Raw genomic sequence first — 144,179 nt, forward strand, 5'->3', positions numbered from 1 at the left:
TGTCTGCGCTGCCTGTCAGGRCTAGGTTAGGCTTGAGGTCCAGGCGACGGTATCACCTGGAAAACTTTCCATAAAAAGTGGACTAAATGTTCAGTCGAGCTTTTGCAGCTTTCCAATATTTGTTTATTTATTGTCTTTTTATATTTGATTTATTGTCATTTTATATCTTATTATGCAAAGATCGAAATTTGTGTTTCCTATTTAATGTTTGTTATCAAACTTTCTGTGATGTTTTTGTGTTATTGTGTGATAATATTAGTGTATTATCATTATTTTCTTAAACATTACAAAATGTTTCTAAATAAAATGTTTTTGTTTTGTCTAATTTTGTCTAATTTTGCTTTCTGTAGCACACACTACTGGTCAACATGAGCTACCAAAATGATTCAGAAGTGTGCCAGGCGTTGCAGTCCCAAGATAGAATGGGGGTAGGGGAATTTCGGCAGGCAAGAAAATAGCCTTACCGAATAATTTCCCCTTCTAATTTACTTAATTTTGTGGCTAGAGTCCAATAATTTCTGTGACACACACTACTGGTCAACATGAGCTACCAAAATTATTCAGAAGTGTGCCAGGCCTTGCTGTCCTAAGATAGAAGGGGGGGGGGGGGGGGGGGTATTTCGGCAGGCAAGCAAATAGCCTTGCCGAAATCTTTCAGCACGAACCACTACGTCTACAAAGAATAGAGCCATGTATGGACTAGCTAACGATATATCATTCAAAACTTTGTTTTCCGGAGCATATGACTCAACATGGAGAGTTTTAAAAATAGCGGTTGAAGTTCTACATGAAACATGCTGTCATATACGACATTTATGGTAGGTGTAGTTGACAAAGTTGGGTAAAACGTATTTATATACATTATTGCCGATKTATTTGTACATTTTATGAAAGTATGGAAGTTATAGTTGCAAAATATCCCMAAATCTGAAAATTGACAGATGGATGCAAAATCAAAATGTTAGCCTGTGGTGCCTGGCCTTCATTTGTTTTGTAAACTACTTATTAAAATTGTATCAAATATATCTGGCCTACTTACACAGATGCATCTGGCTTTTAGCAGATATTTTAGCAAAGCCTCAATTTCCCTTTAAACTTGGAAAATAACAGTAGCCAGATAGGTAATTTTATGATACACATTAATAGTAGCCAGATAGGTAATTTTACAATACACACATTTGGGATTGTGAATGTTCACATTTTGAGTAGAATGTGAGAATATTATATTGCCCTTTTATTTTTATTTTACCAGGTAAGTTGACTGAGAACACGAGCTGGGGAATAGTTACAAGGGAGAGGAGGCTGATGAATGAGCCAATTGGAAGCCCTACATTTGGATTTCCCAACAAGAGTGCCACCATGGGGCCTCCCGGGTGGCGCAGTGGTCTAGGGCACTGCATCGCAGCGCTAGCTGTGCCACCAGAGTCTCTGGGTTCGCGCCCAGGCTCTGTCGCAGCCGGCCGCGACCGGGGGGTCCGTGGGGCGACGCACAAGGCCTAGCGTCGTCCGGGTTAGGGAGGGTTTGGCCGGTAGGGATATCCTTGTCTCATCGCGCTCCAGCGACTCCTGTGGCGGGCCGGGCGCAGTGCGCGCTAACCGAGGGGGGCCAGGTGCACGGTGTTTCCTCCGACACATTGGTGCGGCTGGCTTCCGGGTTGGAGGGGCGCTGTGTTAAGAAGCAGTGCGGCTTGGTTGGGTTGTGCTTCGGAGGACGCATGGCTTTCGACCTTCGTCTCTCCCGAGCCCGTACGGGAGTTGTAGCGATGAGATAAGATAGTAATTACTAGCGATTGGATACCACGAAAATTGGGGAGAAAAGGGGGTAAAAAAATAATAAAAAAAAAATAATTAAAATAAAATAAAATAAAAAAAGAGTGCCACCATGTGTTATTGTGGGGATTGAGGCACTTACTGGAAATTAAAGTGTTTAATGAGCATAGTAATTCCATATAAAAACTATAATTGCACTCAGGATAACATTAGATCAGCATGAAATTACTTCTTGGTGCTGTAGATATAGGGACTAGGGCAAGAGTTTTTCCTGCTCAGGTCACATGATCAGGAAACAACTCCTGGCCCTATGGTGYAGGTACTCCATGTCATTGGCTGTGCTGTTAGAACAGATGACTCCTCATTGCTATTTCCATAGTTAGGCCTTCCATACCCTGAACCAAATCAGTGAAGCCAACAGAGACAGATTCAAATCAGAGAAGCTGGATGGACTGCAGTGATATAACAGATTATGATTGACTGTGGCTGATTGTGAGGGTGGCAACGGCCCTGAGAAGCAAAGGAAGGAATTTCCTGTTTCAAAATTAAAATATATAAATAAATAGTGGATGTAACTTCTCATGAATGTTTACAAGAGCTCATTCTACCTTCTCTCTCTCACACGCACACCCTCTCTCTCTCTCTAGAAGAACATAGTGTCAACGCTAATGGTGTGTGTATGTGACTTGAGGAGTGTCTGCAGCTGTTTCTAATGTCATGCTATTATTACCTCATTATATGTAACAATTCATATGTGAATGTACTGTGTAGTATACCGTATGTCCAATGAAACACACACAATATGTCAGAAACTCACTGAGTAGTGTAGTAAGTTAGGGTGAGTTGGAGTTGTTATGACCTTAACATCAAAGACCATAATTTATTATTTATAATTGGAGGGAGGGGAGGGCATAAATGAAGTGCTCTTTTGGCATTTACATGGAAGCCAGAGCAAATTCTGCCTGCCACAGTATACACTTATCCATTTATGGGCTGTTCTCACAATCTCAAGGAGGCAGCAACGGTTACAGGAATTCAACCATAATCGCTCCAGTGAAGTTGTAGTTAAAAAGTCTTCACAAGAAACGTTAGGCTGCTGATCTGAAGTCTGTCATTTAAAAAATAACTTCATGAGAGCAAATAGCAGGTTACAGACTCAAATTGGCTGATACTGCCATGTTCTAGCTTCAAACACGGTATTAGGGCAAATTCTGTTATTGGTCTCCACCGTCTCCTTACTSATTTCTTAGTCACAAAATGAAACACAGGGATGAATGAAGCTCAGATATGCATCTAGACTGCATGGAATCATTTCCAAAGCTCTGGTATTTTGAACATTTTATATGGAGACAATTTTGAGCCAAGTCACTAACCTCTGTTCTTCAGAGAGTAGTTTTTTTCGTATAAATGAACAGACGGTTTTGAACAGACTTTTTTCTTTTTTTTTTTGAAAAATAAATTATTTACATTTGAACAACCTACTGTAAGTGTGTTAACATTCTGTCAATACAGTTGCAGGATATATTACATAAAACATATTCTGATAGGGTGCACAGTAACAATGGTCAACGTTTTAAGCAATGGGGACTCAATCAGCCTGTCAGCTCCTCATAAATATTATGAGTACAAAGAGTTAATTTATTGAGTTGAGCATTTTATTTTCATCTTTATCACCCCCAATACAGGTTGATTTCCATGCCCATGCAAACAATACCTTGGCATAGGGATGCTTGAGGATGTGGTGTAATATGTACAAAACACAATTTCCTCTCCAATCATCAGTCAATAAAGCACATCCAACTGGCCAAGTTTAATGTGACTGGAGACTTTGTGAGGAAAGAGGTGGCTTACTTCATTAACTTTCTCACCCTTAGCATGTTGACTAACAAGTATTGAAATACTATTGTTACTTTTTGTATTGCCAGAAATGGCACAATCACTCAGGCTTACAGGCTCAAGGTCTTTGGCACTGCGAGGGCAGCGAGTGACAGGGTGGAACACTGGCAAAAACTATTAAAAAGGTTACTTTTCTAACGTTTCAATGGGTTTACTTGTCATTGCCAAAGACAACACCCAAAGGACATTAATTGGAAATGACAATGTGATTGTCAGGCCAAAATGGCCATTTCCCTCCACACACACACAATATAACGGAAATCTCAAGCCAGAGCTAAAATAACGAGAGCATTGGGGGAAATCATTGTTTAAAGTTTTAATGGGGTTTCAATCAAGTCATCAAGACATAAACAATGCTCTTCTGTAATAAACTTTGAGTGTAATAATCTATTAAGTCTAAGGCACACCAAACATATATACTGTACCTAATCACATTTTCCTCCTAGTGCCCAAAGCAATAGTGAATCACTGACCAACCCAATGTACATTCTCGTAAACAGAAAAGATGACAGGTAATGCAGACGAAAATTATGTAATTATTCAGTCATGTTTTTGGACCAAATGTGAGACGGTGTATATCCCTAAGTGTAAATGACTGGATTAATGTTGAAATGTCAATCCCTTGTAACCAAGGATTGGTCTGTGAGAGGAGTCGTTTGGCCACATTTGGACTACAAACTTCTTGTTATTACTATCTTAATCTTACTATGAGTCTTGTGTGACATAAATTGACAAGATCGCCAGCGGAGTGGAAAATAACATTATGGCAAAGGGCACTGTGTGTTACGTTCGTTGATGGAAGGATTAGACCAAGGTGCAGCGTGGTAAGCGTACATCTTTCTTTATTGATGAACACCAAAAAACAACAAAATATAAACAAACGTAACGTTCTGCAGGCTACATAGTAACTATGCAAAAACAAGATCCCACAAACTAAGGTGGAAAACAGCCTGCCTAAGTATGATCCCCAATCAGAGACAACGATAGACAGCTGCCTCTGATTTGGAACCATACCCGGCCAACAAAGAAATAGAACATATAGATTGCCAACCCAAATCATACCCCGACCTAACCAAATAGAGAAATAAAAAGGCTCTCTAAGGTCAGGGCGTGACACTGGGGACATATGCTGTAGTGAGAAAGTAGGAGAATAAGCATGGCTGTACTTGCCAAATTGTGATGATGATGATCATTTCGTGAATGATTTATCCACATTGTGACATCTCAAAGATGCCATAATACCATCTGTATAGGCTAGTAACACATACAATCTGTGGGTTTTCCTCCTCTGTGACATCATCAGATACATACTCACTATTTACTCACTGCTCCTGATCAGATCCGATCAGCCGAAATGTGTCCACTGGCACACAGCAAGATGATGCACGGCAGAAAGAAACAATCCCTGATGACAACAATGCTTACAGATAACCACAACATTCCCAGTAACAAGCCTATGGACCATTTCCAGAATGTCTTAATTTATGGAATATTGCCATCAAACATAGACATTTTTAAGACTTCAGTTTATTGTCTAAAGGTAATTGTAACGTTGCCTTCACAATAGTCTACTCTATAGTAGAATGATGCCGGAAAGGATGGCTGATGTTTTACGTGCTTAAAAAATAAGTTACGAACAACGCAAAAAAAACGAACAAAATAAAACAGTTGGTTAAACTGTTTAATTTTGTTTTGTTTTTTTGCGTTGTTTGGCACGTACAGGTCATGCTCCAACAGTCGTCCAAGTACCCTGCGCACCAAGGACACATGCTCGGCGCGTGTAGCGGAGTATATCAGAATGTCATCGATATACACCACTACACCCTGCCCGTGCAGGTCCCTGAAAATCTTGTCTACAAAGGATTGGAAGACTAATGGAGCATTCATCAACCCGTACGGCATGACGAGGTACTCATAATGGCCTGATGTGGTACTAAACGCCGTCTTCCACTCTTCTCCCTCCCGGATACGCACCAGGTTGTACGTGCTCCTGAGATCCAGTTTAGTGAAGAAGCACRCCCCGTGCATTGACTCAATCGCCGTGGCAATAAGAGGTAGCGGGTAACTGTACCTCACCGTGATTTGATTGAGACCTCGATAGTCATTGCACGGGCGCAGACCTCCATCCTTCTTCTTCACAAAAAATAAACTCGAGGAGGCAGGTGAAGTGGAGGGCCGAATGTACCCCTGCCCCAGAGATTCGGGGACATATGTTTCCATAGACGCCGTYTCCTCTTGCGACAGGGGATCCACGTGACTCCTGGGAAGTGCTGCGTCTACCAGGAGATTTATCGCACAATCCCCCCGTTGATGGGGTGGTAATTGAGTCGCCTTCTTTTTACAGAAGGCGAGAGCCAAATCGGCAAATTCTGAGGGGATGCGCACGGTGGAGACCTGGTCTGGACTTTCCACCATAGTAGCACCGACGGAAACCCCTAAACACCTCCCAAAGCACTTTCCTGACCACCCCTTGAGAGCCCTCTGTTGCCACGAAATAGTGGGATCATGACAGGCCAACCAGGGTAAGCCCAGCACCACGGGAAACGCAGGAGAATCAATAAGGAAGAGACTGATTCTCTCCTTGTGACCCTCCTGCGTAACCATGCCCAGTGGATCGGTGGCCTCCCTAATTAGCCCTGACCCTAATGGTCGACTATCTAGGGCGTGTACAGGGAAGGGCATGTCCACAGGAACAATGGGGATCCCTAAACTATGRGCAAATCATCTGTCAATAAAATTCCCAGCTACGCCTGAATCTACAAGCGCCTTATGCTGGGAATGCGGGGGAAAATCAGGAAAATTAATAAACAAAAACATGTGAGCATCAGGGGGCTCTGGGTAAGCCTGGTGMCSACTCACCTGGGGTGACACGAGAGTGCCCTGCCTGCTGCCTCGACTCCTAGAGGAACCTCCCCAGCACCGACCGGCAGTGTGCCCTCTGCGGCCACAGATGGTGCATGGAACGGCCCCTCCTCCGGTCGCCCTAAGTGCAGCACCTCCCATCTCCATGGGCGTTGCAGCGGTGGTGCTGGGGGATGGAACCAACAGACCCCGATCTGGACGTCCGCCGGTAGCCAGCAGGTTATCCAACCGGATGGACATGACCACCAGCTGGTCAAAGGTGAGTGGGGTGTCCCTGCAGGCCAACTCCCTACGGACGTCCTCACGCAAACTACAATGGTAGTGATCAATCAGGGCCCTGTCATTCCATACCGCGCTGGCGGCCAGGGTCCGAAAGTCCAACGCAAACTCCTGTGCGCTCCTCGTCTCCTGCCTAAGTTGAAAAAGCCGCTCACCCGACGCTCTACCCTCAGGTGGGTGGTCGAACTCCTCGAATTGGTCCAACACCACTTCTCCTTCCCCCCATWCGGCGTTGGCCCACTCCAGGGCTTTCCCTGAGAGGCAGGAGACAAGGGCGGACATGCTCTCACGGCCCGAGGGAGCCGGGTGAATGGTAGCCAAGTAAAGCTMCAGCTGGAGTAAGAACCCCTGGAATCCCGAAGCCRTCCCATCATACTCCCTCGGAAGAGCGAGCCGAATCCCACTGGGACCAGGTGAAGGAGGGGTGGGTAGTGGTGCCATTGGTGGTGTAGGCGGAGGCGCTGGAGGCACTCCTCTTCTCTCCCAGTGATCCATCGTCTGCAGGACTCGWTCCATGACGGTGCCGAGATGTTGCAGCATGGCCGCATGCTGCTGGACGCGCTCCTCGACCCCTAATACGGGGTTGTCTGCTCCTGCTGACTCCATATCCTCATGGGTGCGGGATTCTGTCATAATGCTGGGTGTAGCTGGTGTATGCAGTCAGGTGCAGGAGAGCAGAGAATTGGGAGCAACGTAACTTTACTCAGAATAATGAATGGTGCAAGGTACAACACTACACTTGCCCAAACACAAATATCAATTTTTACGCAACGGGCAAAAACAGCACCTGTCGAAATAACCAGTCACCAACATTACCGAACATGACAATAACAATCACGCACAACACCATGGGTGTCACGCCCTGACCATAGAGAGCCCTTGGGGTTCTCTATGGTGCAGTAGGTCAGAGCGTGACTAGGGGGTGTTCTAGTACTATATTTCTATGTTGGTGTGAGTATGGTTCCCAATAGGAGGCAGCTGATTATCGTTGCCTCTAATTGGGGATCATACTTAATGTAGTCCTTTTCCCACCTGCGTTTGTGGGATATTGTTTTGTTTTCAGTTAGTGTCTTAGTGCGCGCTGTACTGGACGTTCGTTGATTCTTTGTTGTTTTTGTTAAGTTTCACTTTGTAATAAAGTATGTGGAACTCTACGCACGCTGCGCCTTGGTCCRCTCCTTTTGACGGACGTGACAATGGGGGAATCAGAGGGTTAAATACATCAACAATAATTAGGGGAATGAAAAACAGGTGTGTAGAAACAAAGACAAAACAAATGGAAAATGAAAAGTGGATCGGCGATGGCTAGTACACCGGCGACGCCGACCACCGAGCGCCGCCCGAACAAGGAGAGGAACCGACTTCGGCTGAAGTCGTGACACCGTCATTTGTGTGAAGAGAAGACTTCTTTCTGAGAATTCGTAGGTGAGCGAGTAAACCCCCACTGCCATCCATTCTATTGGGCAACGTGCAATCATTGGAAAATAAAATCGATGACCTACGAGCAAGATTAAACTACCAACGGGACATTAAAAACTCTATGTATATTTGTAGACAACAGCTGGTGCACAATATCTAAGGAAATCTTGAGGTTTTCTTCGCCTGAGGTAGAGTATCTCATGATAAGCTGTAGACCAGCTTATCTACCAAGAGAGTTTTCATCTCTATTTTTCGTAGCCGTCTACATACCACCACAGACCGATGCTGGCACTAAGACCGCACTCAATGAGCTGTATACCGCCATAAGCAAATAGGAAAATGCTCATCCAGAGGCGGCGTGCCTAGATAACGGGGACTTTAATGCAGGGAAACTTAAATCCGTTTTACCAAATATCTACCAGCATGTTAAATGTGAAACCAGAAGGGGGAAAAAACTCTAGACCACCTTTACTCCATACACAGAGATGCGTACAAAACTCCCTCGCCCTCCATTTGGCAAATCTGACCATAATTCTATCCTCCTGATTCCCGCTTACAAGCAAAAATTAAAGCAGGAAGCACAAGTGACTAGATCAATAAAAAAGTGGTCAGATGAAGCAGATGCTAAGCTACAGGACTGTTTTGCTAGCACAGACTGGAATATGATCCCGGGATTCTTCTGATGAGGAGTGCACCACATCAGTCACTGGCTTCATCAACAAGTGCTTCGATGACGCCATCTCCGCAGTGACTGTGCATACATACCTCAACCAGAAGCCATGGATTACAGGCAACATCCACACTGAGCTAAAGGGTAGAGCTGCCGCTTTCAAGGAGCGCGACTCTAACYTGGAAGCTTATACCAAATTMCGCTATGCCCTCCGACAAACCATCAAACAGGCAATGCGTCAATATAGAACTAAGATTGAATCGTACTACCGACCCTTGTTGATGTAGATTGGCTTGCAAACTAGTACAGACTATAAAAAGGCAAGCACAGCCRAGAGCTGCCCAGTGACACGAGCCTACCAGACGAGCTAAATTACTTCTATGCTTGCTTCAAGGCACTGAAACATGCATGAGCACATCAGCTGTTCTGGACAACTGTGTGATCATGCTGTCCGCAGCCGATGTGAGTAAGAACTTTAAACAGGTCAACATTCAGAAGGCCCCAGGGCCAGACGGATTACCAGAACGTGTACTCCGAGCATGCGCTGACCAACCTGTCCCTGACTGAGTCTGTAATACCTGAAAATAAAGGAGAGCMGCACACTCTTGGATATTAAATATTTGCATCTGAGCTCCCAGAGTGTGCGGCTCTCCTTTATTTTCAAGTTTTCTACTCCGCTAGCCAGCACCTCGCCTAAATAGGTGTGCGTTTATTTTTCTTCTAGAGTGAATCTGTAATACCAACATGTTTCAAGCAGACCACCATAGTCCCTGTGCCCAAGAACACTAAGGTAACCTGCCTAAATGACTACTGACCCGTAGCACTCACGTCTGTAGCCATGAAGTGCTTTGAAAGGCTGGTTATTGCTCACATTAACTCCATTATCCCAGAAACCCTAGACCCACTCCAATTCACATACCGACCCAACAGATCCACAGAGGATGTAATCTCTATTGCACTCCACACTGCCCTTTCCCACCTGGACAAACTGGATCCTGGACTTCCTGACGGGCCGCCCCAGGTGGTAAGGGTAGGTAACACACCCACTACGCTGATCCCCAACACTGGGACCCCTCAGGGGTGTGTGTTGAGTCCCCTCCTGTACTCCCTGTTCACTCATGACTGCACGGCCAGGCACGACTCCAACACCATCATTCTGTAGTGGAGCAGGTTGAGAGCTTCAAGTTCCTTGGTGTCGACATAACTAACATGGTCCAAGCACACTAAAACAGTTGTGAAGAGGGCATGACAAAACCTATTCCTCCTCAGGAGACTGAAAAGATTTGGCATGGGTCCTCAGATCCTGAAAACGTTCAACAGCTGCACCATCGAGAGCATCCTGACTGGTTGCATCAGCAGCTACTTTCTGTTATTATCTATGCATAGTCACTTTAATAACTCTGCCTACATGTACATATTACCTCGACTAACCCGTGCCCCCGCACATTGACTCCGCACCGTTACCCCCTGTATATAGCCTCACTATTGTTATTTTACTGCTGCTCTTTAATTATTTGTAACTTTAAAAAATATATATATGTTTTTATTATATTTATTTATTATATAAAAAAATGTTTAGGTATTTTTTATTTTCTTTAATTTAGTATATTTTTTTGTCTTTTTGATTATTAAAAAAAAATTGCATTGTGGGCTTGTAAATAAGCATTTCACTGTAAGGTCCACACCTGTTATATTCGGCGCTTGTGACAAGATACAACAGGAAAAAGTTGTCTGTTGAAACAGAACCTAGTTGGCATCATAAAAAGCAGTCTGGAACTTGAGCGAAACAGCACCATATGACTTGAATCATCAAACCTAAAACTATTCACGCAGAGTCATGGAAAGGCAGGGGACTCTTAAGTGAAAGTCCCCCTTTTGCATTGGCTTGTAACAGCAGAGTGTATTTCTCAGCAGGACAGTGTCTGGGCTGGGGTGTCGACAGGGTTGCAGGTTCCTCCTGATTTGAGATAAGYAGGAGAACATAAACACAGGGGAAAGGAACCACTGTGTTGTGTAGAAAACAAGACCATATCAAACTCAGGGCCAAGCGTTGGGGGTTTGGTTTATGTAACAACTAATTTATCTGTCACCCTATAAAAGCAGCATGCTTTGCTTTATAACAAAGTGCCTGCTTCATTAACACACATAGCAAACATGTGAACATACTTGCATGCACACCTCCATATACACTGAGTGTACAAAACATTAGGAACACCTTCCTAATWTTGAGTTGCACCCCCTTTAGCCCTCAGAACAGCCTCAATTCGTCGGGGCATGGACTACAAGACTCTTCCTAGAGCTGGTCGCCTGGCCAAACTGAGAAATCGGGGGAGAAGGGCCAAGAACCTGATGGTCACCCTGACAGAACTCCAAAGTTCCTCTGTGGAGATGGGAGAACCTTCAAGAAGGACAACCATCTCTGCAGCATGCCACCAAACAGGCCTTTATAGTAGAGTGGCCAGACGGAAGCCACTCCTCAGTAAAAGGCATATCACAGCCTGCTTGGAGTTTGCAAAAAATCCACCCAAGGACTCTGACCATGAGAAACAAGATTCTCTGGTCTGATGAAACCAAGATTGAACTCCTTGGCCTGAATTCCAAGGGTCACGTCTGGAGGAAACCTGGCACCATCCCTACGGTGAAGCATGGTGTTGGCAGCATCATGATGTGGGGATGTTTTTCAGTGGCAGGGACTGGGAGACAAGTCAGGGTTGAAGGAAAGATGAACTGAGGAAAGTACAGAGAGATCCTTGATGAAGACCTGCTCCAGAGTGCTCAGGACCTCAGACGGTGGCAAAGGTTAAACTTCCAACAGGACAACGACCCTAAGCACACAGCCAAGACAATGCAGGAGTGGCTTCGGAACAAGTCTCAATGTCCTTGAGTGTCCCAGCCAGAGACCGGACTTGAACCCGATCGAACATCTCTGCTGAAACCTGAAAATTGCTGTTCAGCGACGTGCCCCCTCCAACCTGACAGAGCTTGAGAAGATCTGCAGAGAAGAATGGGGGAAACAGCCCAAATACAGGTGTGCCAAACTTGAAGCAWCATACCCAAGAAGACTTGAGGCTGTAATCGCTGTCAAAGGTGCTTCAACAAAGTACTGAGTAAAGGGTCTGAATACTTATATAAATATGATTTCAGTTGTTTATTTTGAATAAATTTGCTAAAAATTAGAATGTGGGTTACGTAGCGGTTAACTAGGCCTCCCTGTTCAGGGCAAAATCTTCCCAGGCGTACACGGAGAGGGGTCAAGCGTTACGGAATGACAGGTCATATTTATGCAAACATGTCCAAAAAATTGGAATAGAACATTTCACTTCTTCAATCCACTAGTCTTGTGACAAACATACAGGATCTGGTACAAAAAATGCAAATCATCAGTGCTGTGTATGCAGCCTTTTGACCCTTCCCTGCCATATCATAAGAATGTTATTCTTAGTTGTCGAAAACCATTGAGTGCTGGTGTTTGTGAATGGTGACTTTCTAGCATCTGAAATAATGTGTTGTTTGGACTATGAGTGCCCCTCATCTACTACTTGAGAGTTGAAGTGTTGTGCAGGGTCCAGATGAGGTCCAGTCATACACTACATGGCCAAACGTATGTGGACACCCGCTCGTCGAACATCTCATTCCAAAATCAAGGGCATTAATACGGAGTTGGTCCCCCATGCGATGCTATAACAGCCTCCACTCTTCTGGGAAGGCTTTCCACTAGATGTTGTAACATTGCTGCAGGGACTTTCTTCCATTCAGCCACAAGAGCAGTAATGAGGTCAGGCACTGATGTTGGGCGATTAGGCCTGGCTTGCAGTTGGCATTCCAATTCATCCCAAAGGTGTTCGATGGGGTTGAGGTCAGGGCTCTGTGCAGGCCAGTCAACTTATTCCACACCGAATCATCTAGAATTCCATTGTATGCTGTAGCATTAAGATTTCCCTTCACTGCAACTAAGGGGCCAGCCCCAGTCCATTATTCCTCCTCCACCAAACTTTAGTTGGCACTGGCATCCGCCAAACACAGATACATCCATCGGACTGTGAGATGGTTAAGCGTGATTCATCACTCCAGAGAACGCATTTCCACTACTCCAGAGTCCAATGGCAGAAAGCTTACCATCACTCCMGCCGACGCTTGGCATGCGCATGGTGATCTTAGGCTTGTGTGTGGTGGCTCTCCCATGGAAACACATTTCATGAAACTCCCAACGAACAGTTGTTATGCAGATGTTGCTTCCAAGGGCAGTTTGGAACTCAGTAATGAGTGTTGCAACTGAGGACAGATTATTTTTATGTGCTACGCACTTCAGCACTCAGCAGTCCCATTCTGTGAGCTTGTGTGGCCTACCACTTYGCGGCTGAGCAGTGATTGCTCCTAGATGTTTCCACTTCACAATAACAGCACTTACAGCACTTACAGACTGGGGCAGCTCTAGCAGGGCAGAACTTTGACGAACTGACTTTTTGGAAAGGTGGCATCCTATGGCGGTGCCACTTTGAAAGTCATTGATCTCTTCACTAAGGCCATTCTACTGATAATGTATGTCTATGGAGATTGCATGGCTGTGTGCTCAAATTTTATACACCTGTCAGCAATGGGTGTGGCTGAAATAGCCAAATCCACCAATTTGAAGAGGTGTCAACATACTTTTGTATACACAGTGTGTTTGTTATTGTAACAGGGGTTGCCTCAAGTTCATAATATTCCTGTCACCATGCCAGACTGGCCAGCCCTGAGGAAGGCATATTTTTTACAGTAGGTGTATTTCTGTCCCTCGTGCGCAGGGCTCAGGGCGGATGGGAACAGTGTGCAGCAAGGAAGGCTGAGGAGAAATATTCTCATTAATGATGACTAAGTAATGTCCAGGAAAATGAATGTCTATGGGGAAAGAATTGCCTGCCCAGGAAAAACATTGTTAGGGCCCTAGTTATAGGCTATTCCTGTTCAGTTTATGTGGTCAGGAAAATCTCAGGGTTTTAGTCATATCTAATGCAAGAGAAACCTGAACATGGTGTGACACTGCTTGGATCTAGTAAGCATTGATTTAAGGTTGCAAGTTAAAGTCCTTTGAAGAGGCTAGTAAACATACCAGGTGAAAACTGGGATTGGTACATCGTTTTTTTACTTTTAAATAAATGATTTATACCCCTTGATTCTTGAAGTATCTAATTTATAAATGCCTCATGCGCCTGTTCAACTGTCATACCCCATCAGAACCCAAAATATATGCTTGTTTTACTCCAATGTTTGTAAACAATGTAAATGCAAACCAAATGAAATCACATTTTATTTGTCACATGCGCCGAAAACAACTGGTGTAGACTTTACCAAGAAATTCTTGCTTACCAGCTCTTCCCAACAATGCAGATTTAAAAAAATAAAAAAAAAAATAAAAAAATAGTAACACGAGGAAGAAAATACACAAGAATGGAGCTACATACAGGGAGTACCAGTACCAGGTCAATGTGCAGAGGTATTTGAGGTAGATATGTACATGAAGGCAGAGTAAAGTGACGGAATCAGGATGGATAATAATACGGTAAAATAAAGAATAGAGCAGCAGCAGGAAATGATGAGTGTAAAAGTGTGTCTGTGTGAGTGTGAATGTGTGGTGTGTAATGTGTGTTTGTGTTGTGTCAGTCTCCCTGCCTACCTGCCTGTGTTTTATGTGTGTGTGCATGTAAACAAACAAACACTGTACAGCCTCAAAACATGGTTAAAACTATAATTGTCATACCATGGATGGCCAGTCCCTGCATCCATAGCTCTGTCTATGAATTGGAGAGTGGTTACATCGTTTGAACTGCAGATTGGCACTTTAACTACGAGACCACAAACTAAATTATTCGGAACTCAGTTTAACAGATGTAAGATCTTAATTTGAGCCAGTTTGCTACAACAGGAAAATAATGTGAATTATTATGTGGATTATAAATAATGGACATTTTTGTAGGAATTGATACATTTTTCATTAGGGCAAATCAAGTGAAAATTACAAACTTTAGAAGCTTTATAAAAACTCAAATACACAACAAGTTTGCATTTTCTGTTGTGCAGGAAGATTCTGAGCAACAAAAGAGTGATCAAATTAAGATCTTACACCTCTATCTACTTGTCTACCGACTCCACCCTCAAAGTTACTACATGGGTTTGCCTGCAACTACCAGTAGTCTGTTTAGGTAGGATGCAAGCAAATGCTACGACATGTCAGGGTTTGTTTTCCTGTCCCTGGAGTTCTATCAGCCTGATTTAAATATCCCTTCTCTTTGCATGTACCGAGTGACACAAAACAATTGCTGGAAACACATTCCAATGTGTTTATACATAGGTCAATAAACCATCCTGTTGTACACCAAACCTCTCAGTTATTTTCTCAGTAGTAAACAAAATCTGGCAAAAACTAGAGGCTCTGTGCGATTTCCAATTGGAGAAGCCCTATTTTACAATCTCAGGGCTGTCTGTCTCTGAAAACACATTCCACCACAGGCTATGTTCTAACTGAACATCCACTCTGTCCCCGTCCATCTCCTTCAATTCAACAGTCTCACTGAGATCTAGGAAAAGATTAACAATGACCGGATTCTGAGACTCAAACCCCCAGGGATAAAATCTGAACTCAGCCTACCCAAGAGATGGAATTTGTTGTCCATTAACCACCATTTTTCCAAACTCACTTTTGTTTGAGTCTAGGTTGTGTATTTTGAACTAATAAACATTAGTTTATTATTTATTATTTATTAAACCCATGAAAGCCTCCATGGGTTTAAGTTAGGTGAAGTTCACTCACTTGATGATTAACATTGCCTGAGACCTGAAGACTAATCTCTAAGCCCTTCCAACTCAACTCTYGACCTCAAAGCCAGTTCCACTGCATTCTTTAATTGTTCCCCTCTAATCAGGGACTGATTTAGACCTGGGACACGAGTGTGCAATTAATTATCAGGTAGAACAGAAAACCAGAAGGCTCCGGACCATAGGGTAAAATTATAATAACCCTGCTCCAGGCTTAAGCTCACGTTTGACACCCATGCAGTCAGTTCTGATTTCTTTTGAAATCCCTTCATCATCTCTGATGAACTTATCTTCATGCTGAGCAAGCTCTGTTGCTAACAAGGTTTTCACACTTACTGGACTTTTTGCTAAACTTCGGCTACTCATACAGTATTACTACAATATAAACTTGCAAACTTGTCATGACCGTAAATATTGCTTTCAAAACACCATTGTCAAGATTAACTATTACACTATATAATAGATTAAATATTTGCTAATATTTTCACGTTACACCTACCTCAGTGTATTTTTCTATTGACCAGTGGGACAGTTTTGGGACAGTTGCTAGGTGGGGGGGGGGGGGGGGGGGTTCGATGAAGACGCGTGGTATTTTTCTTGTTTAAACTTGAGTGAGCTGTGAAGGAGTGATGTGATCTAAGAGTCCTGTGAGGCCATTTCCTGCCATTGAGGCGGTGGATCTACCTTTCCTCCCGTTCTAACACAGGACACGATTTACACTACAATTATTATCTGTGCCTCTCAGGCAGCGAAACACAATATCCTCGCAGTGAGTTCCTTGAGGCAGAGGGTCAAAGAGGGTCAGAGAGGGTCAACAAAGCAAAGCAAGGTAAGCTTAGGCTGTGGCAGACAGAATACCAAAATATGACTGGCTGGGTTGAGTCCAATAGCAATAGCATGAGGCATGCCAAATAATTTTGAGAAGAATTTCGCTAGAATCATATTACGTGGTTTCTGGGTTGGACAATCCCAACATAAACGTGAGTGAGTAAGACTTTTCATGTATTCATTACACATGGTACATTTCTGTGTCAAATTTGTGTCAAATTACATAACTGCAAGTTATGAGCAGATTGCAAATTGCTGCTCCTAAAATGCAATGTTTTTGTTAAGACAAAATTGTGAAGTTTCAAGTTTTCAATATGGCATGTCTTCATATTCTTTAATAAATATATAAATGTCTTCTTTCATCCTCCACAGTCTATATTTTTCCATTGACAACAACATGAGGGAATCTTTTTCAAGGTMATTTCGACCATTTCCATAAAGGTTATCATCAATGTAGAGTTGGTTTGGAGTAGCCATCTCATCTCACCCATGATATGGCCTCTTCTGACAATGCTTACTCAGAGAGAAATCACTCCCGGGAGGGTGTGTGGCACAGAGAAGGTTATCGGTACAGACCTCCTCCCTTTCTCCTCATGCTCAGCTACACCCTGCAGGGGAAGACCTCCCATTTCCTCCATCACAGATAAAAGACTGTTGTACCCTGTGGCCACAAAGAACTGGTCCCTTTTGAGGTACTGTTTACTCAATGATATGCTTCAGATATGTTATTGGTGGCACCAGCAACGACGGAACTGGCTGTGTCAGAATGTGGCTATGCAAACACAAGCCAAGTAAGTGTTGGAAAGAACAGGCACTGTTTCTTCCGTTCTGGATATCTTTGATTTTCCCAAAATAAACATTCTGCTGCAGACACATTTGGAAGTTTTCACTAGTAAGTTTTATCAAATAGATATGCAAAATAGAGAAGAAAAGAAATCCCTGGTATATCAAGAAGCCATCAATAATTCACAAGCGCCACTACTTATCATACAATGTCCGTAATGGACTTCATCGTGACGACCTCTTCGTCATGAAGACACATTAGGCCTAATCAAATGAGAGGGTTAGACAGATTTTGTTTCCATTGCATGAACAAAAGATTGCTTCCCCGAATGCCAAAGCCACCTCACTTCCACCCCATTCTCCATTTCTCTCACTTCATCCATTTTTATCAAAGGAAATACAGAGACACTGAAATAGCATGCCGTTTCTATCAACTGCTACCGTGAATTGTGGGGTGGCCTTAGAGGAAGTGAGCCCACCTTCCACGTCCTGTAGCACAATGTGTCACTCATGACTCACACTCTCCCCCTGGGAAGGGTCCCTCCAGCGAGATGTTCTTACTCCTCCCAGACAAACAGAGAGCCCCAGAATCACTACATGACCAAATGTATGTAGACACCTGCTCATCGAACGTTTTATTCCAAAATCATGAGTTGGTCCCCCMTTTGCTGCTATAACAGCCTCCAYTYTTCTGGGAAGGCTTTCCACTAGATATTGGAACATTGCTGCGGGGACTTGCTTCCATTCAGCCACAAGAGCATAACATGCTGACTAGACCAGGCACGTGCGTCCATGTGCACAATCGCATGTTGATTTGGTCCTGACGCGATCAGGACACACAGGTTGAAATATCAAAACGAACTTTGAACCAACTATATTCATTTGGGGTCAGGTCAAAACACATGAAACATTCATGGCCATTTAGCTAGCTAGCTTGCTGTTGCTAGCTAATTTGTCCTGGGATGTAAACATTGGGTTGTTATTTTACTTGAAATGCACCAAGGTCCTTTTTATCCTGGATCTTTGTAGAATTTTGGCCCATTTTGAGTCACACAAAATCGTGTGTTCTCTACTCCGACAATTAATCCACAGATAAAAGGGGAAACYTAGTTAGATTCTAGTAATATCTCCTCCTTCAGTCGTTGTCCTCTTCTTCTTCTGACTTTATATGGTGGTTGGCAAGGTGCATTACCACCACCAACTGGACTGGACTGTGGACCTCAGTTCATCTTGCAATCACCCATGTGGGTATATGGTCCTAAAAACCAATGAAGAGATGGGAGAGGCGGGACTTGCAACTCATTAATCGTCAAAAATAGAACCACGTTCTATTTTAGCGCCTGGCAACGCAAACGCTCGTTGACGCGCGCGAGCAGTTTGGATGAAATTATTGAATAACATGAATGTGTACATTTACTTTRCAATGCTCACGCACGTAACGCAGCCGGTGTGGTCAGCATGTTAGTGAGTTCGGGCATTGATGTTGGGCGATTAGTCCTGGTTCGCAGTTGGTGTTCCAATTCATCACAAAGGTGTTCGGAGGAGATGAGGTCAGGGCTCTGCGCAGACCAGTCAAGTTCTTCCACACCGATCTCAACAAATCATTTCTGTATGGACCTCGCTATGTGCACGTGGGCATTGTCATGCTGAAACAGGAAAGGGCCTTCCCCCAAACTGTTGTCACAAAGTTGGAAGCACAGAATCGCCTAGAATGTCATTGTATGCATTGTAGGCCTACCATGAACAACGAAAAACAGCCCCAGACCATTATTCCTCCTCCACCAAACTTTACATTTGGCACTATGCATTGGGGCAGGTAGCGTTCTCCCGGTATCCGCCAAACCCAGATTCGTCCGTCGGACTGCCAGATGGTGAAGCGTGATTCTGGTCCCGTGTGGCTCAGTTGGTAGAGCATGGCGCTTGCAACGCCAGGGTTGTGGGTTCATTCCCCACGGGGGGACCAGGATGAATATGTATGAACTTTCCAATTTGTAAGTCGCTCTGGATAAGAGCGTCTGCTAAATGACTTAAATGTAAATGTAAATGTAAATCACTCCAGAGAACGCATTTTCACTGCTCCAGAGTCCAATGGCAGCGAGCTATACACCTTTCCAGTCGACGCTTGGCATTGCGCATGGTGATCTTTGGCTTGTGTGCAGATGCTCGGCAATGGAAACCCATTACATGAAACTCACGACGAAGAGTTCTTGTGCTGACGTTGCTTTGGAAAATCGGTTGTGAGTGTTACAACCGAGGACAGACAATTTTWATGCACTACGTGTTTCAGCACTCAGTGGTCACATTCTGTGAGCTTGTGAGGCCTACCACTTTGAGGCTGAACCATTGATGYTCCTAGAAGTTTCCACTTCAAAAACAGCACTTACAGTTGACCAGGGCAGCTCTAGCAGGGCAGAAATTTGACAAACTGACTTGTTGGAAAGTTGGCATCCTATGACAGTGCCACGTTGAAAGTCACAGAGCTCTTCGGTATGGGCCATTCTACTGCCAGTGTTTGTCAATGGAGATTGCATGGCTGTGTGCTCGATTTTATACACCTGTCAGCAACGGGTGTGGCTTTATTTTTATTTATTTTTACTCTTATTGTTCCAGGTGAACACATTCTCATTTACAGCAACAGGATGAATGAGACAATTTGTAAACTGGGGATTATTAGGTGGCAATGATGGTATGAGGGCCAGATTGGGAATTTAGCTGATATAGCCGAATCCACTAATTTGAAGGGGTGTCCACATACTTTTGGCCATGAAGTGTATGTTGTCAATATAATCACAGTTGTTCCTGAATATCAAGCATAATAAGATATTATTCCGAATTAATGTATTCCAATATATCCTAAAACGTGTTTAAATCACCTCATGAAGAATGTGTTTGTCCTCTTGTCCTCATGTCTATTTGTAATAGCTCAGAATGTGCCATTTGGCTGCCCAATAGGCATTCTCATGAGAGAACCATGTAAACACAAGGAGAGAACTGAGCAAATTAGACTGCATATCACTGAAAGATGTTATCTACGTTTTTGATTTCATTGATGTGTTTTCAATGTGTTTCTTATTTAAATGCYAGTTTTGCCGTATGGGCATAATTTGACTATAGCTTACTACAAATATACATTTCTTGTGTGTGTTGCGTGTGCACGTGTCAGTTCAATGTCTASGTTTGATTTACATTTGGTTGAGTTGTCAACTAACGTGAATTCAACGTGAAAAAAAATCGCCATGTTAGATTTAGTTCATGGTTGGGTGAAAATATTACTTTTTGCAAATCTAATTCGTTTTCCACATTGATTCAACCTCAACACATTTGATATTTTGGGTTGAAATGAGATGGAAACAATGTTGATTCACCCAGCTGTTACCTACCCAGTGGCGGGTTGCTGAGCATGATAGGCAGGTTCAGAGAGAACTTGTTTGTTCTTGGTCAGCAACTACGCCATCYAGAAAGGAATTTCCTTCCTTGATCAATCGAAAACATGGAGGGAGGCTTATATAAATGGGAGTTATCGGCAGTCTTAACGTTCATTCTCCTACTCAAACCATGCCTAATAGACGAGTAACCTACATCTAAATTATATGCGATATTTAGTTTGAGGCGTAGGAGATTGTTTAAAGAAAATGGGGGATACAGTAGCAATACTCGTTGCCCTAACGTTCCTGTTGAGAGTGAACGGGGAACCCCCCCGTRTCGGATACTGCATGGGGGAGCAGTGCTTTGCCGTTTTCCAGGACCAAGCTAACTTTGGAACCGCTCAAAAACGTTGCGAGGAAAATTATAATGGATATTTAATGACAGTTCGATCTTTGATATCACATAGCATCCTTTTAATATTACTTGGTATTCATACAGGAGATTATTGGATTGGTTTACATTTACCAAGCGGGCAATGCCCCGACGAAGCATCGTTTTTACGAGGGTACAGGTGGATAACTGGAGATAATGAAACCAAATTCCAGAACTGGGGGCGCTTTGATGATGTCTGTTCTTCAAAATGTATTTCGGTATCAAAATACGACTTTGTGTGGAAGGAACAACCATGCGAAAGTAAAGTAGATGGATATATTTGTGAATATAAACTTGACAGTCCCTGCCAACATGTAATTGTAAAAGGGGACGATTCAGTTCTGTATGAGACCCCGTTGGGATTCAAGGGAGAGAACCTACTGACATTACCCCTCGGAACCACTGCAACGCTCAAATCCATCGGGTCGAAGTATATCTGTCTATCTGAACAGTGGCTACAAGCACCGTGGGGTTGCGAGGTATTCAACGGTGGCTGTGCGCATGACTGTTCCTCAGTTAATACTATACCTGTATGCACCTGCCCACCTGGAAAAACTCTCCAGGACAATAACGTCACATGTGAAGATGCGCAAAATGACCCCTGCCTTGACACAGGATGCGCACATCTCTGCCAAAAAAAAAATGACAGCTACACTTGCATGTGTCACCATGGTTATGCACTGGCAGAAGATGGGAAGGAGTGCAAAGACATTGATGATTGTATCGATAATAGACAGTGCCCGGGACATAACATTAAGTGTGTCAATACTGTTGGTGGATTTAAATGCGAATGCCATCAGGGATATGTGTTCGAAAATGACAAATGCGTCGATGAAGATGAGTGCTCCATGGGTCCATGTGAACACGAATGCACAAACACAATAGGCAGTTACAATTGCTCCTGTTTGGATGGATTCATAAGAATGACAGAAGACACCAACCGGTGCCAATTCGTTTGTTTAGCAGAGTGTTCCCCAGAATGTGACCCAAGTACACCACATCATTGCAACTGTCCAAATGGTTACTTACTCGATGACAAAAATGGGAAGTCAGTTTGTGTTGACATAGATGAATGTGAGATGGGTGAGTGCCATCATAATTGTACAAATACGTATGGAGGTTACCTGTGTTCTTGTGATGASGGATTCGACTCGGTTGGTTTAAATGATTGTGTTGAGAGAGAACCGTCAAATGTTTCAGGTTTTACCATACCATTTACACCATTTGTCAAGCATCCAACTGAGCGCCCTTCCACTGTAAAGGCTGGGGGTCTTCTTGGAATTATAGTATGCATTGTCATTGTTATTTTGGTGATGGTTGTACTTATTCACCTGATACTAAAACGTCGAGGTAATTTAGACATTGCTTTCGAAAGCCAAGATTTTGGTAATCACGATTTGCAACAAGTCACAATGGATAAGTACAAAACATTATCATTTGACAGACAGTAGATATATGACAATCAATATTTTGTTGGATAACTTTGTCATTTTCATTGTCATTACTTTTTTACACGTCTGCAAAGGAGAATCAGATGTTTGAATGTTTMATATTTTTATTTCATACAGTTGTAGTAAACCTATCATAAATGTAATGGCTCCATAAGCATCTCATTACTGAAAATTCAGACCTGTCTAAGTGACCAAAGCCAATAACAAAGTAGGCCTATAACTTGCAAATTATAATTTCTTCTTTTATATATACACTACCATTCAAAAGTTTGCGGTCACTTAGAAATGTCCTTGTTTTTGAAAGAAAAGCACATGTTTTGTCCATTAAAATAACATAAAATTGATCAGAAAAACAGTGTAGACATTGTTAATGTTGTAAATGACAATTGTAGCTGGAAACGGCAGATTTTTGATGGAATATCTACATAGGCGTACAGAGGCCCATTATCAGCAACCATCACTCCTGTGTTCTAATGGCATGTTGTGTTAGTTAATCCAAGTTTATAATTTTAAAAGGCTAATTGATCATTAGAAAACCCTTTTTGCAATTATGTTAGCACAGCTGAAAACTGTTGTACTGATTAAAGAAGCAATAAAACTGTCCTTCTTTAGACTAGTTGAGTATCTGGAGGTTCAGCATTTGTGGGTTCGATTACAGGCTAAAAATGGCCAGAAACAAATAACTTTCTTCTGAAACTCATCAGTCTATTCTTGTTCTGAGAAATGAAGGCTAKTCCATGTGAGAAATTGCCAAGAAACTGAAGATCTCGTACAACGCTGTGTACTACTCCCTTCACAGAACAGCGCAAACGGTCTCTAAACAGAATAGAAAGAGGAGTGTGAGGCCCYGGTGCACAMCTGAGCAAGAGGACAAGTACATTAGAGTGTCTAGTTTGAGAAACATACGCCTCACAGGTCCTCAACTGGCAGCTTCATTAAATAGTACCAAAGCTGTAAATAGTCATTTACAACATTAACAATGTCTACACTGTATTTCTGATCAATTTGATGTTATTTTAAAGGAAAACATTTGCTTTTCTTTCAAAAACAAGGACATTTCTAAGTGACCCCAAACTTTTGAAGAGTAGTGTATATTAAATTGTCATTATTTGTGTGTCTTTTACGTTCTCACCACAATACCCAATCCTTTGTGAAGTGTGACCCCTTGTGGACTATGAAAGAGGCTGCTTTCTGATGACGCTTATTTATCCTTATCGCCTAATAGWCAGCCCTTTTTCATTGACTATAGCAAGGTTTCCAATCAATTGGCAACAGATTTTCGTGTGAATATTCTAGAATCTGCATAAGGAAAATATCTGCATTTTCCCACCAGTGGTATTTTTCCGCCTGCATTGCTTGCCATTTAGGGTTTTAGGCTGGGTTTCTGTACAGCACTTTGAGATATCAGCTGATGTAAGAAGGGCTATATAAATTCATTTGATTTGATTTGATCTCAGTGCTAGAGGCATCACTACAGACCCTGGTTCGATTCCAGGCTGTATCACAACCGGCCGTRATTGGGAGTCCCATAGGGCGGCATACAATTGGCCCAGCATCGCCCGGGTTAGGGTTTGGCCGGGGTAGGCCGTCATTGTAAATAAGAATTTGTTCTTAACTGACTTGCCTAGTTAAATAAAGGTTAAATAAATAAAATWAAAGTCAACAAAGAGCTATTTGARAAAAACATTTTTTCCCTTTGTGTTTCAAGAGGACGGTTTGAACTTGTAAGACCACTGGACTATAAAAACTTAAATTAAAGTCAGTCAGATTATTGTGTAATTAACTCTCAAACATGATTGCATAAGAACATTTCAGTCAGTTTCAGGGGAGGAGTTAATGAAAAACAGTGCTTCGAGTTACAGTATCTGCGAAGGGAGTAGCCTATCCGGTAAACAGGCTCAACGCGTATTTAGGTAAGCCACAACTATTACCTTTAGCTTAATGTTTACTCTAAGTGCATCGTGTATAGTTGTTGATAGATATCAGAGAACATTGTTTTGGGTGTCGTAGTTCACTTCAACAAATTAGATGATAGGCCTATGCCTACTTGAATGGTTACATTTCCCAAAGACAACTTTACTCATTGATGCACCAGTCTGCAACAATTGCTGTCATATTAAGACCTCACAGTTCTTTTAGATGACAACTTTATTAAATGTCAAATAATTGTAGCCTCCTTAAGTACATTTAAAGGGGGAAACTGGGATTGGTAGGCCTACATCCATTTTCTGATTCTTGAAGACCATACTGTATTTTATAAATTACTCACAAGTTTAGGTGTCTTACCCCATCAGAACCCAAAATAAATAGCTTCAAAACATGGTTAAAACTGTAATTACAATGTCATGGATGGTCAGTCCTTGCATTCATAGTACTCTCTATTTGAAAGTGGTTACATTTCTCCAGCCCCATCCCTCAGTTGTTTGCCAAAAGTGTCACAGTTTTTGAATCTCAGATTGCCCCTTTAAAACAATTTTACTGGCCACATAATAGGTCTCATGATAATCGTTCAGCCACATCAAACGAGGCCATAATTATATTGCCCGAGGCACTCTCATTGGTTTACACACTTGGGGGTAGAAGTGATTCATTCGTATAATACAAACATCCTTATGTAAGCCTTGTGACACCTGACTAGAGTAAGGCTGTGTACCCAGCACACAAATAAAGTATTTTCATTATCAGGTTGGGACAGAACCAATGGACTATGGACCTTTCAGTGTAAACAGACAGATACATGTGAATTCTCTATAGCCAAGGATGTCTCATCTGAAGCGGATACTCTAAGACTGATACAGCCAACAAATGAATATATGGACTGTAGCCCTGTAATGTCATAACAATCACTTTAATTATTTTGTAATAATTTGCATTATTTTCTACTTTCTGTCAGGGGGATGATGAGGAACCTTATACTGCTGGTATCTTTGGAGTCTATCTGAAGGTGGTTAAATACAACCCAAGATGCCCACTATATGGCTCTATAGCAGCTTGCACCAGCCAGTATCTACATCAGGTCCCTCTGCTGCCTCCATACATTACCATTGTGTATATGAGTGGAAACTACAGTGAGATCACTGAGACATCATTCTGTTGGCTTGAAGCGTTAAAGGAACTGGACCTCAGTTGGCAACGAGTCAATGGGCTTATTATAAGAACTAACACCTTTCAAAGGCTGGCAAACTTGGCAAAGCTCTATTTAGGACATAACTCAGGTTTACAGATCGAACCAAATGGGTTTGTGGGACTGTCTAACCTGAACTCTCTCTCTATATAATTGTGACCTGACTGAATCTGTGTTACAAGGTGACTATCTCAGACCCCTGGTCTCCTTGGTATCGCTAGATCTGTATGGTAACCAGATGAAAGGAATTCAACCTGCACTGTTCTTTGTGAACATGACAGATTTCCAAGAGCTAAATGTTACCCTAAACAGGATGAAAAGCTTATGTGAGGATGATTTGCTTGGCTTTCAAGGCAAACACTTTCAGCTCCTTGACTTGAGCAGTATCCAACTGAATAGTATGACTCAACGTGGCTTTGACTGGAAAATATGCAGAAATCCCTTACGGAACATGTCCATGGAGATACTTGACTTACCGTCCAATGGATTCAATGTGGACAAGGCAAAACTGTTTTTCAATGCAATCCGAGGGACCAAAATTCCCCATCTTATTCTGGAACACAGCACCATGGGAAAATMATTTTCTTTCAGCAACGTCAAAGACCCAGACAGGCAAACATTGAGGGCTTCAAGAATAGTGGTGTCAAGATTCTAGATTTGTCCAAATGCTTTATATTTACTTTGCAATATGCAGTATTCAGTCCACTGAGAGAGGTACAGGACRTAACAATAGCCCAAAACWAAATTAACAAGATTGACAGGGGTGAGTTTTTTGGCCTTGAAAATCTACAATGGCTGAACCTGTCACACAATCTTATAGGGGAAATCTATTCTTACACATTTGAAAATATTCCCAATATTTTAGAACTAGATCTATTTTACAACCATATTGGTGCATTGGGATATCAGGCATTTACAGGACTTCCACACCTGCAAGTCCTTGATCTTACAGAAAACTCTATTCGTGATCTAGGTACAAATGGTTACCTTGCACCACTCCCAAACATCTAACTTCTTCGTTTGACTGATAATAAGATCACAYCCTTAGAGGGCCTCGCTGTCACGTTCGTCATAAGAATGAGCAGACCAAAGCACAGCGTGAGTAGAGTTCCACATATTTATTGAGGTGAAACTTCAAACAACAAATAAATAAACGAACGTGCAGTTTGTAGCGCACATAGCACTAAACACAAACAATATCCCACAACGCAGGTGGGAAAAGGACCACACTAAGTATGATCCCCAATTAGAGGCAACTATCGGACCACCATTTTATTACGTTTGTAATCGCAACAAATAATCTGCTCAGACCCCAACCAAGGAKCATCAAAAGTCGTGCTAKAAATTCTCAGACAACMCAAAGATTCCTTGATGCTCTTCCAGACTCCCTCTGCCTACCCAAGGACGTCAGAGGACAAAAATCAGTTAACCGCCTAACTGAGGAACTCAATTTAACCTTGCGCAATCCCCTAGATGCAGTTGCACCCCTAAAAACGAAAAACATTTGTCATAAGAAACTAGCTCCCTGGTATACAGAAAATACCCAAGCTCTGAAGCAAGCTTCCAGAAAATTGGAACGGAAATGGCGGCACACCAAACTGGAAGTCTTCCGACTAGCTTGGAATAACAGTACCGTGCAGTATCGAAGAGCCCTCACTGCTGCTCGATCATCCTATTTTTCCAAATTAATTGAGGAAAATAAGAACRATCCTAAATTTATTTTTGATACTGTCGCAAAGCTAACAAAAAAGCAGCATTCCCCAAGAGAGGATGGCTTTCACTTCAGCAGTAATAAATTCATGAACTTCTTTGAGGAAAAGATCATGATCATTAGAAAGCAAATTATGGACTCCTTTAAATCTGTGTATTCCTCCAAAGCTCAGTTGTCCTGAGTCTGCACAACTCTGCCAGGACCTAGGATCAAGAGAGACATTTAAGTGTTTTAGTACTATATCTCTTGACACAATGATGAAAATAATCATGGCCTCTAAACCTTCAAGCTGCATACTGGACCCTATTCCAACTAAACTACTGAAAGAGCTGCTTCCTGTGCTTGGCCCTCCTATGTTGAACATAATAAACGGCTCTCTATCCACCGGATGTGTACCAAACTTACTAAAAGTGGCAGTAATAAAGCCTCTCTTGAAAAAGCCAAACCTTGACCCAGAAAATATAAAAAACTATCGGCCTATATCGAATCTTCCATTCCTCTAAAAAATTTTAGAAAAAGCTGTTGCACAGCAACTCACTGCCTTCCTGAAGACAAACAATGTATACGAAATGCTTCAGTCTGGTTTTAGACCCCATSATAGCACTGAGACTGCACTTGTGAAGGTGGTAAATTACCTTTTAATGGCGTCAGACTGAGGCTCTGCATCTGTCCTCATGCTCCTAGACCTTAGTGCTGCTTTTGATACCATCGATCACCACATTCTTTTGGAGAGATTGGAAACCGAAATTGGTCTACACGGACAAGTTCTGGCCTGGTTTAGATCTTATCTGTCAGAAAGATATCAGTTTGTCTCTGTGAATGGTTTGTCCTCTGACAAATCAACTGTAAATTTYGGTGTTCCTCAAGTTTCCGTTTTAGAACCACTATTGTTTTCACTATATATTTTACCTCTTGGGGATGTCATTCGAAAACATAATGTTAACTTTCACTGCTATGCGGATGACACACAGCTGTACATTTCAATGAAACATGGTGAAGCCCCAAAATTGCCCTCGCTAGAAGCCTGTGTTTCAGACATAAGGAAGTGGATGGCTGCAAACGTTCTACTTTTAAACTCGGACAAAACAGAGATGCTTGTTCTAGGTTCCAAGAAACAAAGAGATCTTCTGTTGACTCTGAAAATTAATCTTGATGGTTGTAAAGTCGTCTCAAATAAAACTGTGAAGGACCTCGGCGTTACTCTGGACCCTGATCTCTCTTTTGACGAACATATCAAGACTGTTTCAAGGACAGCTTTTTTACATGTACGTAACATTGCAAAAATCAGAAACTTTCTGTCAAAAAATGATGCAGAAAAATTTATCCATGCTTTTGTTACTTCTAGGTTAGACTACTGCAATGCTCTACTTTCCGGCTACCCGGAKAAAGCACTAAATAAACTTCAGTTAGTGCTAAATACGGCTGCTAGAATCCTGACTAGAACCAAAAAAATATATCATATTACTCCAGTGCTAGCCTCCCTACACTGGCTTCCTGTTAAGGCAAKGGCTGATTTCAAGGTTTTACTGCTAACCTACAAAGCATTACATGGGCTTGCTCCTACCTATCTTTCCGATTTGGTCCTGCCGTACATACCTACACGTATGCTACGGTCACAAGACGCATGCCTCCTAATTGTCCCTAGAATTTCTAAGCAAACAGCTGGAGGCAAGGCTTTCTCCTATAGAGCTCAATTTTTATGAAATGGTCTGCCTACCCATGTGAGAGACACAGACTCGGTCTCAACCTTTAAGTCTTTACTGAAGACTCATCTCTTCAGTAGGTCATATATTGAGTGTAGTCTGGCCCAGGAGTGTGAAGGTGAACGGAAAGGCTCTGGAGCAACGAACCGCCCTTGCTGCCTCTGCCTGGCCGGTTCCCCTCTCTCCACTGGGATTCTCTGCCTCTAACCCTATTACAGGGGCTTAGTCACTGGCTTACTGGTGCTCTTCCATGCCGTCCCTAGGAGGGGTGCGTCACTTGAGTGGGTTGAGTCACTGACGTGATCTTCCTGTCTGGGTTGGCGCACCCCCTTGGGTTGTGCCGTGGCGGAGATCTTTGTGGGCTATACTCGGCCTTGTCTCAGGATGGTAAGTTGGTGGTTAAATATATCCCTCTAGTGGTGTGGGGGCTGTGCTTTTGAAAAGTGGGTGGGGTTATATCCTGCCTGTTTGGCCCTGTCTGGGGTATCATCGGATGGGGCCACAGTTGCTCCTGACCCCTCCTGTCTCAGCCTCCAGTATTTATGCTGCAGTAGTTTATGTGTCGGGGGGCTAGGGTCAGTCTGTTATATCTGGAATACTTCTCTGTCTTATCCGGTGTCCTGGTGAATTCAGTATCTCTCTCTCTTTCTCTCTTTCTCTCTTTACATTTACATTTACATTTAAGTCATTTAGCAGACGCTCTTATCCAGAGCGACTTACAAGTTGGTGCATTCACCTTATGATATCCAGTGGAACAACCACTTTACAATAGTGCATCTAACTCTTTTAAAGGGGGGGGGGTTAGAAGGATTACTTTATACTTTATCCTATCCTAGGTATTCTTTCTCTCTCTCGGAGGACCTGAGCCCTAGAACCATGCCTCAGGACTACCTGGCATGATGACTTCTTGCTGTCCCCAGTCCACCTGGCCGTGCTGCTGTTCCAGTTTCAACTGTTCTGCCTGCGGCTATGGAACCCTGACCTGTTCACCGGACGTGCTACCTGTCCCAGACCTGCTGTTTTCAACTCTCTAGAGACAGCAGGAGCGTAGAGATACCCTTAATGATCGGCTATGAAAAGCCAACTGACATTTACTCCTGAGGTGCTGACCTGTTGCACCCTCGACAACCACAGTGATTATTATTATTTGACCATGCTGGTCATTATGAACATTTGAACATCTTGGCCATGTTCTGTTATAATCTCCACCCGGCACAGCCAGAAGAGGACTGGCCACCCCTCATAGCCTGGTTACTCTCTAGGTTTCTTCCTAGGTTTTGGYCTTTCTAGGGAGTTTTTCCTAGCCACCGTGCTTCTACAACTGCATTGCTTGCTGTTTGGGGTTTTAGGCTGGGTTTCTGTACAGCACTTTGAGATATCAGCTGATGTAAGAAGGGCTATATAAATACATTTGATTTGATCATCAGCTGCCTCCAATTGGTAACCATACTCACAACAACATAGAARTTAAAGACTAGAACACCCCTAGTCAYGCCCTGACCTAAAACACCATAGAGAACCCCGAGGGCTCTCCATGGTCAGGGCGTGACACTCGCTGGCTTTGCTGATAATACGATCATACTTAATATTCAAAACAACAGGTTAACTAATTTAGAGGATGTATACATTGTTTTAGCTAAATTAATGCACATTAAGCTTCTCTGGTATGGTAACAACTTCATAAAGTGGTGCACCGTTAACAATAATATTTCAGTGCCAGCTGTGAACTATTTAAAGCTGCTTGAGCTAAGGAACATCCCCTTGCAGGTGATATGGGCACGGGGAGAGTGTTTGCATGTTTTTGAAAATCTTGGCAACCTTTTTAGTCTGAATTCAAGCTTGAACTCCCTGCAGGCTCTCCCAGATGGTATATTTAAAGGCCTCATCTCTCTGGAAGAGATGAGATCTCCACTTCAACTTCCTCACATACCTCCAACCAGACATTTTCCCAGAGACTCTCAAAACACTTCACCTCTCTTACAATTCCTGGCCTCTCCTGACCCAGCGACTTTCCATTCTCTCAGCTGGATCGATCTGTATATTAATCGATTCCACTGTGATAGCGGCCTGGAGGACTATCTGACGTGGCTGAACGGGACTAACGTGTCTTTTCCAGACCCCGGTGTGGATGAATTCAGCTGTGATTTTCCCTAAAATCTCCATGGCATCAGCCTGTTGAATTACATCAGTCATATCGTGTGAGTAGAATGACGAGGGGCTGGTTCAGGAGCTCTCGCTCTTTGTCTGCTCAGCCCTGATCACCGTCGGAACGATCGTTTTAGCCCGTCTCCGTGGATACCTCTTCAAAGTTTACAAAAAGGTGATCGCCAGGATCCTGGAGGGTCCTAGGAAGGATCCTCCTGCTGATGGGCCCCGGTATGACGCTTACTTATGCTTCAGCAACAACGACTACAAGTGGGTAGAAACTGCCCTGTTGAAGAAGCTTGACTTTCAGTTGGCAGAGCGCAACATCCTCCACTGCTGCTTCGAGGCCAGAGACTTAATGCCAGGTGAAGATCACCTGTCCAACATCAGGGACGCCATATGGAGGAGCAGGAAGACTGTGTGTATCGTGTCTAAAGAGTTCCTTAAGGACGGCTGGTGCCTGGAGGCMTTTGCCCTGGCTCCGAGCAGGATGCTGGAGGAGCTCAGAGATTTTCTCATCATGGTGATCGTGGGGAAAGTCCCCCATTAAGGACTGATGAAATGCGAAGCCATTAGGACYTTTGTCCAGAAGAGGGTGTATCTACAGTGGCCGGAGGACACACAGGACATAGAACCATTCTATGAGAAGCTTATGTCCAAGATTCTTAACGACAGGAAGATCAAAAAGGACACAGCCAAAGATAACAATGGTGATATCACACTTGTAAATATGCAAGCAGTAGGAACTTAAAGATGCACTCTCCAACTTTTGTATAATTTCAGGCAGTARTTTTGAAAGTGGTGCTCACATTTTTTGTTGTTGCAATTCCTATAATATGTTACAAATCCAATTCTTACTATATGTTACAAACACAGGAGGCTGCTGAGGGGAGAACGGCTCATAATAATGTCCGGAACGAAGYGAATGGAATGGCATCAAACACCTGGAAACCAACGCTGGGCCAATTGTGCRCCGACCWATGGRACTCCCAAGCACAGCCAGTTGTGATACAGCCTGGATTCGAACCAGGGTGTCTGTAGTGACACCTCAAGCATTGAAATGCAGTGCCTTAGACCGCTGCGCCACTCGGGAGCCCCTTCACTGTATTGTGAAATATGACATCATTTTTTGTCTGTACAACATAAATCATTGTTACCATATTGATTACAGTCAAAACACAAGCATTTTCGCYAMACCCGCAATAACATCTGCTAAACACGTGTTTGTGACCAATTTAAATTGCATTTGAATGGAGAGGGTCCTCTGTATTTTGGCATAGCTCATTTTTTACCACTAGATGGCAGTCTCAACCTGTATTCACCAATCTTGGTCCTGTGAAATATGACCTGTTTAGTGTGTTTTGCAGTGTGTACTTTGCAATTCTCTCCTATTATACATTTACACATTGTAATATAATTATTGTAAGAATTTTGTTACTTTTAATTAAAACAATTAACACTTCAACAGCACTACTCTTATAAACTTGAATAATTCTGTGAACTTTTAAACTGTATGCATTCTTTCACTTGTTCAGTCACTGTTTTTTTTAAATCCCCTATCTCCTCCYTATTTCCTCAATATAGAGTGTATGTCTGAAAACAGGATGCCACTGGACAGAGAAACTTCCTTCTGTAAGTACTTTTTTTTTTTTTTTTAAATGTCGGATCCCCATTAGCTGTTGCTGAAGCACCAGCAACTCTATCTGGGATCCAAGTAAGGAGGAGCTGAGAATCAACTCCTCCTCTCAGCAGTCACAGTGTTTGGGACTTACTTMCGGAAACCTCTCCTGACCTGAGGCAATTAACACCACACATGTTTAGACCTCTATTTTCAAGGACCCTAGAACTTAATTTAAAAAGATTAGCAAATATTTACCAAGTAAATAAACTGCAGGTCTCCCCTTTCAAGTTATTTCAGGGATACGTAGTATTTGTGGAACACAGGCGCACGCCGGTCAGATTCCCCTCACAAGAAAATGTAATAAACACTGCCCCCTAACCATAGCCAATATTTGACCTCTGTTAAAACAATAATATGCCTTCCGTGCAAGCTGAGGTGAAATCCATTGACCGGAGTGGCCAATCTACAGTGAGTTGACCTGGTCTATAAAGGCACCCATGGTGGAAACCTAAGACCAGGGAACACAGTACATCCAGTCTGGATCATATAAAGCMCATCAGTTCAGTATAACAGGAGCTCTCATGCGAATCCCTCTAACGCCTCACTTTCCCCCTTGGTGGTTAAACTTACGCAATGTGGTTTTAAGGGTTTGTTTGTAGGTTTGTATGGTGTTTGTGTGTATGGGATTTGGGAGGGCGGGGGGGCAGATACATAGGGGCAATTCCACGAGAACGGAATTACGCTGAGACTCYRATTTTTGACTTTAAAATGTATGCCAAACAAAAACAATGGACTACAAACCATAAAACCCTATGCACAATGACTACTTGGACAATTTACACAGATTCAAAGTTTGGTAACAGAATTACTGAAAAAGCTCCCTCAGATTTATTCTGTTGCCAAACTTTGTATCTGCACAGTTCTTCCTGTAAATGTGTTTTTGTAAAAGTTTCAGTGGAAACTGTTAAAAGTAGTCCTTGTGCATAGAGTTATATGGTTTGTTAAACTTTGAAATCAATGTTTTTTTGTTTATTTTAAAGTGAAAAATCTGAGTCAGTGTAATTCTGTTTCCATGGAATTGCCCATATCAAAACAGAGGTCAGTAGTGACGCACAGTGGTACCTTTGATTTTTATCTCTATTTCGGGAGGGGATAAGGGAAAATAATATTGAAACATTTCCATTTAAGGCCACAGAGGCCTGTTTCTTCCAGTTTTCTGTACTTGCTGACTGCAGAAACATTTAGGTACTGGTAGCCTACCCAACCCAGGCTAGAGGCCCTGTGGTAGTAAAGGAGTTGATGGARCATCTACAGTCAACTTCTCTGAGTGCTGTCTGTCCTCGGAGAGAAAGACGGGCTYGAGTGGCCATCAAGAGCATGGAGCTTTAATAGAGCATAACTGCTTTCCCATCTACCCTTGGGGCTCCGTCTGTAAGTGTTTGGTACAGGGACGAATCTTATGTTTCCGCCAGAGGATCAGCCTTCACATTCCAGAAAGGAAAGGCAGGGAAGGGGAGAGAGGACCTATTTCCCAATTGACCCTTCGGAAACAGGTGTTTTCTGCACTTGGAACACTGGTGTAGCCTTGCCAGCGTGAGGAGAGAGAGAGAGCAGAGGGATAAAGGATTAGGATATTATTCCCGCCTCCGTCACCTGTTTTTCTAGCTATATCTCACCTACAGTTTAAAGTTCTACATTATTAAAGTTATCTCCTCTCCCCTCATATGAGATTGCAAGAGCAGCCAACTTTATGAAAATAAGTTAATTTTTGATACCAGGAAGTTTATATACAGTGCCTTGCAAAAGTATTCATCCCCCTTGGCGTTTTTTCCTATTTTGTTGCATTACAACCTGTAATTTAAATAAATTTTTACATGGATTTCATGTAATGGACATACAYAAAAGAGTCCAAAATGGTGAAGTGAAATGAAAAAAAATGTAAAACAGAAAGTGGTGTGTGTTCACCCCCTTTGCTATGAAGCCCCTAAATAAGATCTGTTGCAACMAATTACCTTCAGAAGTTAAATAATTAGATAAATAAAGTCTACCTGTGTGCAATGTAAGTGTCACACGATCTCAGTATATATACACCTGTTCTGAAAGGCTCCAGAGTCTGCAACACCACTAAGCAAGGGGCACCACCAAGCAAGYGGCAYCATGAAGACCAAGGAGCTCTCCAAACAGGTCAGGRACAAAGTTGTGGAGAAGTAGAGATCAGATATTCCAGAGATTTGAGACTGGGACGGAGGTTCACCTTCCAGCAGGACAATGACCCCAAGCATACTGTTAAAGCAAYACTCAAGTGATTTAAGGGGAAACATTTAATGTCTTGGAATGRCCTAGTCAAAGCCCAGACCTCAATCCAATTGAAAATCTGTGGTATGACTTAAAGATTGCTGTACACCAGCAGAACTTGAAGGAGCTGGAGTAGTTTTGCCTTGAAGAATTTGCAAAAATCCCAGTGGCTAGATGTGCCACGCTTATAGAGACATACCCCAAGAGACTTGCAGCTGTAACTGCTGCAAAAGGTGTCTCTACAAAGTATTAACTTTGGGGGGGTGWATAGTTATGCACGCTCAAGTTTTCAGTTTTTTTGTCTTATTTCTTGTTTGTTTCACAATAAAACATATTTTGCATCTTCAAAGTGGTAGGCATGATGTGTAAATCAAATGATACAACCCTTAATATTTTAATTCCAGGTTGTAAGGCAACAAAATAAGAAAAATGCCAAGGGGGGTGAAGACTTTAGCAAGCCACTGTAAGCTATGTAAGGTGAACTTCAGGGTACAGCTGTGCATCATATACTCATTTTAATGTGCTGTGCACAATGAAATACCAGGTTAAATCAACCCAAGTCATGGCAATATACAGGTAACTGCCAAAATAAAGGAAACACCAACATAGTGTTTTAGTAGGGCGTGGGGCCATCACGAGACAGAACAGCTTCAATRCACCTTGGCATAGATTCTACAAGTGTCTGGAACTATATTGGAGAGATGCGATAGCATTCTTCCACAAGATGTTCCGTAATTTGGTGTTTTGTTGAAGATGGTGGAAAACACTGTCACTGTACTTGCTTGTTTTGTCAAAAACTGAAATTAGGCAAACTATTASAATTTTAGTAACCAGCAAATTCTGCATAATGCATCTTTAATTAACTCAGGAACCACACCTGTGTGGAAGAACCTGCTTTCAATATACTGTGTATCCCTCATTTACTCAAGTGGTACTTATCTGTAGGTTTATCACACATCATTCTCTGCCTAATATTCAGAGTATACAGACTAACAGCTAGTCCTTCATGATATAGACTGAGTAGTCTGAAGGTCTTCTTCCTGAGATATGAGGTGTCAACCCCCGGTTACAATGTAACCATTTATCAGGCAAAGATCATCAGAGTTCTTTCCATTCAGCCCCAAGAGGATTAGTGAGGTTGGGCACTGATGTTGGGTGATTAGGCTTGGCTCACGGTCGGCGTTCCAATTCATCCCGAAGGTGTTCGATGGGGTTGAGGTCAGGGTTCTGTGCATGCCAGTCAAGTTCTTCCACACCGATCTCTACAAACCATTTCTGTATGGACCTTGCTTTGTGCACAAGGACATTGTCATGCTTAAACAGGAAGGGCCTTCCCCAAACTGTTGCCACAAAGTTGGAGGCACAGAATTGTCTAGAATGTAATTGTATGCTGTAGCGTTAAGATTTCCCTGGATCTAAGGGGCCTAGCCCAAACCATGAAAACCAGCCCTAGACCATTATTCCTCCTCCACCAAACTTCCTAGTTGGCACTCTGCATTGGGTAAGGTAGCGTTCTCCTGGCATCTGCCAAACACAGATTAGTCCGTTGGACTGCCAGATGGTGAAGCATGATTCATCAATCCAGAGAACGGGTTTCTACTGCTCCAGAGTTTAATGGCAGCGAGCTTTACATCACTCCAGCCGACGCTTGGTATTGCACATGGTGATCTTAGGCTTGTGTGCGGCTGCTCGGTCATGGAAACCCATTTCATGTACTTGATTTTATACACCCGTCAGCAACAGGTGTGGCTRAAATAGCAGAATCTACTAATTTGAAGGGGGATCCACATACTTTTGTATAAATAGTGTATCTTTCTTGTAGTCGTCTCCTTGCAGTGAAGTGGCTAGCCCCTCCTCCCCAGTCAAAAGCACATATTGATGTATCTGTACCATTCCTCAGGGCAGGGGTYAGGGCTGCAGAAACATTGGGGCTAGTTAAACAAGGACAAGCTTACACAGGAGACATGTCATTTTGAAAAGCTTCCAGGTAGCGCGAGGTGAGAACAGTCACACCTGAGTGACCTAAAATCCAATCTGCATCCCTCAGTAATTGGCAGGGCTGAACAGGGATAGGGATATGTATTAGCTGGAACTAGAGCTAAGAAACCTCCGTGCCTAGTTCCTGTATGACCCTTGCCTGAGAGTGTGCAAGAGAGAGGGAGTGAAGGGAGTAATTAGAGAGGACATAGCAGTCGCTAGAGGAATTTCTCCCCACTCACAATATGTCATAGTTTTATTGTACCCCTGATCAAAGTTAAGAGTTGCTGCTGATCTTTGTTTTTGAGAGGGTGATGGTGTCAGAGACTAAGGGGAGATGAGCTACAGTGCCAGCTTGGTGTGTCTCTCACAGATAATTACAGGCGTCTGGTAGCCTACAATACAAGTTCAGAGCTGCGCATCTGACACTAATTCAAGACTGAAAGTGTAATTATAAATCTGTATGCTGTGCTGTAGTGAGTCATACTGCCTGCAGAGCCCGGTCTAATGTATATGTTTGCTCTGTAGCAGAAGGTTTGGCCAGGATCTTGGACCACCAGGGAAACCTGTTAGAAGGGGGGCTGGAGCCAGAAGAGCAAATAAAACACAGGATTCGTGAATGAATGGAATTTGTAAATGAATAGGATACATTTTATTGGACGGAGTTAACAAAGGGCAGCCAAAGATTCTGAGAAAGGTAATAAAATAGCATGTAATTGATATGTTACAAAATCAAATGATAGGACCCATGTGTTATACTATTGTTGGGTTTTAGAGTTTATCTTTGAAATTCATGCCCTTTTCACATACGTCCTTGGTCACTGTTAGAAAATGACTCTGTGGATGAGGGGTGTGGATGGTCTATAACAGGGTTCCCCAACTGGGAATTTGGCATGCGGATGGAAAATCAACTCCAAGTGATTTTATTTTTGGAAATCTGTTCCCAAGTATTCCCACGCATAATAGAGAGATGTGATTATATCCAAATATAAGCAAGGTTTCAAATGATTGTGTTTTAGTCAAATATATATCTGTTTGGGCTTCTTGCGGTCAATTTGCAGTCTACAAATAATTTGTACTTATGTTCCGGTCCCCTTACCATCCGCTCAATATTTTATTTTTTATCTAGTTGAGGATCCCTGCTGTAGGACGTCAGCATTTCTCATAGACTTACAGTTTATGACCAGCTTGGAATGTGATGCAGGCTCTTGGGGAGTGGAGATTAGARATCAAACGTCTGTGTGATGTATGAGAGCCCAGCACAGCACTGTGGCCTCAGGCCAGACAGAGCACATCTTCTCAAGGCGCCAGCGGGAGTGAGACAATGAAACAGGTGTACCATTTGTTATTCCAAACCATGCCCTTTGAACGACACCTTGAGATACGTTCATTTCATACTATAGGAGCTGTGGGAAAAAACAGACAATTGGKTTAAAATGACTTTATAATCATACAGTACATCTTTCATATTGGACCGAGAGGCATGTGGCAACGTGAAACAGACGTCTAACTAAAAAGGCCTGTAGAGAATAATGTAAATGGTTCACCTTTCCTTAGACATGTTAGAGCTCCATAAACACACCACATATTTACTGTGTACTCAAAAACAGTACATCTGACTGATCAAACCAATTTTATCTGCACAGTAGATACAGTAATCACAGAACATATAGGACCATACTTTTAGATGAAAGACATGAGGCACTTGGTCTATGAAATATACCAAGCACTTTAATTGCACAGGGACACTGCACATTATAGCTTGATATGACAAACGTTTATTCTTTAGATATAGTCTTTCAGAATTATCTTTTACGTTTATTTGCTGTCAACATAAACTTTCAGACAAGGGTTTTGAATTTATTGCAAGAGCAGGCACATTGGCTTCAGCTTTTGGCACATTAAACTCGACAGAATTGCACTTTACTTTCAAASTTCTGTTAAAACAGTAGAGTTTCTTAGGAGAGGCTGAGGATGCCCTCTCCTTTTTGGGGTTCTGTTTGCACTTTTCAACACTTTCTTCCTGTGTGATGGGAGTAGTACTAGTTTCAAGCTTCTCCTGGTTGCTGGGCATCTTATGACAAGCGCCCTTTTGCGTTGCGGTGGACACATGATTATCCACGCTTGGAGCGTTTACCGTTCCATGGTTGGCCCTGCAGCAGCCTTGGTGTGTGTGGGCTAACGTGCAGCCCAGAGGGGAGGCAGGAGGACCTTGAGTCTGAGCTGGGGTGTTAGGACTGTCACCAGGGCCAGAGGGCCCTCCAGTCCGGTGTGAATCCTCCAGCCCAGATGGGTCTGGGGCAGAGCTCTGGTCCCTGGGGAGGCCACCCAGGACGGGGACAGTGTGAACACAGTAGCTTCTGAGGTGGCAGCTGTGAGGGCCCTGTCTGGGCATCCTGCCCGGGGTGCAGTGGTGGAAATGGGATGGGGGACAGTGTACATAGTTCATACGGCAATCTATGGGTTTGTAGACGGCGTCCAGAGTGGACAGGAAGTTCTGGCYTTTGTTGGCATGGCTGCCTGTGAGGGGGAACTGAGGAGTGGGGCATGGGGAGTCCTGGGTTGTTTGAGTGCATGGGTGGGGGGTCCACTGCATACCCATAGACTGCTGAGGAGGAGGGGGGTCCCCACATGTACAGGTTGTGTTATGAGAGTACTGGCATTTGGATCTGGGTTTGGTAGCCAGTGTGCCCAGTCCCTTTTCAGAGCAGGGCCCTCTGCCGGGCTCTGCCTTGCTCTTAAAGGGGATGTGTGTGCAGAGGGCAGAGTGGGGGGCTATTCCATTATAGAGCTGGGTGCACGCCCCCTGTTCCTCTGCAGGTTTCTCCTCATTCCTAGGGTTTGAAGCTAATGGTTCCAGCTCGTAATGCTCATGCTCCACTTCCCCTCCTCGACTGTCCAGTTGGTACTTGGTGCCATGCTTGCCCTGGGGCGAGGGGACGTTGGTGGTGCCCTCTTTGAAAGCCTGGCACTGAAACCTCTTGGGCAGGGGGATCTGTCCACAGGTGCCCTGGGGGCCTAGGCAACGGCACATGCACTGGAAGAAGAAGGTGGCGAAGGCCCAACTGATGCACATGATGAGCATCATGAAGGTGCCCAGCTGGGTGTAGGCCAGCACCGTGGACGGCATCATCATCGCCCCGGCAACAAACGTGGTGAGCGCCGCCATGGCAATAGCAGAACCCATCCGGCCGAGGGAGAAGACGACTTTCCCCTCACGGTCGGGGTCAGGGGCGAGGCGATAAGCAACTCCGTAGTGCACGGCGAAGTCCACCGACAGACCCACCGCYACTGAGATGGTGACCGACTCCAGCACGTTGAGCTCCCAGCCCAATAGAACCAGCGAGCCCACCGTGACGAAGATGGTGCCCGCGATGGAGAGGATGGCGTAGAGGCTGATGATGATGTTCCAGGTGGTGAGGAGCATGACCACGAAGGCCACCACCACGGACAATGCCATGGCGATAAGAGTGCCATCCGATAGGCTGTCCTGCAGGTCGTAGAACTCCAGGTTGCTGACGAACCAGCCGTAATTCAGCCCGGCCGGGGCRTTCTTCAGCTCCTCCTGGATCCAGGTGTCCACCTCATGGTAGAACTGGTGCATCTTCTCATAGGCCAGTGTGAACAGGTAGGTGCTCTGGAACTCCAGGACGATGGCCCGGATGGTGTCGTTGATGTCGAAGCGAGGCCCGGGGGTCTTACTGTCCAGGTGGAAGCTGGTGCTGCGGTCCAGCTCCATGATGGCCCTCTTGATGCACAGCTCAAAGATTTCCTGCTTGTAGGGGAATGTTGACTGGCTGCAGCAAGGGAAGACCGAGGCCTCTTCACAGTCTCGGTTCTCCATCCACTGCTTAAAGGTCTCAATGAAGCAGCTGGTGAAGTCCTGCTCCTCCGACTGGAACACAAAGCTCTGGTTCCTTAGCCTCTGGCAGAAGTTGAGGATCCACAGCTGGGAGGCTGGGCTGGCAATGTTGAAGGTGTTGTCCAGCATAAGCTTKCCTTTGTTCTTAGGGTTAAGGGGGTCCCCATTGTCCACGGGGGTGACCCCCCAGATGATGGTGATGGGCATGTGCAGGTCCTCCCCATGGTGGACTCTCTCAAACATGAACAGTTTCTTGTACTCTGCGTCGTAGCGCTCAAAGGGGTGGGAGGAGCGGAACACCTTGAACTCTGAGAGCTCCAGGGAGGGCAGCTTCATCTTGGGGTTGACACACACCACGTACGCCCCTCCCACTGTGAAGGCCAGGAACCAGAAGAGCCAGAGGTAGCGCAACTTGATCACGATGCAGGGCAGCACCTTCTCAAAGAAGATTCGGGAGGCCTCGGAGACGATGAACAGGCACTTGCTGGCCTTCTGGCACAGGTTGGCCCAGAGAGTGCAGAACCCACTCTGCTGTGGGGGAGGTTGAGAGCAGGTGAAGATGTTGGGCAGGTAACGCTCATGGAGCACCACCACGGCCGGCAGCCAGGTCACCATCAGTATGTAGTTAACCAAGATGGCCGTGCCGGCGTAAACGCCAAAACAACGGATTGCGGTGATGTTGCTAACGTAGTTGGCGTAGAAGGCGGCAGCCGTGGTAAAGCTGGTGACGAACATGGAGAGGGCGGCGTGCTGCAGAGTGATGCTCACCGTCTCCGACAGCTCAGCGTTGGGCTTGTCGAACTTGGTGTAGTTCCACACGTCACAGAGGACAAAGGCGTCGTCTGCCCCGATGCCCACCAGGATGATGAGGGCCGTRAGGTTCATGAAGGGGAAGAAYTCAAAGTCRAACACCATGCGGTACAGGAAGTAGGACACGATCAGGGAGCTGATRATGGCGATCATGGTCATCAGGGTGATGAACACAGAGCGKGTGTAMACACACATGACAAMCAGCACAATYACTATGGCTATGGCYGGATACACGGTATCCGTCAGTAGGTAGTCCTGGAACAGRTTRTGYTTGATACCGAACTCWATCCCCGTGATGGTGGTGACGCCGTCCGAGSAGTTCCAGTTCTCAAAGTTGTCCAGGTAAATGTTCATCATGGTCTCCCCTTTCTCTGTGGGGGAGAACAGCATGCCGTGTTTCAGGACAGGGATAAGGTAGTCGGTGTTCTTTGGGCTCATGAAGTCTTTGTCCACCAGGAAGTGGAAGATCTGGTAAACGGCGTTGTACTTGGTGCACTTGCGGGGGACGTTGGTGCACTTGGACTGGTCCTTCCTGCGCGTGGTCATGTCCCAGCAGTCGGGGCCCAGCGTTCCGTTGTGGTAGTATTTGGCGCAGGAGCGCAGGATCTTGAGGGTGTGTGACACGTCGCGCTCTGTGATCTTCTGGCAGGAGGACTTGTTGGTGAGGATGGCCACGTAGTTACCCAGGGTCCAGCTGGGGCAGCAGGAGGCRTCGGTGGTGCGCTGGCACAGGCTCCAGTACTGGGGGTGGGAGCGCACCTGGGGACAACACAATTCAACAAGATATAAGAACAGAGTATGACTAGAACATAACTATTTACCCAAGGAGACCATAACAGGAGACAAGGCCAATATATCAGTTTGGTTAGTTCCAGCCTGAGGCAGCATAGACTCCCAACATACAATTTCTAATATGATGGGGCTTAGTTCACGCATTTAAAAATTATTAACATGGCACAATTTGACATGAGCAAATGCTGAGGCACATCATCAACAGTGCTGTTCCACTTACCCGTGTATTGTCCAAATTGCACATGGATTTAATTGCTTGTATATTCCAAAGGTTCTTCCCCTCTGCAGATGTGAATACTAATCTGGAGTATCTGTCACCTGCACATACATTAAGAGCATCCGGTTAGCATTTCATMGCAGTTAAACATTGTCAGTCAAACACTTACTAGACAAACACTTGAAACAGGAGAAGCGTGATGAGTTTGTACCTGGGACATCACAGAAGAAACTGTCTTTACTGAAGTCCCAGTCAGCTTGTCTTTTATCTCTGTCAAAGTGATCTTCAGCCCACCTGTCCTCTTGGTGACTGGAATACAAAAGTAATGGTGTTATTGCACTGTTAACACTTCATACATTACAATTAAGTTTCCTATCAATTCTGAAGATCCATATGACAGAATGAGACTGAATCCGCTTAAAGCAAACACACAGCAGAGATTTGCACATGGTAACCAAAGAGTACTGAAAGGTCATTCTTAAAACAAATTAAGGAAACGGGTTTAGACCGACCCGTTTAAGCGATTACAAAGCCAGTGATTATATCATAATCGGTTTAGTGATCACTATCACATTGCAATCTTTATTTTTATAATCATTATAATAGCCAGATCATTGTGATGAGCAGGGGTTTCGGGGACACATCATCTGACAGAGACATTCTTCCTTTAATCAGGAGTCTGTCAGAGGAGACTGAGTGGCCGAGGCAGAATGATGCAGAGTCCTGTTGACAGGCCTGACCCTGGAGCCCCCTCTCCCCAGTGATCAAGATGAGTAATGGAGATGGGCCGRGGCTTGAACAATCTCCCCCACCAATCCTCTTGCAGGATGGGATTGAGATTTAGTGTGTGTGCTTGTCTGTTTCTGTCTGTCAGCAGGATCCATCACCACATTTCATGGCCTGAGGCCTGATCCTGATCAGCCCCCTTCATCAGGGATGTTGAATCAATACATGTGTCACTAAAGGGTTAGAAGGATGACATTAAATGGACAGGATCTGTGAGTTCGGCTTTGTTACCTTTTCGCCTGCTCATCGGCATACTTGAATGGGTAGTTAGCTAGGGTTGCTTTGTACCCTGTGTTTTTCACCATGTTATTCCATGTGACTAATCGCTGGCCTATGGCCGTGCCTCGTGGCTCAAATCCCTGAAGAAACAGACAAACAGAGGACATCTATTTAGTTCACCAGGAAATTGACCTTCGACATCTTGGACTCTTCACATGCACTCAATATAATGATTTTGGTGTGCCAGAAACACTAGGTTTTCAATATTGATCAAAATAAAGTCCAGTATTTTCTATGCAGAAAGTTTTGTGCCTTCCTTCGATTKGCATGGCTTACTCACCAGTAAGGGGTCTGAGAAGTCTGGCAGGTCTGGCACCAGAATACCCACCAGGGCACACACGACGATGAGAACTGTACACACCCCCAGCACCACCACTGGCCAATCAGCAATCAGCTCTGCATAGCTGGAGATGAAGGTCAGGTATTGATTAAGCACAAAGCTGATGGCTTTATAACTATACGAATATTATATGTACTGATAACCAAACAGAAAAGAGAAGGGTACATTGATACACTAGTAGAATATCCAAAAGAGTATAAGGTGCTCATTAAAACGCCATTATTGAATTTGTCAAAACGTCATGTAGATATTTAAGTATATTCAGTGTTCTGACTTGAGGGAAACTCAGGGGAAGGCATGTCTTGTAGAGGAGCATGGGAGGTGGTTAGCAGGTTCCAGGCACAGAGCCCTTTCCACATCGATAACTCTGATGATTCACGACACAGGAATGACAGCTCGGCAGGGTTTTGATGGRCKMRAGGAGAGCGAGAGGAGAGCTTTCGTAATAAAAAATACAAAATACAATTATTTTTGGTAGATCTTACCTTTTTGGGAACCGAAAAGGCCTAGCAGGGCTGAAAAACAAAAGAGAGATAAATCAGATTTACATTTAGAAGTCAAAGCAAAATCCAATCAAAACCAGATTTGCCCCGGCATCCGTGCAGGGGGAATATGTTTTTTCATGAAAGGTTTTTTAGCAGCAATGCAGCACACACCTTGTGTGGAACAACTAGCTCTATTCAAACTTACATACCCTCTGGGGACAGTGACCTCTTTTTGGTGAACTTTTGGTTTCATTAAAAAAAAATACAATCAATCTTTCTTTAGATAATGTATTCAAAAACCACACACACATGTAGTGCCTGAAGAATCTCTGACACTAACCGGTTTAGACAAGAGTAACATCAATATCAATCTCTTTTAGGTCTGCTTTGTGTTTCTAACCTACAAAGCCCCACACAGTGCTGCAGTGCATGAAGAACCAGTACAGGTATTAGTTTTAGAGGACTAGAGTCCCATTAGTGTGATCTCTCTTGTGCCATAAACACAGACAGAGAGGATCAGCACTGGGCTTCCCCGTTGCCAAAAGAAGCTTTCAGCAGCTCCGGATGTGTCTGGACTTCCCATCAGCACCTTCCCAGATCAGTGGGAAGCCTACGGATCGCAGAGTGCAAGCACGAGTCAGAGGGAATCAGATTCGGCCACCGGATCACACAGGGCCCAGGACAGATAAAAGCAAGGCCCGAAGGGTGAGGACATGGGGAGAGGGAGGGTAGAGGTGGGGCGGAGATAGGGCTGGGCGATATAGCCAAAATATCATATCACGGTATTTTAAAAGAATTGGATGGTATGGCGGTATTTTACTATATTTTATGTTTTTGAATAATAAAAGTTCTACATTTGCTTTATGAGTAGTGAGTGATCCTGGGGTATCAACACATACATTCTAAGTGATTTCAATGGGTCTTTCTCCATTCTGATTGTTTTATACTGTTCAATTCAACKTTATCCAWAATGAATTTCCAGCATTTTCATACATTTCTGTATTTCCTGTACTCATTTGAGATCATTTCCACACTGCCATATGGGCAAACAATCTAGGCCAAATTTTTAACCAAATGTTGCAAATGCTATTTGACACTTTTGGAATCATGGAAGTAAATCAAATCAAAGTTTATTTGTCACGTGCCGAATACAACAGGTGTAGACCTTACAGTGAAATGCTTACTTACAGGCTCTAACCAATAGTGTAAAAAAGGTGTTAGGTGAACAATAGGTAAGTAAAGAAATAAAACAACAGTAAAAAGACAGGCTATAAAAGTAGCGAGGCTACATACTGACACCGGTTAGCCAGGCTGATTGAGGCAGTATGTACATGTAGATATGGTTAAAGTGACTATGCATATATGACGAACAGAGAATAGCAGTAGCGTAAAAGAGGGGGTGGTGGGTGGCGTGACACAATGCAGATAGCCCGGTTAGCCAATGTGCAGGAGCACTGGTTGGTCGGCCCAATTGAGGTAGTCTGTACATGAATGTATAGTTAAAGTGACTGTGCATATATGATAAACGGAGAGTAGCAGCAGTGTAAAAAGAGGGGTTGGGGGGGAGACACAATGCAAATAGTCTGGGTAGCCATTTCATTACCTGTTCAGGAGTCTTATGGCTTGGGGGTAAAAACTGTTGAGAAGCCTTTTTGTCCTAGACTTGGCACTCCGGTACCGCTTGCCATGCGGTAGTAGAGAGAACAGTCTATGACTGGGGTGGCTGGAGTCTTTGATAATTTTTAGGGCCTTCCTCTGACACCGCCTGGTGTAGAGGTCCTGGATGGCAGGCAGCTTAGCCACAGTGATGTACTGGGCCGTACGGACTACCCTCTGTAGTGCCTTGCGGTCAGAGGCCGAGCAATTGCCGTACCAGGCAGTGACGCAACCAGTCAGGATGCTCTCGATGTTGCAGCTGTAGAACCTTTTGAGGATCTCAGGACCCATGCCAAATCTTTTTAGTTTCCTGAGGGGGAATAGGCTTTGTCGAGCCCTCTTCACAACTGTCTTGGTGTGTTTGGACCATTCTAGTTTGTTGTTGATGTGGACACCGAAGAACTTGAAGCTCTCAACCTGCTCCACTACAGCCCCGTCGATGAGAATGGGGGCGTGCTCGGTCCTCCTTTTCCTGTAGTCCACAATCATCTCCTTAGTTTTGGTTACATTGAGGGATAGGTTGTTATTCTGGCAACACATGGCCAGGTCTTTGACCTCCTCCCTATAGGCTGTCACGTCGTGTGTCGTCTGCAAACTAAATGATGGTGTTGGAGTCGTGCCTGGCCATGCAGTCGTGGGTGAACAGGGAGTACAGGAGGGGACTGAGCACGCACCCCTGTGGAGCTCCAGTGTTGAGGATCAGCGTGGCAGATGTTGTGCTACCTACCCTCACCACCTGGGGGCGGCCCGTCAGGAAGTCCAGGATCCAGTTGCAGAGGGAGGTGTTTAGTCCCAGGATCCTTAGCTTAGTGATGAGCTTTGAGGGTACTATGGTGYTGAACGCTGGACTGTAGTCAATGAATAGCATTCTCACATAAGTGTACCTTTTGTCCAGGTGGGAAAGGGCAGTGTGGAGTGCAATGGAGATTGCATCATCTGTGGATCTGTTTGGGCGGTATGCAAATTAGAGTGGGTCTAGGGTTTCTGGGATAATGGTGTTGATGTGAGCCATTACCAACCTTTCAAAGCACTTCATGGCTACGGACGTGAGTGCTACGGGTCTGTAGTCATTTAGGCAGGTTGCCTTTGTGATCTTTGGCACAGGGACTATGGTGGTCTGCTTGAAACATGTTGGTATTACAGACTCAATGAGGGACATGTTGAAAATGTCAGTGAAGACACCTGCCAGTTGGTCAGCACATGCCCGGAGCACACGTTCTGGTAATCCGTCTGGCCCAGCAGCCTTGTGTATGTTGACCTGTTTAAAAGTCTTACTCACGTCGGCTACGGAGAKTGTGATCACACAGTCGTCCGGAACAGCTGATGCTCTCATGCATGCCTCAGTGTTGCTTGCCTCGAAGCGAGCATAGAAATGATTTAGCTCGTCTGGTAGGCTCGTGTCACAGGGCAGCTCGCAGCTGTGTTTCCCTTTGTAGTCTGTAATAGTTTGCAAGCCCTGCCACATAAGACGAGCGTCGGAGCCGGTGTAGTATGATTCAATCTTAGCCCTATATTGACCCTTTGCCTGTTTGATGGTTCATCGCAGGGCATAGCAGGATTTCTTTTAAGGTTCCGGGTTAGAGTCCCGCACCTTGAAAGCGGCAGCTCTACCCTTTAGCTCAGTGCGAATGTTGCCTGTAATCCATGGTTTCTGGTTGGGGTATGTACGTACAGTCACTGTGGGGACAACGTCCTCGATGCACTTATTGATAAAGCCAGTGACTGATGTGGTGTACTCCTCAATGCCATCGAAAGAATCCCGGAACATGTTCCATTCTGTGATAGCAAAACAGTCTTGTAGTTTAGCATCTGCTTCATCTGTCCACTTTTTCATCTGTCCACAGTCACTGGTGCTTCCTGCTTTAATTTTTGCTTGTAAGCAGGAATCAGGAGGACAGAGTTGTGGTCGGATTTACCAAATGGAGGGCGAGGGAGAGCTTTGTACGCGTCTCTGTGTGTGGAGTACAGGTGATCTAGAATTTTTTTCCCTCTGGTTGCACATTTAACATGTTGATAGAAATTTGGTAGAACTAATTTAAGTTTCCCTGCATTAAAGTCTCCGGCCACTAGGAGCGCCGCCTCTGGGTGAGTGGTTTCCTGTTTGCTTATTTCCTTACACAGCTGATTGAGTGCGGTCTTAGTGCCAGCATCTGTCTGTGGTGGTAAATAAACAGCCACGAAAAGTATAGCTGAAAACTCTCTAGGCAAGTAGTGTGGCCTGAAATTTATCACAATATACTCTACTTCAGGCGAGCAAAATCTAGAGACCTCGTTAGATTTCGTGCACCAGCATTTGTTTACAAATATGCACAAACCGCCCCCCCTCGTCTTACCGGAGTGTGCTGTTCTATMTTGCTGGTGCAGCGTATATCCCGCTAGCTGAATATCCATGTCGTCATTCAGCCACGATTCCGTGAAACATAGGATATTACAGTTTTGATGTCCCATTGGTAGGATATTCATGATCGTACCTCGTCTAATTTATTGTCCAATGATTGCACGTTGGCGAGTAGTATTGACGGTAACGGCAGCTTTCCCAGTCGCCTTCTCCGGGTCCTGACCAGGCATCCGGCTCTTTGTCCTCTGTACCTGCGTCGCTTCCTCTTGCAAATAACGGGGATGTCGGTCCTGTGGGGTGTTTGAAGAATGTCTTGTTGTAGAAAAACTCTTTGTCTAATCCGAGGTGAGTGATCGCTGTCCTGATATCCAGAAGCTCTTTTTGCCATAAGATACGGTCGCAGAAATATTATGTACAAAATAAGTTACAAATAACGCGAAAAAAAAACACATAATAGCATAATTGGGATAYTGATTTCTTCCCGGCGCCATTTTATCATAATAAATAAAACCATAAATAACAATAACAAATAACAATAAATGAATAATAAATAACAATAAATAATAAATAAATAAAACAATTATTCTTATTCTATAGTTAGAATACAGTGCCTTCGGAAAGTATTCCTTGACTTTTCCCATTTTTTWAACGTTATTCTAAAAWGGATTAAATAAATAAAAAATCCTCAGCAATCTACACACAATACCAGATAATGACAAAGCGAAAACTGGTTTTTAGAAATGTTACCAAATGTATTAAAAATAGAAAACAGAAATACCTTATTTATATAAGTATTCAGACCCTTTGCTATGAGACTCGAAATGTAGCTTAGGTGCATCCTTTTTCCATTGAAAATCCTTGAGATGTTTCTACAACTTGATTGGAGTCCACCTGTGGTAAATGTAATTGATTGGACATGATTTGGAAAGGCACACAACTGTCTATAAAAAGGTCCCAGAGTTGACCGTGCATGTCACAGCAAAAAGTCATGAGGTCGAAGGAATTGTCCGTAGAGGATTATGGATTGTGTCGAGGCACAGATCTGGGGAAGGGTACCAAAAAAATTATGCAGGATTGAAGGTCCCCAAGAACACAGTTCCCTCCATCATTCTTAAATGGAATAMGTTTGGAACCTAACGTTGGCTGCCCGGCTAAACTGAACAATCGGGGGAGAAGGGCCTTGGTCAGAGAGGTGACCAAGAGCCCGATGGACACTCTGATAGAGCTCCAGAGTTCCTCTGTGGAGATGGGAGAACCTTCCAGAAGGACAACCATCTCTGCAGCACTCCACCAATCAGGCCTTTATGGTAGAGTGGCCAGACTGAAGCCACTCCTCAGTAAAAAAGGCACATGGCAGTCTGCTCGGAGTTTGCCAAAAGGCAAATAAGATTCTCTGGTCTGATGAAACCAWGATTGAACTCTTCGGCCTGAATGCCAAGCGTCATGTCTGGAGGAAACCTGGCACCATYCCTACGGTGAAGCATGGTGGTGTCAGCATCATGCTGTGGGGCTGTTTTTCAGAGGCAGGAACTGGGAGACTAGTCAGGATCAAGGGAAAGATGAACAGAGCAAAGTACAGAGAGATCCTTGATGAAAACGTGCTCCAGAGYGCTCAGGACCTCAGACTGGGTGCGAAGATTCACCTTCCAACAGAACAACGACCCTAAACTCACAGCCAAGACAACACAGGAGTGGCTTCGGGACAAGTCTCAGAATTTCYTGGAGTGGCCCAGCCAGACCCTGGACTTGAACMCGATCGAACATCTYTGGAGAGACCTGAAAATAGCTGTGCAGCAACGCTCCCCATCTAACCTGACAGAGCTTGAGAGGTACTGCAGAGAAGACCTAAGAAGACTCAAGGCTGAAGCCTGTAGTCGCTGCTAAAGGTGCTTCAACAAAGTACTGAGTAAAGGGTCTGAATACTTATGTAAATGTAATATTTCAGGGTTTGTTTTATTATAAATTTGCAAAAATGTCTAAAAACCTGTTTTTCCTTTGTCATTATGGGGTATTGTGTGTATATTGAGGAATAAAAAACAATTTAATCAATTTTAGAATAAGGCTTTAACGTTACAAAATGTGGAAAAAGTTAAGGGATGTGAATATTTTCTGAAGGCACTGTATAACAGTGGGCACTTTGAATACAGTGTTAGAAATGACAACGAATGAAAATGCCAGGGAGGAGTTATTGTGACAGGGTAGGAACCAAAGTGTTGACAAGTGTTTCCTAGGGATCCTATAATCTGTGGCTACATTGACTGTTTTKTCTTAGCTACTTCATGTAGCTAACTTATGTTGCGTCACGTATTCCTCTTTGATTTAAAAGATACTGTTGCACAAACAACATGCTGATTTAGGTCTACACCATCACTGGTATCAGGCTGTATAGCTAATTCCGTTTGCTCTGACTCTGTACATTTATTAGCTAGCGATTAGCATTAGTGGCTACAATTACTGGCTAACAAGATTTAGGCCCAACTTGCTAAGAAAATACAAACTAGCTGTTTGCAGATGTAAGAAACACAAACTAATAGTGTAATTATAGAACGCTAGTGAATTTATATTAAGAAGCAAAGTGAAAACAGCATCGTTGTCATCAACATTGTTGCAATCGCTGCATTGACCATGCAGACTTAATGCAAGTGTCTTGTGGTCAAGGAACAGCAAATCCACACATGCTAGGACTGTGTGGAAAGCGGCATGGATAGATTTGACTCAAGTAGCGAAGTAAACTATAAAAATTGACATTATACACAGCGTATCACATTTAACAAACCAAACATTCAAATACCGTTATAGAAAGTAAAGTAAAAACCCAAACCGGTCCGTGCATCAATACCGGTATATCGTAAAATACAGTATACCGCCCAGCCCTAGGTGGAGATGTCTTCATATGCCATAAAAAACAAGTGTMCAAAACATTAGAAACATGACCAGGTGAATCTAGGTGAAAGCTATGATCCCTTATTGATGTCACTTGTTAAATCCACTTCAATCAGTGTAGCTGAAGGGGAGGAGACAGGTTAAAGAAGGATTTTTAAGCCTTGAGGAAATTGAGACATGGTTTGKGTGTGTGTGCCATTCAGAGGGTGAATGGGCAAGAAAAAATATTTAATTGCCTTTGAACGGGGTATGGTAGTAGGTGCCAGTCGCACCAGTTTGAGTGTGGGCTTTTCACACTAAACAGTTTCCCAGCCAACTTGACACAACTGTGGGAAGCATTGGAGTCAACATGGGCCAGCCTCCCTGTGGAACACTTTCGACACCTTGTAGAATCCATGCCCCGACGGATTGAGGCTGTTGGAAGGCAAAAGGGGGTGACTCGCAATATTAKGGAGGTGYTCCTAATGTTATGTAAACTCAGTATATACTCTGACTGGTCAAACTGACAGCGAATGGCAGTGACAGACTCACATGATCACATACACACAGGCTGGTGGCTATGAAATCTCTAGAACTGTGTACAGACTGTCCTAACATTATGTCCTAGGGACGATAGACATTATTACTTTACACTGCAACCTTGACATGTTCATCCTCATTCTCATCTTCTATTCACTGCAACCTGCATGAGTATTGCACTACCACGGTCACAATTTGGCACAGGCCTCACAGCCCACATCATGGACAAGGTAAGATTACACAAGAAACGTAAACAAGGAAATCAGTATCCCAAACAGGGAAGTGAGCTCAGACGATTCTCTGCATTAGCCAATCACAGTGCACGCACACAGGTGCCAGGAGGTGGCTGTATTTTTCCTCCTTCTCCCCTTTAAAAAGGGAATCCATGGAATGCTATAATTAGTGGTTGCCATGGCACTGTGAAGCACAGATGAACAAAAGCTATTGGCAGGAATTTTTCACCACAGGGTAACTTCTGGGGAGGCAGTAAATCCACTTTAAAGTTAGCTGGACATGTTAATACGACAACCAGATGTTGTACGGCAAAGGCTTTGAACAATCATCATATTGTAGACACAAGTTGAGTCCCATTAACACTACCAACTTGGAGTGAAGCTCTTTGCTATTTTTTTTGCATTCAAGTAGACAGGGATTTAACCTTTTAAAATACGAGAGCCTGATACTAACAATGCCAAATGAAAWACACATTCCCCCTACCTTAAGTTAGCATTGTTTGCCAAGGAAAAATCTGTAACTTCATTTATTCTATGCTGTCTGTTAGTTTCCATGTACGGGCCTCGAACGGCGGAATTCGGGACGGAGATATGGCCCAGAACGAAGGAGAGTTATTGTAAATTGTTGAACTGGATTCATAAAGCATCTTTACTCGTGGAGCCATTTATTTGCGCGATCTGTTTTGGCTCTATTTGCAACTTTCCGAACCCTGACCACATTTCAGACGAATAAGAAGATATCTAAAACAGAGGTAGCCCTATACTTTGGATTTACGACAGACATCAGAATCCTCAGATTCTATTTCAGCATGTTTTTTGCATGAAGCAAACTTTTAAATCTTTTTTCTCTTAAAAAAAAAAAGTATAAGCCTAGAATATGAATTGAAGTTGGCATTAAAAATATCAGCTTTGTGTCTCAATTCTCTTTTTTCCAATCTGTCAATGATAGTAACGTGAAAAAACGCAGACTAATGTCCTTGGGAAAAAACCCGCTAAAGGAGAAGAGAGGAGGTGCTGGGGTGGGGAGGAGAAATCCGTTGACTGATGATCACAGGCTCTAAATCCAGCAGGATGACAACCCACAGAGTCAGGTTTCCTCCCCTCCTCTGATCCCAGTCCCCTTCAAACAAACTCCCACAATTCTTCCACAAACTTACAACAGCTACCCTTCCTAAATGTTATTCTATTTACCCGAAAGGGGAATGTTTATGGACCACAGGGTTAATTAATAAAGTTACTTGGGAGCAGCAGCCAGGTCAGGCTGTGGTGGCCATGTTGACGTGTGGTGGAGTGAAGGGAGGAGAGAGAGGGGTCAGGGGTTACAGAGCTGAGGAGGGAAAACTGCTAACAGACACAGCATATATTCTGTAATAAGGGGCTGCATGAAGTGCTCAAGTCAGCCCAATTACTGTCAAGTCTCAATTATTTGCTCCTGTGATTAAAACTCACTGGAACACTGCACACAATTAGAGTCTTGTTCAAGTTATGGAATTGTAAGAGTGGCTTGAGGGTGAAATACAAATATCAGCACGATATCATAGGCATAACATACAGCAGTGAAATGTTGAGTTTTAAAAAGTATTGATCATCAGGGAGTAGCCACCAAAGTCAGGGCTCATCAACTTCCATTGTACACCTTAAATAGATTTATGAGGTACAGTATTAATTCTTATAAGCTCGTAAAACTGTATTTACAAGCTATCTACACAGCACAGGTCTCTGATAGTTATTTTGGGGAGAGWACAAGGCCTCTGGATGCAAGCGTGTATGAGAAAACGTGAGTCTGAATAAGAGGTTATTGCTGGATAATAAGTCAATGCACAGTTTGTTTGTGTGTTTGTAGAAGGGAAATGGACAGCTACATCAGCCAGTGCATCGGGTCTGGAGGTCACAGCTGCCATCTCCACATTCTTGGGATTGAAATATGGGCGTGTGCRAATTCCAGACATACAGGCCAGATTTCAACACTGTAGCCAATAGTTACAAGCTGTCCAAGAGATGTCTTTATTATCCTGTGGCCTCGCTCCCTTTATAGCAACCAGCTTAACCCAACTGAGTCCAGGGGCTTCAGAACCAACCCCAAAGAATGTATGGGTATTGCACATGCTTTCACCAACCCTGCACTGAGCTAACCAACAGACATTGTCAACTAGGCCGAGMAGGGCGAATTACCATTACCAAGTCATTATGTCAATAAGTATGTCCATGTCATGAATTATTAATGTAGTTGCTTATGGTGTTCATAAGTTATTTGCTCAATAGACTAGATCCATGATGAGCAGTTTAACCGGTTTAAGCAATAATTCCTACAATATACCACCAATACCTTTAATTTCATAGTCATGATGATGGACTTCATGTCAGTCTTGACACAGATCCAACAGGAGGCAGTACTAGATGAATTTTGTTGTATGTTGGCCTATTCCTGTAGCAGAACAACAGGTCAAAGTCTCTATTGCTGAACACATTCGGTACAAGAGGCTGCACAAGACCTCCAGCAGTGGAACCAATGGCTTTCAGCTGCCAGCCCAACCAGCCCCAACCCATCACATCCAACATCCGCATTCAGACCTTGAGGACCGGGCTTCTGCAAGACGGGAGGCTGTGTTACCATTTGCTTCTTGCATGACCGGGGATTCCTCTACTGCACAAAGTCAAGGAGCGGAACCAACGGCAAGCAGCTGTGCTGACCCATCAAGTCCTCTCCCAGTGCCTTTATGAAGACAACTTATTAAGTCCTGGAAGCTGCTTGGTAAGGAGATCTGGGAGTTTCGCATGATTGACATGAGCTGCCCACCCCTAGTTGACATACTGTTGCTGCTTTAGCCAACTCTGTTGCAGTTGTCATGCTRGCTAGAGCAGTTAAACAGAATGGTAACCAGGCTAGAGTTCCCTGCCTGTAGTGGCAGCCATTTTGAGAGTAAACCTCCCCCTCATTTTTTATTTAAAAAAATTATTTAACCTTTATTTAACTAGGCAAATTCTTATTTACTCATCATTTGGCCCAATTTCAAGGTACGCCCTCCATTAAGACTTGATACGTGATAAGGTGCATACATGTCTAGACAGAAAGGTAAACTCATGTAAAAAGCCCAAGCACCACATATTCCTCTTTGTTTACCTACAATATCCAGTTTCAAGCACAGCGGTGCCTCTAGCTCCTGCCTGGGTCTCTTTGATCCAGCACACCCGTTTGTTGTCCTGGGACTGATCTCACAGAGATATCAGGGTATCTTTTGTGTAAAGAGATACATGTTCATCCCTCCCACCTCCTCTTTATACTATTCTATCCATGTTCTCTGCTCTCTCCTGGCCATCTAAGGCCACAGTGTCTGAAGGCTCTCCAGCTCTAACCGCAGCTCTTGACAAAGAGGGTTTGGCGAGACGGCGCTGTGACATCTTGGAAGTGTCTGGTGACACAGCCGTCTGGTGAGTTGCAGACCAGGGCCAGCGGCTGTTGGGGCTGAGCGTCAGTTAGAGGCCAGTAATGAAGTCTGACCTGTCCTCCCTGAGCTGAGAGTGAGTGTGAGGATGGGGGTGGTGGCCGAGCTGGAAAATTCCAACCATTAGCTATGTTCACCAAGTGSGCAGAGGCTGAAGAAATTAAGAGAAAAAAACTAAGTGATTCATAAGAACCTTCACATCTACAGTATATCAGAATGACGTAAGTACACCAAGCTGCATGCAGTTATATTAAATGTTTGAATATTAATTGAATCCAGGAAGAATAATACAGTGTATTCTCAAGACTGGTTTTGAACAACTATGAGAACAAATATAGGGGAGTCACTATTGGAACCATAGATGAAGGTCCATTATAAACGAAATATACAATGCAATTCTGCACATACATGAGTGAGGGATTGTGCCTTCAACTTAAATACCATTTGGACAGGGTGTTAAAAGGGCATTATACGGGATCATATTACATGCTAGTAACTATTAATAAAGCATTACAAAATTTATCAAATCTTCCATTAGGCCTATTCCCCCAGGGAGCTGAGTCAGCCGTGGGAGGACCAGTAATGAAGCCTCACTAACTGCTCTCTCTAACTGCTCTCTCTAACTGCTCTCTCTAACTGCTCTCTCTAACTGCTCTCTCTAACTGCTCTCTCTCTACCAGAAGAAGAAAGAAAAAAGAGCAACCAAATTTGAAGTTATGACAGAGTGCTGTTCAGATCCAGCTTTGATCCTGGTTTATAGGATAGTATGGCTTGGGTGGGTACCTTTATGAGCTTTGCTTTGCCCCATGCTCAAGGGCCATACAGTATAGAGCATGGACTGGAGCACAGTCTGGAGCAGGGGCACTGGGAGCTCACCCCTCCTGTTATTTTCCATACGTGCAGGTACGGGAGTCAGCTGCCCCCCCCCCCCCGAATCCCTCTCACCCCCTAACCCGTGGGTGAGAGCATTAAGTTGGGTTTCTTTAGGTGAAAACGTTTAACATCAACAAAAGCGGCTTACAAGCTTCTAAGAGACCCAGATTGTCTCCTTCACCAGCAAATTAACTGCCGAAGAGGCCAGGAGGGTCCCATTTCTCAAGTTTTACAACAGGCAGAAGTGTCTCAGTGTTAAAGCAGGTGATAAATTGTACCGGGGGGGGAAGAAAAAAGCATTTTGGCCCAATTCGGTTGATCCTGGGTAAAGGTATGCATGGGGTAAAAGCACTATGTACAACATAGCAACCCTGAGGGCAGAAACAGGGTAGTGTTGACCTGTCTGTCAGTGGAGCTCCTCCCTGTACTCATGTAGCAGGCTAAATCCTTGACACACACACACACACGCGCACACACACACACACACACACACGTTGATCAGGAACAGGCTGGAGGGTGTGCTGTGGTGTATTAGACTACTGCCTGTGCTTAACTCACTCCACATAGATGCAGACCTGTTCTAAGAAGCCAATGGAAGGCTCTGGAAGCAAACTGGGTGGTTCCCTCCCTTCTTCCCTCATATTTTGTGTCTTTCTGTGGCAGGCAGTGCTCATCTCTCCTTTCCCCTGATTTCCCCAGAGACACCAGGGTGCTTCTTCATCAGTCAAGGCTGAGGCTGGGCGTGATGGATGTCTCTGTACAGTGGTTAATGGGCCAAATGGATAAAACGGTAGCGTGAAGAGCCCTGCCGCTACTTCACAGGGGTTCACATCGAGGTCCAGGACTCCAGGCCCCCTCAGACCGCAGCAGGCATAGCAAACAGTTGTTATTCTTTATAATGTGCAAAGCCTTGTCAAACTGACACCCTGAAATCCATAGCACAAAGATCAATTTCAGGCCGCCTGGCCGGTCGGGGCTTGCAGCTGTCAGACAGCTTGGCATATTAGTTAATGTCTCCAAAAATGATCTCTCACTGGGTGAAAGATATCTGAGGCGTGATTAAAAAAAAGAGGGTCTATGCATTCATATCAAGGCTTTTCTGCATGTTTCCATATATGCCCCCTAGTCATAATCGCGTATTCAACTGATAGAAATGTTTAAATTCATCCAATATGATGAAACATTCCAGCTGGATGAGGTGTCATGTTTTTATATGTTTTCCTGCACACCATGGAAACAAAAAAATGGTACTTGGTACAAAATCAAACACGCGTGAGATAATAAAAATATGCCTGCTATCTGAGAAAGCATGAAACCAATCCAAACTTGTGGCCGCTACAATAACATGAATGTACTGTAGCAGGAAGCAACGCACGGGCAAAACCCCTCCACGGGTGAGTGGAGTGTGAAGGAAGAGGTTAAAAACATGACATGACCCTGAATAGTTCAGTGTCAGCGGGCTCTTTGGGGGTTGTTCAGCCTTGGAAGGTCAGGCCAGTCTCGGCAGCACAGGTAGATGCAGCTCTCTCGCTCTCTCTCTGGGAGAGCAGCAGGAGCTGAAAGGTGCCTTGAGAGTGTTCTATCAAGACAATTACAGGCTTGGAAGAAATCAATGCCTGAAAACCTATTGAGATGAGGCTAACTGCAGTCAAACGCCTGACTGACTGACTGACTGACTTCAAGTTCACAGACTCAGACTCAGACTCATCCTCTGCTCTGACTGTTTCCCCCTGATCCTCAAATCATAAAAAAACAAAGTCACCATGAAGGATAATCTTACCATTCAGACACTGCCAATCTTAATGCATTTCGCAGACCCAGACAGAGATCCTTCATCTCCTCAACAGATCTGCTGAGCTGGCCTTTTCCTTAATAGTGGATTTTGGTCATGACATTCAAGGATAAGTCCATTTACTTCTCAGAGTAAAACACATACACACAGAAAGAAAGACTATAATCTTACAATGGGTGGATTAATACTTTCCATGTATCTCAACAGGAGTTAAATACTGTAGTTCCTAAATGTATAGTTCTTGGACAAACACACAAAGGCCTGAAATGCCTGAGGAAGAAACTCCAGTGCAACCTTATCGGGAGGGGGAGGAGGAGGGGGCCTCTATAAAGCAGGGCGTAACGGCCAAGTGCTGTAATCATACACGTAATCCCCTGCCTAATCTCACGGATCACAGCCTTTGAGATCAAACTGATATTTGACACGATCTTGTCTGACTGCGTACCCTCAAATTACCGAGGCATTAAAAAGCCTCTCCCTCCATGTGAGGAGGGATTCTGTGGCGCACCGTGCTCCAACACGAGGGTAAAAGGAGAGGCCCAAAGCCCTGAATACGAGGGTAAAAGGAGAGGCCCAAAGCCCTGAACACAAGGGGAAAAGGAGAGGCCCAAAGCCCTGAACACGAGGGGAAAAGGAGAGGCCCAAAGCCCTGAACATCTGGGGCCAGCCAGGGACTCGGAGACTGTGTACCAGACAGCCAGGCTTATCCTTCCCTCTTATCTTTCTATCTCCAATCTCTCTGGAGACACAATACTACTGTACAGGGGATTGGAACTGAGAGCAACTCAACGTCGGCCTGTAATTCAAACCTGTCATCACAGAACAAGAGGGACCTATTTACTAAATACAGTGGCTGAGGAACATCAGCTCTTTATTCAGACACGGAATATATATTTTTTTTACGAAAGCCACAGATACCAGCGAATGCATCCAAATGGCTGCAATGATATCCTTTGCCACACCTCGCCCACCCAACTGCCTAATGTGCCACACCTCGCCCACCCAACTGCCTAATGTGCCACACCTCGCCCACCCAACTGCCTAATGTGCCACACCTCGCCCACCCAACTGCCTAATGTGCCACACCTCGCCCACCCAACTGCTTAATGTGCCACACCTCGCCCACCCAACTGCCTAATGTGCCACACCTCGCCCACCCAACTACCTAATGTGCCACACCTCGCCCACCCAACTGCTTAATGTGCCACACCTCGCCAACCCAACTGCCTAATGTGCGTGGAGGGAGTTTGCTGTGTGCACACCGGCACCTGATACGAGTATAAACCTAATCTCTCACAGCCACAGAAGACATTTCTCTAATGTCATTTCTCTACAAGGATCTAACTCAATTCGGTAGGAAATTTCCATGCGAAAAGATGTAAGCAAAAATATAGTTGTACACAAATGAACCTCTCCGTAACTACTTGCTACCATAAAGAGGAGCTGACATGAGTAACTGCAATATTTATATTTTATTTTGTATGCTGTGGAGTTGGAGATAAATAACGAAATACACAAAGTAAGTAAATGATTAAGGAAAGCATTAAATGGCTCCAGTGTAAAATATATTTCAGTCTGTGGTTTGCAGGAAGGCCGGGGGAAAACGACTTGCTAAATGCGCCTCGCTTAAAAAAAAAATGGCAACCAACGTGGCAGAGTTCTCCCCCAAAGAATGTAAGAGCGGCACTGCACCACCTTGTGGACTGGCCACTACGGAAAATTAAAGCTGCAATATGTCACTTTTTGGGGGACCAAACCAAATTCTCATTTGCTACGAGACTCAAAATTGAGCTCAGGTGCATCCTGTTTCCATTGAACATCCTTGAGATGTTTCTACAACTTGATTGGAGTCCACCTGTGGAAAATTGAATTGATTGGACATGATTTGGAAAGGCACACACCTGTCTATAGAAGGTCCCATACCACAGTTGACAGTTCATGTCAGAGCAAAAACCAAGCCATGAGGTCGAAGGAATTGTCCGTAGAGCTCCGAGACAAAATTGTGTCAAGGCTCAGATCTGGGGAAGGGTACCAAAACATTTCTGSAGCATTGWAGGTCCCCAAGAACACAGTGGTCTTCATCATTCTTAAATGGAAGAAGTGTGGAACCATCAAGACTCTTCCTAGAGCTAGCTGCACGGCCAAACTGAGCAATCAGGGGAGAAGAGCCTGGTCAGGGAGGTAACCAAGAACCCGATGGACACTCTGACAGAKCTCCAGAGTTCCTCTGTAGAGATGGGAGAATCTTCCAGAAGGACAACCATCTCTGCAGCAATCCACCAATCAGGCACATGACAGCCCACTTGGAGTTTGCCAAAAGGCACCTAAAGGACTCTCAGACCATGAGACACAAGATTCTCTGGTCTGATGAAACCAAGAATGAACTCTTTGCCCTGAATGCCAAGCGTCACGTCTGGAGGAAACCTGGCACCATCGCTACGGTGAAGCATGGTGGTGGAAGCATCATGCTATGGGGATGTTTTTCAGCRGCAGGGACTGGGAAACTAGTCAGGCTCCAAAGTGCTCAGGGCAGACTGGGGCGAAGCCAAGACAATGCAGGAGTGGCTTCGGGTCRAATCTCTGAATGTCCTTGAGTGGACCAGCCAGAGCCTGGACTTGAACCCGATCGAACATCTCTGGAGAGACCTGAAAATAGCTGTGCAGCGACGCTCCCCATCCAACCTGACAGAGCTTGAGAGGATCTGCAGAGAATGGGAGAAACTCCCCTATTATAGGTCTAGCAAGCTTGTAGTTTTATACCCAAGAAGACTCGAGGCTGTAATCACTGCCAGAGGTGCTTCAACAAAGTACTGATGAAAGGGTCTGAAACTTATGTAAATGTKATATTTCAGTTTTGTATTTTTTATATATTTGCTAAAAATTCTAAAAACCTGTTTTTGCTTTGTCATTATGATGTATTGTGTGTAGATTGATGAGGGGGGGAAACAATTTAATCCATTTTAGATTTAGGCTGTTATGTAACAAAATCTGATAAAAGTCAAGGGGTCTGAATACTTTTCGAATGCACTGTGTATGTACGCCAAACACCAGTCTCAACGTCAAAAGTGAAGAGGCGACTCCGGGATGCTGGCCTTCTAGGCAGAGTTGCAAAGAAAAATCCATATCTCAGACTGGCCAATACAAAGAAAAGATTAAGATGGGCAAAAGAACACAGACATTGGACAGAGGAACTCAGCATCCCGGAGTCGCCTCTTCACTGTTGATGTTGGGACTGGTGTTTTGCGGATACTATTTAATGAAGCTGCCAGTTGAGGACTTGTGAGGCGTCTGTTTCTCAGACTAGACACTCTAATGTACTTGTCCTCTTACTCAGTTGTGCACCGGGGCCTCCCACTCCTCTTTCTATTCTGGTTAGAGCAAGTTTGCGCTGTTCTGTGAAGGGAGTAGTACACAGCGTTGTACGAGATCTTCGATTTTTTGGGCATTTTCTCGCATGGAATAGACTTCATTTCTCAGAATAAGAATAGACTGACAAGTTCCAGAAGAAAGTTCTTTGTTTCTGACCATTTTGAGCCTGTAATCGAACCCACAAATGCTGATGCTCCAGATACTCAACTAGTCTAAAGGCCAGTTTTATTACTTCTTTAATCAGAACAACAGTTTTCAGCTGTGCTAACATAATTGCAAAAGGATTTTCTAATGATCAACTAGCCTTTTAARATTATACATTTGGATTAGCTAACACAACGTGCCATTGGAACACAGGAGTGATGGTTGCTGATAATGGGCCTCAGTACACCTATGTAGATATTCMATTTTAAAAAATCATCGGTTTCTAGCTACAATAGTCATTTACAACATTAACAATGTCTACACTGCATTTCTGATTAATTTGATGTTATTTTAATGGACATAAAATGTGCTTTTCTTTCAAAAACAAGGACATTTCTAAGTGACGCCAAACTTTTGAACAGTAGTGTATGTGTAGATATATATCTTTTTTACTTTATTTGTTATAATTTAAGGCCAGACACCACACCCTAATGGCTATTTTTGTGTTCTAGATTGCAGGAAATGGCAGTTACAGGGGTTAAAATACGCAAAATGATTTAAGTTATGACATCAGGGAGAAGCCGCACGGAGGAAACCTCTGTCCCCGGCCAGACATACTTGTAGAGATTATCTCGTCTGGCTGAGCTGTGTGTTGGTACTGTCTGCATTGTGTTTGCCTGGGAAAGAGGACAGCCAGACCATGAAACCATCAGCACCTGTCCTAGAAGAGCGTCAATGCTGATGAGCGAGGGGAGGCTTGGGAGAGGCCAGGGGGACAGTCCCTGTGGATTGACGGGACAGGCTGGGGCCTGAGGAGGGACAGCGGCCCTGCAGCCCCTGGGGCTCTCAAAGCTCTCTTTCATTGGGGTTGGGGGTGCAGAGGGGGTGGCTCTGGGGCTGGTATTGTGCTCCCTGACTGCCTGGCTGGCYGACCCYTCCTCCTCCCTGCATCTGCTGGGTTGGCACCCCTGGGACCACAGGTTATCTCCCTAGGAAATCACCTTGACCTCCACACAGCAGAACAATCAGGAATGGGTCAACAGGCAGGCAGAGAGATTATAGAGCTGAATTTAGATATGTGTTAGGAGAAAAGGGCAGTTCTAACTTTGTATTGATTTCTCAATACAGGGTCCAATTCTGTAGCATGCAAGCAGTTACATGACTGACATGGTGTAATGCAAAATTAGTATTTAACCATGTCAAATGTTGAAAATGTTTCAGATATCACACTATCAGAACTTAAAACCTACCCTACATAAACAGTTGACTCAAAACACATTCCTCTGAGGCATAACTGGGGTAGTACCTCTGAGGCATAATACAGTTACATGCATGTACATATTCTTAAACAGCCATGTACATAATGGTACTACATAGCACCSCTAACATTATCCCTAAATACTGTGATATGTTAGTAAGCATTCAGTCAGCACCCATTCGGCAAGGAAACGCAATGAAAGGGCTTCTGTTGGAGAGGCAGGGTAATAGAGATATGCCTAAGGCCACCCTGTTGCAGAGAGAAGCACGAACTGGCGTACACACAGAAACACACAGTCATCACACACGTACCTGAGGCCAGCCACATTGGGCTGGTTCTGGAGGTGCTGGTTCTGGAGGTGCTCCTGCCAGCGGTGGTGTAAACAAAGGGATGGAGGAGAGGCCTGCAGGCAGCAGGAGCCCGGGTGAAGGGGCAGGGCAGGGGCATGGGTCTGGAAGATGTGGCACTCCTGCTGGTTGCCGTGGCAGCACAGGGGGGGATGGAATGGACAGCGGTGGCAGCACGGGGGAGGTGGAGACAGCGGAGGAGTAGAGGGGAAGGAGGTTGTGGAGGGCAGGAGCTTGGACAACCTTTGAGAGTCTGTGAGGTGTGAGGAGGTGGAGGAAGAGGAAGGGCCCCTTAGGGAACCGTTGATGATGCCTCCATTCTGACTCACTCTGGATCTCTGCTGCGGCTCCTTGTGTGGTGGTGTTGGCCTTGGTTGGTGCCTCTGCCTCTGCTGTGTTCTGGGTGTGGAAACAACGCTGATGTCCCCTCTTTCCGTGCTGCTGAGGCTCGCACTGRCCTCTGGGCCGCTGGCCGTCGTGGTGACGCTGGGTGACAGGCTGCCATTGCTGAGGAGCAGGAGGTCACCATTGGCGTCACTCAGGGCCATCGTCCTCCTCCTGCCGGCCTGGCGCAGGGTTTGCCACTCCTCTGCAGAACATAAACGGAAAAGGGGAGGTAAAGCAGACAGGCCAATAGTTAGCTCTTAACTGTAGCTAGTCATGTTGACATTCAGATGAACATTGACTCTATTCACACAGAGCTGGTGAGCTGAACTGAGTGGGGCAACGAGAGGAAAGGAGGCCTGGAGCCAGGGAGTAGCGTGGGCGAAGGGGAGAGAATGAGACAGTAAACAGTACAAGGGTTCACACTCAAAACTCAGATCAAAACAGAATGCAATGATCAGTCAGGAAAACAGATTATTAACTTGTTCTTTCTAGGCCAGGAGGAGACTGGGAACAGATACATGCAACACAAAGTTAATTAGTGATCAATCCTCATTGATTTTCTGAATTAAAGCTAAATGTGAAATATTAGTCAGTCACTTTACCATATTTCTCTACCTTCCTCACTTACATTTTTGTCTGAATAGTGTGATTTATAAGATATGAATATGATACAATAGGGTATGAATTGGCAGCCTCTGTTCAGGGAGCATGAGATAGGCTATTTCTACATTATGAAAAGTATAAAACATTTCCAACAGAAAAAGATTAAACAGAGGTCTTCAAGTGTTCATGTTGCTRGCATTTCAGCCCCTATGACTCTTATTACAGATTACTTTCAGGCTATGTGTAATATAAAATGACTTCAGTTGGGACATTTTGGAGTAAGATTATTTTTTTTTTACATTTTCTTTTTTCCATGATATGGCTTGACACACTTAAAAAAAAGTAGTGAATTGCCTTTCACAGGTTGTGGTTGGTTGTTAAGTTGGAAGGTAGCCAAACACCAACCCCCGCTGAAACAGATTTGACGTGAACCCAGATAAATAAATCTCTCTCAGTCTAATGTGACGGGGAGTCCTGAGAGAACCTCATCTCCCTACAATAACTAATGGCTGAGGTGGGGAGAAAAAAACTACTTCTCACTAGTTCCCACGCAGTACGGTCTACTCCATCCACATCACGCCTAGGACCGAGAGATAGATATGAAACTGCACTAGATGGAAATGTACTGCAGTGCAGAAAATCCCCCTGTACATCACAACACATTATTACTACCATATCATAACGCATAAATATTGCCTTAAAAAACAAATCTACTGAATGTGGCTTCTATTCTTCTTTATTTTCCTATTTGATAAACTATGCAACATTTTTAAAGGCTACWTTCTTTCTTTGTAGACATTTTGCATTTAAAAATGTTCACATCTGTCAAGACAAACTTTACACATGACACAGCTTCTTGCAAATTACGTTCCCTCAAACTCACTACGGACCCATTTCTCCAAGTTCGGCTTGGCTCCATGTGATCGCATAGGAACCCAGTACACACATACAATCGTAGACGACATCAAATTTATTGATGCCAAACTAAACTGGATGTGTTTGTGTTCAACYGACACCCATTAGGATATATAATATAGCCTTCTCATAAAACCTTTTCTCCATGCAGGGAAACAGCCATGATGCAGTGAATGTGAATGAATGTGTTCTGTGATGCCTCAACATGAATAAGGTAGGGGGTAACATGAGACTGACAGCCCAGTCGGGTCAGAGCTGTGGGAATGGGGGGGAAAGGAGAACTTTCTCTCTCTGTCTGAAGGGCTCCGAATAGCAGGCAGTGCAGGGGAAATGAAGGTTATGTTTTTAGTTTACCAAAAATCACAAGTTACCAACAATGATAGAAAAGCTGGCAATGAAATGATTAAGTATGAAAAAGAGACTTAAGAGAGTAGCCTGGATCTTTGTGATATGAACTGTGAAAAACATGACTATGCTTGGCTAAAAACATCAGTTGCATCCCTCTACCTGTACACATCTTCCTTCAACATTGCTCCACGGCCACTGGAATTTAGATGGCTGTGTGGGCTCCAATACTGAGCGCTGAAATCCAGGTGAGACATCTAGGCCAGTCTGTAGTCTGACACAAASAGGGCTCTGTGGCCCTCAGGAAACAACGGATAGATTACAGTGTGGAACGACTGCTCTAAAAAAGAACACTGACGACATGTCCTTAACAATTAATTAATTAATCAACTGTTTATACATCTATTTTTTTGTGTGTATCTGCAAACACTGGGATGTTACACATTTTGSTTTTAAGAACTGACGGTCACACTATGCTTACGACCGACACAATGAGATTTGTGGAAACTGCAAAGATTTAGAATAACGGATGCATTTTTCTGCATTCATGTTGAGTTTGTGATTAATTTGGGGTGAACCTGTGCAACTACGAGGTATGCAGCAGGARGCAAAGTMCCTCATCCCTTTATTTTAAAGCTAATAGGACAATCATTAATAAGAGGACTCAGTCAAGRCAGTTAATAACTTCCGCCAAATAACAGAATATATCCTGGAAACTACAAGTACATGCCTGAGAGGACTTTGACATTCATATTCTAATAGTGTCTGAGAAGCTTATGACAAGCTTGAAACTTTGGCCCATTTCCACAGCTGGGTTTTACATACCTATATGGCGTTCTTGCTCAAGGCTACTGCATTGTATCAAGTTAAATAGGTAAATAAGCTGGTTTGGTGTCATACCRTCATCATGCCTTGACCAATCAATGTGAAGCTGAAATGAAGACAAGCAGCATATTTMTTTTTTCTATTTTATACATTAGCCATAATGTATTACAATGCATTGCTCCAGAGAGAGCATTAGGATTAATTAAGAAAATAAACTATAATGTTGCATCACTATGAGATATGAAACCATATGAAATAATTTGAGTAAAATGTAGTTTTGTTTCAACTTTAAAAGTAGGCTGCGTGACCACTAACGTTCTAACTAAGCTGCTGTCACACTGAAGAAGCTTCTCTGTTTTGTCGATGTATGGCCATATTAACMTACCAAATATAATGTTGATCAACTAAAGTTATGTAGATTACATGATGAGGCTAAACGCCTCTAAATAAACATTCCGATAAGAATCTACACCAGCGTTCAGCAAAAAACCGGTGCATCCCATTCAGCGAAACATCACTTTTCATTATTTCGTTCCAATACCTTGTAACAGCGGAGAAGGAATCAGCTATCTATATCGTATCCTAAACTTCTACTTTAGTATCCAAAACAGTTGGAACAACAGACACAAATATACATGTATAAACCATTAAGATTATGGGTTTTAAAACAGTATTTTTCAGAGGATCAATGCACAACAGACATTTAACGGATTTTTGATACGGTACCTTATCGAAGTGTTCAAGCTCTGGATGCTTGCGTTTCGTTCGTGCTGTCTAAATTGAATGTATTGACCAAAAACGGATTACGTTTACAGTATCCACCACTAGTTTAACAAAACACACCGAAAGAGAGCAACACGTCGCGGCGAAAGAACGTCGTTTCTCACTGAGAAGCGGACTGCCGGAATGACACATACATGCACCCTGTCTCCGTAAACCCAGGCGGTGGTCTGGGTGTGGGACTGCGCACTATCCCACTGATAGGATGTTCATGATGATGCTTGTCGACTTTTAACCCAATCAAGGCCTCTGCAGCACACAGCAGCTGGAGGAACGGAGGTCCATCATCATCATCATCATCAGTAGTAGTATTACCATCACTAGCTAGTTATGCCGCGTTCAAAACAACTGGGGACTCGGAAAAATACGAGGTCAAATCATGACGTCAGTGATCTTCAGGTCGGTAAGTCTGAGCTCTAGAAAGAGGCCTGAGTTCCCGAGTTAGAACTCCGAGTTTGATTACCGTTATAATCGATTTTTCTCAGTCTCAGCTCCTTTTTTCCCGAGTTCCCAGTTATTTCAAATGCACTGAAGTAGGAAGTCGGAGATTTCCCAGTTCTCAGTTACGAGTTCTCAGTTTAGAACGCGGCATGTGTCTCGTGTTGCCATACCTTCAAAATCACGTCGTTTTCCGACGAGACTACTAGCTAGTAAACAGCAAAACAAACTAGACTAGAAACAATGTGTTATGRGTCTGACTTATTTCATAATCACGACAGGAAAATGAAAATCTTCTGAGCAGCTTATTTTAGGATGTTATTCAGACAATCACTGACTATTATTAAGAGGTTTCTAAGGCCAGGATTCAATCCGATGGCGCTTTGTCGCCTATCTGCATTCAAGATAAACGCTGCATACTGTATGTCGGCTCAATTGGAAATTATTATTTTAAATGTAAAGCGCATTATAACGCGGATTTCCAGCCAGAGGGATGTGTAAGAGAGAATAATGACCTAACACCAAGTTTACAAATGAAACTGACCAAAGAAATCAGMTGTCAACGGCTACTTATTAAGTTGTGAAATAATCACGGTTTTGGTATCAATACACCTTTTTGTTTTACCTCAAACCACTTCATTATGACCCCACCCACGTCATGGCCTACACCAAATTAAAGGTTACAGTCCAGCTGTGTTCTGTCCTTTGGCTGGGTTCTATAATGTAATAACTCCCTAAAATATACTCCCCTTTAGCTCAGACCTCCCTTTAGGTCAGACCTCTCTGCCCTGCCCATTCCCTTGAAATAACTGTGGTTTGATTCAAAACACACTGTGGACTTTCTGATAAAACCATACCCAACCAACAGTTGGGCCGCCGCCACACAATAAAATGTTTACCATATCCTTTGGACTATTTCAAGAACATYTTGTGCCCATGTTGCATGTCTCCATTACACCACCATGCAATATCACAATCTTTCCCACATTGAAAAGATGAAAACCGGAAAGAGCTCGTCTTCCGGACTGTTGGAAAATCTTTGGACACTTTCTGTGCTCAGAGCATTCTGCTCAGCAGGGGTGGTTCTTCCTCACATGGAATCATGGAAAGGGAGAGGCTATACCTGGCTTTAATTTCAGCTGTCCGCCAGCATCAGGACACAGTTCATATAGCACACCATAATATGCACTGCAGTAGGGTGCTGGCTCCAAGGAAAGTACCTAGGTTTTCTTTGTTTAGAACAGTTGTGTTTACCAGCAGCAAACTTTCAGGTCAACTTTCAATGAGTCCTAACTGCTGTATAGGCCTACATTGTGGTTTGTTATGTACATCTGTAGTTTCAATGASCTATACTAATGCTAAACTAGTAGCACATCCAACACAAATCTTTCGATAAACACTCACCCTGTTTAAGTGATTACTAGCCAACAAAAAMAGTATAGCCTAATGTAGGCCTACTTGCAAAGCAAAAATACAGTAGACCTACACTACATTCTGTAGGCTACTGTACACACAAAGAAAATAATAACAAGCCATTTGAATAAATTACATAACACAGAACCAAGAAAGTTCCACTCAACAACAAAGCCTGTGCGTGTGACCAAACATGATTATTACCTATTCATATACAGTTGAGTGTACATTACAGCAGTGGTTCCCAAACTGTGGGGCGCAGGGGGACCTCAGWCCGGCTTTAAACTTACTCTTGAAAGTTGTAATAGTAGAATACACAAGGTGTAATTTTGAAATTGGGTAGTGCATCATCAGTTCCTCTTGTCATGTTAGTCATTSGATATCTTAGAGAGCTATTTATAATTGGTCAGAAATGTCCAGATCAACTAGCCCATGTCAGGTAATGTTTTTTTTRTTWTRWTTTTTTTGCCCATAGATATTGTTGTAATTTTTTAGTCACTCAAATATAACATGAATATACATTAGACATTGCAAAATGTATAGAATTGCAAGAAAATGTGCTTTAAAACTGCTAAATGTTCTTTGAACYCCATGACAAAATGTGTAGATTTGCTGAAAATAAGCTTTAAACCTGCTAAATTYTCTCCATCAACGAGGGGTGTGAGCAGTTTGTGTCATGAACAGTGCTGTGCGCAGGGGGGGGCGTGGGATGTTCGCCAATGCTGGAAGGGGGGGCCGAGTGAAAAAGTTTGGGAACCACTGCATTACGGGCTAGTTAGCTCAGTGTGAATAAACGGCTTTATGGTTGAAGTGCAGAGCCTATAGCCCCATTAAACCTCATGAGTGGCTAGGATTATCACACTAAAGCCTGGTGTATCAGTATCCAGCCATGCCTGTGGTGGTCATCTGCCTGGTCAGCCCAGGCCATCCGCGTCGAGCGAGGATGCCCCCTTTGAAATAACAAGAGGCTGGCTGGCGGCCACTGATGTGGTTTCCCTGGACTGCAGGGAAACCACATCAAAGGGCACAGTAACGGGATGAAGCTGTAATCAAAGGGGCGGCAGGGTAGCCTAGTGGTTAGAGCGTTGGACTAGTAACCAAAAGGTTGCAAGTTCAAATCCCAGAGCTGACAAGGTACAAATCTGTCGTTCTGCCCCTGAACAGGCAGTTAACCCACTGTTCCTAGGCCGTCATTGAAAATAAGAATTTGTTCTTTAACTGACTTGCCTAGTTAAATAAAGGTAAAATAATAAATATTTTTTTTTTTAAAGCATACTGGTCCCAGCACTGATCACCCACAGTTCAAACTGACGGGGTCAGCCAACAATGAAAGAAAAAAAAGGAGAGAGACATTTCTAAACACTTTCAGGAATGGACCTGGAGTAAGACCGTTGTAAGAACGGGTTTTCTGTTTCATGTTCCCTGTTATAATTTGGAGCACCAATGGAAATGTGATAAAGTTTTGCAATAGCCTGCTCTATTGGAGCGTGTCCTTCCTAAATGCAAGGGTCAAAGCAATATTGAAAGTACTAGGGTGACAGAAAATACTGTAGGACAACTGAAGGATCCCTTACAAAAGATACACGTTCAGGTTTGCACAGATGCAGAATACATTTAGGCCTACGCTTAAACAAAATGCAGCACAAATGCCCAAGGTAAAGAGCCAAAGCCGCTCCCTCTTGCACATTCCAAGGACATAAAACTTCAAACAGCTGAGAGAAAAAAAACATGCACTGCACAAAAGTTTCCTGCTATAAATTAAACATGATCCAACTCGTTTTGATTTGGAAGCACATTTACAGTGACCTAATAGGCAATCGTGAAAGCTGAAATCAGGCAGGAACCATCCGTCAGATAATGTTACAACCCCATTGTGCATTGCAGTTACCCCTGCATGTGGTAATGGGGGGGGGGGGGTAGTATCAATCTCATCTTGCAGCATTGCTAACATTGCTTTGTGGCTTCTGTGAGTCTAAGTTTCGGAAACCTAGGGAAACCAAATACCTCTGACATCTCCAGAGTGAGGACGGACATCTCCCACCCGATTAACACTCCCCAAGTCCGCAGGGATGGCCAGGACTTACTGCCAGAGTCAGACAAGGCCTAAAGAGAACACTCTAGGTTGGGCCTAAATCTGTACATTTATTAAAGTACACTAAACTTTATACACACTAACTGAGGCTTCATCTCTCCCTATGACCACAGACAGTTAGAAGAATAGCCTTTGTGCTGAATTATCCTCGTTGTCTAGCTGGAGATTCAAGGGACCAAAGAACAAGTGCAAGGAGTTGCTGGAGTAGCAGGAGAAAGTGCAACCACAACCAGCTACATGCTGTAGCCATATGACCTGCTTCATGTCCCAGAAGAGAAGATAAACATGAAAATAGGCTAGAAAAACCTTGAAATTAAAGAGATACCGGGGTGGTGTAGCTGGATGGCCGTAATGCTAATCTACATTCCTCTTATAGGTGTTGATGGGCAGCTTGGAGGTGGAAATGAGATCACAAGCACCTGTTCTATACTCACTTTGACAGACTGATTTGTCATTTGCTGATAAATGGTTTGTCCTTTCCTTTCAAGTCCTCTAAGGATGGAATAGGCTTATTATCGTGATGATCAAGAACAAACTTATTTTTGGTCACAATGAATTGCTAGGCCATATCTTCGACAATCCCAGAACACACACCAACAAAAAAAAAAATAGATGTGTATGTTTCAGAAGACAAGGGGAAAGGATTCTTAGAACCCAATTAACAGAGGGTTGTTCTTCAGCCTTGCTCCAGCCTTGGACTGGGAAGTAACCTCCCACCCCACCAGTACCACCCTCACAAAGCCCTTTGGCACAAAAGCAGGCTCTGCCCTCTAATTACAGTTGTTTTTACAAAGGATTTCACATGGTGTCAGGGCTTTGGACTGGACCTTTGTCCTCCTTTCACATACAGCGGCAGTGCACCCTCGGCTTTCTCTCTCTCKCCACCTCTATCCCTTTTCTTCCTCTTCTCCTCAAGTGCAGGGATTTTTTTGCCATTGTAATTCTTGGGCAGGCCACCTAAGCGTTGTGTAAAAAAATTATTATAATAATATTCAGCTAGACAGTCAGGGAGAATTGAAAATTCCCAAAACAATCAATTTAGCAGTATCCATTTTGATATTATGTTTGAGCAAAACAGCATTATCCTTGGCAAAAATGCATAGAATTCCAGGAAACTAGCTTTAAATAAAAAAAATACAAAATCTCAGCTCTATGGCAGAATATGGACATTAGAGTATTAGAAATCCAAGGCTTAAAAACAAAGGTGTCCATGTATGCCGATGACTCAAGTTTTATATTAAGTCCGCAAGCTAGATCCCTGCAATGTCTCATTGAAGATCTTGATAACTTTTTCGTACTCTCTGGACTAAAACCTAATTATGATAAGTGTACAATATTACGTATTGGATCTTTAAAAAACGTTTACATTACCCTGCAGTTTACCTATAAAATGGGCTGATGGTGAAGTAGACATACTTGGTATTCATATCACAAAATATATAAATAAGCTCTCCACAATGAATTTCAATAGAAAAGTTRTAAAAATAGACAAGATCCTGCAACCATGTAGAGGTAAATACCAGTCTAAAATTGCCCTGATTAACTCCTTAGTCATATCTCAGTTTACTCACTCACTTATGGGGCTGCCTACTCCTGATAATTAATTTTTCAAATCATATGAGCAAACAATATTTTGATTTATCTGGAACGCTAAAGCAGACAAAATAAAGCGTGCCTATCTGTATAATGAATATGAATTGGGTGGGATGAGATTATTAAATATAAAAGCACTAAACCTCTCTCTAAAAGCTTCACTTATTCAAAAGTTTTACTTAAACCCTAAATGGTTCTCAAGTAGATTACTAAGAAAAGCTCATCCATTGTTTAAAAATTGCCTCTTTGCCTTTGTGCAGATTGCCATGTCTCATTTTTGATTCATTGAAAATGAAACTTTTTTCAAAGTGTCTCTCTTTTTCAAACAAGCATTGCAGAGCTGGCTACAATTTTCCCCTGAAAAGATAGAACAAATATTACAACAAATATTATGGCTGAACTCAAATGTGCTGGTTGAAAAAATACCTGTATTTATGGGAAAGATGTTTGAAAAGGGTATTTTGTTCTTAAATTATATTGTAAATTGGAATGGTAGAGTTATGTYCTTTATGGAGTTATCAGAATTGTATGGGAAGGTCTGCTGAATCCAAGAGTACAACCAATTGATTACAGAATTACCCCAAAAATGGAGGAGGCAGGTGGCAGCGGGAGGAGGTAGGGAACTGGTCTGTCTGTCCAATATAAGGATTAAAACTGGCGGAGGAATAAAAATAGCATAAATAGGAAAGTATACCAGTTTAATTTGAGGACCAGGATGTTGACAACTGTGCCATTCAGATTGCAAAATAGTTGGGAAGAGATTTTTGATATAGCGATTCCATGGTACAAGGTGTATGAGTTGATATATAAAACAACGCAAGACTTCGTGCTTTTCAGCTAAAATTATTATATAGAATTCTTGCCACCAACAAAACGTTGAATATTTGGGGCATAAAATCATCAAAGCTCTGCAGATTTTGTTGTGAGGATACAGAATCAATAGACTATTTTGGTATTGCCCTCAGGTAGCCTGTTTCTGGACTCAGGAATGGCTGAAAATGCATAGCATTGATCTAAAATTGACCCTATAAATAGTACTGTTAGGAGATCTAGAGAGACTGTCAATTACTAATTTACTAATACTCTTAGTAAAAGTATTTATCTTCAACTCGCAATCTGTGGATTCTACTCGATTAGAAAGATTGAAATTGTACGTTAACCATCACAGCATAGTTGAAAGATATATGTTGCGTAGAAATCCGAAGAGGGTGGCCAGCAGAGATAGGTGGAATGGGCTGAGGATTGGGATGTGGAATTGGAGACAAGTGGGAGTGRAGTTGCTGTGCGGGAGATAGAATGATGGTCAAAGATAAAAGTCAAAAATAAAGTCAAAATAAAACATAATAAAAAGTACATTTGAATGACACTAAGTGGCAGTGTTTTTACAACTAATGCTGGTTTGCCTGAGGCTGATGCCGTGCAGGTGTTTGTACACATGCATATACACACACTCTCATTCAAATAAACACATACAACAACACACACACATACATGTAATAGTGCCAGACATGCACACAAACATATACWGTTGGCATTGCTGTTATGATTTTAGTTGTCCTTGATGTCCTTTGTTTTAAATGTATTACTTTTCTTATTGTTTTTGCATTGTTGTTTGCTGTTTTCTTCTTTCTTTTTCTTTTTTCTCTTTAGTTCATTCTCTTGGTTGTTGGTGCATTGGGAGGGTTTTTGGGGGTGGGGAATGGAATTAATTGTATTTTTAATTAAAAATGTTCTTCTTGTGGGGGGTGAACGGTGGGAGGGGTCTCGAATGGTTGAGGGACAGCTATTGGGGAACTGTGGGGGGATCTTGGGGGGTTCGGGTTCGCGTTTTTTGGCCTGGTGGGAGATCTGTCAACGTGCCCTTGAGCTGGGAATTGACCCTGGATGATTCTGTGTGTTGCTCTGAATGGGAGTCTGTTGGATGACTGGTATGGTGTAGTTGTTGAGCAGCTTCACTACAAGTATATTGTATGTTTCGGATATTCAATAAAATACATTTAAAAAATATAAAACCCAAAAAGAATATGTAGAATCGCAGGAAAATAGCTTTAAAACTGTAACATTTTCTCTCAGCTGCATGCCAAAATGGGTAGAATTGCAGGAAATGAGCTTTAAAACTGAAAACAATACATCTCAGCTCCATGGAGAAATTTGTAGTATTGCAGAAAATTGACTTAAAATGCAAACGCTCATTGCCACGCCCCTGCCACGGCCCATGCCACGCCCACCACCTAAGCACCTTTTTGATCCATAAAAACACGTTCAGTGCCAGAAGAGACACCGTGGTATAGTTCGTCCTCTGGTCAATGACAGTTTTAATCCCTGTCTAGCCTCTCAGAGAAGGGGGCTCTCAGAGCACTAACAAACTGAGGCTGGCACTACAGACACTAGAGAGTGACAGTGGAAGGAAGGAGTAGTTGTTTGATCTTGGGCTTGCTGAGATGCTAACGAAGGGCTGAGACAGACAGGGCAGTCCACCCGAGCCGACGGGGAAGGAAAAGGAGGAGGCTGGTGTTGGCCTGTGGGGGTAATGGAAAGAGACTCTTTGAGGAGCACAAATTTAGCGTTTGTTCATCAGGTCGGCTGAGCCTTTGATGAATTGCCCAAACACAGCCAAAGCTTTCCAAAGTCAAACTTCCCCCTAGCCCCTGCCCTACAAACACAGGACAGGGCAGCTCCTCTCCGGCCTCTGATGGGAAGGAAAGGGGGTGGGGGATGTCTGTCAAAATCCAGCCTCCGATGGCTACCTTTTGGTACGGGGATGTCAAATTTCCCTGGGACCCTCTGATTCCACGGTTGGTATGTCACACAGTGCCGGACAGAGAGAGGAAAAATCATGACGCTACATTTTCTGTGGCAAAACAGTCTAGGTGTGAGATCACACACCACTGACATAATACTGTCATTCAGAAATACTGGGAGAGTGCAAAATGAATGGAATTATGGATATTAAGGTACACACATTATCCAAAAATAATAATGTAAAAAAAAKTTGCTTTAGGAGAGGAGACATGAACAGGAACCTCTCCCAACTTTCATCGTCATGCATTCTTCAACGTCACCACCTGTCTTATTTCAGTGGGGTTTTCAACACAGGCTTTACAAAGGCAATGCTGGACGTTGGTCCAACGTACTGCGGCACAAACCTTTTGGTTCCTGTCCCTCTCACCATCGTGAGACGTGTCCAAGAACTCTTGGCAGGCATGGCATCAGCCCGGTCTCTGTGCCAACATAAATGGAATGACTTCATCCTGTGTCATCTCACTCAGCGGCCCAAGGACAAGCAGACTTTCTGACGGGGTTGGGGTGAATTCGCCTCACTAATGAGACTCTGGTTTGGGAGGGCTAGAGTGTGTGTGTGTGTGTGTGTATTTGCCTTACTAATGGGTCTCTCTGTTTTTAGGAGGGTTGGGGCAGAGCTGGCATTTGGACTCTGTCATGCTCCCTACGGAGGGAGTAAACCACTGAGACGGGGCTTAGGTCTCCGCAGCTGCTCCTCCAGAACAGAAAAAAAACGGAAAAGTGTTGACATTTTAACACAATAAGATTTTCACATCTCTCTTCCTTTCCCACCTTGTTCTCTTTTTGGTTTTTACACGGTAAGTGCAGGCCCAGTTATTAGATCTGTTCACAGCTAAGTAATACTACTCTATACACCTCAAGACCAGTACAGAACAGTGCATTAACCTTTCCCAGAATGACTGAGTAATGGCATTCAGCTAGCTATTGGCAGCTAACCAGCTATACGTTGTTACGAGGGTTTAGTAAAGAATGGCAACCAATGTAAAAAGCTGGTCTTGGACTGGTGTAATTACACTTTTACGGGCACTCTAAGACAGTTCTGTGCACTTTMTGATTGGTTAAAAGGCCCAAGAGGTTATTTACCATTCTTGCCAAAATAAGCAATTTCAGGGCTCCCGAGTGGCACAGCGGTCTAAGGCACAGCATCTCAGTGCAACAGTCCCTGGTTCGAATCCAGGCTGTATCACATCCAGCCGTGATTGGGCCAATTGGCCCAGCATCGTCCGGGTTTGGCCGGGGTAGGCCGTCATTGTAAATAAGAATTTATTCTTAAGTGACTAGTTAAATAAAGGTTAAATAAAAAATACACAGGTCTTAAGTGGTTCCAATTAAAAATCACTTCAGCCCTGAAGGCACAACACTTCTCTCTCTTTAAGGCTTATCCCTGCCATATGTAGAGAATGGCTAGGGTCGAAAGTTTGACGGAGCAAACCTTTCAAATTCTTCCCCTTACAATCTTAAGACCAAACAACAAAATTACTGTAAAAGTTAGGCCCATCGAGTTCTCCTGGACCAGACTGGATAGATTGCGAGTTCTCAGAGTGATTTCTGTGGTGAGGGGTGCATTTATCAATGTAAGGCAAAACGTGTGTGTGTGTATGTGTGTGTATCAGGTGTGCAGGTGCTGGGTGTCGCGCTGAGTACCAGCAGAGGGAGAGAGACATGGGAACGCAGCACTGACACCAGCGGGCCACATGATAAATGTGCGCTTTGACAAATGTAGACTATAAATACTCACATGTGTGTACTCCTGTCTGTCACATTCACATGTGGCCCTGATACTGCGGGTGTGGAGGATGGGGTGTGTGTGTCTTTTCACTGTGATAGAAGAGGTGCAGGGGGAAGGGGGGCAGTGTGGGGAAAGGGGGGGCTAATCTCAAAGTCCCTATCCGTAAAGTAAAAACAAATAATACTAAAAGAATCACTCACAAAGAATGGCTTTCTGACAGCCGATCCACTTAACACATTTGAGATGTTGCTGCCCCGGGCCCCAAAACCAATAACAAATCGTACATCAAAAGGACACTGATACTGTACCAGGAGCCGAGGAGAAAGAGGCTTGAGAGCTACAGGTGTCTCCTCACAACTCCCTGTGTTTGTATAGAATGCCCCGGCCCTTCCATCCACCCACTTCACAGCATCAGGGTACGGAGCAGACATGGACATATGAGGGTATGTTTGTGTATGTAAGAGAGTATGTATATGCATACTTATAGGGGTGAAGGTCTGTTTGTCATTTTCATTTTACATGAGAAAACAAGCTGTTATTATTATTATTAAAAGGGTGGATACAGCTTTTTGGCGTCTCCACCAACAATATATAATATCTTCAAAATTAAAACTGGAAAGCYGTCCAGTTCCTAGTCMGACCTGACTTTATTAGCTGTTATGTGCATAAATATTTATAAACAGTGAAAAAAACTCCTCGCCCAGAGAAAATTATGGGGCCCTGCTACAGAACCTGGATTAAACTCCTGCCCATTAAAAGAAGTGGGAAAATTATAGTGACAGGATTATTGAATTACATCATGCTTTGGGTCAACATGCCTCCCCATATAAGGTATTGGAGATGTTTTTTTCTTCTTTCATAAACACATATGCAATACCTCCCCCCCGGGTTTGTGTCACATGTACGTACACACACCAAGGCTACACATCCATAATCAAGCAGGGAGAGTGTTAAGGAACAAGTGAATGAGAATGGCTCATAAACCACTGGCTGGCTGGCTGGCACAGCTGTGGACATGCACCCACTTAGCTCCATACTCAGCCCATTAGTCTGCTAGAGCAGCATGACCAACAACACAGCTTTAACTGGACTAAGTACAACACACCAATTAAAAACCCTACACAGAGACAGATTGCCAGCCTGTTATTTTCCATATCCATCCTGTCTGTTTGTTTGTTTCATTCGTTTCCCTTTGAAGTGTTGATTCCTACTCATGCTTATGCATTCTAACAAAGACATTGTTTGTTTGGAGAGGAGTGTTGGAGGATTCTAGCCAGCGATGACTGGTCTTTGTCCTCTGTTCCATGATGCAATCCATCATTAACAACCGAACATTATTGTTCAGTGATGCAATTATATACACTGAGTGTACAAACATTAAGAACACCTGCTCTTTCCACGACATAGACTGACCAGGTGAATCCAGGTGAAAGCTATGATCCCTTATTGATGTCACTTGTTAAATCCACTTCAATCAGTGTAATCGGAATGGAGGAGACAGGTTAAAGAAGGCTTTTTAAGACTTGAGAAATGGATTATGTATGAGTGCCATTCAGCAGGTGAATGGTCAAGACAAAAGATTGAACGGGGTTATGGTAGTAGGTGCCAGGCGCACTGGTTTGTGTCAAGAACWACAACGCTGCTGGGTTTTTCATGCTCAACAGATTCTCCGTGTGTATCAAGAATGGTCCACCACCCAAAGGACATCCAGCCAACTTAACACAACTGTGGGAAGCTTGGCAGTCAACATGGGCCAGCATCCCTGTGGGGGTGGGGTGGGGGGTGTTCTTAATTGTTGCTAGAGTTTCTTTTTACTGCCATCTACACCATGGCAAAATATCCCTTCTTCTTTCCCCCCACTCTGTGTCAGTGGTAGTAAGTAAGCTGTCCCAAGTAAGCTGTCCCAGTGTTGAGAGGCTCAGTGACCCTGGACTGGGCTTTCTATACCTCTCTCTGCTGTGGCAGCCAGCGAGCGCTAAGCCGTAACCGTGCCAGCCAGAATGATTCTCGGAGTGGAAACRGTTGGAATGAGGGGTCAGGCCCATTCACCCCGGCACAATGCGTTTTGTTGAAGAACTTCACACCTTTGGAGGAGTAATTATGRCAGTAAATTATGAGGATTTAGAAGTTACAGTAAATCACTGTGTTGATCTGAATTATAGGGCCCCATGCTTGCTCCCTCTCCTCCTGGCCAGGGAACAACCTTCGCACACTAAGCCCTATGCCGCCTGCAGTCTTCTGGCCTGTTCATGTCAGTCACACTGATGGCGCACGGGAGACAAAGACCTGCTTTAAGGCCTTTCCAATGGAACCCGGCTGAAGCCTATAGACAGCGGAACCCCGTTTTCATTGTTGGCATTAATTGTGATGTAGGCCTAGTGTACAAAGGATTACAACTTAACAACTAATCTAACATAGGAGAGAAGAGGGGGAGGGGGGGGGAGAAAGGACATCCAGAGTGTGTCTAAAGGAAGGCTGGTAACTTTACTTTTAAAAAGACAAATACAAACACACACGGAGACACACACACAATTGTGTCAGTGTTAGAATGTCAAAAAGGGGGGTAAAAGAACGGAAGAAAGAAAGATGTGCCATAATGGAGTTTTCCAAACAGAGGAGAGAGAGCGCTGACAGAAAGGATGTCTGATCGCTCAAACAGTGTGAAAGATYTTAAATATATATTTAGACAGAAAGTCCCCTTAGTGGCTGCTGTGGGTTCTGGTGAAAACCCCGCCCTATAAATGAGACTTCAGCTTGAGAGATTCCTTTCCCCCAAAAAACCCTCCTCCAGAAATAGCCAACTAGTCCCCCCCTCTGCCAAATGTCCCTTTAGCCATGAGTTCTGGTGAAAGTCTCATTCTCTCTCTGGGCCAGCCATTGTTGTGCAGCCTGCTAAATATTTACTCTTCCCAGCTTTCTGAGAGGAGGATGAGAAGGTCCCTTTGTACTGCAGGGGTCAGAGACACAGAGCTGGTCCTTCCTGGCACCCAACACCAGAACCAGGCATCCTCTAACTTCAATTACCCCCATTAAAACCAGAGGCACAGGCTCTCTGAGAGAGAGAGCGAGAGAGAGAGAGAGAGAGAGAGAGAGAGCGAGAGAGAGAGAGAGCGAGCGAGAGAGAGAGAGACAGGAGGAGAGGGGAACCCCTTTCAGAGTTGTTTATATGGGACCACCAGCAGAACTGCCAACACAATGGACCAAAGATGAGACAAAACAACAGCCAAAATGAATTATAGGGAAGAGTGCTGCCCTAGCTATGAATAGCCTACATCTGCCCTTTGATGAAACCTCTCGGACAGCAAGGAACCCAATAAGGGAAAAGAAAACTCCAATCAGAGTGACCGACCGGGAGTTTCAGAGTTCGGCATCCGTTACTGAACAAATATACTCACTACACCGCCTATGCTGGAGTCAGCGTTGAGGTGTCCAACACAGATGGGATCACTGCCAGAAATAAGCAGTGACTGAGCATTAGGTGAAAAATCTCCTGCTAGGGTTGAATCATTCATGAAGCGGGTAGAGAGGTTGTATGCTTTGTGGGTTTGAACATGTCAAAGCAGAGAGGAGCAGCTCTGGCAACATGTAGTGGGCCATCTGGTATCTAGACTATCAGTTTACCTCAGGGCTCCATTTGTCTGAAACATCCAAGGCCCTTCATGAAGGTCACACATGACTCAATTTACTCAAAGTCATCTTGCCGACTAACAATTGGCAACTATCTCATACTTTCTCAATACATTCATCAACAAGCGCATTGAGGAATGTGTATCAAAATCGACAGATAATAAAAACTTTAAGTAGCCTAGTATATCTTCCTTCCAAGCTGCCACMAATGGGCACAAACAAACTGCTCAAAAGTTCCAGTGTTTCCCCTTGGAGTTCACTGTTYAAAAGCAAATTTCCTGCAATTCTACACATTTTGCAACGGATTATGCCATATTCTTATGCTATCTGAGTGAATCAAACACTATAACAAAATCATGACATTTTGGGAATTTACAGATTCTCCTTGACTCTCTAGTTTCTGTTTTGGTGATTGTTAGTTCTCAAAGATTATCTTATTTAAAATATATATAGGCTCCCTTAACTTTTTACATAGTTTACATCTGGTTTTAGTCATTTAAGTTTACACTGAAAAGTTTTACCATCCCAGAAATTATTATAAAAAATACATAGAAAAAAACTTATTTTTTGGAGAGGCGGCAGCGATTTAGCAGTGGCGGCCCGCCGGTGCTAATTGAATATAAGGAAAACACTGAGCTCGTTATCAAAAAGATTCTTCAGCGCTGGCATCAAAGTGCTTGAGGGCCTAGTACTGTAGATAAAGATTTCAACCCCTTCATAAGCTAATAAACCAGGGTATTACCTGAGGCCTTAGATGATGGAGCAGTTTACAATGCTAAATGATCAAAGCTGCTCCTCGCTGAGACTGCGGCCTTGCCAGAATGTTGCACTTTATAATCGGTGCCTTTCTTCGCAGTCAGACRAGACGGTCAACACAGCTGCTAGGTTCCCTCGCAGGCAGCAGCCATCCCTCGCACTGCAACCCCCACCTACGTACACCCCCACCTCCAACCCCTTAACCCCCATCCCGTCCCCTCCAGCTTTGTCTTGGGTACATAAGTGGGCCTTATTAAGAGCAGAATCATTGCAGCTGTGCAGGAAAGGTGTAGAGCATGCAGCTTTGCTCTGAATCAACACCAGACTCTGACATTACAAAACAAGCCAACATAGCAGACCCAGCTGTTCCATTCTGCTCCTCTCCACCTTTCATACACGCACAGATATTGGACCGCAACACACAGACACTGGCACGCACACAAAAACATACAGACACACCTGTTTACTTGTCTGATAGACTTTTATGAATCAAAGCGACAGTCAAAGAGAAGGAAAGTAGTCAGTCTGGTCTTCAACATGAACTTGGGAAACCCCTCGCAAAATGTAACAGTTGTCGGCTTTTTGACATGGCTCTGGAGGTGGTTCAGTGGTTCAGCAGGGCTGCCTGCATGAGCTGCAGGTAAACATGTTCACCTTGTGCTTCTCACTGACCCAGTTGTAGCAAGAGCAGAAAAAAAACCTTTGTTTGACTTTTACTGACATCTTGTCTGGGCATGCCAGACAGAGAGGAATGGGAAAGGGGGAGAGGGTACAATGGAAAGCAGAGTGTATTCACTGTGAAAAACATACTCAGTGTCTGATTACATTAAAGTTGGAATCATTATTATCCAACAGCTCTTTGAAGACAAAGTACTGGTAACTATTAGTTAACACAAGTTTGTATATTTTAACTAATGGATTAGTCACTTTTAAAAGTAACTAAAATTTAAAGAAAAAAGTACTGGGTATGTACTTGGTTCCGAGGATTTAGACCTATATCTGTTTATCAGTCAAACATGCATAGTGTTGCAAAGTAAATTGTTTTGCTTCATGTATAAGAGGAAAGAGAAAGATGTAGTAAAATGCCTTACCAGGGGAGTGATATTGTCCAACCTAGTGATGTTGTTCATGAATTCAGATTGGAAAGAGCGTCACAATGGGTAAGCTGTAAGAGAGACAAAAAGACCAAATTAACCACCACAGAACAGTTTTTTCTTCCGTTGGGAAATGTGAGGGTCTCTAAGCAAAACTTAATGGAAGTTTTACTCTGGCAATCTCATCATGATGGAGTAACTGGCTCTCAATGGTGATATACTGTACTTCTTCCTTTTTGAACTTGATGGCACAGCATGTTTTATGGCTCCCCAAACAAAGCCAACACTGAGCTGAGCCAGTGTATGCAGCAGACTTTATAAAGAAGAACAACCAGTAAGCATGCTGGAACTTCATCAGTCCCATATAAAATATCTTTCCAACCAACAAAAAACATCCTACCTCGACAATTCCAAAGAATTGTGATAGAAATGTTTTAAATCGACCTCACATAGCCTACCTACTCAACAGAAAAAGAAAACTCCCAACAAAACATCCCAAAAAATACTGATTCAAAACAACTCCCAACTCGCAGGCCTGAAAAACCACCAGTGAGGAAAATCACTTTAATTGGAGGAGAAAGGGAAAGGAGAACGTGACATGTTTCCTTGGCGTTTCAAAAGAGCCTCTCCTCAGGACGCTCTCAAGCTAATAGCTGCTCCCCACCTCAACCACCTTGACCCCCAAGAGGAGGGGTAACAGCAGCCCTGCCACTCTCGCCCCGTTAATAAGGTCACGTGAAGATTACAGACACTGGCAGCAGCAGGGCTGTGGAGCCTCTTTCAAAACAGCCTGCCCACTGGCCAGCTTTCCATCCAACCAATGCTCTACCAAGAGGGGTTTGGAGGGAGGAAGGGGGAGGAGAGGAAGCTATTCCTCCCTCTCCCTCCCTTAACGATGATGCCAACAACTATGTGCCTGGGAAAGAGAGGTCCTGGTGCCAGAGGTCCTGGTGCCACTGACTGAACAGAGCGCTATTGAAAGCCAACATGTGGTCCACATCACCAATTACCAAGGTGTGCTGAGATAGCCACAAGAAGATCAAGAGAACTGTAGCCATTGAAGAAGGGAAATGTGGACAGATTCGTTTTTTGGGGTAAATTGGTGTAAAAACTTTAGGTCACAGGTACATTAACATAATGGGCAAAAATGTGCAGTCTTCAAGATCCTCAAATTGTTTGACATTCCTTCAATATAAATTCAAGATCTTAATGACTTAATTTATTTTCTAAACAACTTAAATTCACACAGTAGACCTAACAGTTCAAAACCTGAACTTCTGACATAGGCCTAGGTCTACATTCACCACAATTCTACATCAATTAAAGCTGCAATATGTAACTTTTTGGGGCAACCTGACCAAATTCACATAGAAAAGTGTGTTATAGATCTGTCATTYTCATTTAAAACAAGTCTATGTGCGCTATTTCTATGCTCCCATTCTTAAGTTCCGTTTTTGCGTCTTTTACAGTGGTTTAGATGGTACAATGATTATCTACACCAGTGGTTCCCAAACTTTTCATAGTCCCGTATCCCTTCAAACATTCAACCTCCAGCTGCATACCCCTCTCTAGCACCAGGGTCAGCGCACTCTCAAATGTTGTTTTTGCCATCATTGTAAGCCTGCCACACACACACTATACGATACATTTATTAAACATAAGAATGAGTGAGAGTTTTTGTCACAACCCGGCTCGTGGGAAGTGACAAAGAGCTCTTATAGGACTAGGGCACAAATAATAATAATAATCAATAATTTTGCTCTTTATTTAACCATCTTACATATAAAACCTTATTTTTTCATCTAAAATTGTGAATAACTCACCACAGGTTAATGAGAAGGGTGTGCTTGAAAGGATGCACAGAACTCTGCATTGTTGGGTTGTATTGGAGAGAGTCTCAGTATTAAATAACTTTCCACACACAGTTTGTGCCTTTATTTAGTGTTCATGCTAGTGAGGGCCGAGAATCCACTCTCACCTACACTACTGTTCAAAAGTTTGGGGTCACTTAGAAATGTCCTTGTTATTGAAAGAAAAGCTAATTTTTTGTCCATTAAAATAACATCAAATTGATCAGAAATACAGTGTAGACATTGTTAACGTTGTAAATGACTACTGTAGCTGGAAACAGCTGATTTTTGATGGAATATCTACATAGGCCTATTATCAGCAACCATCAATCCTGTGTTCCAATGGCACATTGTGTTAGCTAATCCAAGTTTAGCATTTTAAAAGGCTAATTGATGATTAGAAAACCCTTTTGCAATTATGTTAGCACAGCTGAAAAACATTGTGCTGATTAAAGAAGCAATACAACTGTCCTTCTTTAGACTAGTTGAGTATCTGGAGCATCAGCATTTGTGGGTTCAATTACAGGCTCAAAATGGCCAGAAACAAATACCTTTCTCTGATACAGTCTATTCTTGTTCTGAGAAATGAAGGCTAGTCCATGCAAGAAAATGCCAAGAAACTGAAGATCTCGTACAACGCTGTGTACTACTCCCTTCACAGAACAGCGCAAACGGTCTCTAAACAGAATAGAAAGRGGAGTGKGAGGCCCCGGTGCACAACTGAGCAAGAGGACAAGTACATTAGAGAGTCTAGTTTGAGAAACAGACACCTCACAAGTCCTCAACTGACAGCTTCATTAAATAGTACCCGCAAAACACCCGTCTCGTCTCTCAATACAAAAAAAAGTGTCATACTTTGCCCCTTGATACCCAGCGCACTTCTGTATGTTGTAAAAGCGTTACATGGTCGCTGCCCATATCATYGCATAGTGCAGAAAATACAAGAGAGTTCAGGGGCCTTGCTTTAACAAAGCTAACCATTTTCACTGTAGTGTCCAAAACGTATTTCAAGCTGTCAGGCATTCCCTTGGCAGCAAGAGCCTCTCGTGGATGCTGCAGTGTACCCAAGTGGCATCGGGAGCAACTGCTTGCACGTGCGTTACCACTCCACTATGTCTCCCTGTCATGGCTTTTGCGCCATCAGTACAGATACCAACATGATCAGCAGCTACGTTTGGCTACCTACGGACCATTAGTGGAATTCCCGCAAGAGATTAACGGTTAATGTGATTGGATGTTAATTATTTGACTAGGCTACCTGTATTTGACATTGTGTTGTTATTTCGCTGAACATGGTTAAGTTTTATTTTTGGCAGTGAAACGAGGCTACTCAGGTGAGAGAAAAAACTCACCCAAATGTATAGCCCCGTTGGAAAACATAAATGGACTGTTTGRAAARAAAATWGTAAAACAAATGTGTATCACATTTATATTTGGTATACCCCCGACGGCATTGTGCGTACCCCCAGGGAATACCTGCTCTACACTATACTTGCTTGTTTTGTCACAAACTAAAATTAGGCGAACAATTCTAATTTTAGCAACTAGGAAATGGTGGAGCGATTTCTGCATAGTGCATCTTTAAGTTGTTCAACCTGACTTTTTATGGAAACCACTTCTACATTCCATGCTTTTTTCTGTCTCCCAGATATGTAGCCTGCATGTTCTATGCATGTTACTATTTACAACATAGACCATGTGGTCTGTATTAGGAGGGGAACGGAACATCATTAGCATTTGACAAGAAAAACATCTGGCTTTATTTATTAGATCACAAAAAGACAAGCCAAGGTACCAACAAATGCACTAGTTTGCTGAACAATTTGTGAAGTGTAGTAAGAGAGACAATGCTCTATGTCGGCTACATTTTCTTTACAATTCCAGTATAACATCAGTTGTTTCGTGCGGCAAAACTAAGTTGGTCTCTGCTGTTTTGGTACAAAAATGTGTCTAAGATCTTTGAGGGTAAAACACTTCCATACTAATTTAGATGAAGTCCTAAACACAGGCCCAATTAATTCACATACATCCTGCTCACAAATTATTTCCATCTCCCCCTGCCTGGTCACTGAACGGCACAGTCCCAGCATGGTGCAAGCCAATTACTTCAATGAGGCTTGGCTTGAGTCACAGTCAGCACTCATTTCCAAAGGAGTCACTCCAATTCACTGGGCAAGTTCAAAACCATGGAATCACTGAGTCCTGTGTTCGAATCCTCTTCTGAGGAGACACATTTTAGTTTGATGTAAATGGACGTTCGGAAAAAACGAGTGTTCTTTACATTTGAGCTCAATTCGGGGAACTGATCCTCTTAAGCTGAGCAAGAAAGCCTGTTGATTTAGACAACAAAACCATCACCCAAAGTATTTACTTTTGCGATGACAACACAAGGGGAGGAATTCGGGCAATGACTGTTTATCACAGGCTAATTTCCTTTGAGTGAAGGGCATCCTCAGACACCAGTGTGTCTCCCTTACTCCCGCGCCTCGGGGTCTGATAGGATCCTCTGGTCATGTTTAACACAGGCATTCCGCCGATACATACCCGCACAAATCCCAGAGCGGCATTTGTCAACCATTGCCTTGGCAACAAAACCCCAGGAGGACAGAAGAATATAGAAAWATAACAAATCACCCAGTCTGCTGAAGGAGAATGAAGGTGGTGGGGGTTCTAAACAACTAATGACATGAGAAAACTGTTCACTTCTAAATCATAAGCGTTGCTTACATTGGAGTTTCCAATGGCCTGAATAGATTCCAAAAACTCTCCTTGTTTTTAGTTTGAAGACGYCGCAGTATTTGGTCTCCTCCACCACTGAGTAAAGGTAGGCCTATGCCTATATCAACTCCTGAAAGCTTTTGTGGAAAAGACGGACTACCATTGAGGAAAAAGTAATCCCCTTTTTGCTTTCAAAGATCATTTTCCCATTTTTGTTTTACATGTGAGTAATGAGTCATAGACATTTGGATTCCTGCGGGCTTACTGTCTTATTCTATTCAACGTGGACGTCTCTCTCAATTGTATTGGATCAAAGTTCAAATGTTTTTTTCTTTCAAAAAAACTCCAAAAGCCAAAGCAACCTCTGCTATAGGATCAACTATACTGAGCAAAAACCCAGGCAGGCAGCCTTGAGAGAACATCTCCCAGGATCTATGCCAAGAATGACTCTAGCACTTCTCTTCCTCCCCTCCATTCGCTGACTTTTGCTCTGAGCATGCTATGCTGCGAATTTACATGCAAGCTAAACTCAATAAGTATAACAAAAACACTTGAAAGAGCACTTAAGATGCATTTTCCTAAAGTGCTTAACAACCAAGGACAGGGGGAAAAGCAAAGCCCAGAAAGCAGATTAGCAACCGCTGCCCTTCCTGGAGAGCTGCCAAGAAACATCTCTGCGCTGCGCCTTATTTCAGCTGTTCAATTTCACGCTAGATATGTAAATTGCTTCTGAAACTCACACTGTACACCGTATGGGACTAGGTTTTAGGACAGGAAGAAATAGGATCGGATGACATGGGGATATCAACATGGGAAATCTGCAGTGATGAAAGCACAGTGGGGAGAGGCAACACCAAAGCAGGCTGAGTAATCCTCTAAACAAATCAAATAATGGCTGGATGAAAAGGGGGAGTAGCAGACACCCTTTGGAGTAAAATCAGCCCTAAAACTAAATCCCCAGTATTGAATCTGTGAACTACTGAAATACCTCGAGACCAACACACACACACACACACACACACACACACACACAACAAACACAGACACACACACACAGACACACACACACACACCTTCATTCTTTAGTGGGCGGAACAGCTATCAGCAAAGTTGCCTATGGATTATCTGTAAAGATAAAGACATGAATGGAGTTACCAGACAAGCAAATATTGGGTCTGGGAACCATTCTTGTCTCACAATGCCTACTAGCCTATATCATTATCAGGTGACATATCATCATTTTAACAGGAATTTTGAAGGAAAGGCACACAAATCTACATCTCTGCCAAACCCGGAGCTCTCATCAAAAAGCAAACGACTTATCAGCTTAACCGCCCCAGCGTTAATTTTTCCACCACATCCAGAACAATCAACAAACCATGACACATGTACTATTAGGAAGCCAATGTTAGGTCATGGCCTAGGTTATGTGTACTGCTCGATTCAAGTTTAATATCAAAAATCTGAGTGACTGATTTACTAGTTATCCGCTCCCACAACACATACACTTAGCTATCTGTTTTTCTCACACAGCAAGGCTCCCATAAAAGGGTTCCCAAATATCTTTGCAGTGAAATTACAAATAGGTGTCACAACGTGTTCATTGACATGGAGCGCCCTGCAGCTGTTCCTGTGCATACTGATGGTGTTTGTGTTCCCAGGAGATGCAGACAAAGCGCTTCCAGGTCGTCCTCTAACCTGCCTTCTCATTACTAAAGGTCAGGATATTTGAACACAACAATGACCTGCTGCCTCTAGGGACTCAGGGGGCTGCGAAGCTCAGCCAGAGGCAGTGTTTGACTAAAGGTTCTCAATCCAACCCATCCTTCACTGCTCACTTTCATTTACTGTGGTCGTCCATCTTAAGTTGGCCTAAGACGTCGTACCCCTGTCGCCCATTCTATTGTGACATAAATCCTCCTCCCGTTACCCTTCTAAGGCACTTATTAGGCACTTAATGGTAAGTAATCACACATAAATTCCAAATAAGTGCCAAAGATAGATTTAGGGCGCTTGGAGGGTTTTGTCCCAGGCTGTTGTGTTCACTCAAACCAGACCAAAAGATGAGATTGGGTGGAAACTCAGGGGCACGATATATTTCCTTGGATAAGGGGGCCTAATAATGACTTCCTGGCATCCTGCATTTAAAGAGAAAACAAAACGCAAAAGCACCCTACACAATGCTGCGAAACAGCATTTTACCGAGGCTTCTAATACTAGGACTATACTGCAATCTGTTTTTAGGGTTATGGAAATGTAGAGGCGAAGTCAACATCTGGTTTTCGTAGTCCACGCCTCTGGCCTGACAGTCTCTCTGACTCAATCAAGGAGAGGAACCATTTAGCAACGCTCTGAGGCCCAAAAACGCACCCCTCTTCTGCCTGTCTGTCCCATACTCCCTCCTTCTGGCCCTCTACTTCAGGAACATGTGAAAAATCCCAATTACCAGGAAACCCGAGAAGCACACGTGGTTGTACGTGAACTTGGAATATGCAAAACACCGGGGCCGTTAACAAGAGCCATGTTGAAATGTGATAGACTGCGTCAGCAGGTCGTAAAACCCTCTCAAGATCAATGTAATTATGGAAGCTTACACACAGACTTTCCGGATAAGCGGGAGGAGAGGTTTGCACGTTCTTCCAACCCCTTTAAAACCAAACAAGTGGAAGGTTTCCCCAGCTGCCTTCCATCAGCTACAATAATAGTGAATAAAAAACGTCCAAAACACCTGGAGGAGGGTGTCAACAAACACCCCTTATTCCAGGCCAAAGTGATGCACTCCATAAATCCTTTTGATTAGCTACAGTAGCGTGGCTAGGTGCCACTTAAATCAAACCGAAAGGGGAAGTCGCTCTGACCTTGAGCTTTGGAAGTGTCATTTAAGTGATCATTACAAAAACAAAGCTGGTTCTGTTTCTGGACGGAGAGAGGGAGGGAAAGAGGCGGCCCTGGGGGATGAAATTCAAAGCATGGTTACGAAAATAACACCCATTGTTGGAAGCCACCATAATAAAAATGGGGATAGACCTTTTAGAATATTCTTCAATTTTTTTTCTCCAAAAATAACAGGAAGTTCATATTTCCACACTCAAAACAACAGATGTAATGAACCAGAAGGGTTTTGAATTGATTAACCAGCGATGGTGACCAGTGACCTTTGAGAAGTTTCTTGTCAAACAAAATGACCTGCTCTATATTAACAAAAATGACAGAGTAAAATAGGAAAATATTACTTTCAGAAGTGAGCTCTAAAAACAAAGTTGAACTAAAATGATTTGAACACATAGGCCTACTCCATCATTGTCTTCAACTGGATGATCAATGAAAAAGCCACAACTGCCAAGAATAAGAATGCGATTGATCAAGCTAATGGCAACCAGTGGATTCACTGTGAAGTAATAAAAGAAGAGGTGATCCAGTTGGTCTCCAGGGGTCCATCCAATCCCTGTGTTTACAGTACAGGAGGGATGGCATAACTCAGGCCTGGGTATAAGCAGACAAATCACAAAGGCCAGTCTCCCGTTCTAACGCTTGGTAGCATGCCAGGTCCACAGAGAAAAAGAGAGGGTGGCCTGGCCTGCTGTAGGAATCGCTGCAGATGGCTACATGGTTCCACAATAGTCTAATGAGAACAGATGCAGTGCCTAAAGGCGGGATGTGATAACCTAGAGGAGCCCACGTCAAGGGCACCAACAGGGAACAGTCCGTCAGCGTTAACCCTCACCTACGAGGAAATGAGCCGTTCTTCCCTGTTATCACTTACGTAGACATGGGTGGACTGAGGAGAGAAAGAGAGGAAATAAAGTCAAGCTAAAGTCAAGGCCAAAAGGCATCATCCTATCAGGTTACCATTAAACTACTATTTCCCTTTACTGTTCACTCCAAATTCTGATATCTGGAGGAGTAGGAGGATGAGATGAATATTGCCTTCATTTAACAGGGTACCCCATTGAGAACACATTCTTTTTTTACAGTAACTACCTGGCCATCTCTGGAGCTCAGGGCTGGGAGAAAGCAAGCAGCTCCTCCACTACACTACACTACACAATCAGGGTCCAGACAGAGCATATAATGGGGATTGAAGAGCTGCCAGTGCTCCAGAGAACCCCATTTAGTAAACACTGACACAAGGCCTTGACTGTGGTTTAAACAGAGCTCCCTCTTTAACGAAAAAAATAACCCCAAAGCCGGGAGCTGGGCAACGTCATGTCATCCACTTTACTGAGCGAGGCTGAGCTGCCGTTCCAGCAGGAATCCAAAACAAAATCAGCATCAGTTTAACGCAGTACTAAAAAAAGAGAGAAGACCTTTGAAGTTCTGACTGTTACCCTTACGGGCTACCATTTTCCCCCAAAATGTTGCCTTTTATTGAAACCTGTCTGCTGAACGTGCTTTTTATCAATCGCTAAACCACATCCAAAAATATTTGAATTCCATTGGTTGATATATAACATTTCTGGTTGTCCATCAATCAAACTCTAGCAAACAGTCAGCTCACAGTAGTGAAATGAAACACACAGTTTCAAACCACAATTAAATAAAATACTTCAGTTCAACGAAAATATTGGCTACCGCTATCAAAACCAGTATTCCTCTGAGGGGATGGAACGCAAGCTAAATCATTTGTTTGGCAGTCGCTGTGCCTTTTAACTCAATGTATGGATAGGCTCAGACTTTACAAAGGTCTCTGTTGACTGAAACAAAATAAATGGATTAAGTTGAACCCAAAGCCTTCCCATCCCAGTCCCACCTTCTGCATGGTGACCAAATCAGCAGGCCCTCAGGGGGACTTTGGGCCCTGTCCAAGACTCTTGCGTACAGAGAGCCACTTCCCACCCTCATGGTTCTCTCTGGTTTGTGTCAGTCTAATGAACAGTTTCTYAATTGTTTGGAGCCAAGAACATGGAACTCTGGGAAGATTTACAGCACAGAGAGCAAGGGGGAATAAAATCCCACTCCTAGGTTCTGGCCAGCGAATACGGCTTACATTTGCAAATTTTTTCAATTTATCTCTTATTGAATTAAGAGTTCAGACTCTTGGACGCCTTTCAGTAGAAAACGTAGAGGACTAAAGCACTGACATTTTTCTTAAAGGCTTCAGCTCAGATGTGATAAATGATGGGAGCCTGGTTATGAAAGAGAAGTTTCAGGCTATGAATCAGCAATGGAGAGGGCAAACAGGTTAGGGCCCCGTCTGGCCACGATAAGAGCAACAGCAGAAGAGGCCTCTGCTTTGGTTGGGTCTCTGACATGATCATTAGGACCATGTTTCCATCAACACAGTTTCTGAATTCTATCACTAGGCATATTCTAATTGGTCTCCATGGTATTACTGGGTCAGCCCGGATGCCAAAAAGAACCAACGAATGACGGTTCAGTCAAACAACGCAGGTATAGTGCAGAAATTCCATTGAAGAGGTCTACTGGGAACAGACATTTTCAGAAAATATCTTAAAAAACAAAAATAGTTGGATATTCATTGAGAGTTCCGCCATTTTGAGACTACCAGATGATATATTAATGAAATTATTTGAAAAAGCCTATGTAACTTCATCATTAGTTTCACCAAACTGAGGCCATCTCATGATSATCTATACTCAAGCTAATTGCTATTTTGAAAGTCTGCATGTGATGCTGCCGTTTGACTCCGGCACACAGGGAGTGAGAACAGACTTTGGGCATATGTCTCCATGCTTTAGCTGCTGGGGCCAACAGGCTCTCTAGGGTCCTCCATATACCCACATAGACCCAACTGTTTTGGCAGAAAAACCAACGACAGTAATCAGAAAATGCATCCCTGACCCTGTCACCAAACACCTGTTCCAAACATGCTTCCCGCAAGGGGAGGAGGATGGAGGGCTCTCAGCCTCAGGGCAGCTTTTTGAACCCAACCTACTGACCGATCAACCTCAAGTTTATTGATTTCTATAAACTATGACTACAACTCCCCTATTTTCCCCCAATGCTGAGCAAGGGCGAGTAGCCAAAAGTATGTGCTCTTTATGAACACATTAAGTAGTGTCACGTTAATAACATATATATTAGCTAAGGATTAATGACACATTGACAACGGGGTGACAGAAGCATGACCGAAAATAATAAGGGCGCCTATTTCGTCGCTTATACACATCGGTTAATTACAAGTGAAACTATATCGGTCATGCGTGCATATCAAGGGGAGGATTCATGATATGCACGCATGACCGATATAGTTTCACTTGTAATTAACCGATGTGTATAAGCGACGAAATAGGCGCCCTTATTATTTTCGGTTCCAACAGGTCTTGTTTGTGACTGACAACGTCACGCATTTTCATATCTGAGCGAGGCGCCCATCCTGCAGACAGGCTCATCCCCTCAAACCACAGAGGCAAGAGACAGTCCTCTGACATTGGAGTCCAAATACCAAARTATTTTCCCACTTTGGTTTACTTTATTATTGTTCTTGTTTTTTTGTTCATTTTTAGGCTCATGATAAGCAGGSAGTTATGGTGCACAGKTTTTTTTATTTATATTGATGCATCATCGGGAATTTAAGGTCATCAGTCTCAATGTAAACGGATTGGGGAGTGCCATCAAGAGAAGTAAGGTAATAGCAAAGATGAAACGGGAGAGAGGTGACATACTATTCTGGCAGGAAACTCACTTATCMACACCTGAACACGAGAAACTCAAGAAAATGGGATATAGGAATAGKTTTTTTYTTTTTTTCTTACTAAATGGGAAGAAGGGGAGTTGCAATCTTGATCCCAAATTCAGTTCATTTTGAATTTATGTCAGAAATGAAAGACAAGGAGGGTAGATTTATACTTGTTAAATGTAAACTGGATAACAAGGAAGTTACATTTATTTAATGTAAACGCACCCCCGGGGAATGATATGGTCTTCTACAGGAAGGTGTTTGATTTAATTGCCACAGAAACCTCTGGCACTCTTATCTGTGGAGGAGATTTTAACCTGATTTTAAACTCAAAATTTGACAACACAAATCAAAATAGGAAAATTTGTCTACTTGCTAAAAAGATCAATAGGATATTGCAGGATTTAGGACTGCTTGATGTATGGCGTGACATCCACATGACAGGTACGGAATAGACTTTTTACTCAGCCCGCCACACGGAATACTCTAGGTTTAGACTACTTTTTCATGTACAATGCAGATAGACACAGCTTAAGGCTTAAGAGTAACTTAGCAGATCATAATGGAGTTTACCTTACTCTACACCTTGATAGCAAACCAAGAAATACTATATCGTCTCAAATAAAACTGTGAAGGACCTCGGCGTTACTCTGGACCCTGATCTCTCTTTTGACGAACATATCAAGACTGTTTCAAGGACAGCTTTTTTACATCTACGTAACATTGCAAAAATCATAAATGTTCTGTCCAAAAATGATGCATAAAAATGTATCCATGCTTTTATCACTTCTAGGTTAGACTACTGCAATGCTCTACTTTCCGGCTACCCAGAGAGAGCACTAAATAAACTTTAGTTAGTGCTAAATACGGCTGCTAGAATCCTGACTAGAACCCCCAAAAATTATCATATTACTCCAGTGCTAGCCTCCCTACACTGGCTTCCTGTTAAGGCAAGGGCTGATTTCAAGGTTTTACTGCTAACCTACAAAGCATTACATGGGCTTGCTCCTACCGATCTTTCCAAATTGGTCCTGCCGTACATACCTACACATACGCTACTGTCACAAGACGCAGGCCTCCTAATTGTCCCTAGAATTTCTAAGCAAACAGCTGGAGGCAGGGCTTTCTCCTATAGAGCTCCATTTTTATGGAATGGTCTGCCTACCCATGTGAGAGACGCAGACTCAGTCTCAACTTTTAAGTCTTTATTAAAGACTCATCTCTTCAGTAGGTYCTATGATTGAGTGTAGTCTGGCCCAGAGGTGTGAAGGTGAATGGAAAGGCACTGGAGCAATGAACCGCCCTTGCTGTCTCTGCCTGGCCGGTTCCCCTCTCTCCACTGGGATTCTCTGCCTCTAACCCTATTACAGGGGCTGAGTCACTGGCTTACTGGTGCTCTTCCATGCCGTCCCTAGGAGGGGTACGTCACTTAAGTGGGTTGAGTCACTGACGTGGTCTTCCTGTCTGGGTTAGCGCCCCCCCTTGGGTTATGCCGTGGCGGGGATCTTTGTGGGCTATACTCAGCCTTGTTTCAGGATGGTAAGTTGTGGTTGAAGATATCCATCTAGTGGTGTGGGGGCTGTTATCTGGAAAAGTAGGTGGGGTTATATCATGCCTGTTTGGCGCTGTCCGGGGTATCATCGGATGGGGCCACAGTGTCTCCTGACCCCTCCTGTCTCAGCCTCCAGTATTTATGCTGCAGTAGTTTATGTGTCAGGGGGCTAGGGTCAGTCTGTTATATCTGGAGTATTTCTCCTGTCTTATCCGGTGTCCTGTGTGAATTTAAGTACGCTCTCTTGAATTCTCTCTTTCTCTCCTTCTTTCTTTCTCTCTCTCGGAGGACCTGAGCCCTAGGACCATGCCTCAGGACTACCTGGCATGATGACTCCTTGCTGTCCCCAGTCCACCTGGCCGTGCTGCTGCTCCAGTTTCAACTGTTCTGCCTGCAGCTATGGAACCCTGACCTGTTCACCGGACGTGCTACCTGTCCCAGACCTGCTGTTTTCAACTCTCTAGAGACAGCAGGAGCGGTCGAGATACTCTCAATGATCGGCTATGAAAAGCCAACTGACATTTACTCCTGAGGTGCTGAYYTGYTGYACCCTCGACAACYACTGTGATTATTATTATTTGACCATGCTGGTCATTTATGAACATTTGAACATCTTGGCCATGTTCTGTTATAATCTCCACCCGGCACAGCCAGAAGAGGACTGGCCACCCCTCATAGCCTGGTTACTCTCTAGGTTTCTTCCTAGGTTTTGACCTTTCTAGGGAGTTTTTCCTAGCCACCGTGCTTCTACACCTGCATTGCTTGCTGTTTGGGGTTTTAGGCTGGGTTTCTGTACAGCACTTTGAGATATCAGCTGATGTAAGAAGAGCTATATAAATACATTTGATTTGATATTTGGAGACTTAATACAAGCATGCTGAATGATCCAGCATTCAAGGAATGAATAAAGACAGAATTGAACGTCTATCTGGAGAATAATGATAACGGTGAAGTATCTCCTGCTACATTGTAGGATGCAGCTAAGGTGGTTATTAGAGGAAAGATCATAGCCACATCTCTCAAGAAAAAGATTGAAGCACAGAAACTGCTGAAATTACAGGAAACATTAAGAAACTTAGAACRATCTCATAGTCAATACAAAGACCCTCTTATATTACCAGAGATTCAAAAGGTAAAACAGGAAATTGACCAGATTTATAGAGAAGAAGTGAAAAAGCATTTGATTCAGTGGGATGGGATTACCTATTCCAAGTTATTGAAAGATTTGGTTTCAACAAAGAAGTGATACAGTGCATCAAATCACTGTATTCATGTCCGACTGCTATAATAAAGATAAATGGACATTTGTCACGAACGATAAAATTAGAGCAAGGGACAAGACAAGGCTGTAATCTTTCACCCATGCTCTTCTCCTTGTACCTCGAACCATTAGCACAGGCAATAAGACAGGATCCAACCTTAGAGGGAATAACAATAAGACAGTACCCAACCTTAGAGGGAATAACAATAAGAGGCAGTGAACATAAGATATGCATGTATGCTGATGACRTTCTGTTATTCCTTTAAGACCCAGGCTCAAGTGTACCTAGATCGATGAATGTTTTACAAACATTTGGAACATATTCAGGGTATGTGCTTAACATACACAAGACCCAAGCCCTAGTATATAATTATACCCCACAGGACGAGCTGAAGAGGAGGTATAACTTCCACTGGACCTCTTCATCCATGAAATATCTTGGAGTAAATTTATCAAAAGATACACCCAAACTTTATGACGTGAATTACGATCACATCAACAAGAAAATATATGATTACCTGGACAGGTGGAATTCACTTCCTTTGGATCTTAGTAGTAGATTTGAAACAATCAAAATGAAMATCCTGCCGAGGTTACTGTATTTGTTCCAATCACTGCCCATAGAAATCCCACCTAAACAGTTTAGGGACAAACGGATACCAAGGTTTATCTGGAACAGTAAGAGACCAAGAACTAGATATACAACATTACAATTACCAAAAAACAGTGGGGGTATGGGCTTACCAAACCTAAAATATAATTTTGTGTCAGTCCAATTGAGACCTCTGGTGTGTTGGTGCAATTCACAATACGAATCCAAATTGAAAGACATGGAGACTACTTTGACAGAGATACCCATACAGTCAGTTTTGGGAAATAAGGACATGGTCATAGAAATATACAATAGACAAAATCAACGGATTAATTTCTYTCTAAAGACATGGTTTAGGGTAGTTAAGCAAAATYATTTAGACAGAGAGATCAACCTGCTGAGTTGGCCMGCATACAACCCCAGCTTCATCCCTGCAATTCAGGACAACAGATTTAAACAATGGACGCAGAAAGGCATCACATCATTCAGTACAATTATAAGGAATGGGGACCTAGATAACTTCCAGGACCTAAGTAAAAAAACACGGCTTGGATAAACAAGATTTTTACAGATACCTACAAGTTTGACACTATTTCTTAGGGGAGATAAAAATGATTCACCCTCGAGCACCTCTAAAATTAATCCAAGTATTCAGTAACGCATACAACTTGRGGAGTAACAGAAAAACTCTCTCAAATCTCTACTTGGGTATTCAATTCTCAAAGAAACATTCTACAAACTATATTAAAAAGAAATGGGAGGAGGAACTTGACATTGAAATAACTGATGAAACATGGTTGAACATATTAGAGACTCAACAAAGCTCCACCAACTCAAGATCATGGAGAGAATCCTGTTGGAAGAATGTTATACGTTTCTTCATAACACCTAAAMTGAAATCAAAACAGACTGGCTCCCTACATCCTTGTTGGAGAGAATGCGGTCTATCAAGGGTGGATCACTCTCATATCTTTTGGTCCTGCTCCGCAATCAAAACTTACTGGGGAGAAATAAAATCGAACATTGGAAAAATAATGGGATTTGACATAGAACAAACATTAATTTCTTTGTACTTGGGTGAAATACCTGATAACTTACACAACAGAGAAAAGTACCTCTTGAAGGTCCTACTGGCAGCCAGTAAAAAGGCGATCACTAGGAAATGGCTACAAAAAGACCCTCCCACCGTGACACAATGGATAGATATTGTAGAAGAAATACACCATATGAGCGTATGACCTTTTGCTATAAGAACTCAAGAGGAGAGAGGTCAGGAATACTGAGGAAAAATGGGTTTCGTACTTGAAAAAGGTSTAATTCAAAGATGATGTCAATGTAACTAATATGATGAATGTATGATGTGCGCTGTAACTGCCAKATCTTTTTTGTTCTTTTACTTTACTTTATTTGTACTTTCTTTGTGTTCCTCAATAAAAACTAAGTATTATTATTTTTTATATTTTTTTAATAAATATGACTACAAAAAAAGATATATCCATTAGCGTGAAACCTCAGGAAATAAACTTCCTCTGACAATAGAGGCAAAACACAATCACTTCTAAACTTAAGTTTTATTTTTAAGTTTGTAAAAAGAGGTAAAACCCATGCATCCTGAAGTCACTTGGAAATCAGATGCAAGGTGCTGAAAGTGCCTCTTTAGTGAGTTACATATTCCATATGCACACCATTACTCAGCATGGCTTCCACTGATTCCTATGGGGACCTGACCTTTTACCATTCCTCACTAATGGGCTCTCACACCACCTTTTCTCAGTTTGCTGGTGCGTGTGTGTGTGGTATGTGTGTGTGTGTGTGTGTGTGTGTGTGTGTGTGTGTGTGTGTCATTGAGGTCAATGATCCTGTTAAGATGTTACAAGTACAGTATGACAAATCAGTTTAGAGCTCTTTCCATACTGGAACAATAACCTACTGCATATCCGATATGTTTGCAAAAACTTTGAAAGAATGTAAATAGCAGAATATCTGCTACCGGAGTTTTAGGTAGAATATTTAATGCAGGGAATCAATATAAAACGTATTGAAAGCGTAAAACAAAAAAATGGTTCAAAGAGAGTCGCATCTTTCTGATCTCTCTTTGAGGTCAGTCCACCTGAACTGCATTATTTATTTCCCCCGCTTTTTTTCCTGGAGAAAAGGGGAGAGTGATGGTTTGTAGCAATGGTCAATGTAAAAGTCAGATTGCCATATATTACAATAATGTGCTCTGACAACTCTATTGACTCCAGTCCACATTTTTGGGGAAATAAAATAATGGAACTAATACTCAACACCTGTTCCTTTTCAGCATCCCCAGTATATCAAATATGCAAACAGTGACAGCTGTGCCGCAGACTGAGATAGCAGAACCGGGCAATGCGAAAGACAGCGCCATGCGTTGTTCTCTGTGCTTTATCTTGTGGACCCAGGTCAAATAGCTGAGAACAGAGTGTAATGGTTAAGTCAGTAATATTTAACATGTGGCTTTTGAGGAACAGCACGCACTATCGATTTCTCCCATCTAAGCGGAGATGCAGAGAAGCAGCCCTATCAGCAGCCTGGCTTCAATTATGCGCTCCATAAAGCCCAGTGATAGAGCTGGTGTGATGTACAGCCTGGTAGATGCCAGGATCCATCCCATCCACCGGCATGCCTGCTGACGACACACATGCCATCGTACCAGGTGAATGCTAAGGCAAGTTTAATACAGAGATCATCAAGCTAGGACAAGTTTATGGGTTAGTGAGGTGACGGTGACAGTGACAAGATGGTGCTCTTTCTCTCAGTAATAAGGACAGCGTCTAGAAATGAATATCGTAAACTTCAGACTAGATTTCATGGAGGGATTCATTAAACTGTAACCAAAGGTTAAAGACAAGTAGATGTGAAAGCAGTTAAAGGGACTTTGGAATTCTTCCACATTTAGGACAGGAGAGGAAAACAGCTATAAAGAGTGGCAGTTGAATATAATACTATCAGTTATAAAATGTATCAATCCAGTTCCACTACCTTCAAACCCGTATTTAATCACAGTCCAAGAGCCTCTACAAAGAATGGTGAAATGACTCAGACTTAAGACTTCCGTTCAACTTATTTTGTATGTATTTGTCATGCAGTCAATAGCTACTTTGCTGAGGTCAAAGTATCACTAAGAGTAGGCTTTGCCTCCAGAGCCACTGGCTTGAAGTTGAAGGGTCATGAACTTACAGGGGAACTTCAGGACGACTTGACTAAGGCCTATATACAATTGAACTACTCCAATCTCAGTCCCATCTGACAGATGAAGTCATGCAATCTTACTCATTCTTGGTATTTCCAATAACCAAGGGATATTTCAGTAGTTATTCCAATCAGTTCTACTACACAAAAGACTGAACTCTATTACTCTATGATTTTTACTTCAACAGCATTGGGCTGCCAATGACTAAGTGGTTAATCCAAGCCCTGTTTCAGTTTGACGTCTCTACAGGGAGATTAGACAAGGCAATGTGTATGACTCAAGTGGGAGCAGGGATTGGATTCGCCCGTCTCTCTCTCATCTAAATGAAAGAGCCAATGATGYGTTATAAATGGTAAGAGTGTAAGTCAAGCCTTTAGTGGAACCAACCAGTCTGTTTTACCCATGTCACCACTAGATGGAAGATGTCAAAACTAGACAAATTAAGTTAAACCTAACTTCAATGGGGGGCTACTGAAAATGACAGAGGCACCCACAAGAGCCTTTTCTTATATTTCAAATTACAGTAAGAGCACATTCAGCAGACAGGTTCTTGAGAATGCTGATAGCTCCAGATCGCCACTGGGGCATATTCACACAGTAAAAAATGAGGCCATCAGCAGGTGTCCAGCCCAGTTGTCCGAGGATGGCAGGGGTGGAACAGGGTTTGGAAAGTGACCCTTCCGAGATGCTCCTCCTAGAGGACAGGACATCACTCAGATAGTCCAGACAGAGGAACAGTAACAGTCTATATGTGTTCTGAGCTGGAGCTGGCCAAGCATGCTAAACTCAAGAGGAATTTACAGTCAAGGCCACAGTCCACACAGCAGTCAACAAAGTTGCAGTTGTCTTTTATGAGGATGAGCCATTCCAAAGCCCTGAACAGCTCAATTTAACCATAAGAGTTTCACCGGGATATATTAGTTATTCATAAAACATCTATTGACGGATTAAATAGATGAGCAGATTCAAAACAAATCTTCAAAATAAGTGGCTCTGGTGGTGATTTACTCTCCCTCTGATAATTGAAACATGGATTCATTGATTACGCTACAGGCATTTTAATGTTTGACATTCCACAATAAGACACAATCCATCTTCCAACATATAAAAAAAAATGAACTATCCTTTGACATACTTCATCATTTGGGTCACATTTTCTTCAGAGCACCTGGACACTCAGGCCTCAGTGGATGCAGCATTTTAAGGCCTGGGGCAGTAAACAGGTCACAGTTCCCTTAGGACCACCTCCAGTATCTGAGTCTGGAAAACTTTAACCCCCCCTATCCTATCCACCAGCCAGGATGGGCTCCCCTCCTCTCACTTAAGTCCCTCACAGTCCCTACAGCCAGTCATGAATATATCTCTGAGTTTATGCCTTTTGCAGATAATTTTTTTTTAGTCCCTTTCTCCATAAAATACTCAGGGCTGAACACATCTGTTTTTTATCCGCATTTTTATTTTGTTGGTTCAGTTAACTTGATGTTCATAAAGAACAAGTAAGAAAAATACAAATGCATTGGTTGAGGATGCAATTGCCAATATTTAAAATTATTTATTCTCCCCCTAACCAGAAATATGAAATCATAGCAGTGTTTTCCCTTCTACAATAGCTTCTCACACTCTCTCTTTTGTTTAGTTAGCATTTGAGCACCCCCTTGTGGGAATTGTTGAAAACTGCTCAATTCTGTGTTGATTCTATCAACTGAGACCATTCCAGAAGTCTATYGTTTTGAATGAAAAACATTTTCAGGAGTAAAATACAAACATACTCCATTAGGCTAAACAATAAAACAATGTTGTGAAGTCTAAGCCTACCTTAGGACCTCTATTAGGTCATGACTGGCTTGTGTGCATTAATGTGAAACATGCACATTGTCTAAATGTCTAATTTATTAAAAGGTACTTACTGGGAATTCTCAGACCATGTCAGAATGTAGCCTAATCTCCGGGCTCTGGCCTCCAGTTCTGACAGCATATGATCTCAGTCCACTGGCTTCCTGAATCCTTGATAAAAACATGACATTGACAAAGTAGAGTTCTAATCAGTGGAGTATTCTGGGATTCTCTGTGGAGAACCGCATTCTCCAACCTTGGTTGGAAGGCTAGGCTATATAACAAAAATACTGTACAATACATATTTCAGTGACATGAGCAAATAAGGGAACATCTCTAGAAGAAAAGAAGGGATCAGCATTCCTCTTAAGTCACATATTTCAGCCGATATAGCCTAAGTTCAACTGCAAAAACAACACTTTATGTAAAGCATTGCAACCATTATCACTACCGTTTCACATTAGATGTATATAAGAATTCAATGTTGACCATTTAAGAAACTAAACCACTTCATCCATTGAGTTGCATGCAGAATCCACTCGTTTTGTTTCTCAGCTGATGCTGGTTGTTTCCTTTCCAGCTCTTTCAGTGGCTGAAGTGGAGACAGAAGTAAGCCTACTTATGCCCAAAGATCTAGTTTTCAGAATTATGTTCAGAGAGCAGGATCTAAAATTACGCCTAGCMCATTCTGTTTTCTCAACTATCGGTCTGTGATGAAATAGGCTGGCCATTCTCATCCTAACATCTTTATCTAGAGGGGGTGAAAAATGGGGTCATCCAGCAACAGTGTCGGGAACTGGATAGTGTGCAACCTCAGGAGAGACTGTATAATTTACTCCCATAGTAAATCCTGAGGCGTCTGTGTATGGGCAAACAGACTGACTGGGGCTTCCTGGGCCTCAGACTCAGGGATTCTCTTTTAATGATGTGGGGAGCGAGGAGAAGCCACATGGCTGTACTAGAACCATTCCTCTACCCTAGGCCCTAAGGGGAAAGAGGCCATAGAGCAAGGCTCATGTCTCAATGTCTGCATCAACAAAAACATGTGTTCCTTCTCACTGGTTCTTTACAAAGTTAGATTCGTATTCATACACATGAGTTTAGCCTAACAAAGATTTTACCCAAAATAGAAACCCAGTTTCGATGTTATTGAAGAGCATCTTGTACCTGGAGATGATTTTGTGATGGGGATAACATTGATACAGTTACATATCCGAATATTATTTTTGCACTAGTGGGCTGTACCTGCACCAAYTATTTTTCCTTCATAGCTTGTTCTCCAGTTAGTTCTTCCAGTTAGCCAACTAGTTTTCAGCACTTTACATCTATGACTGATTAAAACTAATTTCTCTCATGGCTCTTTCTTGTCTCTCTGYAGCTGATATATGGCGAGCAATGTTTGGAACATCAAATCGCAATAGATATCGTATAAACACCATAGTATCGTGGTAATATCGTATCATGAGGCCTCTGGCAATTCCCAGCCCTAGTCATATTTGTGAAAGAGCTCGGGAAAAGATGTGTTGTGTGATAATTATGCTTTATTCTCTGACCCAATCTCTCAACCATTAGGCCTTATTTCCCACACAGAACAGCAAACACTCTTAGCTAGGGAGCTGTTGGTCACATTCATATGATGTAAAGTAGGCATGAGAACTGGATTAATAATAGAAACACTTCCACCAACTAACAGTGCCCCACAATTAGAATGGCCAAGCTGTGTTTTCTACTAGCACAGCCACATATAACTAATAGACATACCAGAGCTGACCCTCACAGCCAGASCCATTCTTGTGTGATTTATGYTGTTTGTCAGAAAGCAGGATGAGGCAGCATTACATTAAATCAAGTTCCACCCTYCCTTCTCTCCCTCTCATTAGGGCCAAAAAAGGTCATTTGGAGGCATTGGGTGGTGCGTCAGAGGTATCGTGAAAATTAGCGCTCTCTTCAAACATTTGTAATGCCAAAGAATTGAAAGCAGGGGACAATGTATGAGGAATGTAGGAAACCAACAGGGAACAAGATAATGAATTCAAGCCAAGTTAGCGGGCAAATGGATATTAAAACTTCTTCCCCTTTCAGACCCTACATGTAGCTGTTAAAAACAAATRCCTGTAGAGAGAAAGGGATGTCACTGCTTTATGATAATGTGAAAAGAGCAGGTTCWAAGGGATACAGTGCATTTGGACATTATTCAGACCCCTTGACTTTCCACATTGTTACATTACAGACTTATTCTAAAATGTATTAACACACACCAAAAACATAGAATTATTTAAATAAATATTCAGACCCTTTGCTCAGTACTTTGTTGAAGCCCCTTTGCCAGCGTTTACAGCCTTGAGTCTTCTTGGGTATGACGCTACAAGCTTGGAACAACTGTATTTGGGAAGTTTCTCACATTCTTCTCTGCAGATCCTCTCAAGCTCTGTAAGGTTGGATGGGGTGCGTCACTGTACAGCTATTTTCAGGTCCCTCCAGGGATGTTCGATCAGGTTCAAGCCCGGCTCTGGCTGGGCCATTCAGAAACTTGTACCGAAGCCAGTCCTCTGTTGTCTTTGTTTTCATTGTCCTGTTGGAAGGTGAAACGTCACCCCAGTCTGAGGTCCTGAGCACYCTGGAGCAGGTTTTCTTCAAGGATCTCTGTACTTTGCTCCATTCATCTTTCCCTTGATCCTGACTAGTCTCCCAGTCYCTGCCGCTGAAAAAACATACCCACAGCATGATGCTGCCACCACCATACTTCACTGTAGGAATGGTGCCAAGTTTCTTCCAGACGTGACACTTGACATTCACGCCAAAGAGTTCCCACTTGGTTTCATCAGACCAGATGACCTTGTTTCTTAGGATCTGAGTGTTTAAGTGCCTTACGGCAAACTCCAAGCAGGCCGTTTTGCCTTTTACTGAGGAGTGGCTTCAGTCTGGCCACTCTACCATAAATGGCCTGAATGTTGGAGTGCTGCAGAGATGGTTGTCCTTCTGGAAGGTTCTCCCATCTCCACAGAGGAACTCTGTCATAGACCATTGGATTCTTGGTCACCTCCCTGACCAAGGCCCTTCTCCTCCAATTGCTCAGTTTGGCCAGCTCTAGGAAGAGTGTTGTTGGTTCCAAACTTCTTCCATTTAAGAATGATGGAGGCCACTGTGTTCTTGGTATCAAACCATTTCTGCAGCATTGAAGGTCCCCCTTCCCCAGACCTGTGCCTTGGCACAATCCTATCTCAGCCCTCAACGGACAATTCCTTCGACCTCATGTTTGGTTTTGCTCTGACATGTACTGTCAACTGTGGGAGCTTATATAGACAGGTGTGTGCCTTTACAAATAATTTCCAATCAATTGAATTTACCATAGGTGGACTCCAATCAAGTTGTAGAAACATCTCAAGGATGATAAATAGGACACACCTGCGCTCAATTGTCTCACATCGCAAAGAGTCTGAATACTTACAGGTTTTTTCTTTTTTTTGCAATAGAGAAAAATAGAAACCTGTTTTTGCTTTGTCATTATGGGGTATTGTGTATAGMTTGATGAGGAAAACATACATTTTATAAATTTTAGAATAAGGCTGTAACGTAAGATAATGTGGAAAAAGTGAAGGGGTATGAGTACTTTCCGAATGCACTGTAAATGAGAAACCCCATTGAAGACAAGAGAAACACACATACAACTGAAAAAGTTTGACATTGGCATAGGCTATAAATTGGGTAAGTGATTATATGGTATTTCCATAGCATGTTTCCTGCCAAAAACCACCATATAATTTTACAAAATAGGCATTGGCACATCAGTCTCATCCACAAATGATTTACTGGCATGTCTGACATTTCTAGCTTAGCCAAGTCTACATTTGGAGACTGTGGCAAATGCAATATGCTGCAGCCATTTTACCCATGACAAAGTGGATAGCTAGTAAGCAAACTAAGATAGCTATGCAAGCCACACAATACAGGCAAAGTTGCATTTGGATGGTGGCCTCTACTTAAAATAACAAGCTAAATTCATTAAAGTAAAGATTCCCTCTACCACAGATGAAAAAGGTTAACTAGCCAACATTAGTTATCTTTGCCTCTACAATTTTACCCTGGCTTAGATAACTGGGTCATTCCTACTAGGCAGTGCCTTTCATGTCCCAAGGAAATATCAGTTCTTATTTGGTGTAAAATATGGATTACAAAATGCTTTAAATAAGGGCAGGTGTCCTTTACCTTAACACCAAATATGGACCCTGAAAAGGGAATTTTAAACCCATTTGTGTCAGTGGATGTAGGCGATTTTCCCCAGGTGCTATTTATCAAGTGCCACAAGAAGTAGAAGCCAATAAATGTTTAACATCTCTATTTTATAGTTAGTATTATCAATAAAAGGTGTATTATAAGATTTTCTGTATGTCCCTGATATCACTTTGCACCCTGTTAGTTTGTAGTAATTATCCATTTAAGAAAACCCCTTCCTACAATGACACCACATTGAGGAAGTGTCAATTTCTTTGGTGGGAAAACTATGGCGCAAAGCTAAATAATTATAAAACATAGTTGTATCTATGTCCCATTCAAATGTCCACCCCGTTAGGCTACTTCTTTTTTTCACGTTCATGTATGATAGATAAGTTTAAATCCTGTTCAARTGTTCACCATTATGCTAGCTAAATCTTGCGCACTCAGCGCTATAACGTTAGCAAATTTAGGCTCAAAATGTCCCTGTTAGGTTCCACCCTGTTTAAATGCCTGAACTTTATGAATACGTTTTTTTGAAAGTCTATTGTCCTTTGACAGAATCAATTTTTTTATGTTGTCGGAATGGCACCGCATAGGAATAACCAAGATAGGCGAGAATGCACTTCTGCTATCTCCCTAACATAACACAGCCCTGGTAGGTAGTTAACCAGCAGCTGTTAGGTTTCGTCACCGCAACTCCACCGGCGGCAAGACTACAGGGCAGGGGTGGTACGCTCTGCCGAATGCACCATAATTGTCCTCACTGCCATCAATCCAGGACACCTACATTACAACAGGTGTCGCAGGAAGGCCAAGAAGATCTCAGCCACCCGAGCGACGGTCTGTTCTCCCCGCGTCCATCACTCAGACAGTGTCATGGCAACTATCACTGGCCAATAGCTTCTACCCCCAGAACATCAGCCTGCTGAATAGTCACTAGGCAGTTAACTGCCCCCCGATCCCCATACGGCTATAATTCTACCCAAGAACATTTACCCTGTCCCAACGGAATGGTATAATTGTTCCAGCTGTAAATATGTATATTATTTCATTCACTTCTCCCCTGATGCTCTCCCCTATGGACATTGTACACGCCCAATGGACATTTATCATCGCTAGTTGAAAATGTGCATATTAGCACTAACTTTTGTTACCTGCACTGTTGGGAGCACAAAATTTCACTGTACACTGCGATTATTTGTGCGACCCTGTGCACGTGACTAATAAAAAAAAAGACGCTTGCAGCCTATGTGCAACAGATTCAGATCCTTTTTTACATTAACTACACATAGCTAGAAATGCCCAATGGCAAGCTAGGCTAGCAAGGTAATCTAGTTCAAGCCAGTAAATTGCTAGTTATGTAGTCATTCACCACAGGTATTTAAGATACAAAAGAACGCATGTAGCTATGGTTTCTTACTTCAGTCTATCCCGACAAAAAAACGGGTTCTTGGGTTAGTGTAGTCAATCTGCGAGCAGTGTGTGCAGACTTGCGTCTGACTTCCGGTAGGCAGCTTTCGTTCAACGAATTTCAAAATAAAAGTTGTGCAAAAACTTGGACTAAGAAATCGCTTCTTTTTCCCCCCCTTTACAAGAAAATCGGACCTGAATTACCATGGGATAAATTGAAAAGTTTAATATACAAGAAAGAAATTTAAATTTAAAAAATTGTCAAGCAAAATAACACTGACACTTCAATCGCTTTTAAAATGTGCAGTCTTCTAGATGAATAAAATATGACTAAGTGAAAACAACTTCTGCAAGTAGTAATGTTCAAAATTACTTATCAAAGTTAGTTGAAAGAYACATTTTTATTTATACTTACATTAAAATCAAAGACACACACACACAATATCTACTCCAATAAGAGCTGCTCTGCTTCCTCAAGAGCCTTATCCATTTCTTCAACTTCCAAGGAGAAATTCCCCCTCTCCTGCACCAGATGCTCCCGAGAATCAGTGAGAGCCTTCATGGTCTTTTGAACTTCCTGGAAATTAATTGCAAACAAGCTCTAGACAGACTGGCATAAAGGATTACTGGCAATTCTGCTTTCATGTCAATCAAACATATGGAACTTACTGTTAGTTGTGCACCTTGTTCTGTTGCCATGTCACCAAATGTCCGCAGTTCACGTAACAGATCTTGGGATACGTTCTGCATTGTTGGGAGAGATCCATTTGAAAGAAATCACTAAACACAATTACAAAGCCAGATTCCTGCAAACAAAGACCTGAGTAACATTTGAGTCCAAGTAATCACAGACTGGAGTTCAACAATATGGCAGACAAAACAAGACCTTACCACCACCTCTCTTTGTTGATCCTCATTTTGCTGTGCAGTTTTTCCAATTTGCTCTCCCAAAACTGAGAAATAAAGTCAGAAGAAAGGTTAACGCAATCTTTAGAAAGCTCACCAAACGGTCCAAATAAACTACCTGAAYCTGTAACGGTGAACCAATTCCTGTCATCTAATGATTACCTGGATCAATATTTCCAGCAACTAGTAGCACATGGCAGTCCTTCAGTTGTTTCTGGACATCTGCATTGGTTCCTTGGAGGTCACTGTATTGTTGCTCCAGCTGGGCAACTTTTTGCTGCAAAATTAAAAAGGCTTGTGTTGTTTACAAACTAACAGACTTCAGTGAAAGAGTGCACAATATAGCCCTGAACCAAACCGAGAGAACAGTGACGAWTCTCCTTCCTAAGACGTTCCATTCAATCGCCCATTGAAAAACCCTAGTGCGTTTTGTTCACATAATAGCCKACATTTGGAACATAGTGAATCATCCCTTGAACGAACTTGCCTGTGTTTCTGTAAGGTTTTTCTGCAGTTCTTCATTGGYTTCCAGTAAAAGTTGATTATGGCTCTTGAGTTCTGACTGCTGCCCATTTCTGGTGGAAGGTCTATTAAAACAAAGACAGAATGCTATGAGAATGTAATTGTCAAATGTATTTCTCCCAACTTCAAAAAAAAGGGGTATCTTACCCTTTATGCACTTTGGCTACAACATTTCTGGAAAGAAAAGAGAAGGTAGATAGTCTTAACATCTTGCCTATCCATAGCCTTTGTTATCTTCCCATTGTAAATTGAAAGTTAGTCACCTTGGTACATTCTCATTGAGAGGCTTGAAAATAGCAGTTTTCGGAAAGAAATTGAAGTCTGACGGTACAGCAGTCTCTTTGAAAACGTATTTATTGTCCGCCCTCTTCATTTCTGCAGCACTGCCAGCAGGTCGCACACCTGATATAGGTAAAGAACAAAATGCGAAATGAAGAATAGCCAAGTAGCCTGGAGACAGATGTTGAATTTCATTGTATTCAACGTGAGCCATAAATTAGCATTTTGATCAGAAAGGTTTCTCTCAAGACATGTACAAGCCAGAATATTGCCTAAAATTATATTTTAATTTACCAGTACTTGCAATTGGTACTTTTGAAAGTAGGAATGGGAGACATATCCACAGTAAAGTATAATTAAATTCAACTTAACCATGTAAACAGTGCACAACATGAACGTTTATGCGCMGACTGCARGTTATAGAAATCTGAATGCACTACCAGAGCATTGAAAGAAAAAAATATTATACTGTCATGTGGATATGCCTCACATTTCTATCTGCAAAAGGACAAACTGCACGGACAACAGGTAAATTTAAAATCTAATTTAAGTCAACATTCTAGCTTGTGGAGGTTTGTGAGGGGAATAGTCCTAAGCCAAAGGCTTATTTCTGCCCGACCTAGAAATTAATATCGGGGTTCCAGGTTATGAGCCAAGATGCTTAYTAGTTGCATTTTTTGTTGAATGACAAGGCAAACACCGAAAACACTGCTATCCCGGAGGCTTGCGGTGGAGGCGAGTTGTGTGAATGTAGAAACTGAAGGGAAAATAACTTACTCTTACTCTGTCCGCATCTAGGAATTTTCGATGCCATCAAACTGTGTTGCAACGAAAATGGTAACTTTTAGCAATAAATATCCAAATTACACAAGTGACTGGCTATGAACYCCAAAATATAAATTCACGCCACTTCAATACAGTTACGACCGGAAGTGACTTTCGTAACAGGTTAGGATAATTAACGTAGAAAGTTAGGAGAAATAGGTTAAGGTTTGGAAAAGGGTTAGCGAAAATGCTCTCCTAACCTGCTATGAAAATCCTTTCCGGTCGTAGCTGTATGGAAGTGGCGTGAAAAGAGTATCCCAGCTAGAGAACTATCAGCAGGGAAAGACGTAGCTATTTAAGTCAAATTTACACCTCCACACCCACAGAATAAAACACTGAATGGGTAATATTCTGACATAGCTGATTAATGTAGCAATAAATATATTGTACTCAATGATAAAAACAGAGAAACTTACTTTAGAAAGCGCCCGTTCTGTTACAGCTAGCTCAATGAAAGCGCCAGACGATTTGAAAATGTTGGTAACGTCACTTCCGTACCACGTTATATGAACACAGGAAATTACGTAGAGCCTTTCTTTTTTTCAGTGATTCCGACCGGGGACACACTGCTTCAATACGAAGTGATTTGTGATTTACTTTTCCAAAGCAGCTGGTCCATGTCTTAACATTAATAAATGTGAGCTCATGGCTGTCAAAGATTGTGTGAAACTGAAGATCTCGTACCACGCTGTGTACTACTCCCTTCACAGAACAGCGAAAACTGGCTCTAACCAGAATAGAAAGAGTGGGAGGCCCCCGGTGCACAACTGAGCAAGAGTGTCTAGTTTGAGAAACAGACACCTCAACTGGCAGCTTCATTAAATAGTACCCACAAACACCACTCTCAAAGTCAACAGAGAAGAGGCGACTCCGGGATGCTGGCCTTCTAGGCAGAGTTGCAAAGAAAAATACAAATGTCAGACTGGCCAATAAAAATTAAAGAATAAGATGGCAAAAGAACACAGACACTGGACAGAGGAACTCTACCTTGAAGGTGAGCATTCCGGAGTCGGCTCTTCACGTTGAGACTGGTGTTTTGCGAGTACTATTTAATGAAGCTGCCAGTTGAAGACTTGTGAGGCGTCTGTTTCTGAAACTAGACACTCTAATGTACTTGTCCTCTTGCTCAGTTGTGCACCGGGGCCTCCCACTCCTCTTTCTATTCTGATTAGAGACAGTTTGTGCTGTTCTGTGAAGGGAGTAGTACACAGCGTTGTACAAGATCTTCAGTTTCTTGGCAATTTCTCACATGGAATAGCCTTCATTTCCCAGAACAAGAATAGACTGACGAGTTTCAGAAGAAAGCTGTTTGTTTCTGGCCATTTTGAGCCTGTAATCGAACCCACAAATGCTGATGCTCCAGATACTCATCTAGTCTATAGAAGGCAAGATTTATTGCTTCTTTGAATCAGGACAACAGTTTTCAGCTGTGCTAACATAATTTCAAAATGGTTTTCTAATGATCAATTGGCCTTTTAGAATGATAAACTTGGATTAGCTAACACAACGTGCCATTGGAACACAAGAGTGATGGTTGCTGATAATGGGCCTCTGTACGCCTATGTAGATATTCATTTTTTTTTTAAATCAGCCGTTTCCAGCTACAATAGTCATTTACAACATTAACAATGTCTACACTGTATTTCGGATCAATTTGATGTTATTTTAATGGACAAAAAATGTGGACAAGGACATCTCTAAGTGACCCAAAACCTTTGAACGKTAGTGTACCTACTTATTAACAAAATTAATTAAGTTTGTTTGAAATTATTCATAAATGTTATCCTGCCAACCACTATATGAAGAAGTAAAAAAAAAAAAACATCAATTCAAATTTCCCTCAAGAATTTCCCTGTATTTAACACCATCCATCATTCCTTCTATTCTGACCAGTTTCCCTGTGCCTGCCGATGAAAAACATCCCCACAGCATGATGCTGCCACCACCACCATGGATGGTGTTCTCGGGGTGATGAGAGGTGTTGGGTTTGCGCCAGACATAGCATTTTCTTTAATGGCCAAAAAACTAAATTTTTGTCTCATCTAACCAGAGTACCTTCTTCCATATGTTTGGGGAGTCTCCCACATGCCTTTTGGTGAACACCAAATGTGTTTGCTTATTTCTTTCTTTAATAAATCTTCTTAGGGCTAGGCCCCTTTTTTCTCCACTTCCTGCCTGAATGACGTGCCCAAAGTAAACTGCCTGTAGCTCAGGCCTGAAGCCAGGATATGCATATAATTGGTACCATTGGGAAGAAAACACTTTGAAGTTTGTAGAAATGTTAAAATAATGTAGGAGAATATAACACAATAGATATGGTAGGAGAAAATCCAAAGAAAAACCAACCGGGAATGTTTTTTTTGAGAGACCATCCTCTTAGAAATGCAAGAGAAAGGTCATATTGAAAATTAGCTCCCTGGATGCAATTCCTATGGCTTCCACATGGTGTCAGCAGTCTATGTTCAATGTTTCAGGCTTGTAACTTCAAAAGGGAATAAGAAATAACAGTTTTAGTAAAAGGACACTGTCTTGAAAATTCATGTTTGCGCGCGCCATGAAGACATTACGCACCTACTAAAATCAGTTTCCTATTGAACGTACTTCTTTCCGAAATATATATTATAGTTTGATTACATTTTGGGGTATCTGAGGAGTAAATAGAAACATATTTTGACTTGTTGAAACAAAGTTTAGGGGTAGATTTTCAGATTCCTTTCTCTGCAAGTTGAACGAGTGGATTACTCAAATCGATGGCGCCATCTAAACTGACTTTTTGGGTTATAAAGAAGGATTTTATCTAACAAAACGACAGTACGTGTTATAGTTGGGGCCCTTTGGATGACAAATCAGAGGAAGATTTTCAAAAAGTAAGTGAATATTTAATCGTTATATGTGAATGTATGAAACCTGTGCCGTTGGAAAACTATTTTGATGTTGGGCGCCGTCCTCAAACAATCACATAGCATGTTTTTGCTGTAATAGCTACTGTAAATTGGACAGTGCAGTTAGATTAATAAGAATTTAAGCTTTCAGCCGATATAAGACACTTATATGTACCTAAATGTTTAAAATMCATAATATTTATGATTATTTATTTGAATTGCGCGCCCTCCAGTTTCACAGGAAGATCCTTAAGTTAAGCAATGRCTTTTTCTGGCCACTCTTCCATAAAGCCCTGCTCTGTGTTGTGTACGGCTTAAAGTGGTCATATGGACAGATACTCCAATCTCCGCTGTGGAGCGGAGGGTTATCAGGGTTATCCTTCAGGGTTATCTTTGGTATCTTTGTTGCCTCTCTGATTAATGACCTCCTTGCCTGGTCCGTGAGTTTTGGTGGAAGAAATTTGTCTTGGCCCCAAAAACCCTCACAAACTTTTAGAGATGCACAGTTGAGAGCATCCCGTCGGGCTGCATCACCGCCTGGTACGGCAACTGCACTGCCCGCAACCACAGAGCTCTCCAGAGGGTGGAGGGTGGAGGGTGGAGGGCATCACAGGGGGCAAACTACCTGCCCTCCAGGACACCTACAGCACCCGATGTCACAGGAAGGCCAAAAAGATCATCAAAGACAACAACCACCCGAACAACTGCTTGACAAAAAAATTCTCACTCGACCAACAGCCTATCAACCAAACAATCTACCAGTTGACTAAATGGGGTCAGCCCTAATATTTGGTGTGTAGTTGGTTTGCTTTGCTAGATAGCAAGCTGAGATCTCTGCTCAAGTTGACTAACGTTAGCTCAAACCAAAATAAAATGATATTTGTCACATATGCCGAATACAATACGTGTAGACCTTACTGTGAAATGTTTACAAGCCCTTAACCATTCAAGAAATAGAGTTAAGAAAATATTTACCAAATGAACTAATGTAAAAAGGAACACAATAAAATAACAATAACGAGGCTACATACAGGGGCTACCGGTATCGAGTCAATGTACTGGGGTACAGGTTAGTCAAGGTAATTTATTAATGTAGATAGGGGTAAAATTACTAGCTTGCTAGTGATGTTTTGAGGAGAATAGGCTAGCTCCCTGTAGAATCAAGAGGGGATGAGGAGAAGATTAGATGTGCAGGTGCTTCAATTGGGTTGTTGCAGTACCCAGATGAGATGACAGCAAACTGTTACAGAGATCAAATCTGAGATTTCACCTTTTATCTTAGTTAGATAACTAGATATCAATGTTGAACCAATGCAATAATATACATTTTATTGGCTTGCTATGAGCTGCTTTTCATGAAAATGTATATCTGATATAGCTAGCTAGTTGTTCTGGTGTAATGTCTATTATATGTTACAGCCACAACATCATGATCATGCATCTGCAGACCAGCGAGGAGGAGAAATACCTGCTTTGGTGAGCTAGAACAACATCAACTATAATATCAGATGGACATTTTCTAGGAAAAGCATGGACAGAGCTAGCCATCTGCAGTAACATTATTACTTGACAACACCTATATGTATTACTTTCCATATGATTATCTTTTCATCTATTTGTACTGTAATGCTATATATCTTAAGTTGTACAAATCATCAGCATGAAGAATCCAGAGTTCTGCTGAATTGTCAAGTGGACTGAATTCTCATTCAAATAAAGTTGTGCCTCTTTCAGATCTGCCAAACACAACTCTGCCTCTGTTGGGTAGGCTCCTTCCATGATGGCCCTGTCTAGGATCAGTTTAGCCTTTTAGATCATAATGAATCAAATGATATGGACTGATGGGACCTGACCCTAGATCAGCACTCCTACTCTTGGATGCTTTGTGAATATGGGCCCTGTGTGATTGTAGGCATGCCTTCACTAATCCCCCTTCTCTCTGTGTATGCACTCCTGGAGTTCCGACTGCAGCTGTGGACCCCTGGCCTGATTTCACTGTGCATGCTACTTTGTCCTGGACCCATGCTAATCAAGCTCGCCCAGGTAGTCACTGTGCTTCTGCATTGCTTGCTCTTTGGGGTTTTAGGCTGAGTACCTGTAAAGCACTTTGTGACTGTTGATCAGGGCTGTCCTGATTAATGTGAGACAATAGTCATTAACAAGAGCAGTGAGTGTTGTTGGAGTTGTTCAGCCGTATTTTGTATATGGGGATGTTTAACTGAGCTAGAGTGGACTACATTTCAATTTCAATTATTCTCTAGGATGACTAACATCTATCATTATCCATGACTATCATCCACATGAAATCCACCACCACTTGTCTAATGAACACTCCTCAATCTATTGTACATGGAACAACGTTCTCTATATTCATGATTAATATTCCCTTTTGTCAATAATCACTTCAAAACACTGTTGCAACATGTTTGACTGACTTTATGGAGGTTAAGGGGCCCATCAGATTTCATATTATGTCAACGTTATCAATTCGGAAGATGGTGCTGTTCAGAATGACATGTTCATGACTGTTGATGTTCACAGAACTCTCCAGAGAAATAGCACATGTCAACCTCGGATATGCATTAAGTAAAGTGGACTTGTAAAGTGAACAAACATGGATAAACAAACGTCACTGTCTGTCACCTGAAACGTGTCTCTCAACCTGTGTGCACCTACGTTGTAAACTTTCATTCATAGGCTTGGTTGTAGCAACCTCATTATGGGTATAGGGAAAATGTTAGTATCATGTTGTAGCCTAAACCTATCGCTATTACATTGAACTGGGTGAATGGAATATGAATGACAGTCATCCAATGTGACAGTGACACTTAAATGGCATTGACTGCCACTGGTGCAAATCATACTTTACATGCTTATACACTTTTTACATTATTTTACCTTCATATACGTAGGGCTAAAATAACAAGTGGAGTCAAACTTGCTTATACAGCTTTTGTTGTAAAAGTGGATGAAGATTTATTGACATCCAGGAGGTCGCAGTATAACGTTTGTATCCACACAAACCAGACAATTTGAAGAAGTTGATCCGACTGCGCATGCTCAAGGGAGGGCGGTTAAATTCAAAACCAACAACAACTTTGATGGCTACTAGCTAACATATTACAATTGTTCGAGAACAAGTTGCTAAGGTATGTATGTGGCAAATTATACATTTACGTTATTATGTGAGCAACTTAACTAGCTAACGTTAAGTTAGTTCTTTACTTAAAAGTCGTAAGTTCCGACACATCCAGCACTTCTTGCTCACGTTAAATACTTTCATTTTATCCAACCTTTCAAAAATGTCAGTGTTTTTTCATGTGTTTACTACTGACATACAATTTTATTTAACAGTGGCAGAAAACATAAGCTTTCATATGGGTTCCATTGATGATGGGGCTCAACCAATCACAGGTAGGCCTAGATTCTCTGATATCTTAGGTATACACTGTATAATGCACTCTGTGACCAAGACGCCTAAAACTGTTTTGCCTTCCATTTGTGAATGTAGACATAGAAACCTTGTTGAATGCTCCCCTCCATGTTTCACACCAAAGAAATAAGGTAAGCTATGACTGAAAAATGGGATGGTTCTTTAAATTGGACATTCAGATGGCACAGCTACATTTATCCAATGTTTATATACAGTACCAGTCAAAAGTTTGGATACACCTACTCATTCAAGGGGTTTTCTTTATTTTTATTATTTTCTACATGTAGAATAATAGTGAATACATAAAGTATGAAACAACATATGGAATCACGTAGTAACTAAAAAAGTGTTAAACAAAACCAAATACATTTTATATTTGAGATTCTTCAAAGTAGCCACCCTTTGCCTTGATGACAACTTTGCACTCTTGGCATTCTCTCAACCAGCTTCACGAGGAATGCTTTTCCAACAGTCTTGAAGGAGTTCCCACATGCTGAGCACTTGTTGGCTGTAGCCACCCCACTCTGACCATTGTACTCGCCCCAGCAGAGCTGGTTAGGTTGTTTTCATGTTATCCTGAGTGTTAGTGACGGTGCTGCTGGCAAAATTTTATTAGMTTTTCTGCCGACGTTTACTGACACCGGCCATATTCAACGGGTGTTGAGTGTTTGTAAATTCATCAGTTATTCTGCGCTCTGGCACACTCAGACGAGAGTGCTCTGAAATCGGAGTAGATGGCCCGACTGAATTTACGAACGCACCCGAAATGTTTACTTTGTTCAGACATGTAGCAAACTAGCTAAACAATGAACATTATAACTCATGACGTTACTACCCTGCATGAATCTGTAGGTAGCTAACAAATGTCTATCAACAATTGTTGCAGTGACATTCTATTGAAATGGATACTAGCTAGCTAGCAAGTTAGCTAAATAATGAACCATAATCACAACTCATGACGTTACAACGCCTACATCATAGATGGATGCGTCTCCTGTCACGGATGCCATGGTTGACCTTAGTTTGAAGATGTAATCCGGAGACAGGTGTTTTCTCCATCTCCTTAGCTATCATACTCAAATTCCACTTAACTTGGTCCTCCAGAAAGTGGAGAGTAACATTTATGCATTTTTACTATGCGATACATTTTTTTTTTTAAATAAAAAATAAGCTGCGTTAGATAGGATTACCAAAACATACTAACCAGCTCAAATAGTTATATGTTATATGGCAAACCAATCCAAACTCATCTCTCGGCATGTCCAGCCCACTCATTATCTCAGCCAATCATGCCTAGTGGGAAGGTTACTGTTTTTTTCTGTGGCTAAACCAACTAGGCTTGTAATTTTGCAATTGTATTCGTTCACATGTTTGAGAAGGCATTTCTGCCAAAACACTATTTGCGTTCAAACGGCTCTCCTGTGAATTAGTGAATCGTGACATACGCATAGTTTCCTGAAACGGGTCACATATGGAGTTGGTCTTTTACCAAATAGGGCTACCTTAATGCTCCAATGCATTAAGAAGGTAAGAAATTCCACAAATTAACTTTTAACAAGGCACACCTGTYAATTGAAATGCATTCCAAGTGACTACCTCATGAAGCTGGTTGAGAGAATGCCAAGCGTGTGCAAAGCTTTCATCAAGGCAAAGGATGGCTACATTGAAGAATATCAAATATATTTTGATTTGTTTAACACTTTTTTGTTTACTACATGATTCCATGTGTTATTTCATAGTTTTGATGTCTTCACTATTATTCTACAATGTAGAAAATAGTAAAAATAAGAGAAACCCTTGAATGAGTAGCTGTGTCCAAACTTTTGACTGGTACTGTAGGTACTTACAAATTCATTAATAATATGAATAGTATTAACTATTGCCCCCTAAAGAATCTACCATGCCAGTGCGCAACATACTGTGTTAATCTTTGTAGTAGTGGACTTAGTTATTAATGAGACACTAAAGTAATTTATGTTTCTCCTAGTAGGAAAATGTAATGTTCAACCAGGATGATGATGGGGAGAAAACGATTATGTTCACAGGAGAGGAGACGGCATTTATGGATATGACTCACAGTCACACAATACTCATCGCCAATAATTCAGAATCATCTATTGTTCTGCCACATGAAAGCAATGTAAATATATCTAACTATGGCAACGTGGATTTTACTTTTTCAATTAAGAAAAGTGAGACTGTGTGTTCCCAGGACTCAACAGAGAATTGTGCCCTCTTTAAAAACTCTTCCACCTCAGTCAGAGATATAGATCCAGAACAAAGTCATGTGGCCCCAGGGGCAATCCAACTCCCAAATCCTCAACTACAATGGCATTCCACAGAGAGCTGTATCCCCTCCAGAAAAAACGGACAACAAATGTTTCCATGCTACGCTCAATGCGCGCAGGTCTAGAGTTGATAAAGAGAATCAGGTTCCAGCTTTGTCGACAACGCGGAGAGACTGTACAGTGGCCTCAGTTAGCCCTAAAAGGCATGGTCCACAGTTCACGAATACATCTACGATGCAAACTGAACAGGATCAGTTGGATCTGACAAAAAGCCATACAACTTTGATAGATGGCAAAGGATTATTTCAGTGTCTACAAACTGTAAGGTCTGAAGAGCAACGGCTTAGGGGAAGCACTTTCAGCCAGGTATCTGTCTCTACTGATCCAAATGAAATGGAGTTGACCAGAAGCCAAACTGTTGCCATTGACTTCAAAGCCATTGGGATGATAGGCCCAAATCCCCTTCGGAACATTGAAAGCATTAGTGTGGTCTTCACATCAGATCCCAATTAAACCCAGATCTTCTCAGATGATGACCATGGTATGGAGATGACTGCAGCTCTCAATGTACCTCTCCAGGAGAATGTGTGTGCTCTGACCAAGAAAGGTGAATCATCACCCTGGATGTTTCCCAAGAAAAACAGAATCTCCTTTGAGCCAAATCAACAGACCTTTCATATCACCTCATGATATGGGATGACATAGAGATGACAAGATGTCAAACAGTTGCCTTTGATTTCAAAAGTGTAGACCTAATCGAAATCCCCTTACTAGGGAATACAAACCACAGTTTATCCTGCATGATATCCTCTCAGAGAGGTGTTTGTTACAGAAGACTGTAATGGTATGGATATGACCGGGGCCCTCAGTGGAAATATTGTGGCCAACAGCCATACAGCGACCAATGAGCCACTCCAGTGCTTGTTCCCCACAACAGAGATGTCCCTTCATTCTGATCGAAGTGCCAACATGGAGATGACTTTAGGACAGAAAAGTTGTAATGTATGGGAACCTGCATCCTCTGATCCAGATGACATGGAAATCACAAAAAGCCTAACTGTTGTAATTGATTCCAATTCTTGTGTGATGGAGAGGCCTTCTCTTAGCAAACGCAAAACCGAGTTTGACCTGGATCTATCCTTAGTGCCATCCTCTATGGAAACTGCCATGTTCTCAGACGATGCTCACAGTGTGGAGAGGGCTCTGCATCAGGGAAAAGTCAGAGGGTTCAGTGTTTCTGTAGCCATATTGGATCCTGATGACATGGAAATAAYTAGAAGTCAAACTGTTGCCATCGACACCAAAAGCCTCAATGTGGTCAATCGCATGCAAAACCCTACTAGGAAAAGTATCTCCTTCATGTCAGCTTCCAACAGAGCCAGTCATCTATCAGAGGATGACTGGTATCGACATGACCAAATTTCTCACTGTGTCTATAGATCACAGAAATTGTCTGAACATGACAGATGAGACCACGGGCAGATTGTTCCCCATAACAAAACACCAAAAGGAGAGGTTTGAGGAGAGCCAGGATAGAGCAGAACTTAGTACCGATGACATGGAAATCACAGGGAGCCAAACTGGGGTCATTGACGCCAGATGTTTTGGTGTCACAGCGCCTTCACTCCGAGGTGGTAAAGGAAGATCTGTCAACACGTTGGATTCAACTAAAACACTTCTCGGGGAAGATGGCAATGGTATGGAGATTACTCAAGCTCTCACTGCACAGATATGGGAAAATGTTTGTCATTCTGCCAATGGGAATGAAACTTTGGCTAGGATGTTCACCATCTCAAAGACGAATTTCAATGGAGAAAAGGGCAATTATTTTGTTGGAGTGGGTCACAAAACCGATCAACATCAGTCTTTTGGATTCAGATTATATGGATATGACAAGAAGTCAGACCGGTGTTATTGAGTCTGACAATATCAAGATGGGGCTTCATGACCCTTTCAGTGCGAGGAAACATTTTATCCAGTGTGAGTGGGACCCTGCAGATGGTTCCTCCCTCAGGGCAGAGTGCACGTGGTGGGATTACATTTCAGTTAGGTGCTGAAAGCGTCTGCAGTAGTAAGGCACCTACATCTTCTGGCTCTGATTAAATGGAACTGACAACGAGCCAGACTGTTGCAATTGAATCCAAATGGATTAACACAAATTGAACAACATGATGCACCCACCAATGATGATGTGAAGAGCCCTTCATCCACCACAAAGGCAATTTATTTKTTTCTACCTGAGGGTCAACTTGGAGAAATCCCCACTAACCTTAGAGAACACTTTAATGGATTGGCAATGATCCTGATCTGAAAGACGAAGACCGCTCCTGTATTCCTAACAAACCAGAAAGATCTCTCATTGCCTCTTCAGTCTCAAAATATGATAATGTACYTTCAAAGAAGGCAAMGACCAGGCGAATGAGTTTGGCCGATCTCCAGTCGAAACTTAATCATATGAGSCGCATGATAAATTAATCCACTGAAGTGATGGGTAGCTGCACTGCACCTTCATCTCAGCTGGCGAGGACCTCCAACAAAAAGAAAAAGACAGAATCCTGAACAGCTATAGATTACGGGTCTAAAACCATGGGATTAATGACTGAGAATCCAGTGTTGAATTGGCAGACCATATTATTCACAATGTCTAACCTAACATGACTACTATTTTGAACTGGAAGAGTAAAAGCCTTACATCACGACTGTCATTTGGTGGTTTCCTGCCCAAACTCCCACAAAGGGCCAAACCGTCAGAACTAAACCAGACTGAGTGCAATAGTGTGGCTGATTTTGGGAAACTTCTGAAGAATTGCTTGGGTGGCACTCATGAACTGAGGCGCAACACCCTGATGGACAACATTGATAATGAAGTGCTTCCAGATATTAGCAGTGAAGCAGAATTATCAGAAACTTTGGACACATTCTCCTCAGAGGGTCGATGACGAGGAAAATATTTTCCAAGGCAGATTACCCACTTGCCGTCGGATCCTTACAAGGCACCCAGACCTATGTCACCGATATCTCTGTCTCTTTCTTCTGCGAATGACGGGGATGAGAGCCTTGTCAGGTGTCTGGAGTAAATCCTTCATGTCCGACTCGTTAAAGGGGAAAAAAATATTCTTCCAGTACGGGGTGAGTAATTGCTGTCCTGATATMTAGAAGCTCTTTTCGGTCATAAGAGACGGTGGCAGAAACATTATGTACAAAATAAGTTAGAAATAATGCGAAAAAACTTGGAGAAATAAGCTTTTTGAGCATATGGAACATTTCTGGGAGTTTTTTATTTTAGCTCATGAAACACCCCATTATGTATTCTATGTGATAGTTTAAAATGTTGTCTACTGTACATTTTGATAATTATTGTATCATTTTAAGGGAGGAATAGTTATCTTGTATTGTAAAAGTTGGCATTTGCATATCACCTTTGATGGATTGCCTCGAGAAAAACAATGAAGTGAATGACATTGACAACTGAAAAAAGCTGGAATAAAACAAATTGTCTTAATTGTCAATCATTATTAAAATGTTAATAAAACTTCTACACATGTTTTCTCCTCTTTAGGATAACAGTTATGTCTGTAAACTTGGCTCTTCATTACCCTTTCTGTGAGCAAATGGGGGAAACAGATCATGTTATATTGTTTTGACAATCATACCGACATAATTTCATAGTATGGAAAGTCAACAGGATCATTACATTGACATACTGGTATGCTCATATGGCTTCATCTCAATAGTCTAAAGTGGTCTCCTCTTCATCGTCTCTTATTTGTAATGAGTAGGACTAGCAACAGCATAGGCTATAATAGTGCTCCCTGCCCACTGAATTTTGCTTGTTTCCATATACGCTGTGTTTTTCTAGATCAGTGCAGAGAAAGATTCTAAATGGTGCAGATCAAGGGAATGAAACACGGTGAGGAATTTGATTTAGAGATGCAACCCAGCCATTGAGGTACAAAAGAACCCAACACTTTCAAATCCTAGCCCAAAGGAAATGGGAGGCGAACTCACCCCCATGCACATTGACGGGGCTGCAGTGGAGCAGGTGGAGAGCTTCAAGGTCCTCTGTGTCCAAATCACTAAAGACTTAAAATAGTCCAAACACACGCAGTCTTGAAGAAGGCGTGATAGCGCCTCTTCCTCATCAGGAGTTTGGCATGGGCCTTCAAATCCTCAAAAGGTTCTACAGCTCTACAATTGAAAGCATCTTGACTGGCTGCATCACTGCCTGGTATGGCAATAGCAGCTCCCTCGATCGCATGGCGCTACAGAGGGTGGTGCGGACAGCCCAGTACATTACTGGGGCCAAGCTCCCTGCCATCCAGGACATCTACACTGCATGACCAGAAGTATGTGGACACCTGCTCATCGAACATCTCATTCCAAAATCATGAGCATTAATATGGAGTTGGTCCCCCCTTTGCTGCTATAACAGCCTCCACTCTTCTGGAAAGGCTTTCCACTAGATGTTGGAACATTTCTGCAGGGACTTGCTTCCATTCAGCCACAAGACCATTAGTAGGTCGGGCACTGATGTTGGGCGATTAGGCCTGGCTCGCAGTCGGCGTTCCAATTCATCGCAAAGGTGTTTYGATGGAGTTGAGGTCAGGACTCTGCAGGCCAGTCAAGTTCTTCCACACCAATCTTGACAAACCATTTCTGTATGGATCTCACTTTGTGCACAGGGGCATTGTGATGCTGAAACAGGAAAGGGCCTTCCCCAAACTGTTGCCACAAAGTTGGAAGCACAAAATCGTGTAGAATGTCATTGTATGCTGTAGCATTAAGATTTCCCTTCACTGGAACTAAGGGGCCTCGCCCGAACCATTATTCCTCCTCCACCAAACTTTACAGTTGGCACTATGCATTGGGGCAGGTAGCGTTCTCCTGGCATCCGCCAAACCCAGATTTGTCCATCGGACTGCCAGATGGTGAAGCTTGATTCATCACTCCAGAGAAGGCGTTTCCACTGCTCCAGAGTCCAATGGCGACAAGTTTTACACCACTCTAGCCGACGCCTGGCATTGCGCATGGTGATCTTATGCTTGTGTGCAGCTGCTCGGCCATGGAAACCCATTTCATGAAGCTCCCGACAAACAGTTATTGTGCTTACATTGCTTCCAGAGGCAGTTTGGAACTCGGTAGTGAGTGTTGCAACAAAGGACAGACGTTCTTTACACGCTTCAGCACTCGGCGGTCCCCTTCCGTGAGCTTGTGTGGCCTACCACTTCGTGGCTGAGCCGTTGTTGCATCTACTAGATGTTTCCACTTCACACTAACAGCACTTACAGTTGACCGGGGCAGCTCTAGCAGGGCAGAAATGTGACCTACTGACTTGTTGGAAAGGTGGCATCCTATGACGGTGCCAAGTTGAAAGTCACTGAGCTCTTCAGTAAGGCCATTCTGCCAATGTTTGACTATGGAGATTGCATGGCTGTGTGCTCGATTTTATATACCTGTCAGCAACGGGTGTGGCTGAAATAGCAGAATCCACTCATTTAAAGGGGTGTCCACATACCTTTGTGTATGGTGTATATCAGGCAGGGTGGAAGGAAGTCCCGGAAAATCGTTAAMGCCATAGACTATTCTCTCTGCTTCCGCACGGCTAGCGGTACCGGAGCATCAAGTCTGACACCAACAGGCTTTTGAATAGCTTCTAACCCCAAACAATACCACTGCTTAATAGCTAAYAAAATAGCTACACGGACTATTTGAGTTAACCTTGTATCTTTATTTTTGCACTGTCTCTATGCACACTCACAGGGTCCTACACACTCACACACACACTCCATCATCTTCTCATTCACACATAATATGCACATACATTTATACTGACTCTACACACTCGCACACTCACTCACATACAAGCTGCTGCTACTCTGTTTATCTTATATCTTGTTGCTAAAATATATAGCCAAAAGGGCTTTAACACAAGTTAAAATTGATATTCGTGCTCCACTAGGTAGAGGTGATGCCAAATGTAAGATCAGAGCCATTTTGTGTGGCAGAAGAGTTGGGACTCCGAGCCAAATGCCGGCATTTATATGCCCTCCAAAGAAAGGTTGGTGGACCAAGATTCAAAGGTCAGTTTAGGAAGGAAGAGGTGGTGTTTGCTCGGTTGCGCCTAGGACATTGTACATTTAACGTGTTTTTACATTTGGTTGGCAAGCATGTGAATGGTTTCTGTACGGCCGGTGTATATGGTTGATGAAACTATGGAGCRTGTGCTATTGTATTGTTGTATGTGGAAGAGAGGGAAAGATTAATGTGTAGGGTTATCGAGGTTGGATGGGGTGGGGTTGGAAGGGTTTGTTAGAAGTTAGTRGGGCTCTTTTTTATTTTCTTAGTAGTGCAGGATCAGGTAGGAGTAGGAGGGTTAGGTTTTCTTAAAGGCCCATTGCAGTCAACAACGTGATTTTCCTGTGTTTTATATATATTTCTACAGAATGAGGTTGGAATAATACTGACAAATTGTGAAAATGACGATAATGCCCCTTTAGTGTAAGAGCTGTTTGAAAGGACCACCTGAAATTTCAGCCTGTTTTGGTGGGATGGAGTTTTTGCCTGCCTGGTGACATTGCCAGGCAGTAAATTAGTTAATAGGTCTATAAGAAAGAGAGTTCCAAACCTCTCTGCCAATATCAGCTAGTTTTCAGTTTTCCCCTCCCCACTCAGACCACTCCAAGACAGTCCTAACAAAATTCTTTGTTGAGAAATTCGTCTTTGCGCAGAAGCTATTTTTGTTTCTATTTCACTATTTGAATTGAAAAACAATCACACTTAATTGTTACCCAGAAATTATTTGATATTGTCATAAAAAGGCTGCATTGGACATTTAATGTTCGGTTACTTCAATTATTATATCTGTGATCTGTGGTTGACTTTACACCCGGGTACAGTAGGTGGCGGCATGCATCTCTAACGTTTGTTTGCGTACCACTATTATATTAGAGATGAAGTAGAATCCCAGCGCTCTGTCGTCACTAGTTACCACAGACACAAAGTCATAAACCCCGCATATTTCTACAGTTTCTCTTCTTAAAATTTGATTTGAACCCTAACCATACTCACATACTTCTAGCYGTATGTCTAACCTTGAATTATTAAGACCAAAGAGCGAATTTTGTTTTGACCAACTTTGTGGCTGTGGTTACTAGTGAAAACCCAGCCCTCGAATGAAAGGACAGCGTATTTACGTAGCACGCTCAATAGCTAARTTGATTTGCGAGCGGGAGATTTTTGTTCAAGGAAAGCAAGAGAAACTGGTGGTAAGTGGACGCTGTTGTTGTAACATTGGACATCCTATTCATCACTTTAAATTAACCTAAGCTAGCGACTATTTTGAGCGAAATGTGGATAACTCAGTCAGCGTTAGTGAAGTACATGTAAACCAAGTCACAGACCATTTCATTGTTGGCTCAGCTGAACAAATAGCGTAAGCTAGCTACGTTTCATAACACAATATCGGTCGTATTCAAAGACTGTTCAAGTCCAGTATTTAACGTTAGTAAAAGAAAATCACTACAACACCTATCTAGTTAAGTCTTATATGTTCAAGTACATTTTTATATGTGATAACAAGATGCGAAAAAGTCATCAACAACTTGACTAAGTTAGCAAGTCAGTTGCAATTTCCAGTTGTGTAAACTAACGTTAGCTAACTAGAATAATTTTGGATTACATTCCAACAAGAAAACAACCCTGTCTTGATCAAGTTGAATAGCATATGAGTGTGTCTCAGTAACTAACACAGAAGGAAACGACTATATGCCYTTCAGTTTCATCCTCTGTGAAAACAACTTATTTTATGAACTTAGCAGACATACCTCGCCTGTCCATAAAAAGAGATGGCTATGAGAAGCGAGGCCAGGGTAGAGGCAGAGGCAGAGGTAGAGGAGGAGAGCTTTGGACCACAGCCACTGAGCAGACTTGAGGTAGGTGTTGGAGCATTTATGCCCATACTAATTTATCTGGGTACAGTATTAGATGTGTGTTTGGCTGATATTAACTGAGGATATTCCCTGTACTAGGCTGAACTGATGATCAATATTAAAATGTCTAAACGTCAAATGCATGATGGTAGTGTAATTTGCATTTTTCCACACAGCAATGTGGCATCAGTGCCAGTGACCTAAAGAAACTGGAGGATGCAGGGTTCCACACCATTGAGGCAGTGGCCTATGCCCCCAAGAAGGAGCTGCTCAACATCAAGGGGATCAGTGAGGCCAAAGCAGACAAAGTCCTGGTTAGGTCACCTTCATTTACCAATCTCTTGAGTTTTTATTTTCTGTTCATTTTGTGTTGCCCACAGCTGATGTTAGGCCTGCTATTATGACTGAATGATGTTCCTATACCTCTATGGTAACTCCTTCAGGCTGAAGCTGCCAAACTAGTGCCCATGGGCTTCACCACAGCAACAGAGTTCCACCAACGCAGAGCTGAAATCATCCAGATCTCCACTGGGTCCAAAGAGCTGGACAAGCTGTTACAGGGTGAGGCTGGGGTCTCTACCAGTTAATTAGAACCTTAGTCATGACTCTGTTTTTCCACTTGCCCATTTTTATTTGTCACTATCATGGGTATGAAAGGCTTTCTCACTCTCTTTCAGGTGGGATAGAGACGGGCTCCATCACAGAGATGTTTGGAGAGTTCCGGACAGGAAAGACGCAACTGTGCCACACCCTTGCAGTCACCTGTCAGGTACTTGCCATGATGACATTATTTAGCACTAACAAAGGTAGACTTGGCTGTATACTCCTATCTCATCCAAATCACATCTGCTGACATCTTATGACAATAGCACTCTCAGGACATTGTTTGTGTTCTTGTTCTGTAATGTTTTCCCCCAACTCAGTTGCCCATTGACCAGGGTGGTGGAGAGGGCAAAGCCATGTACATTGACACTGAGGGGACCTTCAGACCAGAGAGGTTACTGGCTGTAGCAGAGAGGTGAGTTCTCTCATGGACCAACACAATAACAATGGAGTAACTACTGGGTTATATGACACTGACAGAGTGAAATTTGGAGCAACTATTCCACTACAGGAATAACGCACATTAATTTCTGTCTGTTCAGAGAGTTACCATAATACATGCTGTACTTCCTTCAGAAATCTGTACCACACTAGAATGTACTGTTGTTTTTTTATTAGGTATGGACTTGTTGGGAGTGACGTTCTGGACAACGTAGCCTACGCTAGAGCCTTTAACACAGACCACCAGACCCAGCTGCTTTACCAAGCCTCAGCCATGATGGCAGAGTCTAGGTCAGACCCCCCCTCCCACCCTCTATCCACCCACCCGTATATCCACCTTCCCCCTATCCCCCATGCATCCTCCCCCCTATCCCTCATCCAGCCATCCTCCCCCCTATCCCTCATCCATCCTCCCCCCTATCTATCCATACTCCCCTCTATCCATCCCTGCCTCCCCTCGATCTATCTATCCCTCCCTTAACCCTGTTCCTGAGGGTTCTGATCCTTCAAATGTTTTTCTATTTCTCACATTCCTTGTTTTCCTTCCATGTTGATAGTATTGCTTATGACATGAATTGAAGTGATCTGGAATAAGGCCACTACCCTCTGGTCACCCAGTCTGCAACGCTATAGGTCTCTCTCTCAGGTATGCCATGCTGATAGTGGACAGTGCCATGGCCCTCTACAGGACAGACTACTCAGGGAGGGGAGAGCTTGCTGCACGGCAAGGCCACCTGGGACGCTTCCTGAGAATGCTGCTGAGGCTAGCAGATGAGGTAAGGCCAGGGTTAGAATTACAGGGGCTTTGTCTGTTTGCTGAATTCCTTATCCATGACTCAGGTGTTGATCTAATAAAATACATTTGTCAGTAATGTTCTGAACGCTACTTTATTGGCACATTGTGTATGCACAACTCTCTTCACAGTACGGTCATAATGCTAAACTTTGTCTCTCTCGTCTTGTCAGTTTGGCGTTGCCGTAGTGATAACCAATCAGGTGGTGGCCCAGGTAGACGGTGCTGCTATGTTCTCGGCAGACCCTAAAAAACCCATCGGTGGCAACATCATGGCACATGCGTCCACTACACGGTGAGTAGCTCCATTGACCCCATTTGGCTTTGCAGAATAAAGAATGGGGGTCAGTTTTTTACATTCTGTTCCCTATCTGTTACGTTCTAATGGTTTCTAACATAGCATACCACTTAAGCCCCTGGTGTTCTAGAGCAATTTAGCTATCTAGCTAAACCTCTCCTTGTTTTTAGACTGTACTTGAGGAAAGGCCGTGGGGAGACGAGGATCTGCAAAATCTATGACTCGCCCTGCCTCCCTGAGTCTGAAGCCATGTTTGCCATCAACGCAGACGGGGTGGGTGATGCCAAGGACTRAGCTCAGCTGGAACCATGCCAAGGGGTGAGAGCATGGCTGTATTTCATGAGGCCATGCCCCTCACCCGCCACTGTAGACTTGCACAATGGCAGCTCTTTTATGCTGTGTACACTTCCCTGAGGTAAGGGCTAATATGGGAGATGCTGGCCATAATGGGTACTTTGCATGGAGTGTTGTCTATTGCCCTGAGGAACATGCTTAGGCCAACACTGTATACAGATCTGTATGGCCCTATGAAGCTTTGAGAACCAGAGTGAGCTCAGCTTCACAAATGTGTGGAATTTTTTTCACCAACCCAATAGACTTAAGATAATACAAGAAGAATTAACTCCACTGGAGGATATGGACTTATTATTTAAGAAATGTGTTGTATTGTGACTTCGGTGTGTCAAGGATGTCTAGTTTTCTACAAGTGTTCTTCATTACAACCATTGTTTGGATTTGACATTCCCACTGTATATCAGATCTATTCTATTATTAAGAGCAGATGTTTGAGTAAACATACCAGTACAGACTCCTTGACACTCCATTTTCCCTATCCATTACAGAACTATACTTTCTGTATAAGATGCATTGTATTAAAACATTTGATCATTAGGATACCCTGTCTCTGGTCTACATCTGAAGTTATTTGAATTCTGAATTGGGAAATTAATTATTTGTCAACTAATGACCAATACCAAGGAATTGTTGATCCTTTTTGGCAACAGATTACCATACGACAGTGGATAAACAAAGATTAATTTTATATATGCATTTAGCTAAAGTCCTCGAATATACTGCAAGTAAATCCTTCCTATAGTATCGGGATCAGTAGAGTAAAAAGCTTCTCAAACCATGACATTCATTAAAGGACTTTATTTCACCAGGTAAGTTGACTGCGAACACATTCTCACTTACAGGAATTGTATTTGAATGTTAAGCGCCCTATTGAAACCAACAAATGGAGGAATATAAATGCAATGAGTGCTAAGTAAACATTATCTTTTAACAAACAAATAAATAATCAAAGGTAAACATTTTCTCAAACAAATCAAAGGCAGCATAACACTCTGGAATTAAAGTAGATAACCTAAGGGTCCATGCTTGTTCTAAAATGYTATTACATGGACTTAAGACTGGGCTTAGTTCATTGAAACATTACGCACTAAATCTTAATAATCATGCTAAATGATTTTCAGGACATGTTTTAATCCAATTTGATTTTACATTTAGAATAAGTTGTCAACATTTTCACAACACCATCTAAACAACGGTAGGGCTGATGTTTGTACAGGGGGATTAGTCCGATCTAAGTTACTCTCCACACAATGCACACATTTGGTCAACAACCAAACAWGCTAAATTACAGTAGTACCGGTTAGATGAAAGTGCTTTGAAAACAAAGTACATTTGTGAAAAGTGAAAAAGGCAAAGATCATTCTGGAAAAAGGTACTGACTGCAATATAAAWARCTCACTCCATATTGATTCAGTGACATAGGAAGTTGAATATCTACTTGGCGTACTGAGGAGAGGGAAAGTTGTCGGTAGATGTTTCTAGTACACAGCTGATTGGGTGGCCTGTGATGAGCGGACTAGTTTGCCAATGGCCATCCAGTGGCAACTGCTGTGTCCTGCCCTATTTGTCCCCACCGTCGAGAGAAAGCTCAGTCGCTTTGTCAATCAAGGCTCCCAGCTCTGCCTCCAACTTAGCACTATCCTCCTAAAGAATGAAAACAAAGGTAAGTGCTGCCTAGCAAAGTCAACCCTGTGTGCACAGTGAATGCTCATGTCCATCCCAAAGAAATGTCTGCTTACCTCACTGGAGCCACTAGGCATCTTCAACGCCAACAGGGCCCAGTTTTTGGCCTCCGACACATTCCCCAGCTCCTTGTGACACTAGAAATCAAAACCACCAAGAGGACAATCAGGATCAGAAAAGTTAACTAGTGTAAAAGTTACAAACTGGAGAAATCCACTGTTTAATTGATCTTGTCTACAGAATTGTATTTCCAATACCTTGGCGATGTAAAGTCTTACTGTCTTGGAGAATCCTGGGTTCAGCTCCTCTGCCTGAAATCAAACAAGGTGGAATAAAAAAATAAAACTGACAAAACATTAAAAAAAAAAAATTTATTCTGTATAGAGGCTAGCAGTCGATTTGGCTTTGGGCAACTGATTAAGTACCTTGAGGAAGTTTCCAAGGGCGTCGTCGAGAGTAGATGTTGGTGGATTGTCATACAAGGCAGCTGCTGCCTTCCTCTCCAGCCAGCCAAGAGTGGAAACCTACAGAGGAAAAAGGATAGGGAACACGGCGGCACATTTTAGTTAGCATAGGACTGGTTGTATGGTTGTTTTTAAGTCAAGTCCCAAGATAAGGATTTGGGATAAAAAGCTTGTTCTGCTTACCTCATAACACCAGCGCCCCAATAGGTAGAAACACAGTGGGTCATCGTCCCTAAGGGCAATCGCTCGGTCTAAATGCTCCTAGCAGAAAGGGTGAATAGTGCATACAAAAGTCACTTTTATTGTTTACCGGTGACATTCACAATTGTTTTCTGATATAGATTAGACTTTATGAACGGAGTACTTGGATGACATTATTCCAATAGGATTCTGAATAGAGTAACAAAAACACACCTTTAGAATGTGACTGCTTTTCAGTTTGCTATGCATAGTCTCGTATTGGGAGGTAAGGCCTGTGAGAACAGCAAACCTGTGGAGTATTGAAAGAGATTAAAAATATATATCTTACCATTTTGCAAAGGGTCAGCACAACATCTCTGACGGTTCAGTGACTCACCACTTGTGACATTCCGCATTCAGGCCATTCTTCTTTAGAGCGAACTCTGCTTCTTCACGACCTGTGGAGAAAAGATCAAAGGTCAAAAGCAAACCATCTGACAGTGCATGTTAAAGTGAGAGTTCACGACAAAATCAAACGTTTTCTTTACCTTGTTCTGCATAAGACTTCTTCTCCTGCTTGTCCTCAGTAGAATCATACATGTCACTGTAGGCACGGGCCAGTCGCCATAGAAACTCCCTGCTGTCGCCATACTGGTATCACAAAAAAAAAAAAGATATGACAGATGTAGCTAGACTGAAAAAAAAATATTTTAACAACTTCAGCAACATGAAAACAAAATTTGCCACAAAAGATCCACATTCTCAGACTCCTTTAATTTGGGCTGACCTGTAGCTTGTTGGCAAGGAGCAGATGGAAGCCCTCTGCCTTCAGCCTAGCATCACCCATATGAAGGATATCACTCTGGGCCAGGAGTAATGCCAACTCCCCACTTGGCACTTCAGCCATCACCTCCAACATCTCCTCCTCTTCGTCTTCCTCCTGTGGTTCCTCTCCCTCCTCCTGGGAGTCCTCCTGGCGTAGAGTGATGGTCGTGGCACAGCTCTTGTCCTCATCGGATTCCTCCTCCGGCTCTCTTTCCGCCTCCTTGTCGGTCTCCCGATCCGTGTCCCGATCCGTGTAGTCTGACTCAGCGTTGGCGGTGGAGTACCTGAGACAGTATAGGCAGACAGTTAAGGTCACTACAAAAGTATAGTCCAAGGGCCACCCACCAAAATGGTGTTGTTCTGTGACCCAGGAGACAAAACTGCAAAATGTCAAAAATATTACATAGGTAATGTTATGAACACGGTTTCAAACTTGTAAAAGTTGCACATTAGTTATGTTTAATAAAAGTGAAGATTTTTTGTCGCAAAATTATTGCGCATCTTGTGTAATTTCCCTAGTAATGTTCTGACATTGCCATGTTTCACCTTGGTTAATTTTGTTGCACACTGCCTCACAGAACTATGTGAGATCAGTGCTCATCCTTGCATAAGCTCAAGCAACACGTTACCGATCCTTCAATGATCCAGTTGAACCCCAAAACAAAGAAATGTTTTAACCATATACAGTGGTTCTCAGTTAATCTAAGACATTTTGGCAGGTGTATTTAGCCTACAAGGGACATCGTTGTTTTGCCTGCTAGCCAAACTAAAGACAGCACAACGTTTTCTAGATAATACAGCTCACAAAACATTTAAGGTCCCGACAGCTACATAAAGCGCTGTTCTGGCATCTGAACAGCTTTCAACAGCTTTTTATCTCGTATTATTTCAGATTCCTCAGGTCTAGTACATACCTTGCTTTCTGCAAGCATGGACAACAAAATGTGAGTAACATTTTACAAGTTTGAACCACACAGTGTTCATATTCATAAAATTATGTATGTAATGATGTTGAAACTTTGAGGTTGTTTTCTGGGTCACAGAATGCCTTTTCTGAAGCCTTTTTTGGTGGGTGGCTCTTGGACAATTAGCCCTATGCTCATGTTCTTACAATGCTATCTATCCCATGCAGTGATTGCAGTCCATGCTGATCTTACCCTCCCTCGCTGGTCTCCCCTCCATACACGCCTTGACTGGCAGAGAAATAGATGGAGCTGGAGCTCATGGAGTCAGTGCGTTCCCGATGGCTGATGATGTGGCGGCGTCTGCGTGCCCTCTGGCTATCCTCAACACCCTTCCTGCACAGAGCAGCAAAGAGACATTCAACATACATGTCTTGAACAAAAGACACTGAACAAAAAACCTGAAACATGATATATCCTAGATTCAGTGTCCACTTGGTGAACCCATGTGGCCACCACCACTCACTTGACATCCTGGATAATCTGCTGGGCGATGTCCTGCAGGCCGGTCCTGAGCTCAGCCACCTCGAAGCGGAGGGAAGACACACAGGTCAGCACCTCATCCAGTTGGTTCCTCAGCTCCACCTGCTGCTCAGGGGACAGCCCCTGCACCACCGCCTCCAGGGCCTGCTGCTGGGCCACCACCTCTGAGGGACAAACGGAGACAGAAGAGATATAGCTAGGTTGTCTGGGGGGGTGTATAGACACACACCATTGCAAAGATACTCATTACACAGGTGCAGACAGCTGGACACACACAAACGGACAGTCTCAGATTATGCTGCTATGCCATGCAGTGCTTACCACCTACCTTGTTCAAGTGACTCCATCTGAAGGGGTGCTCCATCTGGGCTGTCTATCAAGTACTCAGGGGGGTTAGTCTGGAGTAATAATGTTTGAGATCTTCTTCTACTAATTYCTTTGTAGATTATTAATGTAATCAAGCCTACACCCGCGGTGGCTCCTACACCCAGTCCTATCATCCAATTTCTCCCTAACGGCTTCATGTTGTGCCAAATTGCGACCATAGCAACTTCTTTAGATAACTTAGCTAAATAAGATTTTGTTTGATAATTGCCTTGGTCTATTGATAAATGTCTAGCTAGCTAGCTAGATAAATGAYTTATAGGGTAACTGGCAATAACTTTCTGTCCGTCTCGAAAACCCTCATGGTAGCGATATTGATAACATTACCCACTTTTGCTTTCGAAATGATCTGACAGCTAGCTTACTTACTAGCATAGATACAGTGAAATAAACGCTGAATTGTAAGGTTAGCTAGCTATCTTGCAATCAATAACGTCAAGCTAGCTGACATCTTTAGCTTTGTTAATCAATATTTAGCATTTGCTGTAAAAAAAATAAAGATCTGCTAGCAAGCAATGTTAGCTAGTTAGGAACGATTAATATCGTCACCCTCGGCTCTAGTTGTCAAAACAAGACGCTCGCATCGTGGTACTACTGACAGTGTGACAACTAGCAATCCTTTCAGGAGAATGTCCTTAAATTATTTTAGCTAGCTACCTACTCTATTCCCGTCTGCTGATAAGATACGTTTAAACGGTATAATGTAAGAACAGTAACCTTAAAAACGCCACTTTCGCTTGCATTTCGATCTGTGCCGAGGGGGACGATAAAAATGCTGGACTCCATGAAACGTGTCACATATGAATAATTCCGTCGAGAAACGATGTTTCCATAAACGTTTCTAAAGGTCTTTGGGAGATTTATTATGCTACCAAAAATKATGTTAACCAGCTATTTAAATTACCACCACCAAACATCAGTTTTATGATAGGTAAGGTTCTTGCAAGTCAATTATATTCTTTGTGTTTATCATTTAGGCTACTTTTCCAGTGTAGCATTTGTTTGTAGCACATGTGATTGAACTAGACCAGTGCAATCCAAACCTATTGCTGGAGAGCTACCGTCCTGTGGTTTTTGCTCCAACCCTAGTTTAGCACACCTGATTCTAATAATTAGCTAGTTGATAAGAATTAGTTTACTTAAAACTGGAGATGGAGTGAAAATCTACATGAGGTTAGCTGTYCAGCAAAAGGGTTGGAGAAACCTCAAAACTAATTTGGTGAGTGAAAATGGATCTAGGAAAACATGTTTTTCAATATCTTTTGGGTTTTCCAGTAATATTTCCTCAGCACCGAATGACAAGTTCACAGACAGAGTTTAAAACAATCTGTCATTTTACTGTAGCATAGAGCTAAAGGATATTAAAGATAGTGTCTGTTGACTTGTCATTGATTTTAATCAGTGCACAAACAACTCACCCAGTTAGCTCCCTCATCTGAAGCAACCAGAGTGTTATTTATCTCAGATGTTGGACTTTTTGATGTCTCTCTGTGTGGAAGTTTTTGTAAGGATACATAGATACTCATCAGTGCACTATTCTGCCTGGTAAGTAGCCTATTTCTATTTTCATCATTGATTTATGCATATGTTGAGAGCGACATGCAGTGGTGGAAAAAGTACCCAATTGTCATACTTGAGTAAAATGTATAGTTACCTTAATCAAAATTTACTCAAGTAAAAGTAAGTCACCTTTTAAAATACCACTTGAGTAGAAGTATTTGGTTCTAAATATACTGAAGTATAAATCATCTCAAATTCCTTCTATTAAACAAAGGTGGCACCATTTTTGTAGTGTCTTAGCTCTTATTACTTATTTATATAATAAGAAAGACTCTGAATACAAGAAATGGAACTGGAGCTTCACATTTACTGAAATGAGTTAGTACCAGAATAACATAGAACAACCTGCGCATGACCAAGGGTGCTCCATTCTTAAAGGGGACATCAGTAATTAACAGAACATAACAATTTTATTGTTTTTAAAATGTATGGATAGCCAGGGGCGCACTCAGACATCATTTACAAAATAAGCATTTGTGTTTAGTGAGTTAACCAGATCAGAGGCAGAAGGGAGGACCATGTATTGTCTTGATAAGTGTGTGAATTGGACCATTTTCCTTTCCTGCTAAGCTTTCAACATGTAACAAGAACTTTTGGGTGTCAGGTAAAATGTATGTAGTAAAAAGTACATTATTTTCTTTAGGAATGTAGTGAAGTAAAAGTTGTCATATATATTTATAGTCAAGTACAGATGCCCAAAAAACTACTTAAGGAGTACTTTAAACTATTTTTACTTAAGTACTTTACACCACTGGTGACATGTATGTCTGATACAATGTGTTTTATTTCACTACAGCCACACAATTACCTCAATGTAATGTAAACATGTGTTGTGGCATTTGTGCAAGAACTAATTGGTCATAGCCATAGCAAATGAGAAAAATGCCAGTCCAAAGGCCGAAATGCATTTGAGAGGTCATTTGAAATGTAATTTTACCTTGCATTATCACTGTGCTTTAGGAGACTGGTCCAACAAGGTTTGGTGGTGAGTTTTCAGACCCATCCATAATAAATTACTTATGAGCCAGAAAGACATTTGGAAACAACTTGTGATGAATTTGAATAATTTACTGCTTTTTAAAAGAAATTCAGAATCTACAGAATGTGTAGTCTAACAAGTGTTTTATTAACATGCCTTCATAGGGCAAACAAATGCCCTAGTGTTTGAGTTTCTTTATGAATTTACAACAAATACCCAAACACCATTGTGTTTGTTTATAAAGCCTTTGTCTGCCATGGGTTTGCAAGGTATGAACTTTTTATTATGATGCATAAGGCAAATAATAACTAGATACTTACATTTACAGTTGGGAGTACCATGTGGATGAGCCTCCCTGGGTGATTCTGGAGAAGCTGGGCTTCTCTGCAGCGACGATGACAGGTGTGGGGCAAACACAGTTGTGGCATCTACTGTACACAAGCACACCATGTGACAGTCATTACACACACCACTGGGTGTCGCTACTGCAACAAGGCATGAGTGTTTTCACCACAGTCAGTYAGAATTGTACTACTGCATCACCGTGTTTGATTGGAGGGGTGTCCATTGTCAGTTTTAACTTTGGTGAGTATGTTTTTTTTCTCTAATGTATGTCAGTGTCATTTTATTGTTGATGATAGAATATGATGTGGCTACAGTACTGATGTCATAGTGTAACTACAGTGCCTTCAGAAAGTATTCACCCTGCTGGACTTTTTCCAGATTWTGTTACAGCCTGAATTTAAAMTGGATTTTGTCACTGGCCTTCACACACTACCCCATAATGTCAAAGTGGAATTATGTTTTTASGCAGTTTTATAAAAAAGCTTAACATTAAAAGCTGAGATGTCTTGAGTCAAGTATTCAACCCCTTTGTTATGGCAAGCCTAAATACGTTTAGGAGTCAAGGTTTGCTTAGCTTGCATAATTTGCCTGGCCTCACCCTGTTTAACTACCTCATCTCTGTACCCCACACAATTTTCTGTAAGGTCCCTCAKTCGAGCTGTGAATTTCAAACAGATTCAACCATATAGACTAGGGAGGTTTTCCAATGCTTCACAAAGAAGGGCACCTATTGGTAGATGGGTACATTTTATAAAAAATAAATTTTAAAAAGAGACATTGAATATCCCTTTATGCATGATGAAGTTATTAATTACCCCCAGTCACTACAAACATACATGCGTCCTTCCTAATTCAGTTGCCGGAGAAGAAGGAAACCGCTCGGGGATTTCACCATGAGGGCAATGGTGACTTTCAAACAGAGTTTAATGGCTGTGATGATAAAAGAACTGAGGTTGGATCAACAACATTTTAGTTACTCCACAATTATAACCTATTTGACAGAATGAAAAGGTAGCCTGTACAGATTTTGTTTTTTCAAATGTGCATGCTGTTTGTCAAGGCACTAAAGTAAAACTGCAAAAAATGTGGCAAAGAAATTAACTTTGTCCTGAATACAAAGTCTTATGTTTGCGGCAAATTCAACACAACACGTCACTGAGAATCACTCTTCATATTTTCAAGCATACTGTTGGCTGTATCATGTTATGGGTATGCTTGTCATTGAAAAGGACTAGGGAGTTTTAGGCTAAAAAKAAACAGAATAGAGCTAAGCACAGGCAAAATCCTAGAAAAGTTGGTCTGCTTTGCAACTGACACTGGGAAACAAATTCACCTTTCAGCAGGACAATAACTTAAAACACAAGGCCAAATATACACAAGGTGTTTACCAAGAAGACATTGACTGTTCCTGAGTGGCCTAGTTAGTTTTGACTTGAATCTGCTTGAAAATCTATGGCAAGACATGAAAACGGCTGTCTAGCAATGATGAACAACCAACTTGACAGAGCTTGAAGAATTCATTTTTTTTTAAAGAATGTGGAAATGTTGCACAATCCAGGTGGGCAAAGCTCTTAGTCTTACCCAGAAAGACTCACAGCTGTAATCGCTGCCGATGGTGACTCTATGTATTGACGCAGGGGTGTGAATACTCACAGTATGTAAATGAGATTTCTGTATTTCAATAAATTTGCAAAAATGTTTTTACTTTGTCACTATGGGGTAGTGTGTGTGTGTAGGTAGTTGAGAAAAATATAATTTGAATTCAGGCTGTATAACAAAATGTGTAATAAGTCAAGTATGATCATACCCCTTTCGAGACATTCAAACAAATTGAGCATTGATGTAGCTACATTCACTATTGCACATACAGTCCTCTGTCACTAAATTGTTGCTTGTGACAAATCTTATGTTGCACATTTGGTATCATGTATTTTAAGACATCAGTAAATCACAATAAGGTTACCCCAGTTGTGTTAATATTTTCTCATCATATGCTGTTTATTTATGACTGCAATGTTCCAATCTATTGTATTTCTCTTGCATACGAGTGGGAATTGTGGAAAGTGTTTTGTACCAGTGGCCTGAGGCGCTATACACAGATTTTGCATAAGTAGATTTTTATGAGTTTCGTGTGAACCTGCCACAGAGTTGAAGGGGGATGTTCATGCTGTTTCTGTCAAAGTCATCAGGGATGGAATAAAGGTTCACTGGCAAAGTAAGTTTTATTATTGGCTGTTTTCTTGCGCTCTCTTCACAACTCACAATACCAGTCACTGACAGACGTAACCTAGAGATCTTATCCGATGAGTGACATCCCTTATTTGGCTACAACAGGTCTAAGGTGTGCAAAGTGAGTGTCTGCCGCCCATATTGCTCTGTGCATTTTTCGCAAGCTTCAGATTAATTTACCATTTGTCATCTTCCTTCTGCTGCGGAGGGGAAAAGCTTATGGAATCTGAAATAGCCTGGTAGGCTATTTCTCACAGGGGAACATCACCTGAGCATGTTAAGAGATCTGTGCAACAGTCTCAGATCAACAGCACTGACACACGCTTACCTCACCAGACATGCCACCGGGGGTGTTTTTACAGTCCCCAGGTCCAGAACAAATTCAAGGAAACGTACAGTATTATACAGAGCCATGAGTGCATGGAACTCGCTTCCATCTTATATAGCGCAAGTGAACAGGAAACCTGGTTTCAAAAACAATTAAAGCAACACCTCACGGAACAATGCCTCTCCCCCATGTGACATACGTGTGTGTGTGTGTACTGACATGTACAGTGCATTTGGAAATTATTCAGACCCTTTGCCTTTATTCATATTTTGTTACGTCACAGCCGTATTCTAAAATGGGTTATATAGTTTTTTCCTGCTTATCTACACACAATACCCCATAATGACAAAACAATAACTGTTTTTTAGACTTATGCAAATGTATTAAAAACAAAATGGAAATATCACATTTACATAAGTATTCAGACCCTCCACTCAGTACTTTTGTTGAAGCACCCTTTGGCAGCAATTACAGCCTCGAGTCTGCTTGGGTATGACGATACAAGCTTGGCACACCTGTATTTGGGGTTTCTCCCATTTGTCTCTGCAGATTCTCTCAACCTCTGTCAGGTTGGATGGGAGCGTCGCTGCACAGCAATTGTCAGGTCTCTCCAGAGATGTTCGATCAGGTTCAAGTCCAGGCTCTGGTTGGGCCACTCAAGGATATTCATTGACTTGTCTCGAAGCCACTCCTGCATTGTCTTGGCTGTGTGCTTAGGGTCGTTGTCTTGTTGGATGGTGAACCTCATAACTGAGGAACCTGTATAAACAGAGTTAGGGTAATGTGGCTGTATTGTCTTTMATGAGGTTACAACCATGAAACAAAATGGACCGGGTTGTAGCTGGCTTCTCCACCGACCATTTCCACATTCTCCAGAATAAGAATATTGTTCAATTCTGGGATGTAGTAGAATTTGGCGGGAGAGTTCCCTTGTTCTACTGTGACCCTCTCTGTCCCATATTGCATGGTCAGGGAGACGGTCTCTGCAAGGAATTTACGATGTGGTTGTAAAGTCAAACTGTCAAGTGAAAAAGTCATGACACTACCCACAGGGCGAAGACATCAGGGCCCATATTCACAAAGTCTCTCAGAGTAGGAGTGATAAACCAGGATCAATTAACTTTTTTTAGATCCTAATTAATATGATTATATGGACAGTGTTGACATGATCTTAAATCAGCACTCCTACTCTGACACACTTTGTGAATATGAGCCAATTGATTGATATTCTTTGGAGAGACTGCATGTTCTTCAGGTGTGAGGAAAATGGGTTTGTTTGCATATTAGATCAACATGATGATGCAAGAAATCCTTATCTAATGATTGTGAGAAGCAAACCGGGTCTGGAATGCAGGTCCCCGCACCATGTGTACATAACAGGCCGACTTTCTCTTAGAAATCAAGGTGTTCAGCTAGTGACTTACTAATGCAATTATTTCTGAGTATTTGAAGGGTACATTTTTCCACCTGGTCATGGACTGGAAAACCCTAGGACCAGACTCATAATTTGCTGCGCAAACCAAAATGTTGTGTGCCTTCAAATGCACGATTCAGAAAGAAGCATAACAGTCTATAATAATGCTCAAATCCACAAGTTGGCAAAGAAAAGGAGAAAAAGACATGAGACAATTGATTCACAATACCATGATGTACTGTAAGATAATCTAAGTCAGTGTTTGTAGCGTACTTAGCATTCTAGTGAGAGATTTATTAGATAATTCACCCTCAGGACTATCATGGCAAGCTGAACATTGTGTCTCTGAGTGGCGTTTTCCATTTCAATACTGAAGGGATAGTGCAAGCTGAGGTGGCTTCTTATAGACGACAGGCGCCATGGCTCTACATGGCCAGGTGAGTTTCAGTTGGACCTGTGCCATAGGGACTGGGTGTCAGCATAAATTTGTCCACGTCCACATCAGTCCACGTCATTTCAACGTGGATAATTGTGTAATATTTGGTTGAGAAATTGATCAATGAGATTACAACCTGTATTCATCCACTCAAAAGACAGCCAAAAGTTAGTTGAATTTCCAATGGATTATCACTATGCTTTCAACCATCTAAAAGCACAACCAAATTCCAATGGAAAAACAATGTCAGATTTTTGKTTTAGTTGTCACCCAAATGTCTGTCACTGTGTTTTCAACCATTTTTAAGAGCACAGCAAAGTTCAAATGAGAATACAATGTCAGATATTTTGTTTATTTATACAACAGATTCATATGTTATCACTGTGCTTGATCTAATAGCAGAACTAAATGGCCTGAATTGCAGTTGAGATTACATTAAAAGTACATGGTGAAAGTGATCAATGCYGTTCGAGACTGCACAAATTATTACAGCAATTGTTGAGACCTCCACAGACCTGCGATGACCTATGCATGCTATCTTGAACATGCATGCTTTATACGATTACATAAGGAGAAAGTTACACTGAGTGTACAAAACATTATGAACTCTTTCCATGAAATAGACTGACCAGGTGAAAGCTATGATTCCTTATTGATGTCACTTGTTAAATCCACTTCAATCAGTGTAGATGAAGTGGAGGAGACAGGTTAAAGAAGGATTTTTAAGCCTTGAAACAATTAAGACAAGGATTGTGGGTGTGACCTTCAGAGGGTGAATGGGCAAGACAAAATATTTAAGTGCCTTTGAACAGGGTATGGTAGTAGGTGCCAGGMGCACTGGTTTGTGTCAAGAACTGCAACGCTGCTGGATTTTTCACGCTCAACAGTTTCCCGTGTATATCAAGAATGGTCCACCACTCAAAGGACATCCAACCAACTTGGGAAGAATTGGAGTATTGCATTGGCCAGCATCCCTGTGGAACGCTCCCTGTGGATTCACTTCTCCATCTCAACCAAAAAACAAAGTTAAAGAATAGGTTTTATTTGATTTAGTCCTATTCTTTAACTTTGTTTTTTGGTTAAGATGGAGACATGAATCCAACATATAAATTATTCATTTGTAGACAAACTGGAATGAATGCCGGACTAAGTCAGAGCTTGAAACCCTAGGCCTACTGTATTGTCTATTTTTAGTTGAATTGAAAAAATAGCTRTTGATTACATTGCAAATGCTATATAGCCCTAAATGGTGTCATTCATGATACTTGAGGGATAAAGTATGGTCACATTTCATATGCGCTGTTAAACCTACCGTTAGGAATGACTTTGATAGYAACAGTGAATCTATTTTGTTTTTAAGTAAAGATTGCTCAACAATCATTCTCACAATAGCAAATTGGTAATAGTCAACGACAAATATCATAGCTAAGCAGGGCTGGGGTTGGTAAAAAATCTGGATGAGAGACCAAAAGATAGTTGTAGATACATTTTCCAGTAGGAGGTGCTGCCCAGCCTATTGTTTGTTTATTTCTGATAGTGTATATAATGTAAAAAATCTGACGTTGTTTTAAAGGTACAACATATTATATTCAAAGTTTGCTGATGCTGAAATTTGGTTACCATCATGACATCATCCTGTAGTTGAAATTTCAMAATTTTTTCAAATCCAATGTATTTTCCATGTAACAATACATTGACAAATTACATTGAAACAACAGATTCAACCAGTTTGTGTCCAGTGTGTGGCTACTGGGACCACTTAACAGCACTCAAAACCGAAAATTCCTTTCACAATATCCAATCATTACAGACCAAGACAAGCTGAATTTGTTTACTGTATTTATGAATCATCAAACTGGGGTGGCACACACATAATTACAAGGTGTCTGTATGCATAAAACAACAGGATATTCCATCTCATTTTCATATTCTAGACTTAAGACCCTTTGATTGTTGTTTATACGCTACAGGCAGGATGTCCTCTCTAGCAAACCTCACCAAACATCTCACTCATTCTATTTCTGTAGTGTTATATCAAACTAGAGTATTCTGACTTGCTCCAAGCATCCAATACTTAGGTTAATGACACACTGGGTGCCGATAGCAGCCACGATGCTA

General features: G+C 42.6%; 6 protein-coding genes and 2 pseudogenes across 10 annotated transcripts; 5 read left to right on the top strand and 3 right to left on the bottom strand.

Annotated features, from left to right (window-relative positions):
* Positions 1 to 20,751: 20,751 nt before the first annotated feature.
* Positions 20,752 to 23,161, top strand: LOC111972525 (thrombomodulin). Its single transcript, XM_023999527.2, has one exon. The coding sequence runs from the start codon at positions 20,932 to 20,934 to the stop codon at positions 22,546 to 22,548; it is 1,617 nt and encodes a 538-aa protein (XP_023855295.1). The 5' UTR covers positions 20,752 to 20,931; the 3' UTR covers positions 22,549 to 23,161.
* A 2,286-nt stretch (positions 23,162 to 25,447) lies between these two features.
* Positions 25,448 to 28,668, top strand: LOC111973149 (toll-like receptor 5; annotated as a pseudogene).
* On the top strand, positions 27,953 to 31,240 carry LOC139028720 (toll-like receptor 5; annotated as a pseudogene).
* Positions 31,241 to 31,247: 7 nt separating this feature from the next.
* Positions 31,248 to 32,613, top strand: LOC139028721 (toll-like receptor 5). The gene is made up of 2 exons (XM_070446773.1): positions 31,248 to 31,260; positions 31,339 to 32,613. The coding sequence occupies exons 1-2, from the start codon at positions 31,248 to 31,250 to the stop codon at positions 31,779 to 31,781; spliced, it is 456 nt and encodes a 151-aa protein (XP_070302874.1). The 3' UTR covers positions 31,782 to 32,613.
* A 5,131-nt stretch (positions 32,614 to 37,744) lies between these two features.
* LOC111972631 (protein dispatched homolog 1) lies at positions 37,745 to 108,331 on the bottom strand. Of its 3 annotated transcripts, XM_023999644.3 has the most exons (10): positions 108,248 to 108,331; positions 102,687 to 102,783; positions 82,947 to 83,020; positions 63,515 to 64,139; positions 44,696 to 44,725; positions 44,151 to 44,274; positions 43,823 to 43,950; positions 43,017 to 43,114; positions 42,809 to 42,906; positions 37,745 to 42,555 (listed from the first exon to the last, which is right to left on the bottom strand). In XM_023999644.3, exons 4-10 carry the CDS (start codon positions 64,096 to 64,098, stop codon positions 38,953 to 38,955), a joined length of 4,665 nt encoding a protein of 1,554 aa, XP_023855412.1. In that variant the 5' UTR covers positions 64,099 to 64,139; positions 82,947 to 83,020; positions 102,687 to 102,783; positions 108,248 to 108,331; the 3' UTR covers positions 37,745 to 38,952. The 3 variants fall into 3 exon arrangements, with proteins under 3 accessions (XP_023855412.1, XP_023855411.1, XP_070302665.1); XM_023999643.3 differs by lacking the exons at positions 82,947 to 83,020; positions 102,687 to 102,783; positions 108,248 to 108,331 and adding an exon at positions 67,352 to 67,587; XM_070446564.1 differs by lacking the exons at positions 82,947 to 83,020; positions 102,687 to 102,783; positions 108,248 to 108,331 and adding an exon at positions 65,963 to 66,148.
* A 117-nt stretch (positions 108,332 to 108,448) lies between these two features.
* On the bottom strand, positions 108,449 to 111,254 carry knstrn (kinetochore localized astrin (SPAG5) binding protein). Of its 2 annotated transcripts, XM_023999646.2 has the most exons (10): positions 111,186 to 111,252; positions 110,970 to 111,038; positions 110,722 to 110,762; positions 109,929 to 110,067; positions 109,813 to 109,839; positions 109,631 to 109,730; positions 109,306 to 109,420; positions 109,129 to 109,190; positions 108,907 to 108,981; positions 108,449 to 108,814 (listed from the first exon to the last, which is right to left on the bottom strand). In XM_023999646.2, exons 3-10 carry the CDS (start codon positions 110,756 to 110,758, stop codon positions 108,683 to 108,685), a joined length of 687 nt encoding a protein of 228 aa, XP_023855414.1. In that variant the 5' UTR covers positions 110,759 to 110,762; positions 110,970 to 111,038; positions 111,186 to 111,252; the 3' UTR covers positions 108,449 to 108,682. The 2 variants fall into 2 exon arrangements, with proteins under 2 accessions (XP_023855414.1, XP_023855413.1); XM_023999645.2 differs by lacking the exon at positions 110,970 to 111,038 and having other exon boundaries at positions 111,186 to 111,254.
* A 15,292-nt stretch (positions 111,255 to 126,546) lies between these two features.
* On the top strand, positions 126,547 to 130,079 carry LOC111973380 (DNA repair protein RAD51 homolog 1-like). Of its 2 annotated transcripts, none has more exon segments than XM_024000726.2 (10): positions 126,547 to 126,637; positions 127,187 to 127,303; positions 127,477 to 127,614; positions 127,744 to 127,861; positions 127,978 to 128,069; positions 128,224 to 128,318; positions 128,522 to 128,635; positions 128,991 to 129,120; positions 129,311 to 129,432; positions 129,606 to 130,079. In XM_024000726.2, coding segments are annotated over 9 exon segments (1,140 nt in total). In that variant the 5' UTR covers positions 126,547 to 126,637; positions 127,187 to 127,216; the 3' UTR covers positions 129,850 to 130,079.
* Positions 130,080 to 130,572: 493 nt separating this feature from the next.
* Positions 130,573 to 135,566, bottom strand: rmdn3 (regulator of microtubule dynamics 3). The gene is made up of 12 exons (XM_024000362.2): positions 134,715 to 135,566; positions 134,370 to 134,550; positions 134,099 to 134,239; positions 132,904 to 133,225; positions 132,665 to 132,767; positions 132,514 to 132,574; positions 132,351 to 132,426; positions 132,120 to 132,197; positions 131,898 to 131,996; positions 131,730 to 131,783; positions 131,529 to 131,609; positions 130,573 to 131,433 (listed from the first exon to the last, which is right to left on the bottom strand). The coding sequence occupies exons 1-12, from the start codon at positions 134,929 to 134,931 to the stop codon at positions 131,350 to 131,352; spliced, it is 1,497 nt and encodes a 498-aa protein (XP_023856130.1). The 5' UTR covers positions 134,932 to 135,566; the 3' UTR covers positions 130,573 to 131,349.
* Between the last annotated feature and the right edge of the window lie 8,613 nt (positions 135,567 to 144,179).

The sequence above is a fragment of the Salvelinus sp. IW2-2015 genome, linkage group LG14 (genome assembly GCF_002910315.2).
Source record: "Salvelinus sp. IW2-2015 linkage group LG14, ASM291031v2, whole genome shotgun sequence".
NCBI classification, from domain to species: domain Eukaryota; kingdom Metazoa; phylum Chordata; class Actinopteri; order Salmoniformes; family Salmonidae; genus Salvelinus; species Salvelinus sp. IW2-2015.